The 144179-nt window shown below is 38.9% G+C and overlaps 10 protein-coding genes and 1 pseudogene across 20 annotated transcripts in view; 4 read left to right on the top strand and 7 right to left on the bottom strand.

The window, feature by feature from the left end:
- LOC135671016 (enoyl-CoA delta isomerase 1, peroxisomal-like) overlaps positions 1-5461 on the bottom strand; it is a 9009-nt gene extending 3548 nt beyond the window's left edge. The window contains exon 1 of the mRNA XM_065178860.1: positions 4544-5461. Coding sequence (XP_065034932.1) covers positions 4557-5297 — 741 coding nt within the window. The 5' untranslated portion in view covers positions 5298-5461 and the 3' untranslated portion in view covers positions 4544-4556. The remainder of the gene's footprint in view (positions 1-4543) is intronic.
- A 16828-nt stretch (positions 5462-22289) lies between these two features.
- LOC103999674 (SCAR-like protein 2) lies at positions 22290-31726 on the top strand. 3 transcript variants are annotated; one of them, XM_009421487.3, is made up of 10 exons: positions 22290-22755; positions 23759-23922; positions 23999-24122; positions 24200-24332; positions 24957-25024; positions 25159-26333; positions 26421-27856; positions 27960-28061; positions 30995-31111; positions 31188-31726. In XM_009421487.3, the coding sequence occupies exons 1-10, from the start codon at positions 22598-22600 to the stop codon at positions 31239-31241; spliced, it is 3531 nt and encodes a 1176-aa protein (XP_009419762.1). In that variant the 5' UTR covers positions 22290-22597; the 3' UTR covers positions 31242-31726. The 3 variants fall into 3 exon arrangements, 2 of the variants coding, with proteins under 2 accessions (XP_009419762.1, XP_009419761.1); XR_001976026.2 differs by having other exon boundaries at positions 22452-22755; positions 25159-27856; positions 31188-31330; positions 31402-31635; XM_009421486.3 differs by having other exon boundaries at positions 25159-27856.
- Positions 31727-32724: 998 nt separating this feature from the next.
- Positions 32725-37927, bottom strand: LOC135670955 (mitogen-activated protein kinase 1-like). Its single transcript, XM_065178754.1, has 6 exons — positions 37583-37927; positions 37249-37378; positions 36899-37036; positions 35823-36155; positions 33379-33559; positions 32725-33156 (listed from the first exon to the last, which is right to left on the bottom strand). The coding sequence occupies exons 1-6, from the start codon at positions 37807-37809 to the stop codon at positions 32984-32986; spliced, it is 1182 nt and encodes a 393-aa protein (XP_065034826.1). The 5' UTR covers positions 37810-37927; the 3' UTR covers positions 32725-32983.
- A 7683-nt stretch (positions 37928-45610) lies between these two features.
- On the bottom strand, positions 45611-48434 carry LOC103999676 (uncharacterized). Its single transcript, XM_018820038.2, has one exon. The coding sequence runs from the start codon at positions 48365-48367 to the stop codon at positions 47897-47899; it is 471 nt and encodes a 156-aa protein (XP_018675583.1). The 5' UTR covers positions 48368-48434; the 3' UTR covers positions 45611-47896.
- Positions 48435-51697: 3263 nt separating this feature from the next.
- Positions 51698-54210, top strand: LOC135671018 (cytochrome P450 710A11-like). Its single transcript, XM_065178875.1, has one exon. It carries the CDS (start codon positions 52384-52386, stop codon positions 53926-53928), a length of 1545 nt encoding a protein of 514 aa, XP_065034947.1. The 5' UTR covers positions 51698-52383; the 3' UTR covers positions 53929-54210.
- A 4832-nt stretch (positions 54211-59042) lies between these two features.
- On the top strand, positions 59043-82787 carry LOC103999678 (putative callose synthase 8). 4 transcript variants are annotated; one of them, XM_065178834.1, is made up of 41 exons: positions 59043-59443; positions 60042-60142; positions 60647-60717; positions 60898-60976; positions 61083-61193; positions 61429-61551; positions 61719-61811; positions 61897-61988; positions 62113-62239; positions 62691-62828; positions 62905-62981; positions 63070-63211; positions 68820-68939; positions 69035-69152; positions 69272-69600; positions 70553-70605; positions 70679-70739; positions 71889-71970; positions 72048-72097; positions 72225-72311; positions 72406-72540; positions 72648-72742; positions 72839-72923; positions 72996-73156; positions 73273-73396; positions 73503-73597; positions 73673-73811; positions 73872-74023; positions 76381-76487; positions 76572-76670; positions 76770-76838; positions 77043-77217; positions 77292-77403; positions 79000-79119; positions 79197-79312; positions 79412-79495; positions 79594-79706; positions 79793-80022; positions 81257-82105; positions 82200-82385; positions 82474-82787. In XM_065178834.1, the coding sequence occupies exons 1-41, from the start codon at positions 59254-59256 to the stop codon at positions 82702-82704; spliced, it is 5721 nt and encodes a 1906-aa protein (XP_065034906.1). In that variant the 5' UTR covers positions 59043-59253; the 3' UTR covers positions 82705-82787. The 4 variants fall into 4 exon arrangements, with proteins under 4 accessions (XP_065034906.1, XP_009419766.2, XP_065034907.1 ...); XM_009421491.3 differs by having other exon boundaries at positions 59045-59443; positions 76770-76865; XM_065178835.1 differs by lacking the exons at positions 59043-59443; positions 60042-60142; positions 60647-60717 and having other exon boundaries at positions 60898-61011; positions 76770-76865.
- A 1071-nt stretch (positions 82788-83858) lies between these two features.
- LOC135671007 (transcription factor PCF5-like) lies at positions 83859-85647 on the bottom strand. The gene has a single exon (XM_065178836.1). The coding sequence runs from the start codon at positions 85411-85413 to the stop codon at positions 84178-84180; it is 1236 nt and encodes a 411-aa protein (XP_065034908.1). The 5' UTR covers positions 85414-85647; the 3' UTR covers positions 83859-84177.
- A 24967-nt stretch (positions 85648-110614) lies between these two features.
- Positions 110615-117727, top strand: LOC135582747 (protein INCREASED PETAL GROWTH ANISOTROPY 1-like). Of its 6 annotated transcripts, XM_065178989.1 has the most exons (9): positions 110615-110977; positions 111065-111244; positions 111777-111958; positions 112218-114113; positions 114331-114462; positions 114541-114722; positions 114804-114915; positions 116702-116836; positions 116946-117727. In XM_065178989.1, exons 4-9 carry the CDS (start codon positions 112890-112892, stop codon positions 117075-117077), a joined length of 1917 nt encoding a protein of 638 aa, XP_065035061.1. In that variant the 5' UTR covers positions 110615-110977; positions 111065-111244; positions 111777-111958; positions 112218-112889; the 3' UTR covers positions 117078-117727. The 6 variants fall into 6 exon arrangements, 2 of the variants coding, with proteins under 2 accessions (XP_065035061.1, XP_065035062.1); XR_010512629.1 differs by lacking the exons at positions 110615-110977; positions 111065-111244; positions 111777-111958 and having other exon boundaries at positions 112350-114113; positions 116946-117114; positions 117247-117323; positions 117424-117727; XR_010512628.1 differs by lacking the exons at positions 110615-110977; positions 111065-111244; positions 111777-111958 and having other exon boundaries at positions 112350-114113; positions 116946-117114; positions 117247-117323; positions 117415-117727.
- LOC135670978 (late embryogenesis abundant protein At3g53040-like) lies at positions 116650-118357 on the bottom strand (annotated as a pseudogene).
- Positions 118358-121031: 2674 nt separating this feature from the next.
- LOC135670977 (non-specific lipid-transfer protein A-like) lies at positions 121032-121370 on the bottom strand. The gene has a single exon (XM_065178787.1). The coding sequence runs from the start codon at positions 121368-121370 to the stop codon at positions 121032-121034; it is 339 nt and encodes a 112-aa protein (XP_065034859.1).
- A 6323-nt stretch (positions 121371-127693) lies between these two features.
- LOC103999697 (uncharacterized) lies at positions 127694-129039 on the bottom strand. Its single transcript, XM_009421516.3, has 3 exons — positions 128571-129039; positions 128179-128427; positions 127694-128095 (listed from the first exon to the last, which is right to left on the bottom strand). The coding sequence occupies exons 1-3, from the start codon at positions 128955-128957 to the stop codon at positions 127826-127828; spliced, it is 906 nt and encodes a 301-aa protein (XP_009419791.3). The 5' UTR covers positions 128958-129039; the 3' UTR covers positions 127694-127825.
- Between the last annotated feature and the right edge of the window lie 15140 nt (positions 129040-144179).

The following is a 144179-nucleotide window of genomic DNA, read 5'->3' as shown; positions in this document are numbered from 1 at the left end:
GGAAGGCCGTGTGCTCTTGGTCTTCGGGCACCCTCCTCTTCTATGAAGCTCGCTGCTAAAAGTCGCTCCACCTCCTCACGGCCATCCAGGCCTCCGCCGCGATGTACTGGTTAGCCAGTTGGAGCATCTCTAGTACTGCCATGTGGGGTCGCTATGCGAGGGGCCAGGAAAATTTAGAAGGTCGCAAGCCTATCATAAACGCCTGCATTAACAGAGAGGGATGAGCGTCCGACAAACCTCGGATTTGCGTGGCAAAGCGATCCACAAAATATGAGAGGGGCTTGTCCTCCCTTTGGTTGAGTCCGAGGAGTAGTGCAACGAATGGCTTCGGCCGGGCGTAGGCTAGGAAGTTGAGCTCGAAGTCCCTGGCGAGCTGATCGAAGGAAGTGATCGCTCCGGGCTTCATACTGCTATACCATGCATGGGCCAGCCCCCTCAGAGTCGTGGGGAACGCCCTGCACATTAGGGCGTTTGAGGTTCCATAAAGCACCATTTGGGCACGGAAGGCGGCTACATGGTCCGCTGGGTCAGTGGCGCCGTCGTACACGTCGAGAGAGGGGAGGTGGAAGTTCGGGGGGACTGCTTGATCTTGTATCTCAAGCACGAACGTAAACCCTTGGTGCGTGTCCTCCCCGAGCTCTCCCTTTGACCTGCGAACCTCCTTCTGCACGTCATCGAGCCACTGACTAATAAAGCGTAATTGGGCTCGCAGGGAGTCTGTTGAATCCGAAGATAATGCCTCGGGTTCTGGGCACCCGCTCGGGTTTGCCATCACCCGATCCCCGAGTGGGGCCGATCGGACCCGAGGCGAAGTGGGGAGCTTTGGAGGTGGCGTGTGAGCCCAAACGGGTGGCTCCTATTGTCCCAGCGGTTGGATCGCAGGCGGGTGCGTCGGACGAGAAACGAGCGGGATAATGGATTGCACCATACCCATCAGAGCTCGGACTTGATGAGTGAGGTCCTGAAAGGCCTCGGATGACACGGGCGACGGGTCGGCTAGGGCATCGTCGGGTGGCGACAAGCCCGGGTCATTAAATATCCGCCAATAGCGCTCTGAAGTCGTGACGGGGGGTTTGTCTCGAGGTTCTCCACGCGGGGGGGTATTCCCCCGGAGCTCCGATCGAGTGTGACCCCTCAGCTGCGAGCTCGTCTGAGTCAATTGGGCGATCCCCTAACATTCGGGCCCTTCCTCTAGCGTCAAAATGTTGGTGTAAACAACTTTAAGCCGTGGCCTCGGGGCCGACATGGCTTGGTTTGGGTCCAGATGATGGGGGATCTTCCCGGGGCGGCCCTTGAGACCGCTGAGGTGGTCGATTACGATGGTCCGATCGAGACAGGGTCGCTGCTTCCTCCGGGAGGGAACTCCTCGCCTGGGCGTTTAGTGGGAGGCCTCCGTCTTCGCACCTGCACACAGGTTGGGTCGGGGGAGCTCGGCCCGACCCCTCCGATGATCAAGTCAGTGAGTAGTCGTAGGGGGTTTTTTATCTGTTGTCCTCCCTCCTATTTCCTCGGAGCGCGAGGGTTTTTATAGTGAGGGTTACCGTTGCCTGATGCGCCTGCCCACAAGGAGCAGGTTCGTACGTCTGGTAGCATCTAACACCGATGTTGGCGTGGCATGAGGGATCAAGCCTGAGCAGGGTGTTAATGTGCCTTGGTCGGCGTTCCGATCCGCGTTGACCAGGTGCTGACAAGTCAACAGAGGCGTGAGGCGTCATCTGGGACAGTTGACGTCACCCGAGTCTTATCATCATTATTACCCTCATTAGTAAGGATGGTCTTTTCCTTCATCTAGAGGATCCGCAGAAATCAACAAGAATCAACACAACTCAACCAACCCCACACTAGAGTTAGAGTCATTGGTGAGTTGATGCAGCATGGCGGATCAAAGGTTCGACTACTCAAAAACAGCAACGGAGAGCAGTTGGGAGCCAAGAGGCACATTGCAACTGGAGCAGAAGATTGAAGACTCAGCAAAGGTGAGGAGTTACAGTGTTCACAAAGGCTTCGACGAGGACGTCGAAGGAATAAGTGGGGGAGAATGTCACGGACAAACTTCGAAACAGGATGTTTGATATAACGCTTATGTATGTCCGTGTCTTTTGGTATGTTCATGCTTTGCACAGCATGTAGAGGGACGACCGAAGGCTTAATAGTCCCATTTTAGTTGGGTTTGGTGGTCACTTTAGGCTTGTAAATAAAGGTTGTGTCATGTGGACACTTGTGAGAGATTTTCAGTTTGTAATGGATCATTTTGACCCTTTGTTGTGCAACTGTTCGGAGCTTGTAAAGTCTATTTGTAATTTGTATTGTCTATGAAGTGTTTTCGAAAATGTTTGCTTGTGGATCCCGAATGAGGCATTTTCTCTAACCCGTTTTGTCTTTTGTGGGTCCTAAGGGACATTGGAGGCTTCGAGGAGGCTGACCTTTGCGGACGGACACGCAAGGGTGCCGCACGATTTAGGCAAAACTAGCTAAGTCTGTGACAATATGTTAAAAGCAGTTTCGCACAAAGAAACCCGATTGAATTCATTTTTATCTAAGGCTCAAAACAAGGCATTCATAGCCTTTGCATTTAGAGAAAATGTCTTCTTCTCCAAATCATTCCAATGGTTCATTAGAAGAGAAGACATTTCAAATTTGTTTTTGACTATGTGCCATAAATCAAGATTCAATGAAAGCAAGAAAACTCTCATTTGAGTTTTCCAATAAGTGTAGTCCTTCTCATTGAAGAAGGAAGGACGAATGAGAGATTAACCCTCTTGAAAGCTAAAATGAGCCATTTCTATTTGGGTGTTAAACCAAATTAGAAAATCGTGGCTCTGATATCAATTGTTATGATCAAGAGTACTAAAAGGGAGGGGGGGGGGGTGAATTAGTGTAGCGGAAAACTTTCGTCAGTTCAAAAATGACTTTCGTATGAAGAAATCTATTTTCGATGAAAACTGTTTCGGAAAGAATTTTAACTTAAGATCGAAACGGAAGTATAGTTGATGTAAAGTAACGGAGGCAGTTTGCACTTAATATAAAGAGCAGAATGTAAATGCAAATCGAGATTTAGAGTGGTTTAGTCAATCTTGACCTACATCCACTTTTGGCTTCCGACGACGACGAGGTCACCAATGTCCACTAGAGGTTTTCCTTCAATAGGCAAATACCAACTCCTTCTTACACCCCTCTTCTTCTTTTACCGGGTTTAGGAAACAACCCTTACAAGCAATCACACTCCTCTTACAGAATTCTAACACTTAGAACTTGAGAAGGATTCTCACAAGGGATTTCTACAGCGTTTCTTTGCTTTAAACTCTCTATGCTTGTGTGCTTTAACCAGAGATGAGAGGGGTATTTATAGGCTTCAAGTTGATTCAAACTTGGAGCCTAAAAGCATCTCATCCCGGGTTCCCCGAGCACGGGCGGTACCACTGCCCAGTGTCAGTCAGGCTGACACTACCCTGGGTGGTACCACCGCCTAGGTCTGGTAGTACCACCGCCTGGCACCCTGCCAGGGGCGGTACAACCGCCCAGACTAGCGCGGTACCATCACCTGATATAGTCTCGAAGACTATGCCATGACGGTGAGACTTCTTGGGGCACTGTTTGGGCTTTTTATTGGGCCCAACACAGTTCTTACATAGGCCTAGCTAGCTCGTAATTGGATTGGCTCAATCCAAGCCCAGTTACGTACTAATTATGATTCCTAAGACATATTCTAAGCTAAATAAATTCCCTAAGTCTATTCTTCCGGTGATCTTTCGGCGAACTTCTGACGATCTCTCGGCAATGTTCCAACGGACTCCCAACAAGCTCCTAGACTTCATGACGATCTTCTTGGCGAGTTCCAACGAGCTTCTTTGGCAAGCTCCGAGACTTCTCGGCTAGTTCCTCCAGAACTTCCGACGAACGTCCGGACTTCCGATGAACTCTTGAACTCCCAACGTGATCGCGTCCTTGACTCCGGGACTTCATTTTGCTTCATGCCTTGCTATCATAGTTAATCTTGCACATGTAAAACAAACTTTGATCTACACAATTAATACTAAGCATTAATCAAGTTATCCGGTATGTCATTGGTCTCTCGACGCTTCGTCCAATTCTTCGGCGCATCGTCCTCTCCTGCGGCCTATTGCCCAATCAGCCAGTTGACTCCGCAACTCCAATATCCTTGGTGTAATGTCCGCTCTTCTTGGCCCGATGCCCGAATCCACAGCTCGAAGCCTTCTGTCGATACGTCGACCGATCCACCGGCCCGACGTCCAATCTTTTGACATGTTCCTTTGGCCCAACATTATTTTTTTTGTTTTAATTATTTCATCCTGATCGAAGCATCTACGTCACTCAAAATATAGATTAAAATATAAATATAATTATCAATTGATTTTATCATCAAAATAAGGGATTCAAAACTCAGCAACACCACTCCAACAGCTCATAGATTTGGGAAGCAAAACGTAAATAGGTTCCTTCCCGGTCATCACAGTTGCATTTGACCATATCAGATCAACAGCTCAATCATTCATTATTCCATGCTTATAACACAGTCTCTTACCCGGTCAACGGATTCAGAGCTTGGAGGCTGCCTTCTTCATCTCCGCCTCCTCTTCCTCCACCGCTACCCCGATCCCTCTGCATGCCTCACGAAACACCCCCTTCCTTATCGAGGCGTACACCTCGCCGTCCCAATTCCTGGCCGCCAGTTCCTCCCCCATCGCCACCGCCGCCTCCACCGTCTCCGCAGCCCCTTCCACCGCCCGAACGACGATCCCCCTCGCCGCCGCTTCCGCCGCCGTCATCCTCTTCCCCCGCAGCAGCAAGTCCCGGCGCGTCCTCGGGTCGGCGATCTTGGCCCTCATCACGGCCATGATGTTCTCCGTGATCGGCAACCCGATGTCGATCTCGCTCATGTAGAGGAACCCCCGGTCGGCCCGCATGACCACATAGTCGTGGCTCAGCACGAGGAAGCACCCGGCGGCGGCGGCGTGGCCGGTGACGGCGGCGATGGTGGGCATGGGGAGGGAGAGGAGGTCGGCGATGGTGCGTTGCAGGGCGGGGGCCATCAGCGGGGCGCGGTCGGAGGGGGAGACCCTGGCCCAGGCGAGGTCGAAGCCGTTGGAGAAGAACTTGCCCTCGGCGGCGACGACGAGGGCGGCGGATCCGCCCGACGCCGCGGCGTCTGAGCGGACGCCGGCGAGGGCGGAGCGGATGGCGTCGAGGAGGGCGGGGTTGAGGCGGTGCTCGTCGGTGCCGGCGAGGGTGAGGAGGTACACCCGCCCACGCTTCTCCACTCTGCACATTTCCGCCATCACCACCTAGGAATGGTCTCGTGAGCGATCACGAGTCACGACGACCGTACTTGTAGCCGCCAAGGGTAATGTATTCTAAAACCATGTGGCTCCAACACAGTGGATGCGAGCCAGCCGCCGTGACGGCAGAAGCCAATCAGCAAACGTCACCGCCGTCGCGGAGTCAGGTAAAGGGGTTTGCTGGAACGTTGAAGTCAACGAATCCAACTTCGATGGCGTCTTGGCGGTAAAATCCAGTATAGAATTGGGTTTGGACTTGAGGGGAATATTGAGGAATGGAATATAAGGTGATATTTATCACCGTATCTTTGTTCCAATCAGGAAGGGGACTAAAATTGATGCAATCCATATATGCTAACATAGGGGGGATGTCGTGATTTTTCCGTTTATAAGGGACTTTCATGGATCACATCATCCCAAATCTTCTTCTACGAGTAAAGGGATATCGGACATGGTATAGCTTAATCCCACCATACGAGAACGCCTAATGCAAAACATGTAGAATGTAAAGGTATTATTGAGAGATCTTAAAAGAGCTAAAAGGGGAACAATCATAATCATATGTGAGGTTACGATCCAAAATATATAAAAAAATAACATAAGATTAGTCCCACTATATTGGTAAAAATTAAAAAATCAATTTAATTATATTAGATTTGATTCATAACTTAATGGATGATAAAAGAGAATGTCTTTCTTTAATTATCTTCTCCACGTTAAGAAACTTATGATAAGCTCTTTCGTTGGATTTGGGTTGAATCTGAATTTATTAGAACAATTAAAGTATGAAGTAACATTGCTCCTATTAGGAAAAAATATCATTGACGTCTTGGTCAACCTGATGTGGTTTGAACTTGTGTGTATAGGATTATCCAAAGTATCTTTGAGATGGTAACGTCGTGCTCCCAAGGTGAAAGTATTGTACTCCCGAGGTGGAAGTACTATGCTTCCGAGGTGAAAGTCCTATGTTTCAAAAACCAAAGTTGGGGGAGGTTTCCCAACCTGATCCCTCTGACGCTCTAGTTAGTAATCTGAAATCTCTAAAGGTGAGTTCGAGTAATTAAAGAAAGGAGATAGCTTCCCCATTTCCCTATTTAGAATGCATTTTTATACTATGAAAAAGGAGAAGAAAGTTTGTGATGGCCTTCCTTGTCATAAAGGAATAGAATGGAGCTTAGGATTGTCTTCCTTGCCATAATCAATGAGAAGGAAGCTTATGTTTTTGCTTCGAATCTTTGTATATTATATGGATGGAGGATGACTTATATCTCTCATAACAACCACATGTCAGTTGACGATAGATTCTCTATCATTTATCCTCCTTGAAGGTGTACTTACGAGAAGGATTCAAATGCATCATTTGGTTTTTTCGAAATGTGAGCGTTTGGGATCTCATCCTGCGGGTTGAGTTTTTTCGATTCAGGTGTCTCAGGTATATTGAGCTTGTGTTTCTACTATAGCGAATGCCTTTTGGTGGGTCAGGGTTTTCCTTAACTCGTGCGTCTTGGGCACATTTGGCTTTGTGCCTCCGTCATAACGGATTTACCTCGACATTGGTCGAGTTTCATGATTCGCATATATTGGGCAAATTTGGTCTTATGCCTTCGTCATAGTGGATTCATCTTAGTGCTGGTTGGTTTTCTCGACTCATACGCCTCAGGCATATTTGGTTTTATGCCTTCACTATAGTAGAGATTTACCTTGGCATCGGTCGGGTTTCTTATCTCACGTGCATTAAGCATACTTGGCTTGTGCCTCTACCGTAACATATTTACCTTAATAACCATTAGGTTTCCCAACTCACACACATTAGGTACATTAGTCTTGTGCCTCTACTATAGTGGATAGCGGATTTACCTTGGTGTCGATTGGGTTTTCCAACTCATACACTACTGGCACATTTGGTCTCATGCCTCAATTATATTAGATTTATCTAGGCATCGGTCCGGTTTTCTGACTCATACTCCTTGGGCACATTTGGCCTATGCCTCCATTATAACGGATTTTATTAGGAAACCTTGGAAAGCATCACATGTTAAATCTCAAATTTTGATGATAAAATCAATTGATAAGCTTATGATCTAATATGTATTTTGAGTAATACAGGACTAGCTTCGATCATGGAGAGACACTTTAATTAAAGCATGAATAATCAATGTTGGACTGAAGTAGAACATATCAAAAGATTGGACGTCAAGCCGAAGGATCGGTCGATGTGTCGGTAAAAGGCTTTGTGCCATGAGTTCGAGCATCGAGCCAAAAAGATTGAATATTGCGCCAAGGAGACAACATAGTGATTGGGCAATATGCAGAATGAGAGAATGATGCACCGAAGGGTTGGACAAAGTGCTAGATGAATAAATGACATATCGGACAACATATGATTAATGCTTTATAATAATTATCTAGATTGAAGTAGTTTTATGTCTAATTGATCGGTATTAGAAAGAAACAATGCCAACTCAATTAGGGGCCAATTGGCCTGAATCAGGGTTGAATTGAGCTTGTTGTTTGGTTCATTCAATATCCTATAGCGAGGCCTAGCGATGGTATAATATCCCATTAGTCCCACATCGGAAGTGGGTAATGAGTATGATTGGCTTATATGGGCCTAATAAGTGTACTATGTTAATTTTCATTTAAGCATTTTCGTTTGTGGTTGAAGGATTAAAATAGAGTTATTGATCAGTTGGCTCATCAAACCCGGGTCATGATAGATAGTACCACCCAGACACAGTCTTCAAGATTATGTTAGGCGGTGGTGCCACTAGATTGGGTGATAGTACCACCCAGAGAGTACTAGCGGTGGTACCACCAGGGATATGATTTCATCGAGCGAAATTTTCAAACTGATGTGTTTTTATGAAAGTACTAATTCACCCCCCTCTTAGTGCCGACTTGATCCTAATAGTTGGTATTAGAACAAGGTTACTCTCTATTTAGTTTAAAACCTAAGAAAGATGGCTTTTTTAGGCTTTTAAGAGGGTCACTTATCATTCGTCCTCCTATGTTCAATGGGATGAACTACACATATTAGAAAACTCGAATGAGAGTTTTCTTGCTTTCTATAAATTTTAATTTATGGAACATTATTGAAAGCAGTTTTGAAAAGTTTTTTAAACCAATAAACGAATGGAATGATTTAGAGAAGAAGACTTTTCTTTAAATGTTAAAGCGATGAACGCTTTGTTTTGTGTTCTAGATAAAAATAAATTTAATCGGGTTTCTATTTGTGAAACTATATATGACATTTGCACACTCTTGAAATCACACATGAAGGCACTAGTAGAGTTAAAGATCCTAAAATTAATCTTTTGATATATAGTTTTGAATTGTTTCAAATAGAACCAAGCGAAACAATTGGAGACATGTACACGTATTTTACGGATGTCGTCAATGGTTTAAAAGTACTTGATAAAAGTTTTTCTAATATTGAACTTGTAAACAAGATTCTAAGATCCATTCCAAAAAGTTGGGATCCCAAAGTAATTGATATTCAAGAAGAAAATATTCTAAATAATTTTCAGCTTGAAGAACTTATCGGGTTTTTAATGACCTATAAAATGAGTTGTATGACATAAGACGAACATGAGAACAACCTTCCAAAGAATAAAAAGGATTTGAACTTTAAACAATAGAAGACCACTTGAGAGAAAACTAAAGTGATAACGATGATGATCATGATAACCTTGAACTCCTCATAATAAAATTTAAAAAAGCTTATAAAACATGAATAAAAGAATAAAATTAAAATTAAAAAGAATAAAATAGCTTGCTATGAATGCAATCGGTCGAAGTACTTCAAAGTGAATGTCCTCAACTAAAGAAAAGTATGCTTGCACAAAAGAAGAAGAAAGTACTCAAGGCAATATGGGACGAAACGAGTATGTCAAAAGACGACGAGCAAACTAACAAATATAAGGTAGCGAACTACGCTTTGGTGGCCTTCAACAACGAGGTAAGGGACTCAACCAAAACTCATTTACCTTACTATGAAATTACTTGATGCATTTCATGAGTTATTTTTAAATTAGTTAGTAAGAAATAAAAAATATAAAAAGAAAATCATGCTTATCTTTCTAGTGATTTTAAAAAATAAAAAATGAGCATGACAATTGCATGTTAACTCCTTACACTAAATATAATGAGTTAGATTCACTAAAGAAGGACAATGTATAATTATAATAAACAATAATAAAAAAAAGATCATTGGAATTAAAACGATTATTAACAAATCGAATCTTTTGTTTGAAGATGCTATGTTAGTAGACATAACTCATTAAGTATTTGTGTAATAAGTGATATAAATTTGAATCTAATGGTTGCATACCAAATAAAAATAATTCTATGAATGCTTAAATGTTCATCTTGATGATTTTCGTGATGAAGCTTGTTTTTCGGTTTTTAAATGTTGATGCATATTTTTACTTGGCATAAAAGATAAATACATACTTGTATGAAATAAATTACATAAATTAAAACACATAAAAAGGGGAATGCATCTCTTTTGAAAAATGTCTTTATTTCTAAAACTTATCAAGTTTTTCAATCCATGTATATTATTATTTTTTGAATCTCTTGAACTATGAAAGTGATTTTGATGGTATAAATTTGAACGAGTTATTATCCAAATCATGATCTTGATATCTTGATAATTATAACTTGAGATTTTTATATAAATCAAGATCGTTCACTATGATTCTTTCATTTTATTAAAGAGAATTATCTAAATGAATCATGATTTCTCTTTTGATTTCTCAGAATTATAAATTAATTTTTTATATAAATCATTTTTTTATTCACTCTTTCACTAAAACGGAGATTTGTCAAAATGAATCATGTATTTTGGTATTCACGAATTGACCCTTCTTGATCTTTCATATTAATGACTTTTATTTTATGATTTTCATATGACTCCTTTATATTTATGTTATGATTAGAGCATTGATGCAAAAGAAAGCAAAAAAGTGCTAGCTTGAATATTAAACTTAGGTATGTTAAATTCTTGATTTCTCAAAATTTAATACTTGATATCTTTTATGAATCAAGATTCTTATTCTCCTATATTTCCTTTTCCTTTGTTAAAGAGAATAGTTATGAATCATGATTTTTCTCTTAATTTCTCAAAATTCATGACTTAAAATTTTCTTTGAAAATTGCTTAGTATTTGATCTCCTAAGATATCTTTTTGCTATTTACAAAAGAAAAGACTTATCAAAATGAATCATGACATGATCCTTCGTGATATTTGATAGTAATATCTTTCAATATGTTTGTAATTGGTTGTATACCTTATGTCATGTTTGAAAATTGATGCAAAGGAAAAATATTTATAATATTGTATTATTCCCTTCCTTTGGACAATGACAAAAAGGGAGAAAGATTACCAATTTGCACATTACAAAAGGAAGAAAAATTGCTAGCTTGTAATCTCAAGCAAAAGTGTTATTTTGCCCATCTCAAAAGGTAAAACTTGTAAAATTGCACATTACAAAAGGAAGCAAGAATTGCTAGCTTGTACATTTCAAAGGCAAAACTTACTAGCTTGCATATCTCAAAAGAGAAGGAAAATGTGCTATCTTGCATATCTTTAGATTTTCACATCTCAAGAAGCAAAAAGTGCTAGCTTGCCCATCTCAAGAAGAAGCAAAAATTGTTATCTTGCATATCTCAAAAGATGCAAAAATTTTGCTAACTTTCATATGTGAAAAATTACTAGCTTGCATGATGATATATGCAAAGATATTTTAAAAACTTAAAATTATATTTATAATACAATGATTTGAAATTATATCTTAAAAACTTGCTAGCTGCACTTCTCCTTTTAGTTGATGACAAAGAGGGAGAAGATATGATGATGAGTTGAATCATACATGGTAGGATGTACTTTTATATTTTAAAATATTGCATGATTTTTTTAATTTAAAGGTTTTATCAATATAGTATATTGATAAGGGGAGTTTAGTTAAACTTCGTTATCAATTGGTTGTCATCATCAAATAGGGGGAGATTGTTGAATCTCAAATTTTGAAGATGAAATCAATTGATAAGTTTATGATCTAATATGCATTTTGAGTGACATAGGGCTAGTTTCGATCATAGCGAGACAATTTGATTAAAGCAGGAAGAATCAATGTTCGGCCGAAGTAGAACATATTAAAAGATTGAACGTTGAGCTGAAGAATCCGTCGATGTGTCGGTAGAAGTTTTCGTGCCATGAGTTTAGGTATCGAGCCAAGAAGATCGAACATTGTGCCAAGGAGAATATATATTGCGGGAAGACAATATGCCAATTGGGCAATATGCCGAATGAGATAATGATATGTCAAACGGTCGGACGAAGCATCGGATGAACCAATGACATGTTGGACAATATGTGATTAATACTTTATAATAATTATCTAGATTAAAATAGTTTAAGGTCTAATTGAGTCAGTATTAGAGTAAAATAATATCAACTCAATTATGGGCCAATTAAACTTGAAGTAGGGCTGAATTGGGCATGTTGTTTGGCCCATTTAGTATCTTGTAGCAAGGTTTGGCTATGGTACCACCTAGACACGGTCTTTAAGACTGTGTTAGGCGATGGTACCGCTAGACTGGGTGGTGGTACCACTAGACTAGGTGGTGGTACCACCTAGTGTCAGTGTGTCAAGCGATAGTAACCATTGCCTAGTGTTAGAGAGTATTGGCGGTGGTACCGCCAGTACCCCGAAATCTCGGGGATTTAAATTTTTTGCTCCAAATTTGAATCCATTTGGGGCTTATATAAGCCTCACTCATCCCTACTTAGTTTATACATAAACTGAGAGAACAAAAAATGAAAACTTTGTTGTAGTATTGTGAGAACTCCTCTCAAGCTCTAAGTGTTGGGTAAAGTTTAAGAGAGGCATGAGTGATTGTAAAGGTTATCTCCTCAACCTATGAAAAGGAGAAAAGGGGTGTAAATGGATAGTTGATCTTCGTCTGTTGGAAAGAATATTAGTAGTGGAAGCCGGTGGCCTTGAGTGAAGAGGAATCGGGAGTGGATGTAGGTCACGACGACCGAACCACTATAAAATTAGTGTGTCTCCCTTTCTCTGCTTGTTTACTTATTTTACAACTACATTACTTGCTCATTACTACTTTTATAATTTTTTTAAATTTAAACACCTTTCTAATATAATTTCATCGAACGAAGTTTTCAAACCGATGTAATTTTATGAAAGCACTAATTCACCTCCCCCTCTTAGTACCGACTTGATCCTAATATCACATACGCAGTGGAAAGAAAAAATAAAAACTGGTTCTCAAAATAATCTTATCAAGTCATCGTGCGAAGATCGGGAGTGTAAAACTCAAAGCGACAAAACTCACATAAAGGGTGTGAGACTTTCTCACCCAAGGGAACTCGTATATCCTCTCTAGCAATGATGCACACGATAGACATAGTAATAACGCACCTCCTCGAGTAGCAGCACACAATGAGGGATTGATCTCTCTCGCTAACCTTTCGCACTAGAGAGGGGGCAGTTGGTTGGAGAAAGAAGGGGGGAGGAGATTTAGAGGGTGGCGGCAATAGGGGTCTAACCTATAACTCTTTTAGTCCTAACTTATATTTATAGAGAGCCTCCTTTAATTAACCCTAATGGATCTTTCTTATTGGATATTGGATCTCCATCTAATTACCTTTGACTTAATAGATATTGGATCCCCATCAAATAACCATTCTAAGCTCTATTGAATCTCTCTCAATGATCCATTAAAACAAGGGCTTATCGAACATCCCATATCCGATCCTCTATTTGTCACGTTATCCACCGTATGTGTATGACCCTTTAAGCCCAATACCAAGCTGGTTGTAAGTTGCACATGTTAGAACTTTTTCAAACTTAATAAATTATTAGCTTCATAATAATTCACTCTACTCATTGAATATAGACGTACTAGGCCACTACACTATGTTAGGACTGCATCAGCACTAGGGTGGTGAATTAGTGTTTTCGAAAAACTTTCATCAATTCGAAAAAACTCGTTTGATCAAACTATATCGAAAAGATGTTTAACTTGAAAACATTCATAAGTATATTTAGTAAATAAATCAGTTTGTAATGAAATGAAATGCTGAACAGAAATTACAAATCGATTTATAGTGGTTCGATTGTCGTGACCTATGTCCACTTTCGATTCCGCTTCACTTAAGGCCATCGGCTTCCACTACCATTCTTCTTTCCAATGGGGAAAGATAAACTGTCCTTACAACTCTTTCTCCTTTTGATAAGCTCAGGAGAGAACCTTTACACCCCTCTTTTATAAGGTATCTCTCACACACCTCCCTTAGAATAACCTCTAAGCTCAAGGAGGAGGGACTCAACTTTCTCACAGAGTTTCTATGCTCTAAACCCTAAGATTTCATTTTATTTTGTAGTTGTGTCAAGAAAGAAAGATTTGAGTATTATAGGCCCAAATGGATTCAAATTTAGAGTCAAAACAGTCTCATCCTGGATTTTTGGGGTACTTATAGTATCATTACCTGCCAGACTTATAACTAGTGGTATCATCACTTGTTAGTCTAACACTGGGTGGTACCACTGCGTAGTCTAACTCTGACACTGACACTGACAATTGGTGGTACCACCACCCAGTCTGGCGGTACCATCGCCTAACACAATTTGGGAGACTGTGTTTGGGCGGTACCACTGCTTAATCTGGCGATACCACCTCCTGACACAGTCTGAGATGTTAGGACCATATTGGCACTAAGAGGAGGGAGAGGGGCGGTGAATTAGTGCTTTTAAAAAATCATATCGGTTTAAAAAATTACGTGTGACAAAAATCATATCCAATCCCAATTTCTCTTCACTCAAGGCCACTAGCTTCTACTATTAATCTTTTTTCAATGGGTGAAGAGAAACTACCTTTACAACTCTTTTTCTTTTTTATAGGCTCAGGAGGGAACCTTTACGCCCCTTTTTTATAAGGCAACCCTCACACACCTCCCTTAGATCTACTTCTAAGTTCAAGGAGGAGGGAACTCAATGTTTTGACATAGTTTTCTTAATTTTTTTCTTAAAAATTCTTGCTCCTTTCTTGTTGCCCAAGTAGGATATTTATAGGCCCCAAATGATTTTTAAAATGGAGTCAAAAATTTAAATTTTCGGGTCTTCCGAGTATAGGCGATACTATCGCCTACACTAGGTGATACCACCGCTTGCCAGTCTGACATTAGGCGGTACCACCACTCAGTCTGGCAATACCACCACTTGACACACAAACACTGGGTGGTACCACCGCCCAATCTAGCGGTATCACCACTTGACAATCTCGGAGACTAGGCTTTTGATTTTTCCAACTTAGGTGGTTCCACTGCTAGTTTAGCGGTGCCACCACCTAACACAACCTTTGAGTCACTAAATGGGCCTCCCAATGAGCCCAAATTAATCCCAATTTAGGCCTAATTGGCCCATAATTGAGTTATCTTGGTTACACTCAAAACTAACTCAATTAGACTTAAATTAACTCGATATAAACATAATCAATTACAAGCGTGAATCCTATATTGTCTGGTATGTCATTGGTTCATTTCATCTGATTATTTGATGCTTTGTCTGATCCTTCGACATATTACCTAATCGGCATGTTGACCTCCTGCAACTTTCGATCTCCTTGGTGCAATGTCCAATCTTTTGGCCTGATAGCCAAACTCATGGTATGAAGTCCTTCTGACATGTCGAAAATTCCTCCGACTCAACGTCCAATCTTCTACATGTTCGATTCTAGCCTAACGTCTAATTCTTCTTGCTTTAATCAAATTATCTTTCCTTGATCGAAGTTAGTCCTACGTCACTTAAACGCATATTAGATCATAATTTTATCAATTGATTTCATCATTAAAATTTGAGATTCAATAATCTCTTCCTTTTTATGATGACAACCAATTGATGATTGAGTTTAAACTAAACTCCCCTAATTAATATGCTATATTGAATTAAAGTAAACTCGAATTCAAAAAGAGTGATAACCTTTGAATTCAAGTTGAAACACTATTATTACATGCATCATAATATCAAATCATGAGTTAAAATATCATTGCATCCATAATGTGAAATCAACATAATTTTAAAATATATCAAGTATATCATATCATGCATAATCATCATCATAACTTCTCCCCCTTTGTCATAATCACAGAAAGAGTTCACTGTAAATTTAATCTAACCTGAAGTGATAACACTACTTGGATGATTAGCAATAGTCTCTACGTTATCCTTATCTTCTTTCCTTTGTTTTCTCTTATTTTTTTTGCTTTTTCTTTCTCTTTTTCTAAACCATGTTGTCGCAGTTTTTTAGCCTTATTCGCAGCCACTTGAAAAAAAAAAAGAGAAAACTAAAGCTAAAGTGAGCTATGGATTTTTATAGCCTATTATGGGGGCTGTTTGCCCAACAGGAGCAACTCCAAAGTTGGTTCTTCATATGATGAAAGTGAGAGGGCTCAATATAGCTCATGTAAAGAGTCATTTGCAAGTAAGCAAAGCTGTGGTGCATCTTTTTTGGTCTGTTTGTTTCTTCATTTCCTCTCCAATTCGTATGCTTTGAATGATGTATCGAAGCAAGAAGCTAGATGATTCCTGGAAAGATTTATTCCCTACCATTTCTTCAGGTTCGGCTGTGTTCTAACTCTTCCTTTTCTTTTGGAACACTTAGATTAGGGTTTCTCCGAAGGCAATATACAACTACACTACTCTCCTTCATGATTGCCAAAATCTGACCTGTTGTACCATTCTGCATGCACGGACAGCTTAATACCAGTTCTTTAGAATGGAGACTACATGCCGCAGAGTATTCATCAGCTTGATCACCTCTACAATCTTTGGCAGCGAAAGTGGTACCAGCGGTCACTCGATCTAAGCAGCAGCATGTTAGGATTGTTATACAACTTTACACTGGAGAGTCAGTATAGCTTGATTCGATCCCGAAAGCTCAAGATCGTCCATGTGGGTATCCGAGGTGGGAGCTAGAGAAGGAGGTCGGGTCAGGATCGGCATCTTCTTGGTCGACCCGAGGTAAAGCTCGAGAGCCTCTTCCATGTGGGATTCTTGCACACTAGCCAAAGTCGAGAGGGAGATTTCTAACTTGATCCCTCCAAAGCTTAAATCAGTATGAGGTGAACTAAAGGGTGTTTTCGGATGCCCGATGTCTGACTCCCTAGCGTTGGCCAGAGAGTCAGTTTTTATATCTATTGTCGAGGGTTGGTTGTACATAGTTCGTTGATGACCGTCGACGCTCCGAGCTACTCGACCATATACTCCACGCGGTGCTATCTTGCAAATCCCCAGGTTGTTCCGTGTTGTATGGCACCGTCTTATACGACCCCAGGTGGCGTAGGCACGGTCACACATTCCCGCTGCATCACTCCGAGCTCTTATGGCTCGTCAGCTCCAGGACACCACATCGGTTCTGAGATAGCTGCTGGCTGTTGTTGCGTGGTGGTACTAGAATATGCCATATCAAGGGTAAGGTAGAGAAACTAGTTGCATGGCTCTCTAACTCTCAAACCCTAATTTCTAACTGCAACTTTCTTCTGCTGCGGTCAAGAAGGCTCCAAGAATGGACGTTTAACAAGGAAGGCAAGGAAAGCTACGACTGCAGGAAAACCGAACCTGATGACTGAGAACAGGAGGGAGAAAGATTGGTGTCACAGCAGGTCACAACTAAGCTTGAGATCAAACTTGGTGAATGATGGGGCTGACAATAAGAAGCGTCCTGAAGCTGAAGAAGAAGTAAAGAGTAGTGTGCTCTCACTCTGACTCGCACTCTCGCCACCTGAATCCATGCAACAACATGAGGTAAACACGAAACCTACAATGCAGTTCATGCGGGCAGATTGCAGCAAGAAGGCAGGTTTGGGACCAAGTGCTTTAGATCTGACCATGTCCATGAGGGCGTTGGAATGAGTACTAGTCTCAGGTACCTCAAGATTTGGTTGAACCGTAGAGAGATGGTGGCCTGAGTTCATCTGAAATCATAATTCTCCGGTAAAAGGTACTGGTGATTCAATCTTTATAAAGGTGATGAAGATTTATTCTCTCAATATTCTTGAATGACATGCTTGCTCGTGTTAATTCAGGAAAAATCACATATGTTTCGAGACAATATATATCAAAATTTGAAAAATTAGTAGATCAAAATATTGCAATTTTCTGTTGCTGGTAAATTCTTGTAGAGTTTCGGATGCTCCATTGAGTCTCCATCTGAGATTTGTAGAGGGGTTCTATGTATGGCTGGAAGTAATGATCTAATTGATCTTCTATGACTCGTGTATAATTGCAAATCAAAAAAAAAAAAAAAAGAAGACTTTTTTTTTTGTTAAAGAAAGAGAATTGTTTTTGATATATACATTTTAGTTGTTATCTTTTCACAAAGAATCATGTAAAATATTGTATTCTCTTTTACTATATTTTCATGTTCTTTCACAGTGACAGTATGAAAATATAGAACAGAGAAGTTGGATAACTATAAGTGATAGTTTACTTTTATAATCAGAGCATAAAAATATTGTCATGTAGAATAATCAAGTTAATGCACATGAATAAGCATCTCAAAATGTATACAATTTTTCTTCTTTCGATCAGTACAATTATCTTAATATCATGAACAATAGCTATAGGAATGTCAAGTTTGCTGTTGATGGCAGCACAGTCACCATCTACCCCAACTAAAAGAATTCATTCTTTGTTCCACAGATGCATGTGAAATGCAGGTAGAGATTAAGAATCAAAATACCACAGCATAACAATATCCTATCTTTATCTGACTTATCTTCAAGCCAAAGCCACAGTCAAAGGCCATATCTCCTGAAAGTTTTGGCATCAGCAGATCTGGATGTGCATTATATGATGAAGGCAGATATCTGAAGAGAGAGAGAGTGAGAGAGAGAGAGAGAGAGAGAGAGAGAGAGAGAGAGAGAGAAAGAGAGAGTATCAAGTAATACTGCAGATCACCAAAGAACCCCAAACAAAAATAGAAATGTTTCAAATATGTGAGAGGATACAGCTTATAACTTCTCAAGCTTGTTATAGTACCAGTGGCAACAGCACCATCCAGTCACAAAGATCTTCCCAATGACACCAGAATCCTTAAACTTCAAATTTATCTATTTTTGGACAGGATTAAATTTTGATATTAGACACAGTGATCAGCACAGAAAGAAAGCTATATCTTGTGAAGGCCACACCATCAGAATAAACAAGCCAATATCAGAGCCTGACAGCAGCTGATTTATCACCACAATGGCCATATAGATCAGGGATTTCTTTGCTCTTCTCCCCTTAAGATTGTGTCAACCATCTCACTACTACAGAGAAATAGATTTGGCAATGCTGAAACCATATTACCCTCTGAGAAGCTTCCTAGAGAATTAGATTCTTGATTGAGGTTTTCTATTATTCTACACTTGATGGGCAACTTGAAGAACTAGTAAACATTAGTCATAAGATTTCAGTTCATTTGTGGCTTATGACAACAATATTAAACTGTACATGTACCAATTATTATTTCGAGTAAACCTTAGATTGGCATTTAAATTATAGGATGCCAATGTTTAAGTTTTTATATGAAATAATCAATCGAGTAGCACTAATTCATTTTGCAAGAGCACTATGCCCAGCTTAAATTTGAATTTCAATTATTTGTTTTTAACTTTTTCTTTTGTTAGTGTGGATCAATCACCACTTTAAATTATGAAGACACCTCGACTTAGCTCATATTCTGAATCTTGTGACACTTTAAGAATCGATCTAGACATAGTTTAGCATGACAAGGTTCTTTGGCCGATTGAGTCAACTATTATCGGTGTAAGAAGTGGTAAGAGGAAAGAAAAGAAGCGATCTTGATGGGGGCATAACTAAACGAGTGTTACTCCGAGTTAAACTAGTAGGTTTCCATATAAGAAAGACCGATGATATCGGAAGAATACTCGATAAAATTCTTTGATCGATAAAAGTCAAGTATTCATAATCTCATCTCCTTATTTATTCAAAGATTATTCTCGAAATGATCTCTTGTTTGAAAATTTTTCTATCACAATTTATATTTTTATTATTTTTATAAAAAAAGGTGATATTCTTGTGTCAAGTCTTAGGACATGAGTTTCACGTTTTCCAGGTGATACATCACTCAAGATTTTGTTGGGATTGTATGTCTGCCGTGTTAGCTAGCTCTGATTAGGTGGGGCTGGTGGTGACGACTTCTCTCCAAACTCATGATGGCAAAAGCATCAAGAACCAGAAGCAAACACACACAATCTGATTTGTGATCAGCTAGTCATAGCCAATTCCCATTTGCATTGATTCATCCAATAATCTGTGATGTGATATTATCCTATGGTAGGTGGGATCTTTTTGTTCTATATCAACAAGAATTACAATTTACTCAATCTTTTATGCATTGGGAAGAGTAGTTGGCGGACATCTTTTGGTACCTATACAAGACTTTCGAATCACTCAAACATTACCTTTTTGTGCAATGAAAGAAAGAAACAGGCACCATAGGGTTCTTCCATCTGTCTCAACAAGGGACAAGGAAGGAGGTCCCTTGATTTGGATTTGTTGCTATCAACATCCAAACAGATCAGATCTTTGGGTCACCATCTGTAATTTATAAAACATCAAAGGTCTCAGAAATATTGTCTAAAATTAGGATCTGCGAGATTAGATTTCAAATTAGCTAAGGTTAAAATGTATCTAATCGAACACTATTAAGTCGAGTTAAAAGTCTCAACTATATCAAGGTTCGCAATATCGTACAATATCGGTGTTTCGACCTGGGCTCGGTACCGGTACGATACGGTGTACCGAGCGGTATACCCAAGTGCACCGAGTACTATAGCACTATTACAGTGCATTACTACAGTGTACTGGTGCACTGTATTGCTACCATAACAGTGCATTGCAATAGTAAAATGTACTGTTATAGTGCTACAGTGTTACAGTGCACTGCTACAGTCAGACCGGTAACGAGCGATCCGCGTACCGTTAGCTTGTCGGACCGGTACGTACCACCCGTATCGGACGGTACGATTCGGTATGACAGCCCTTGAACTATATATCATCGGACTCTCTCGATATTTATAAATACAAGATCACTTTTTTAGTCATCTTTTTCAATCTCTCCTCAAGCATAAATATTTTTTAACATAATACATATGTAATTTACCTAAACTAACGGACTAAATTATTTTTTAAAATTTATCTCGGTGTGAATCAAGATTTACTCATAAAATAAATTGTATCATACTCAAATGAAGAATCAAGAAGACTTGATTATAGAATCGAGTGAGCGCAATTCATTTACGAGTCCAACTCATCTCAAATTCGAATCATTTTCATTGATTCTAGGAGGTTTTATAGTCTAATTTTTTTATATTTTGAGATTAATTTTGTACAATCCATTTTTAATTGATTCTAAGGATTTGACCTACCGTGATCAGAATAATATACTCGTAAAATGAACCGCATTATACTACTATACATTTGAGTGAATCATAGTTCATTTGCGAGTATAACACTATAGAAATTAGTCCAACTCGTATCAACCTTTAATCATTAGAAAGAAAAAATGATATAATTACTTCATTAATTTTTCCTAATTTTTGTTGATTCTAAGAGCTTTTATAGTTCAAATCTATATATATTTATATTAATTTTGTAATCGAATATAATGTAGTTCGCTTTTATATATATATATATACTGAAAAGTGAGATTTTTCTGAAGAAATCATTTCATTCATCCACCATTATAGGCTGAGGCTGAGCAGGAAAGAAAGTTGAGAGGAGCACAGTTTCTGCTGTCCTGTGACGCTTATGAACACACAAAAGCTTCGGCATCCATCCGACTTGATGAAAAGTTGCAGGTGGATCAGACAAAAACATCCTTGTCGAATGGAGAAAGGAGGACACAATAATATGCTCGGAATCCACACACCTCCGTCATCGCTTGCTTCCTGAACGTAATGGATTATCGTTTGTGTCTCGAAAGCCTTGCAGCAGCTCATGTGAAAGTCGATGATGGCGTACACCGAAAAGGAAACAGAGAGAAGAACAGCGACGCTTGCATGATTGATGCAGAACATGAGCTCAGCGATTTGACTTGAAGGATCCATCGTTTGTTGGATTCGTAGTTGTCAGTGACTGTAGTAGGTAAACTTTCCTTTTTTTTCTCACTCATCGATTCAGGGTTTCTGATTTCTTGTGGTGCCTCGAGAAACAATGCACATACATAGTCTATAATCTGAAATGTGATTGACCATTTGGGAATATCTTACAACACAAAAAAGGAATTGAGAAAAACACATTCCTTATACTATATAAAATATTTTTGAATAATTTCTTTATAAGATTACTTATATATTTTGGAGAGTGCCCCCCCCCCTCTTTTGTTTTCTTTTAAAAATGTTTTTTACTTTTAAAAATATCAAAAATACTCCTTAAAAGTTTTCTCCTCAGATTTTTTTTTATCAATTTTTAACTATTACAGTGTTTTCATTTATCTCATTTATAGTTTTTTTATAATATTTTATTGATATATTAAAAATAATAATATTATTATTATTATAATATCATATTTTTAGGTTTATAGCTATTTAGTTTATTTTTAATGTTCTCGAGTAGATTTTATAGTATTTTTATGACGATCAAAATATTGTAATACTCAAGTAGATTTTATAGTATATATATCGTAATGACCAAGGAAAAAATTTTGAAGGGATGATTTAGATATTTTTTAATTAAATATACTGTTTAAAAAAATAAAGTTAGAAAAAAAACCCAAAATGTGAGTATTTTCCATGAAAATCGTTTAAATTTGATATTTATAAATAAAAAAATTATTTTATGTTTTTTTATTAGTATTATATTGTGGATTTCGACTTGTATAATAATATATTAAATATATTTATTATTATTTATTTATTTATGAGTCCAAATCTTAATTTATGGACCAAAAAGTCAGTCATCCCTTTGTTTCTCCTGAGGCCCAAAAACAAAAACAAAGAACAAAAACAAAGGCATTTTTTTTCTTGGAAATGGCTTGAGTAGACGGCAATCCTGCAGCGAATTGGGTGCGCGAGCGAGTGCGGAGTCCGACAGTTGAGCCGTCGTCTCATCGCCAATGTGCCATCGCCGCTCGGCATCGCCCTCCTACATAGTCCTCTCGGGCCATGAGAGGTCGGAGGCCTCGGTTTCGAATTTGGTTCTGCTACTCTGCTGTGAGCGCCGGGAGTGAGGAGTAGAGCGCGAGAGCGACACGGCCGGTGGTCGAAGAGGATGCCGTTGGTGCGGTTGGAGTTGAGGAACGAGTACGGGTTGGGAGATCCGGAGCTGTACAGGGGAGGGTTCAGGAAGGAGGAGCCGAAGGCGATCTTGGATGGCGTCGCCGTCTCCGGCCTCGTGGGGATCTTGCGGCAGCTGGGCGACCTCGCCGAGTGAGTTCTGCTCGCCTCTTTAGTCTCTCCGTTACTTTCTCGTATGTTCTGCTGTATGCCACCCAACTTCCTTCTTGTTTCTTGTTCTTGGGTTCTTCGGAAACCCTATGATTCTTGTTGTGCATGTCGCGAGAAATATTAGTTGAATTTTGGTCCTTCTCGATTCGATTAAAGTTCCTCTTTTTTATTCATTTGGTCGTGGCAATTATGGAGTCAGCTGACTCGGGGTAGCAAACTGGAGCCAAGATTAATTAATGCCATGGGGTGTGTGTGTGTGTATGATTTTAGTATCTTTTGCGTTGTTTTCCTTCTAATTCCTGCAAAGATCAAGTTTAATTTTTTGTGGCGTAAAATGGTGTTTTTTAACTGATTTAATTGTAGTGAATAAGGAATGATTTCTCCAAGGGTACTGTTAGCAGGGCGAAGGGGGTTGGTGAGCTGCCATGTCTACCACCAGTCGGTGAGGGATTAATTTAGATGGTGAAATTGGTTGGTTTCGAGTTGTTGTTTTTATCTGTGGATTCAATGGAAGGAGATTGCATCGTTTTACTATATTTGCATGACTAATTTTCGCTCGAGAAAAAATTGTTGTAAAGAGAGGTAAACAAGGACACGGTAAAGCATGATATCTCAAGGTTTGAGAGAGTTTTTTCTTAGCTCAATAATCGAGGGTTTCATGACAAAATTCTATGATGCAGAGTGTTAACTCGTTAATGGTATCTAATCGATATTTAAATGCACCACCTGTTGATACCATGCTTTTGGGTCAGAGATGCCTATTGCTATTTTGAATGAGTACGATGCCATAGTTTGGGATTTTTCTCTTCATGAGTGTTCATTTAGAATAATATTATTCAAATAACTTCGATCGTCTCTTGCTCTTTGTTTTAGATTTGTTATGGTTCAACATTTGTTGTTATCTCTGTTTAACAGTAATTTTGTTTCATATGTTCATAATCTTGTCTGTCATACCTGTACTGAAATGAATCTGTCAATATCACAGATTTGCTGCGGATGTTTTCCATGACTTGCATGAACAAATAACGGCCACAGCTGTCCGAGGGCGTCAAATGATGACACGAGTACAGAACATAGAATCAACAGTTCCATCTATTGAGAAGGCCTTTGGAAAACAAACAAGCTACGTACATTTTGCATATGTTGCGGGTACCAGTTTCTGAGCTTTTTCTTATGCACTATTCAGAATATGTTTGGCACCTCGATGATAAATCATTTATTTCAGGTTCCGACTGGCATGCCCGCATTCGAGATGAGCAAAGCATCGTCCTCTCCACTGAACTGCCACGCTTTATGATGGATTCATATGAAGAATGCCGTGATCCACCTCGTTTGTTCCTGCTTGACAAGTAAATATGACATGTACATTTTCTATCACCGTTTCTTTTCTGCCGAAGATATGTTTAAATTGTTTCCCTCTGTTCAGATTTGACCATGCCGGCACCGGAGCTTGTCTGAAAAGGTATTCAGATCCACCCTATTTTAAGAGGGTGTGGACTGCATCACAAATGGAAAATTCTGAAAATTTTCAAAAAGAAAAGAAAGTTCATAAAACCAAGGTACTTGTTTACTTTAAATTTTAGCTCTTCCATCCGTAAGAAAAGAACTGCTTAAATAATCATGTAAGGGAATGCCATCGAAGGAGCTTAATAAATGTAAGATGAATCTTAGTAATCTAGATTCTTACCTAGAAAATGTGTTGAATAGGTGTGATTAATAAGAACTAGGATGGAAATCTAGAATGTGAAAATAATCATTTAATCTGGATGTACTGTGATGTCAATGTATTCTGCAACATGCCAATAGCAATCCTATACGTTTGGTAATGAGGGAATGAATTTCACAAATTGTACAATGATAATAAGTCAACTGTTCTTTAGAGCCAGCGGGTCCCTAGCGTTCCACAGAGAAAAGGTTGTCTGCCACATGGACAAAACCAGATTCAGACTAGTTTCATGCATTTAAAAGTAAGAAACTGTAAGTTTGTAAAAAAATCTTTAACCTTCCTGGTGGGATTATGCCTGACCCAAGGGGTTTTACTTTGACATAGTGCTGCAGCTAATTTTGTCCTTGGTTTTCTGTATCACGAGGACATGATATCTTATATGTACCTTGTACGATAGCCACGAATATTGACTCTGGAATAATAACCTAAATTTTTTTTTTTCAATATATATGAACAGAGGAAAGGATCAAGACCTAGACACGGAGAAGTTAAACATGCAGTCTACATATCTCATCATGATAGCAGGTAATATATGGGACTATTCATTTGAACTTTCAAGATAGTGATTACCTACCAGAAAAAATTCATGGTTTTCTATATTTTTGGCTATTTCCACTAATACAAACTCTTCGTGCGCATGAAAATGCGAATTCTGACAGTGGTATAAGATTTGCATCCCCAAGCATTGATGGGCAAAGATTTTCTGCTGTGAATGTATCTTCACCTGATATGAGGTTAAATCTTGAATTTTTAAGTAGATCTACATCTTTTGCTTCAAAGACTAGAGAGAACTATGCCGAACAAACTTCATATGTAAATCCTCAGGGGGTGCCTGATGATCTAGACTACAGTGAAGTGCCTAATCCTAATTTACATAGCAAAGATAGCCATCTAAGTGTTCCTGTTCTACATGATGAGCCAAGTGCAGATGGTTTGTATAATGTTGCTCAACATGATTTGCCGCAAGAACAAAGTGTTCCCAGATCATCTTCTGTTACATGGGATGAAAAATTGGAAATAGTTAAGCCTACAAGTCCAGTATCATACAATGACATACTCGTTGACAGGGTTCAAGATTTAGAAAATGTCATCAGCGTTCAAGATTCGGAGCCTCTGCAAGTGAACTTCAAAACAGAAAATGTTGAGCATGCTAAAATTGAAGCATTGAATCAAGAAGACATCTTATGTCATATCGGTAAAACTTCAGTACCAGTATCTGGTGTCAGCCACTTTGATGAAGTCAGCAGTGAGACAGATAATTATGTGGATGCACCCAACACATTGGATTCTGAATCAGAGACAGAAGCTGGGTGTCACACCAAAAGTGAAGTGCAGATACTATCTAACTTCAGCTCACAAGGAATGGAGCCTAGAACAGAAATGAGACAAGTCATAGCTGTACAAAGTTCAGAGCCCTCTGATGTTGAAGCACATAATTCATCACATAGTTCTTTGAGTCAAGATGTGACACCAAGATTTTTGCATTTAAGTTCTTTGAATGGTTCGGAACATGTGCAATCACCTTATGCCACAGAATTTTTGCAAAAACAAGAACAAACTGTTGTTGATGATTTTTGTGAAAGAAATGCTCCCAATATTTCTGAAACAAAATTTCATGCATATGAGTGTATTGACAGTGTTCTCTCTCCTATATCAGGCACTTTCAGCTCACCAACAATGATGCTAGCAGAAACCAGATGTGAGGGATCTATATTGAAACCTGATCCTCTTGCTGATGTGTCTGGTGTTCCTTCCATTAAGCTTTGGACAAATGGTGGCCTTTTTGGAGTTGAACCTTCAAAACCACCAGAGCTTGGATCTGTGAATACTCAAAGTAAGAATTTTATATCTGATTCTAGAAATTTTGCATCTGACTTTTCAAGTCGCACACTGAAGTCTCAGACACTTGTTAATGAATCAGATGCACCATGTATGCAAAATGAACCTACATCAGTAGATGCCAACTCCCAAGGGAAGGTGGCTGGCGAACCAACTAATTTGGATTCCTCAGTTCAAAGCAATTCAACTGAGGATCAGTTTTTTGCAAGAGGATATAATACTGTTCAAAAGTTCAAAGGTTCTCCATCCTGCCATGACAATCAACATGTATATAATGTCAAACAGGACTCAAATGTATCTGCTGAACCTTTTCTACAGAGGAAATTTGAACATAATTCTGAAGACACTGATGTTAGCAATTATGCTAGCTCTGATAAACTTGACATGACAAGAAATAGTGCCTCTAGTGGAGCTCCTTTAACAGATATTTATTGTACTGGATCAAGACAAAATGGGCCTAGCCAAAGCACTGTGGGTATCTCATCCAGTTTTTCTGAGCTTGCACAGAGGTTTCTTGCAAATACTATCCATAGAGAAGCATCACTTTCCACACCTTCAGGAAATATAAACACTGAAATAAGAAAACCAAAGGGTGCAACTTCCTGTCTTCATGATGATATAGAAGTGTCAAATGAAGTTGCATCCCAAAGAACCGATGAACAAAGTACCAACAAAAAGGTTGCTCATGTACCAGCAAAAGAACCAGTCTCTTTTACTTCATATTACCATGAGCAATCTTCTCCGCCACTTGAATATATGAAAATCTCTTCTCATCCTATGAATGGCTTGGATAATTCTAAATTGAAGTTGGATTTTTCCGGTGGCAATCTCCATGAAAATAGTGAAGATGCTACCTTTCCATCATTTCAGTTGCATCACGGCCCTGTTGATAATTTGCCAGTTGTTCTCTCTGAGTCAGATGATGACACCTTCCATAGATCTTGTCCATATTCTTCAGAGGAACTTCTCAGTCCTCGCTCATATACAAGCTCTGAACAGTGGGAACAAGAAGGAAGAAGTGAATATGTAGACCATGAGTTAAATGATGTTCCATACAGGTTTCAATCCTCAACTACATCCATCTCTAGATCTATGGGATTTGAGCAAATGAATCATTCAAGTATTAGCAAACCAGATGGATTGGAAAAATTTGATGCTATCATTGACAGTAGCAAAGTGCCGTCTCAGTCAGTGTCTGCCATGGAGCTTCCTGGTCTTGATTCTGTTCTATCTGTGAAAAACCAACAAGAAAGAAAATTCCCCTCTCTGCGAGAAAATCCAGCAAATGTTGAAGTGCAATCAACAAATGAGCTGCCACCACCCCCACCTCTGCCCCCTATGCAGTGGAGGACATTTAAGTTATCAATTAAATTAGATGATAATGATCCTAATATTTCCAGCAATCTCAATCATTTGGATGAATTACAACCACTAAGGTGTCCTTCCCAGATAAAGGAGCAATATTTGCCAGGATCTCCATTTGTCAACGAACCAATTTCACCACATTCCGACAAAATAGTAATTACATTGTGTCTACTATCTTTATTGGTCACTTCTAAAGAAAAATGCATAAAATGATATTACATGACATCTCCTTCATTTCCTTGAACTACATTTGCAGCAAGATCAACTGAAATTAAATTGGGAGAAAAGGTCAACTCGTAGTGTCAGTCATAAAGAAGTGGACAGAAGGGAGGACCTGCTTGATCAAATCAGAAATAAGGTTGGTTTCAAGCTTAGTATGGAAATGATTGCTTTCCTGAATATGTTAAATACTGCTATTGAGATTTCCTGGTGTGATGTCTCATTATGCAATGATGAAGATGCTGAATCAGTTTCCTTCAAACTGAATGTTCAATTAGCAGCTAAATTTGCTCTTCTCCTTTGCTCTTATTAACCTGTGTGAAATGGATAACTTTTGTGTAAAAATTCCAAAGTAAGGATTTAAATCTAAATCCAATGTCAATTTCAGTAACCTACTAAAATGGTACATCGATGATATACTGGGTGGTAGACTGGTTTGTAACATGTGATATTATCGAATAAAATAATAAAAAATAAAAATTACATGCCATTGTAATAATATTGAGCTATATATTTTGTTACTGATACTTGGTCAAATTGGTAAATACCGACCACACCAATTGGTATTTTCGAGATCTAACATCTCGTTTCAATATTCTAAAACAATGGCCTTTTAGCATTGCTATGTTATTAGTATAATTTATAAATCATTCATCAATTTGGGCGAGTTCATTGGTCACACTGGAACAAGCACATCTAATGGTTTTCGAATGACAATTTTAAGTGATAAAAATTAAACGTTTTTACCATTTCATGGTTTATTCTGATTGATACGTATCTTTAATCAAGTTTCTGATTTTTTGCTACAAGAGAAGACTAATTGTGTTTTTTATGTCTATGCAATATGGAATCTAATGCCTCATTCTTGTTTAGGTCATTATGAGTATCTGTTGAATTTCGGATTTTGATGTTGAAATCAATTGATGAAGTTAAAATCTAATGTGCGTTTGAGTAACGTAGTACTAACCTCGATCAAGGAAAGGCAATTCGATTAAAGCAAGAAGAATCAGACGTTGGGATGGAGGAATGGCCAGAGTGGAACATGTTAGAAGATTGGACATCGGGCCGAAGGAATGGTCGACCTGCCAGAAGGACTTCGTGCCATGAGTTCGGGTATCGAGCTAAAAGATCGGACATTGCGCCAAGGAGATCGGAAGTGCAAGAGTCAACATGTCGATTGGGCAATACGCCGAAGGAGGGGACGATGCGCCGAAAGATCAGACGAAGCGTCAAATGAACCAATGACATGCCGGACAACATAGGATTCATGCTTGTAATCGTGTGTTTAGATCGAGTTAGTTTAGGTCTAATTGAGTCAGTTTTGTGGTGAAACAATGCCAACTTAATTAAGGGCCAATTGGGCCTGAGTTGGGTTTATTTTGGGTCAAGTGGAAGGCCTATTCAGTCACCCATAAAAGGGCCAAGCGATGGCACTGCCGGACTGGGCGGTAGTATCGCCCAGACATAGTCTCCCAGACTATGCCAGGCAATGGTATCGCCAGACTGAGCAATGGTACCACCTAGTGTTAGTGTCAGACTGGACGTTGGTACCGCTCAGTGTCAGACTGACAGGCGATGGTACCGCCTAGTGTCAATGTCAGACTGGGCATTGGTATCGCTCAGTGTCAGACTGACAAGCGATGGTACCACCAGTTGTCAATCTGGCAAGCGGTGGTACTGCTCAATACTGGCGATGGTACCACTAGTACCCCGAAAACCCAGGATGAGACCGTTTTGGCTCCAAATTTAAATTCATTTAGGGCCTATAAATACCCTACTCATCCCTACTCGATTAACACACGAACTGGGAACAAAAATTGGGGAAAACGTTGTTGTAATCTTATAAGAATTCCCCTCCTCTAGCTCTAAGTGTTGATATTAGTTTAAGAGATGGGTGAGTGGCTTGTAAAGGTTATCTCCTAAACCTGTGAAAAAAATAAAAGGGTTATAAGAGGATAGTTAATCTTCGCCCATTGAAAGAAGATCGATAGTGGAAGCCGATGGTCTCGACGGAGGAGGAATCGGGAGTGGACGTAGGTCACAACGACCGAACTACTATAAATTTGGTGTGCACTCTCTTTCTACTTTTTATTACTATTGTTCTCTGTTTTAATTACTTATTACACTTACTTCAAGTGAAGTACACTTTCAATATCATTTCCATACGTGCTTTATTGAAACGATTTTTCTAAATCGTCGAAGTTTTCCGATAGCACTAATTCACCTCCCCTCTTAGTGCCAATTTCGGTCCTAACAGTATCATGTTCAGCATAATATATATGGACACAGCAAGCCAAAGAGAAATAATGCAAATGATTATAGTGTGTGGCTGCCTATGGACAGTAAATGAACCTTAGGAGCTATAAGCTATGTTTCTCAGAGCACCATCTGTGCTTCTACAGTTAAACATGTAAATAGAAAAACTTGTTTTCATGTACAAGTTATGGATATATGTGCATTCAGCATTTATATGTTGCTCTTAACTTGGATAATATGATATATCATGTATGCATTGAGTATCCTCTTTCGTCAATGTTTACATCAATATCTTGCAACTACTATATATCTACTTAGTGTTTCCAAATGTTTATAATCATTCTATAAGAGCTTTAGTGTAGTTAATTGCAAATTTTCTAAAAATAGTAGCAAATTTGGCTTGCATATGTTGTGTTAAGTTGCCAACAGCATTGGCATTTTAGTAGCCTAGGCTACTAATTTAATTGCATGGGTTTGCTTCCTTAAGTAGGTGTAAAGTCATTAGTATCTGTTTTATCCTGTTCTCGTATCTGTGATTACTGATTGGCTTGCCTATTTCGAAGATATTGTAAATATACTTATATACTAGGTCTTTTTTTTTCATGAGAATGCAAAATTTATGCTCATTATCATAAATCACTCAGATGACTCATTATTTTCATTATGAGATTCCTTTTTAAATATGCACTTCATTGTTAATGTTGCTCAGAAAAAGAAAAATGTTGGCCCATGATTCTGGTACTGTGCAGTCATTTTCCAATGATTCCTTTTTAAATTCACTAAGCTGCTTTTTCCAATGATTCTGGTACTGTGCAGTCATTTAATCTGAGGCGAGCCAAAATATCCATGCCAAGAGACATTCCACGGCCCAAAACCAGCATTACCAATGCCAATGTTGCCGCAATCTTGGAAAAGGCAAGCGCTATTCGCCAGGTTAGACTTGTTTACTTTGTTTCAGAATTTTCTTTCCCAATCACTGTTTTGATCATCTAATGTCTTCTCTTTTCAGGCATTTGTGGGCAGTGATAAGGGCGGTGATGATGACAACTGGACCGATGCTTGACATTCAAACCCTTGCAGAAACTCATGCTCCGGCATGTCCAGAACAATTCGATATGATCAGCTCCTATAGAATTTTCTTCATCATTTTAGGTCATCAGAAGCATGCTAAAAAAGCTTTACGACCATAACTGGGGTGATGCCTGACATTCCGACCCTTGCAGGCACACGTGTGAATGGTTCTTTCTCCTCAGTTGCTGCGAAGACTGAAGCATGCTCACAATAATCAATATGATCAATAGAGTTATAGTGGGCAGGTCTCATGTTTATAATCTTCATCCTTTGGGTGATCAGAAGCATGCTTCGGAGCATGTCAATAATATAGGTTATTTTGATGTAATTATAGTTCGCAGCTCTTTGTTTCTTCATCCTTGGAATATAATCCTACTTGAGATTCACACTACAATGCAGAAAGTTAGTTTGCTAATTTGTATTATATCTGTTTATACTGGTCAGTGGTGTATCAAATAAGAATGCTGTTGTGGGATCTGATGCTGTCGAAGATTTACTGTCTGAAGGTTGTGTTTTAGCATCTTTCTAACTCCATTTCTTTTATAGATTTCCTATTTTCAGAACCTGAGATGGATTAGTTTAGAAGACTTAAAATGAATGAAAGCAATTATGATTCTGAAGCTGTCGTCTTTCATTCACTGCAGATTTTGCACAGAAGATGAGACTACTTTTTTTTTCTTTTTTAGTCAATTATTACTGGGTATTTATATAAGTGCAACTTATATCTGTATAATTGCAATTACATCGACATTATCAAAATCGAATATATGTATATGTATATATATATATAAATATTTATATATATATATGTATATATGTATATTTATATATGTATATATGTATATATATATATATACATATACATATATACATATATAAATATACATATATATATATATACATATATAAATATACATATACATATATATACATATATATATATATACATATATATATATATATACATATATATATATATATATACATATATATATATATATACATATATATATATACATATATATATATATATACATATATATATATATATATATGATACTAGAAGAATATTCTTTAAAACACAGTGAAAAAGGATCAAGTGGTAGTAAATGCAAGCCTTATGAACAATTTGATTCATCTAAAAAGATATCATAAGATACTAATATCACAAGAATAATTATTATGCAATGCAATAGGCATTTCAAGCTAATAGCATGTTTTTTGCACAGGGATTTATTAATATCAGGCAACAAATCACTAAAAGAACAGAGAGAGAAAAGCCTCAACAAGTTGGCACTAGAAAACCATGGAGATTATCCATATCTTAGAGAAGCACCTGTCTTGTTGTTGTATTCCTACCTACTCTCTTCTCTAGGAGAAGAAGAAACTGTGCAACATCCTGCTGATTACATACCTTATTTCTCCTGCCATGTATATAAGTCAATAAGCCTCAGATTAGATTTCACAAGTCAAGATTCAAACAAAGAATGAGAACCTAAATTTGCTGATGACCTGTTCAAGAAGGAGATGAGTTAAATTCAAACAAAAATAAGCCAGAAGGTTCAATACAACAACCCCTAGATTTCAACCAAGTCTCTGTGCTTTGGGTCACAGTTTTAAGAAGCACATATATATACATCAAGAAATCGGTAGCAATTCCATTAAAGAAAAGAGACCATGAATTACACTGACTAAAATGCCAATGCGTCAGTGAATAAGAGACTTTTATGAATTTTATTGCTGATACTCGGGGTTGAATGCTAGGGCCTCCCGGTAGATAAGTTCCTTCATCTGTTCTTCCGAGAGCGCATGCTGCTCAAAGTCAAAGCTGAAGGGCATCATGCAGACTGGCTCATCGCTGATGTCATGCAAAGATGCGAGGTAGGGATGTGCAAGAGCTTCTTCAACTGCCAACAATCGAGAGCAACAACAACAAAGCTGTAAGGCCCACCAATCGAGAGGAAACAATAAAAACGGAAACAAGTAATTTGGGATATGCGAGGTCATAAATTCACACCTGACTCTTCACATTGGAGTCATGATTAGACCAACCATCATTTCAATAGTTTAAATGGGCAACCACAGATGCATCGTCTAAAAACAACAAAAGATGGATGGTAAGAACTCACCGGTTATTCTCTGCCTAGGATCAAATGTTAACATCTTTTCAACAAGATCAATAGCTGCAGGGTGAACATGGGGAAATTTTTCAGGAAAGGACTGTCGTGGATGACGAGGGAGTTGCCGAATATATCTTCTTGCATTTTCATTCACAAAATCCAAATCAGCCTCGTTTGGAGTGCCAATAAGCTGCATGACATGAGATGATTATCAAAACCACAGATCAAATGTGCATATAAACAAGAGAATGTCAGCTACACTGTCAAACATGAACCAATAATCCATCAATCCCCAATGTATTGGTTGTTAGAGTGAAAATAAATGCATGATATTTTGCTTGTTTAATGCTTAAATGAATGGGATATAAATATATAATGGTGACACGAATGATGGAAGATTTCAGACATAACAGGGTTTGACAATAGAATAGAAACGAAGTATATAACTATTGAGCACAATGTTCGAGCTCCTTCCCAAATCAGAGCCTTTTCTCTCACTTCCAGCGTATCCTCAGCTTTCACTTCTTTTTAACCACAAAAGAAACAATCCTATCTACTCATTCCATCAAAAAGGAATCAAGATACAGATCAGCGTTGGTACAAAAATCACTAGGGAACTCATCTCCCCAGCTATGACCAAAAGGCTTTTGTGCTTTTATTCACTTGGTTTATGTTGAATTGGAGTGCAATCTTGGCAGAAGACCTCTACATTTCCTCTTCCTTTTTTCTTTCCCTACCCCAATCAACCTCTTTGATTTCCATTTTTAATTCATATCCAATCTGCAACTTTCCCTTGTATCCCCAATTTCAAATCTTTTTGGTTCATCTCCAACAAGAGCACAATAAATGAGCATTCATAAAGTTGAACCAGAGTTACCGAAAAGCTTGATAGTTGGATCAAAAATTGATTATGTTGATTATAACAGTTCATACCATGAACGGCCGTTATGCTAATAGCGATGAGCTGTCAAAGTTCAACGTGAGCTACACTGGTACAAAGTGTATTATGTTGCATGAGGCATAATGCCATGCCATACAACAGAAATAAATTTGATCATGGTTAGGTATTGAATTTGAAAATAATGCATCCCAAATGTAGATGATGTACTCGTACCATAATTATAACAGCTCATACCATGAACGGCTGCTATGCTAATAGCATATCAACATAACGATGAGCTGCCAAAGTTCAATGTGAGCTACACTGGTAGAAAGTGTATCATGTTGCATGTGGCATAATGCCATGCCATACAACAGAAATAAATTTGATCATGGTTAGGTATTGAATTTGAAAATAATGCATCCCAAATGTAGATGATGTACTCATGCAAAAGAAAGATGAGTTACTTGATGCAATAACCAAGTGCAGACCTGACCCTGGTTCCGGAACCGACGGTTCTGGTTGCTAAATTTTGAGAACTGAAACTAAACTGCAGAGGGCCAGTTCTGGAAGCAAAACCGGCAGTTTCGGTTCCGGTTCTAGTTCGAACCGCTAGTTTTTTTATTTTTCATTAAAAACATTTTAAAATAAAAAATCATAATTTAAAATAGGAGGGCAGTTTGGTTCTAGTTCGGTTTGGAACCAACACACCGTCAGATTGGTTTGAAACTTATTCCAACCCAGTTCGATTCCGATTCGAATCGAACTATAGTCAGGGCTACCCAAGTGTTGACAAGAAGCTGATGTTGATGCAAACCAACAAGAACAAAAAGAAAATTTCAGAAAACTTGCACCAATCCACGAGGCAGCCCTTAGAAAGAGATGTAAACAGATAGTTATAGATAAAGCCACTATTGGTAAGTTAAACAATGGTATTATACTGATTATCAAGTATGCATAGAAGCTAAATGTCATCATGACTAATACAAGATAAAAGGAAGATAGACAGATCCTATATCCAATAGCTTGCGTTGGCTATTATTCATAGAGGTGCAAAACAAATTGATATGGAACTACCAAAATATCTACCAAGCAAATCCCATGCAAAACACTCAATGGCAATCACGAAATATAAGTGTTGGTTGTAGATAGAATTTGCCAAATCAAAAAATCTGAAAGGATAAAAAGAATAGCATGATTTTCTAGGCTTCTGCCATTGAGGTTTGAGGAGATTCACATGTACACAGCCTGAGTCCTCCAAGTAAAGAGGCTTCCAAGACTTAAATCCCAATAACTTAAGTCGGAAACAATCAATCTCAAAAACAATGGCGACAAGGCTCCTTTCAAAAACATAAGCTCGGATGGAGCTAAGCCTCGCTTTCAAAAACTCCAAGAGTTTATAATATAAAATTATGACTAACATCATCCATGGAGGACTGACCAAAATCGAAATTCTAGTACTCTCATGGCAAACTAGCAAGTAAGAGCTAGCAAAAAATACACAGAATAACACAATGAATAAAATATGATTTTTCAGAAGACACGAGACAAAGTTTAAATAGGAGGACCATACCTCCATCAACAGACGTAGCTGGTGCACATGATCCCTTCCAGGAAATAGAGGCTTCCGGTCCATCAGCTCCATAAAGATGCAGCCGACAGACCACACATCAATTGCTGCAGTATACTCTGAAGAATTTAGCAATAGTTCTGGTGCTCGATACCATCTTGTAACAACATATTCTGTCATGAAGTCAGTTTCTGAGGTAGTACGAGCAAGTCCAAAGTCACATATTTTCAGATCACAGTTGGCATTTAAGAGGAGATTGCTTGGTTTAAGGTCTCTGTGGAGAACATTTGCTGAATGTATGTATTTTAGCCCACGAAGAATCTGATAAAGGAAATACTGCATGGGAAGGAAACAAAAGATACCTTTAGAATGAGTTATGTGTCAACTACAAAAATATCCCAAACATCAGCTGAAGAAATGAATTGCTACATGATTAACAAGTTTCAGCAAATTGCAAAGAATAAGATTGTAGAATTTCTATTGGAACCATTGAGCTGCTTGCTCATCAATCATCATGACTTACTGACAGCCTTTTTCAAAGCTGTAACTCACACTGGATCATATCAAACTCAAACTCAGTTTGACTCGAGCTCAGCTTCACATAAGCTTGTCCAGTAAACATTCAATTAACTATAGCTTTTATTAAACTGAGCCAAGCGAGCTATTTAAATCTTTCTTTCTTTGTAATAAAGCCACATTGGCTTGGATTGTTTACATATTAAAAAAAAAAACCAAGACACCATTTTCTCAGTCAAGAATCCAACAATTTGGAATCAGAACCAAAATACACTAACCACCTTTTTTAACTATTAGTTTCTCGGAGAATCAACTGAAGATATACACAAGAGCACTAAAGTTTACGAATGGAGGAACCAGATATAAATCCATTAGACACTGGCCCACTCCTTCAGAAGGCCTAATGCAGGATGATTAAATTAGCAGTTAGTCAATAGTTTGAGCATGATTAATGCTGTATCAAATCTCATGAGAGTCACAGTGACATACCAAAGAGCACTTAATCTCTGAAAATGAAACAAGTATAAATCGTTCAATATGGTGTAAGGGGATTAAAAAACAACCTGACAATGCTCCTCAGAGAGACCTTGATTTGAACGAATAATTTGATGAAGGTCAGTATCCATCAACTCATAAGCAATGTAGACATCGTTGAATGCCTGCCGTATGGGGGACGGTATTATATCTCTGATTGCAACAATCTGTATTACATAAATTACAAGTCAGATAAGAAAAAGATCAACTTTATACTGCCTATTTTGTTTTGATGATCCACTTCCAAAAAAAAAGCAGAGGAAAAAGAATGATTTTGATTATTTCTACAGCATTTTACATTGCGTGATTTCATATATTAGCATGCAGGGATAAAGAAGAAAATGGGGAACAGATAGAGCGAAGCAGGCAAACCACTCACATTTTCATGATCCATGTGCCTGAGAAGCTTTATCTCACGCAGCGTCCTCTTGGCATCGATCTTGTTATCAAATGCGTTGGCGATCTTCTTGATCGCCACTTGCTCCTGCGTCTCCGAATTCAAAGCCGAGCTACAACCACAGAGCCGGCAAGGATTCAAACAACAACCAACCCCCACTATTCCGCCCATAGAAAAGGAAACTTTTCCCAAACGCAGACAACCAACATCACCGTCGGCCAAACAAAATCGGATCTTTCCCCATTCAAGAAGAACCCATAGCTGAGAGAGAGAGAGAGAGAGAGAGAGAGAGAGAGAGAGAGAGAGAGAGATTTACCAGACGATTCCGTAGGCGCCCTTGCCGATGGGCATGATGGGCGGCTGGTATTTGGAGGTGACCTCAAAGATGTTCCCGAATATGTTGTACTGGACGAACCGGCCACCGTGGCTGGGCGTCGCCTGGACGCTCTCCAGCCCCTGCTGCGGCAGAGCAGCCTGCGGCGGCGGTGGCTGCCCTCCGGCCTCCGCCATCTCGGTATCCGTCGGCTTAGCTCCTCCCTCCATCTCCTCTCTCTCTCTCTCTCTCTCTCTCTCCCCAACCCTACCGATCGATCCTATTCCTCCTTTCCCCAAGTTCGCTTTTTGCGCTAAAAAGGGCCAAAATTCACCGTGCGCTTCGATTTAGGCGACATATTTATCGCGTATTTGCTTGCTGAGAAGTCCCCATCACCACCACAATATAATACCGATAACAATAGACTAAGCACAGCGTTGTATGAAGGATTCGGTGAGGGTGGCGATACCGCATCGCACGGTGAATAGTGGAACGAGGGAGAATCCGACGGCTGTGATCTTACGGGCTAGATTACGAGACCGGCGGCCGTGCGAGCCACTTGCATTATGGAGAGTATATATATATATATATATATATATATATATATATATATGTATGGAGAGCGGTTGGTCACACGAGTGAGGCGTACGTGTGTACAGACGACGGTGGTCTGCGTGTTGGAACAAATGTAAAGCAGATTAATTTGATGTAAAATCATTCATATATTAGAATAATCCTCCTTTGTTATCTTTAATAATGTAAATAATTCACGTTCCATCCATTAATTAAAAAATTAAAATTAACCTTTTTTAATCCCAAACGAAATGTAGTCTAATCACGTAATTATTTATTATTGCTCACATAATAATTTTTTACACATAATAATATATTAGTTTTAAATTAACTTACTTTATAAATCTCATCCTATAAATCTATGAAAATGTTAGTATTTGGTGAAAACTTTGTCGAAAAATCTTGAAATCAAAGAATGTCATTTTTGAAAAATGACGTGAATGTATGTATGTATGTATGTATATATATATATAGTAGTAATAAACGTAATTATGTTAAGATTTAAGTAGTCATAGAAATTTGCATCATAATAACTATGATCGATGCAAAGATCAACTTTCAGGTCGACAAAGAAAGAAGTGAGTTACCACAGTGCACTCTCTACCGCCAGAAACCCAAACGTGGGAGAAAAGTTGGAAGTGGTGATGGATGGAGATGTCAATGGAAGCTTCTCCGATGGGAGATGATTGCTTTCGCTTTGCCCCTCCCACGAGAACATAGAGACCAGCGGATGCAATGTATCAGCCGGTCTTTGTTTTGTTGGCATGCGAACTTCTCCTCCACAAGGTTGCGTTGGGAGGTAAAAGCTGAAAGCTGACAGATTTTGGCAGTCTCAGAATACAAAGATACCACCGAGTGAGTCATCCCCTCCGGTGGAGGAGAAGCAAAACATAGATAGCCTCACTGCTCGGGAAAAGGACTGTGTGAGCAGGAGAAGCTGTACGGTCAATGAAATAAATTTTAAAAAATATTACTAGAAATTGATCTTATAAAAGAAACATTAATTAATAATGTGAGATAAATTATGTCTTGAAAATTAGTTAATTAGTAATATGGGATAAAAGAAACATAAAAAATCATAAGTTTGACAATTTTATGTTCCTTGAAAATAGTCTTCTTCTTATGTCTCGATACAATGGGTTCTCATTTAGAAAGTAATCCTATAAATTTACAACATTGAAGGTTTTTGAGATCTCTCAATCATATGGTGAATTGAAGGTTTTTTAGATAGATATTGTTATTAATTTTCTTTTAGACCTCTTAGGGATCATATTTCTTCGACTTCAATTTATAGTAAGTGTCTATCAAAAATCTCTCTTTTCGCAAATACACCGTAACCATATCTCCTTCCTTGAACACCTTTTCTCTCCCATGCTTATCAGCTACTTCCTTGTACCTAGCACTAATAGCTTCAACTTCTTTTTCACTTCGCTTAGCTATGTTGTTAGCTGCTATACTGAATCCAAGAGTCTTTGGTAGGCGAACTAAATCCAAAGCATGCTTTGACACTTTCTTGTAAATAATATAGAATGGTGACATATGAACTATGAATTGCGTTGTTATAGGCAAGTTCAGTTTGTATGAGTGCAAAATCTTATTGCCTTGGTTTATCACCACAAATACAATGAATCAAGTTTCCCACAGTTTTATTAGCTACCTCTATCTTACCATCAGTTTGTGGGTGAGCTATGCTGCTAAACTTCAAACTTGCATCAAATCTTTTCTACAATATCGATCAAAAATGAGATAAATAGAAATTTAAAATCTCTTTTAGAAGTTTTGATTTTGGTACTCCATGTAAGCGCACGACTTCTTTAAAGAATAGCCTAGCAAAATATATCACATCTGAAGTGTAACACCCATAATTAGTCCCACATCGCAAGTGGGCAAAGATTAATATTAGCTTATAAGGGTCTGATGAGTGCATTATTATAACTTTAGCTTAAGTATTTTAGTTAGTGGTTTAGACCAAACCAGAGTTATAGGTCAATTAGCTCATTTGTCTCGGATCGTGACATTTGATATCTAATGAGTGGAGGAGATTGTAACACCCCCCAATTAGTCATACAAAGATTAGCCACAAACACATAATCAACTCCCTTTTGACTTTTTGACAATCCTAATATAAAATACATGGATAAATCCTCCCAAATATCTTCTGGAACCGGTAATGACATATATAAACTAGTGTTTTGTGACTGATCCTTTGTAGTTTGATAAGTCAGACATTTTCTTACGAAACTGTCCAATATCCCCTTTTAATTATGGCCAAAAGTATCTCTCTTCGATACTTGCTATTGTTTTGTCTCGCCTAAAATATCTACTGAGTCCTTCTCCATGTAAATCTCGAATAATCTTTTCTCGTAAGGATATCCTTGGAATACATAGTTTCTTGAATGTAGTCTTCCATTCGTTTAGCCTTATACAAATTTGAATATATCCATTACGAAGATCAATCTTTGAGAATATCTTAAAGCATTATAGTTGATCCAATATATCTTCTAATCAAGGTATGGGAAAGTAATACTTAACCGTGATTTTTTTGATGGCTCTACTATCTATGCATATCCTCTAGCTTCCATCTTTCTTGGATGTCAACAAAGTCGAGATAGCACATGGGCTCATACTTTCTGTCTCTTCTGCGTCAACTCTTCTACCTTCTCTCTTAGTAGCTCATTATATTTTGGGTTCATCTGATAATAAGGTAAATTTAGTATGCTTACTCTTAGAGCCAAATCAATTTGGTGTCAAATATCTCTAATGGGTGGAAGTCTATCTGGTATTCTTCAGAGGTGATCTCTTTGAATTCTTCTAATATTGATCTTAGTTCGTTTGGAATCTTTGCTTTAGATGACTCTTCTCCCTTCACAATAAGAGTATACCATACTCTTGTTCTGTAGAACTGGTAGTGAATTTCTACACAGTTGAAAATGGATAAAAAAGACTTTCCCTCCAGTTTAAAAATATTGGATTTATCTACATTTTTGTTAGTCGATAGATAAAGCAATCATTTTACTCAGTCCACCAAAATATATAGATATTCTTTCTTCCAAGATTAGGTTACATTTACATCATACTATCATGGCCTTCTAAGTAATACATGACAGGCATTCATATCAACTATTTCACATATAACTTTCTTCTTATAGTTTTTCCCAATTGAGAGAGGAACTCTACAAATCTTTGTATGGTGTTGGATAAGCTTCCGTTTATAATTTTAAGTGTCTCACTAATGATTTGGATACAATATTATCACAGCTTCCATTGTCTATGATTAATGCCCAAACTTTGTTATTAACACTGCATCGAGAATGGAAGATTTTCTTATACTGAGATGGATCTTCTAATCTTAGGGTGAGTAACAATCTTTTTACAACACATGCGATATATTTCCCTTCTTCCTCTACTGTTTCAATATTGTCAATATCATCAATTATATCATCTTAGGTATCTTCTTATTCAAAGTCATCTTTGTGATATGCAAGATTAATAGTCTTACAAGCATAACACTCATTGGAACAATGACCAGGCTCCCCACATTTGAAACATTTCTTGACCAGGGATCGAGCATATGGATTAATTGTGGTAGTCAGGATATTCTTAGCTTGCCTTGTTACTCCGGTATTTGTTCCTTGATTTGTAGGTTGTATTGATTCGGTCATAACTTGCTTCTCTTTGTTAAGAGCATATCATGTTATTAGAGTAGAGAATTACCGAGTAGTAATTGGAGGTCGAATCAATAACATTTGTTTTTTAATGTCATTGTGAGTTTCATATATTGTCCTTGTTGAAGTTAAAAGACATTCTATCTTTAATTGTAAATTTTACTATATTGACGTACCTTACTATTTGCTAATCTTCTAACTTTAATAAATTACATCTAGTTGAAAGGTGTAAGAATTCATCAATATACTCGGTTACATATCGAGTGTCTTAGATGCAGTTTGGTATTATAGGAACAATAATTGTTTATAGTTTAGGGGTAGGACTATTTCTTTAAGAAGTTGCTTCATCTTTCACTATAGCTATACTGGTGCATTTCCTTATCTTCTTATATTATTCTGTAATATATCCCACCAAGTTGTTGCACCTCCTTTCAACTTGCATACAATATGCTTGACTTATTTGTGATCAAGGGCATCTATCATCTCAATGAAGTTCTCTACTTCATAATTCTAGTCAAGAAAAGCTTCAATGTTAAGGTAGCTATTAAAATCGGGAATGTATACTTTGAGGCGGTAATCCTCAAAGAGTTTATTTTGTTTGGATGGTGCATGATGTCTTCTGTATCTTTCACTGTCATATTCTGAGTCATCATCATAGACTGTTAATTATTGTAGGCGGATAATATCACGTCGATTGAAGTGTCAAGATTGAGTTGTGTTCGAAAATCTTGGGGCAACATCACATGTGCAATGGAAGAATAGAAAATAAAAATCTCATATTTCCATAGAAATAGTTTCTTGTCGTCGTACGATGATTAATCCGCAAAAACCCGCAAAACTAAAAAATCACGCTTGTTAAGAAAGATGTGTTTTACCTAGGAAGATCGTATATCCCTAAAATACTATAAATATGTGGGAGAGGATGAAGGAGATTAACTATCCTCTTCTCTAGTGGTGATCCACACGGGGGTTATGAAGACGCTCCTCAAATCCCTGCCCAAATCTCCATACACCTTAAATAAGGGCTCTTAATTGAGGAGGAGAATGGGAGAGAAGAATAAAAAGTGGCAACCAAAAGGGGTCCTTATGGCCCTTTGGTTCCATTATATTTATAGAGGCTCCCTTGTCAACTTAACCCTAATAGATCCTGCCCTATTTGGTACTGAATCTCCATCCAACTACCCAAGCTTCTTAGATTAGTGGGTCTCTACCCAATAATCTCTCATTGACTCTTATTGGATCTCATCAATAGGATCTAATAATTCAAGGGCTTATTAGATATTCAATAAGATGGGGGCTCCAACGGATTTCTCATATTTGAACCTCTACTCGTCGCAACACCTACCATATGCATGTGACCCTCTACGCCTAATATCGAGATGGTCGTGAGTCATACCTGTCAAAACTAATTCTGACTCAATGAATTATTATCTCTATAATAATTCACTCGACTCATCGACTACGAACGTACTATGCTACTACACCGTAGTCCCCAAATGATACAAGGGAATCCAATACATTGGACCTATCTATCCTTAGTTACCATGTACATATATTCTCATCCATTTAATATCCTAGAGACTTATATTGAGCATGGTGCTATCAGGCTCATACGGTTTTTCATTGAGTCTCGCTTTAATCGAATACTTCTGAAGAACTCTTTCTCTGGCTAGAGATTTGGTTGAGCAAAAACACATAAGATATTCCTCTTGTGACATCGAGAGTGGATGATCCTCTATCGATACTCAATAGCCCTCATAAGATTGGCTACCATTCTCGATTACTAACTATACTAGATTTGGAACTTCCAAGTCTATAAGTCTGGTATCAAAGAGTGGAGTACTCATATAGAACATCCTTGGTGTCTCAAGTCTAAGGACTAGATACATAATTAGAATAACGGAATCGTTGTTTGACAATGAGGCATCATCAACCATCGAGCATTCTATAAGCGGATCAACTAGTGAACTCATTCTCCAATGAGTACTTGCACTGTATCCCTAGTATCCCCACACGAGCAGTTATGAGACCAACCGCCTTCATCATATGGATGGGTATACAACACACCAGTCTATCCGGTTATCTTGGTGTCTCTCTCGAATAACATATGATCAGAATTATTTAGGGTTTATGTTTAAAGGCGAATCAGTCTCATTATCACGATTTCATCACGATTCGATTCTCATTCCACGGATCCATAAATATCACAATACAAACAACATGCAAGATAAAGCGATAAAATACCAATAAATAATAATAAACAAAAAAAAGTGTGTATTGTGTCATATATGTCATCACTCATGTGATTGTCTTGCAAAATACCTATGACTAGCAAGTTGCACCTGCACGTCTTCTTTGGTTAGTTATGTGATAGTCCATAATTATTTTTACTTCATCTAAATCATCTTTATATGATGATTGCCTATATTAGATAGCAGGCCCGTGTTGATGATTAGGCTAACCATTAGCATCAACTCTGGCACGGTTGATCCTACCATCATCATGAACTCTATTGGCGCCTAAACCCAAGTTATTGAGCATATCCCGAATCTCTCGGAGTTTCCGGGTTATCCTCGCTTCTTGTGCTTTTAACGTCGCTCATAGGGTTGGCACTCTTCAATCATTATTATTATGATTGTTATCATTGCCTCCATCACAAAAGTTATCACCATCAAAATAGCTACTACCAACGTCGATAACGTCGTCGTCGTTGCTACCATTATCGCTACTTGACCTCATCTTGATGGGCTATAGAGTTGTACTTAGCAAATTAATTTTTTGATACACAAGATCTACTATAAGTAGTGAGTATAGAGTATACTTCTTAATTTCCTAACCACAAACTATTATGCTAACACCAAGAGTAAGGCTATGATAGAATGGAAATAAAATTAAAAAAATATTACTAGAAAGAATTTTGGTAAACTAGCCTTATAAGGATAGATGAGAAAAATTAACTTCTTATAAAGGAGAATGAAAAAAGACATACTCCAAAGATTTTTTTTTTTAATGTTTCCATATGCTTAAATGAGATCTTTATTTATACTAGTTATAGGTCTTAAAAATAATTAAGTAGAAATTTAGGATAAATTTAGGTCTTGAAAACTAGTTAAATAATAATATAAGATTAAAAAAATATGAAAATGATAAATAAACAATTTTAGGTTTTTTTAAAATATTACACAGTCATTAGCGGATCAAACAAAGCAGAGTTTGTAATGATCAACTTTCGGTGACTGACTGAGCTGAAAAATAGCTGATATTGATGAATTGGTGAAATAGAAATATCACAATGAACACTGAAATCATGTGTCAGACATTTTATATTCAGAACTAAGAGACATAGAAACTGCACAGATTGACTGAGAATTTATGATATAATATACGGTGTTAAATTAGATAGAACCGCATGCTGTAGTGAAAGATTTTAGCATATTGGTTGATAAGATAATTCACCAACAAAATTAAAATAATGATGCAGCTAATATTTTAGATAAATCAAAACACAACACCCAAAGCGAATTAAACAAACCCGCCCCATTAGTGCGAGTATATTCTTTATTTCGGGAACATTCCCTTTACCACTAAGATAATTCATCAACAAAATTTTAAAAAAAAATCTAAAAATAATGATGTGGATAATATTTTGGACAAATCAAAACACAACACTCAAAGCGAATTAACCAAACCCACCACATTAATATGAGTATATTATTCTGCTTATCTCGAGAAATTGATTCTTGTGACATAACAAAAGTTAAAATTTTGATCAAGAAGGCCCCGACCCTACGAATGATCGATGATCGGTTCTGATACTAACCACCGAAAAGAACTATGAGTTCTCGTACAATTTATTTGGTCAAATAGTATTATTAGAGACAAACCTATAATTCTGTTTGCAGTTTGGATAGTGTTGCTGCAATTCATCAGAGTGAGGCCTCCGAAGAAACAAAAGCAATGAATATCTTCATCTGTCATCATCAGTAACACATGCAAATTTGAGGAGGTCAACCTAAAGATGGAGCTCTTTTGAGGTAATTCTCTTTCTTTCTTTCTGTGTCTGTGAGTGTAGATGTGAGAGAAGGTTCACTTACAGCTCTTTGATTCCATCATTGTACCTTAGCAACCTGGTGGTGAATGCAGACCTTGGATTGGAAGTGTCCAAAGCAGAACAAATCGCTCTGAGCTGCTACAGCACTGTGGTTGCTGCTGATGCATCTCCTGAGTGGACTTTGTTGCTCTTTTAATGGAGTGAGTCAATGTGGTCAATCAAAAAATATATATATATTATGATTGACCTTGACAGAGTAACCAGATTGATGCTGTTGACCAATGTATATCTGTGTCATTAGTCAACGACCGAGTAATCTCCTTGATTCCTGCCTAACAGTTCACTAACCAAGCTGATAAATGTCAGACAAACAGACAAGAATTATGAGCAAGATTGAATCTTTCATTAAAAAAGGGGGAAACAAAAGGAAAAATCTGAAATCCTTTAGTTGCAATCAGGAAAGATAAAAAGTCCAACTCTGACTTAAGACAGTACTGCGTTCTTGGTTTACTTTGAGTTACACATTGGAACATGCCTTCCTTCCCATGCAAGTCTCTGGGATCATTACAAAGCCACACATCCCCTTCATTCAATTTGTAATCCTTCATGATGACAAATTCACATAGACAAACTCGATGCCTAGCATTTATAATTAGTACTTCTCTGCCTGCACGCAACCATGTCTGCCTACATGCCAGAGAGAGGAATTTTTCCTCCCCCTACAATCACAAGTTCTTCTCTTCATTCACAATCAACATGTTTATATACCTCACATCCATGGTGAATCAACAACCAAGACTTCCACCTTCCATCCCCTTCTTCCTGATTGTGATCCCTCCTGATGACAAATTCACATAAACAAACTAAATACCTAGCATTTATGATTAGGAGTAGTACTCAAAGCTCAGCCATCTCTGTTAAATGCCAAAGAGAAGAATTTTCCCTCCCTGCTCCGATGACAGATTTCTTCTTTTCACTCGGGCTTCATGTTTGTGTACCTCCCATTCATGGCGAATCAACAACTCAAGACTCTATCCCACACCCCTTCTTCCTAATTATAGTCCAAACTCAGATAAACAAACTCATGTTTATATAACCTCCCATTCATGGTGAATCAACAACCCAAGACTCTACGTCACAACCCCTTCTTCCTAATTGTAATCCAAACTCACAAAAACAAACTTGATGATGCCTAGTATTTACGGTTAGGAGTACCCTGCACTCTGCCATGTCTGCTAAATGCCAAAGAGAAAATGTTTCCTCCCCTCCCCGATGACCAAGTTTTCTCTCTTCGCTCATACTCAACATGTTTATATACTTAACATCCATGGTAAATCAACAACTCAAGACTCCACCTTGCATCCCCCCTTGTTCCCAATTTTAATTCCTTGTGATGACAAATTCACGAAAACAAACTCAATGCCTAGTATTTATAGTTAGGAGTAATCTGCACTCAGCTATATCTGCTAAATGCCAAAGAGAAGAATCTTTCCTCCATCCTCCAATGACAAGTTTTCTTATTTCCACTCATGCTAAACATGTTTTTATGCCTTCCGTTCATGGTTAATCAACAAGCCAAGACTCTACCTTGCATCCCCTTCTTCCCGGTTCTGATCCCTCCTGATGACAAATTCACATAAACAAACTCAAGGCCTAGTATTTACAGTATGGAGGACTTCTCTGCACTCGGCCATGTCTGCTAAATGCCAAAGATCAGAACTTCTCCTCCCCCCTCCGGTGACAAGTTTCTTCTCATCACTCACATGAAACATGTTTGGATGCTTCCCATTGATGGTGAATCAACAACCAACATTCTCCATCACATCCCATTCTTACCAATTCGTAATCCCTCCTGATGACAAGTTCGCATAAGCAAACTCAATGCCTAGTACTTATCGTTGCGGAGCAGAGAATATACACACGAACACTTCATCATCATCGCAAAACAACACATCCTCACACATGCAGTACTGTAATCTAATTATTTTGCGAGAGGAAAAGAGAGAGCACAACTATAGATCTAGTCCCTTACTTACCGCCGCCACCGCCGTCGCGCTCCTCTTCCTTATCCGCGTCGGCTTCGAAGGCGGAGACCGGGAAGGAGCGGCCGATCCCGGCGGGGGTCTTGAAGGTGATCCGCTTGGACTCGGGATCGTCAATGTACATGTCGGTGATGGAGACCCAGATGAGGAGCTCCCGGCTCTTGACCCCGGTCATCCGCTTCATCCGGCGGTCCTCCACGAAGGCCGTTACCTCCGACGCGTACGATACCGTCTTTCCGATGGCCTTGAAGACATGGGTGGTGGACTTGTTCTGCCTCAGCCACACGAACCCGGTGGCCCGGTTGTAGCCGACCTCCTCCACGGCCGCCAGCGGAAGGAGGGCCTTGGGCAGGTGGAGCTCCGCCAGTAGGTCCATCGACTGCTTCTTGCAGAGGTCAGCGCCGCGGTGGACCTCCGCGCCCTCTCGGTGGCTCTCGATCATCGCCTGCTTCGACATCACCGCCCTCCGCCGCCGCAGCCGTCGCCGAGGAAGGAGTAGGTACCGGGGAACAAAGAGGTGGGAATTAGGGCCAGATATAGTGGGGCCCGCGTGGGACATCGAAATTACGTAAATGTCCCTATCAGTTTGAAGACCGTAAACCGATAAATCCGCTACAACGAGCATAACGGACACCTCCGATACCGGTATGAAGATCAAGCACATATTGATCCGTTATAAATGGTAATATAACGTAACAGAAATACGGTAGAGATTACTACCACCGTTGGATCTGAACATTCTACATCAAATTTACAACCATCCGTGAGCTCTATTGATGAGATGAATAGATCGAAAACATAGGTAGATACGTATCCGATCTAATGAGATTGATTTTTGGGATATCTAATGCGAAACTAAGATGGGGCATTATAATATCTAACGTGAAAAATGATCGCATGAAAATATAAAAAAAAATAATAATAATAATAATAATAATAATAATAATTGAAGCTGAAACATGAAAGTTTATACAAATTATTAAGTCACATTAAGCTGCAAGCAGATTGATGTGATTGCAGAAACTGAATGCTGGATTAGGACAACGTCCAGCTCGAGGAACATGTCTTGTGCCACCAAGTTGGATTTGTAGGCTTAAAACAGACACACACAAAGCCACCAACTTGTATTTATATTACAGAGCCATTTTAGGAGATCAGATTAGCAGTTCGACTACAGCTATATTAATTTGATTAAAAAATCTGCATCTTGCATGAGTTTTATGTAATTTTGACAACCTATTATCAAGTGCAAATCAATAATGCCTATCACATATCAATTGGGAATTAAGTTTCACTGAAGATGCCAAACCCAAAGGCAGGATTGAAAATTTCTATACAAAAAGTCCTTTTCTGATGAAAACTCTACCAAAAGGTTAGCATGCCACTGTTTTTCCAGAAACAAAAAAGCTGCTATAAATAATTCAACAAAATGTATACAGAAAAAAGGGGGAAAAAAAGAAAAAAAGAAAAACAACCCTTTGCATCAGAGAAAATAAAATATAGCAAATTAGCAAAATGTTGAGCTGACAACCCATAAGTTCAGCTCATTGTGGGCTTTAATAACTCATAGTTCATCTCCCCTTTAATCTAACTTTAGATCTAATTAGGGAATAGTGGGGGCTGTGAAAATTAGAGAGAAGAAAAAATGTTGCAACGAGATAGAAAATTGTAACAGTAGTTCTACGATATTTTCATGTTAGATCAGATTACTTGGGGAGAATATGGATATTGTGTACAGTGACATAATCTTTGTATTCCAGTTATTCTCTTGAGATTGTTGCTAAAGTTTTTAAGATAAAAGATTTTAATATTTATATATTCATTATTTTTATAGTGAATTATCTTTGATTTGTCATATGGTTTTTACCAGTTTTCTACGTAAATCTTGGTCTCATATTTGATTATGATTTTCATTTAATTCCGCTATATGTTGTGACTAACTAGTATTTATTCATATATAAAAATAATTCTTCTTTATATCCCATCAAAAACACGTCATGAATAGCTTTAAACAAGTTCATCGATTGAAGAAGATCAGTATAAATCAATCAGAAACCAACATCTATGCCTCTCATGCTGCTGCCTCCTGAAAGAGGAATGAATTCCGGCGGGCAGATTGGATTACCAGCATCCTTTTGTTTATTATCATGTCTGTCTTAGTTCTTCCCACTGCACACTGCTCTTTAAAACCTGGGTTATGTTGGTGATCAACACTGGTCTCCTTTGTTAAAAGATTGCATTCATCAGCCACAAAACACATTGGACTGCAGTAACTTTTCTAAAGAATTGGATTATGGTGGCAGATATCTTTTGTTCTCTTAAATTCCTAATAGTTTCATGTGTATAACTTAGCTGCTGCTGAGTGTGTATAAATAATTATCAAGAGTTCATTATCAAAATAAACTAGACAATTACATCTTATACATTTCGTTTAATTCTTAACAATCTAAAGACAGACATCTGATCTGAGTGAGTGTCTTATGTAGTGTAGTGTAGTTGAGTGATTATTCTTCTAAATTCTCCAATAAGATTGTGATCTAACAAAACATTGGTGCTGTCATTTGAGAGCTGTCCGTGGCTAAAGAATGTGGTCCGTCATGCTGGATTCTTATTCTTAACTTGATGTCATGCTATCCAACACAACAGTTCTTGTTTGGTGGTGTTCTATAAAACTGGAGCATCGACCATCATGACCTACTTGAAGGCCAGTATCAGAAGAACAGCTAGCTCTGAGTCAACATTCAATAAAATAAATGTCAGGAAATCTTTGCATGTGATGCAGGAGATGCTCCTTCCAATAAAGTATTTTGTGGTGGTTTCTCCTCAGATTAGATGTATGTCTGGTGCAGTGCAGTTTCCAGAGTCATGCATAATTATGATCACTTCTATCCTGAATTGTGAATTGAAAGTGTCCACAATTTAGCATGAACATAATAACCATGTTAAATTCTCACCACTGTCGATTCACATAAATCTGACATACTATATGTTCTTGAGGGCACCAAATACCTTTTTTTGTTTTCTATTCATCTGCAAGGATCTTGTAGTCCTCATAAAATCTATTATAAGCCTTTTGGATCTCACATATAATTGTGATCCGTAAAGGGTCTTAAGATAAAGATTTAAGTTTCCTACCCATGTCGCTTACATGACAAAATCAAATATGGACACCTAGCTCGGATTAATAGGATGAAATTGTTAGATATTTTTGATACCAAAATGTGTTTCTAAATCATTATAATAAAAATACAAGAAAATTAGTACGGAAAAGAAATAGAGTACTTTCAGTTGTCGAGAATTTCAGCAACGATTTCTTTTTGAACTTTGACATTTCTTGGCTCAGAACTCTCACTTTAGATGGTATAGGAAATCCTTTATACTTCAAGAGATGTTAAACTTAGGGACTAAAATTCTCGTTTATATAGATATTTTCCCATCAAAAATATTTATTATTACCAACTCATAAGAAATTAATTCAAATTTATAACATTTGAATGATAATAAATAATTTTAATGATATTAAATAAAATATTTAATAATAATAGTTCTAAATAAAAAATCAAAATATTTAAACCAAATATTATTATAATATTTAATAATAATGAATGATGAATTTAATGAAATTGATTATAATGAATGTTACATTATTATTAAATAAAATATTTAATAATAACGGTTACAGTTGGATTACATGAAAGAATAATCAAGCAAGATTTTGGATTTTGCAGGAATAGATTGGCTGAACGTAATTACCAAAGTACAAACTATGGAGAGCGAATCAAGATAGGAAGAGGATCGAGTGTTTGTGATGCGCATATGAAAGTGCAGCAGAGAAGAGGAGGATTTACCTGTGTTGGGTTCCAAAGTCCTGCGCTGGGCGACAGGAGGATGTCGAGCCACAGCGGGCAAGCACGCTGCTGCTTCTGCTGCAGCTGCTGCTGCTGCTGCTGCGCCCACGGATTGCCCTCGTGCAGCGCCCTCTCCCCGTGCTCTGTGCAACCTTTGCCTTCTCCCTTCCTCCAACGACCACTGTTGCTTTTTAGAGTACTGCACGCGCCCCCCCGCGCTTAGCCTCCCCCATCATTCCTCCTCGTCCATTCTCGTGCTGCCTCTCCCTCCACCTCTTCCGTATCTCGCAGTCCCTCGTCCTGCTTCCCTTGTCAGCCTTTCTCGATCTGATGCGAAGCTCTCAGAGCTCCTTTTGACCACTGATATTGAGCTGACCATTTTCCTGTACGGCTTCGATCGTTCTCTCTAATCACAGTGTTCAAAATTGTTTTCCCTCTACACTGTCAAAGTCGGGAAGCTAAGTTAGAGAGTTCCAAGGCTGCATGGTTAGTCAACCCAATGTACCATGATATCGTTCCTATCTTAAGCCAAGCAATCCGTGCCACTTACCAACACACCCACGCCGTCGTACTGCTGCAGCGAAGAGGAGATTGATCGATCGATCGATCGATCGATCACCGAACCATGGAGTACAACTGTCTCGGCTGGGACGGCCTCGGGCACGCAGCACTCCGTCAGGCCGTCGCGGCTTCCGGCCCTTACCTCCTCTGCGCGGCGGCCTTCTTCCTGCTATGGGAGCAGCTGTCGTACCTGCGCAAGAAGGGCTCGCTCCCGGGGCCTCACTTCGTCGTCCCCTTCCTCGGCAGCGCCCTGCCCATGATCATGAACCCGACGAGGTTCTGGGAGCGGCAGGCCGCCCTCGCCCGCGACTCGGGCCTCGGCGTCTCCGCCAACTTCCTCGTCGGCCGCTTCATCGTCTTCGTCCGCTCCACCGAGCTCTCCCACAAGGTGTTCGCCAACGTCCGCCCCGACGCCTTCCACCTCATCGGCCACCCCTTCGGCAAGAAGCTGTTCGGCGAGCACAATCTCATCTACATGTTCGACCAGAAGCACAAGGACCTCCGCCGCCGCATCGCCCCCAACTTCACCCCCCGCGCCCTCTCCACCTACATCAACATCCAGCAGCGCGTCATCCTCGCCCACCTCCACGACTGGCTCGCCCGCTCCGCTCCTTCTCCCAAGCCCATCGCGCTCCGGCTCCTCTGCAGGGACCTCAACCTCGAGACCTCGCAGACCGTCTTCGCGGGGCCATACCTCTCTGCCGCCGCGCGCGAGCAGTTCAACCGGGACTACAACCTCTTCAACGTGGGCCTCATGGCCATCCCCTTCGATCTTCCCGGGTTCGCCTTCCGGCGGGCAAGGCTCGCGGTGTCCCGCCTGATCCGCACCCTCTCCGGCTGCGTCGCCCAGAGCAAGGAGCGGATGCGCGCCGGCGACGAGCCGAGCTGCCTCGTCGACTTCTGGATGCAGGAAACCCTGCGGGAGGTCGCGGAGGCGGAGGCCGCCGGGACGCGGCCGCCGCCGGAGAACGGGGACGAGGAGATCGGCGGCCACCTGTTCGACTTCCTATTCGCGGCGCAGGACGCGTCCACCTCGTCGCTGCTGTGGGCGGTGGCGCTGCTGGACGCGCACCCGGATGTGCTGGCGCGGGTCCGGGGGGAGGTGGCGGCGCTGTGGGCGCCGGAGTCGGGGGCGCCCATCACGGCGGAGCAGGTGCAGCAGATGCGGTACACGCAGGCGGTGGCAAGGGAGGTGGTGCGGTACCGGCCGCCGGCGACGATGGTGCCCCACATCGCCGGGCAACCGTTCCCGCTGACGGAGTGGTACACGGTGCCGAAGGGGGCGATAGTGTTCCCGTCGGCATACGAGTCGTCGTTCCAGGGGTTCACCGAGCCGGACCGGTTCGACCCAGACCGGTTCTCGGAACAGCGGGCGGAGGACCGGGTCCACAAGCGCCACTTCCTGGCCTTCGGCGCGGGCGCCCACCAGTGCGTGGGCCAGCGGTACGCCATCAACCACCTCGTCCTCTTCATCGCCCTCTTCACCTCGCTCGTCGACTTCGAGCGCCACCGCACCGACGGCTGCGACGAGATCGCGTACGTGCCAACCATCGTGCCCAAGGACGACTGCACCGTACACCTCTCCCGGCGAGGCGCTCCCTCACTCTGACCCCATCCCAACCCCGACCTCGCCAGTGTGGGTCCCCGCGTCTCTCTCTCGGTGTTGGTGTGTGTGTTCCCGTGGGTGAATCGTCTATTCACATCGTCTTCTCCCTCTTCTTCTCCTTCTCCATGTTCGTGGTTTGTCTGCACAGTGCGAAGCTATTCAGCAGGAGGTGAACGTTGTATGTGGTTGGTCGTATGTCCTGACCGATTAGGCATTTGGTGTTGGTGATCGTTTGTCCTGAAACACTCGCTGCTTCTTGATTAACAACAGTTCATCATCGTCTGACGGAGTTCGATCCAATAATGCCTGTTGTGGGCCGCCTCCTCAGCTCCCCATGAAGAATAGCAACTGAGCAAGTAGGACGAGCCACCCTTATCAGAGCATCGTATGAGCTGTCAATGGTCGGACGATGGCGACTGCTGGCCGAGTTGGACACGCCTCTTCGAGGCTGCCTCACCTCCAACCTATCACATCCTCGTTGAAAGGATTTGACGGCTCCCATGTTGACTAAGGATGGAGGCGACACATGTTAATTTCGGTCGGAGAGTTCAAATCATCAGTGAGAGCTATTATATTATTATATTATATTACATTATATATATATATATATATGTGTGTGTGTGAGATTTAATACAAATTAAAGTTATTATATGAATATTTCTTCTTAACACTCTATTTTTGTTCTTATTCATCAGAGTTGGTCAAGTTATTTTGCTTCACAACCATATCTAAAATAGTGAGTCCATTCTGATTAGGTTCGCCACCTCCCCATTAAGTGCTAAGCTTAAGCCAAAACTCCACGGTTTTCTCTCGGAGAACGTTTCTGGCCTGAGGTCAAGCACATCAAGTCTTCCTCCTCCCATGGCTAGCCATATAAGCGAAACATGGCAATTCGCAAGCCGTCGTCTTCCTTTCGCTAGCGGGACACGGTCTCGGCGGTGATGGACGAAGCTCTTCTCATGGAGTCGCTGCATGATCAGATCGCTGGAAGAGGAGATATAGCGGCGTCGATGATATGGATGCCATGCCTATCTCGGCCGGCCATGCATGACGCGGATCACGCTGCCTTTTGCTATGAACAGTCCACGAAAAGTCTACAGAAACTGTTCGGATTCAATGGACTAGTCGGTTTGCCTTTTAGATCGAGGACTGCGCATCGCTTGAGAGGGGTGAGTCCGATGACGAGTCTGAATGGATTCTGCACAACACTAGAAATGGTGCTAAGAGTTCCCGGAGATATATATAATACACAGAGAAGGCGCATTGTTTGCTGATTACTCCTAATTATCCTCTCCTTTGATAGCCCATTGGAAGATTACTTTTCCCGTGCATGGCTTTTGGGATTTGTGCTTGTAAGTGAAACAGCTAAAGCTGTCTGACTGATTCTTCTTGCCAACTCCTTTCATCCATCCAAACAAAAACCAACTTTATCTTGAGTTTCAACACGAGAAAAAGAACAATGACTGGATGCTGCTTGTCAGTCTCTGCAAGTAAATAGTGGCCGGAAGTTTAGAGCGGATTGTTGTGCAGCCTTCTCCCGGACGTGTAATTGTCGAGCTCTTCAGGATGAGTCTTTACTGAGGATGATGTCAGCACTGGTGTTCTTGTAGTAGGCCTTTTCATTTCGTATCGAAAGAAAGGGAGCATTCCATCTCTTTTGGCACAGTGAAAGTTAAGGGTTTCTTAGCTGCTTCACGATCTGCAGGTCTTTCACTGTTGCTCCACATCATTCAGCCTGAAGAGGAAGAAGGGAGACGAGGAAATATAGGTCGGTCGATGCTCTCTGGGTGGAACCCGCAATCTTCTCTTGCAAGTGGGTTGGTTGGAGTAGGCAGAGATGCTGATGGAGAAAAGAGAGAAAAAAAATTTAAAATCAAAAAAAAAATCCAAAGATCAATAAGTTAAAAAATATATCATAAAATCGATGTAAAGTTTGATAAATTTTATTTATATTTATGAAGAAGAAAAAATAGAATTTTGATTGCATATAAATTTTAAAAAAATTATATTATTATTTTATCTTTCTTGAAAATTGTAGAAAGTATATTCTCTAAACACTCTAAAAAATATATTCTATACTAAAACCCAAAGATACATAAGGTATTAATAGGAGAATTAGAATCTAATTATCGGGATTTTCTTCATTCACAAGAACTTTTCCTTGTATTAAGATTCTTTATCTGACTTTAAAAATAAAAAAAATATTTGATAACCCAAACAATCTTTATGTTGTTTTACTTTCGCATCTTCTCTCTTACTATGGAATCTTTTAGGCTTCGATAATTCAAAATTTATATTATTATTTTTATCTTTCCTAAAAATTCTAGAAAGTATATTCTCTAAACACTCAAGAAAATATATTCTATACTAAAACCCAAATATACATAAGATATTTATAGGAGAATTAAAATCTAATTATCGGGATTTTCTTCCTTCACAAGAACTTTTCCTTGTATTAAGATTCCTTATCTCGACTTTAGAAATAAAAAAATTATTTGATAACCCAAACAATTTTTATCTTGTTTTACTTTTGCATCTTCTCTCTTACTGGGGAATCTTTTAGGCTCCGATAATTCAAAATTTATATTATTATTTTTATCTTTCCTGAAAATTCTAGAAAGTATTTCTCTAAATGCTCTAGAAAATATATTCTGTACTAAAACCCAAAGATACATAAGATATTTATAGGAGAATTAAAATCTAATTATTAGGATTTTCTTCCTTCACAAGAATTTTTCCTTATATTAAGATTCCTTATCTCGACTTTAGAAATAAAAAAATATTTGATAACCCAAACAATCTTTATCTTGTTTTACTTTTGCATCTTCTCTCTTACCGTGGAATCTTTTAGGCTCCGATAATTCAAAATTTATATTATTATTTTTATCTTTATTGAAAATTCTAGAAATTATATTCTCTAAACACTCTAGAAAATATATTCTATACTAAAACCCAAAGATATATAAGATATTTATAGGAGAATTAAAATCTAATTATCCAGAATTTTTTCCTTCATAAGAACTTTTCCTTGTATTATGATTCCTTATCTCTACCTTAGAAATAAAAAAAATATTTGATAATCCAAACAATCTTTATCTTGTTTTATTTTTGCATAGTCTTGGAAAATGTTAGGCACTGATAATCCAAAAATTATATTATTATTTTTATCTTTCCTGAAAATTCTAGAAAGTATATTCTCTAAACACTCTAGAAATAAAATGAGAAGCATTATACGTATTCTTCGTATATTGTTCTTTCTCTACTTAAACCCAAAAATACATAAGATATTTATAAACGAACTAAAATCTAATTATCAAGCTTTTTTTTTTCTTCACAAGAAATTCTTCTTATATTAGGATTCTATCTCGGCTTTAGAAATAAAAAAAAAAATATTTGATAATTCAAACAATCTTTATCTTGTTTTACTTTTGCATCTCCTTTCTTACCGTGAAATCTTTTAGGCTCCGATATCACCACTTATTGGAGAAGAAGAGAAAAATTTTAAAATTAAAAGAATATTTAGAAATAAACAAGCTAAGAAGTATATAAAAAGCTAAAGTAAATTTTAACATTGTTCAACAAATATCAACTAAGAAAACTAAAATTTTCACCATATGAAATCAATTATAAGATCTTGAGTTATTTTAGTTTAAGTATGACTTCTTTACGGATCCTCTCACATAAATTTGTTTAAAAAATTTATATTTTTCTTTCATTTCTTTTTACAAATTTTAGAAGACATCATCTTTAATTATATAAAAAAAAACCTCACCTCCTTTTCTCTCTCCCAAATGTCATATCTTAAGTGTTAAGGAAGTGCCTGTACTCCACAAGCATGAAAAGATTCAGAGAACTGAAGGATTGGACGGCCATTAAAGTAGCTTTGTCTTCCGTGGGATCATTCGATGATCTCACTCATCTGTATCTAAACCTTTAGCAATGCGGTTCGAAAGCCACTCCCCCCTCCTTTTTATCTCCTACTACCACTTAAGGCTACCAGCATGCATGATTATTATTTGAGGACCTGTTGGGACTTTATTGCCAATGATTGCATGCAATTCTTCTTCTCATTGCGAACAATGTGTACATGTGGAATTACAACTTTTGTGAAGACCATTAGACAATGGTTTAAACAAAAAGCATACATGATGAGCTTTGGCAATATGTTAAAATATGATAAAAATCATAATATAGGATATGACATGAATACCTTTGTGTATATAGATTCGGTTGCCATCACATGATGAAATGGTAGGTAAAGTACAATAATTAAGCATAGATGATGAGCTTTTAGCAACATCTTGATAGAAGATGAGTTGATAGAAGATGAGCCAAGTTAGTGCTTGAGATAAGCATGTGGTGAGTCGGAACTTAACTCGTTGGTTCGTGTTCAATATCATTTGTTCTCGATACTGATTTGATCGAGGAGGAAGAACAGAATCGAAAATCAAAAGAAAAATTTATACGCTAATAAATAAAAGACGTATAAGAAAGCTGATACAAAATTAATATGGTTTGGTAACTCTCGCTTATATCTAAAAAAATAAAATTTTTATCATATAAATATTTCACACTACATTTTAACTTTTAATGATTTTCTTTTCCTACCAAAACCTAAATATAAATGAGATATTCGTACTATAATTCCTTATCGTCCTAGAATGCTAATTTTAGAAATCTCAAAATACTAATCGATCATATCATATTTAACCACTCCTCCTACTCAGTCTATTAATTCGACTTTAAGCTCAAACCAACAAATATTTATCGATTATTTTATATTTTTATAAAAAAAAACTTTTTAGGTGAAAAATTATTATTTAATTAAAAAAAATAAAAAAAAAATAATGAGAAAAATAGAAGGATACAGTTGGTAGTATGTTGAAAGCAGTTCGTTCCGTTCAAACAAGTAAGGGTTCGTGGTTAAGCAATCGCCTCATTCTAAAGCAGTCCGTTCAAAAAAGCCGTTCCTCCTCATCTTCCGCCCTTTTTCCTTCTTCTTCCTCCTTCTTCCTCCTTCTTCCTCCGTCTGTCTCCCACTTCTCGTTCTCCCCCATTTCCTCCTCCTCTCTCTCCCTCTCTCTCTTCTCTCCGCTGTCGTCAGACAATAACACTAGTAAAGCGGAAACGAAAGCGAAAGCAAAAGCAAAAGCAAAAGCAAAAAAAGCTCCCACCTCGCTCGCAGCCCGCCCACCCCAAAAAGAGCAAAAGCCAAACGGAGACGTATGTGCGCAAACATTTGTTACATATACGTGGATCCAAAAGCCATGGCGGATCAGATCGGAATCCTTCGAGGGATCTCCTCGTCCTATTGGAGCTGGGCTGGCGATGGCGAACGAGATCGTGCCCGCGGAGGGACCCTCCTCTATGCCGTCGGTCCACCGGCCGAGTGCCCCCCAGTACTCGCGGGCTCCCTTCGACAGCGAGAAGGTCCCGCCGACGCTCGTCGCCGACGTGCGCCGCTTCCTCCGCGTGGCCAACCAGATCGAGAGCGAGTCCCCTCGCGTCGCCTACCACTGTAAGAAGAAGATACCTGCGTCGCCCTATTCCTGGTCAATCTACATTTCTCGACTTACCCGATTCTTGGATCGCCATGGAGAAGAGAAATCAGAGCGTAGAGATTGTAGGTCATTTATTGGTTCTTCATCCTTTTGCTGTTATTATCTATTTGGATGAACGCCCCCCTACGAAAGTGGATTCAGGAAGATGCACCTAGAACGACATCCAAGAGATGATATGTTCCTTCGACCCGTCGTTAGGGAGACCTGCGAACCCCGGACATGTTAACTTGAACACCACTCGAATCCAAAAGCTTAAGCTCGTAGCTTATGGCACAACATGTCTAACCCAACTTAACACCTCTTTTAGGGATGGCAGGAAGAAATTTTGGTTCAAGAGCGTAGGATGTGTTCTCGAGAAAATGAGAATATTCGGAAAGGTAGGATGTACCTACATTCATTAATGTCAAAACAAATAAAGTTTGGAAGCAACCAGTAGCATGTGCTCGGTGGAGAGGGATCCAATCCTGTTTTCTAGTTTTCCCTCAAAAGAGTTACATAGCATGCGTTTTTAATTTGCTGACTTCGCATCATTTTCTTGATGACTTCCATGGACAGGTCGCTTTCATGCTTTTGAGAACACACACATGCTGGATCAAAATTCAAGCGGTCGGGGTGTCCGACAATTCAAAACCGCACTTCTTCTGAGACTGAAGCAGGTTCTTGAATCTTACCTTTACGAATAGCTCACAATTTTGTTTACGGTTTTAGTCCTTTTTGATAACAGATAAGATTTCCTCATATGTTCTTATCTTCTATCACTTTCGGTGTCCATGTAGCTATTGCAATACAAAATTTTAAGATGTTTTGCATGAATAGAGATTTTCTTGCTCTGTCTCAGTGCTCTGTGTTGAATAACACATCATTAGGTAATTCGAATGTTTGCTTTTCTTTTTCTTCTCATTGCCCCGTGCCCCTGTGTGCACACGTCACGTGCATGTACTGCTAGGAACGTATCGATACTTCATATTCTGATCTCGTCTATTTTGTTGAATTGAGTAATATACTATGAAAGAGATTTTATTATGCAAGTTTTGAGGGAGATATTGTCCTCAATCATGTACTCAAATCACGTAAGATTGATTAGATTTCCATGTATGCCTCTGTCATGATCTTCTATCATATTTCTACTCCTCATATCTGTGTTTTGCTTTGCGTGACAGGATGAATATACCACCATGCATATGCGGAAGGAAACAAGTGATGCTCGGGAATTGAAATATTTCTACAACAAGTAAGTTATTACTTTAACTCCAAGAGAGGTCACTGTTTCTAATTTATAATCGATGGTTTCACTTATACTGACCCCAAGAGAAATTACCATTCCTGACTCCTAATTGGTGGTGGCTTTGCTCTTTCATGTGCTATTTGTTTTTTTATCATTTTTCTTAGCAGTTAACTTCTTCTTTACCAGGAAGAAAATGAAAGAAGGTGAAGTTTCGTCTGTGCTATTCGAAGTGTTGAAAGCATTCATGTCTAGAGCTGGCCCTGAGGTTCCCAGCTTTGTCCTTTTCAAAACGTCAATAAGGTTCCTTGGCCTACAAGAAACTAGCACACTTGATGCTTTTCTCATATTAATTGTATCTCGCAAATTCACAGTCTGCTGCTGCTGCTGTTGACATTGAAGAAAGTGTCCGTTCATATGATCGATATAATATTCTTCCGCTTAACACTAGAGGTGGCCAGCATGCAATTATGCTTCTTCCAGAGGTTAAATAAATCTTCTATCTGAGGTTCTTAGTGAATGTCATCGTAAAATTTGCTATGTCAAATACGCTGGAGGTGGCCAGCATGCAATTTGCCGTATTAATTTGCTAACTTTCCATCTCAGTTATATTTTTGTCGATTGCCAAGGATACATTCATGATTTAGCTACTTGCACTAGTGTCAATTCTGATTTATGTCATATCCTCTTATGGAATATCTTTTAACTTCAAATTTACAGATTAAAGCTGCAGTTTCTGCTGTACGTAGTGTTCGAGGTCTTCCATTAGCGGAAGGTGCTCAGAATGATGCAGGTGGCCACAAGGATTTATTTGAAAGGCTTCAATGCTGGTTTGGGTTTCAGGTAGATAGAATAAGCTATGCATTTTGTGCAATGATACCCACCTTAACCTATGCACGGTTGGCATGGAAAACAATTGCTCTATTGATGGTTCCTTAGCTTTTTCATGTGAGCCTCGTGTCTTAAATTCAGCATTATACTGTAGTTTATGAAGTCGATGTGCTTTACAGAAAGGAAATGTAGCTAATCAGCGGGAACATCTGATTTTACTGCTAGCTAACATACAAGGCAGGCTCAGTCCAAAGCCCACGTCCATGTTGAAGGTACAACCTGCTGGGTAGATATGCATCATCTTATATTTGGTTTCTCATGAAACACGGGTATAGACACAGAATTTTTCTTTGTCAGCTTGATGATAGAGCGGTACATGAACTAATGGTGGAATTATTTGAAAATTATGTGAACTGGTGCAAATTTTTGGGGCGACAAAGCAACATTTGGTAAGGACTTGGGCTAGTTATTCCTTAACTGACTAGACAAAAACATCTACTGTTTGGTATTTACTCTCTTGATATCATTTACTAACGAATGTGCAATGTGTCTTCTACTTCTATTTGCCATTAGGTTACCGTCTGTGAAGCAGGAAGTGCAACAGTACAAATTACTATACATTTCTCTATATCTGCTTATATGGGGGGAGGCTTCTAACTTACGGCTAATGCCAGAGTGCCTATGCTATATATTTCATCAGGTAATGTGCAATTTATATAATTATTTTGTATGATTATTTGTCGCTTTTAAAAAGGTTCTATACTATACAAATTGGACATCTAGGCAACAACATATGAAAGACAAATGGGTGTTATAGAAAGAAATATAACCACAGATAAGAAGAAAATAATCAATTGAGATGGCTCAAACATGTTGAAAGAGGCCATGCCCTGATAAGTCAATTCACATATGAGGTACGGCGAGTCAGTGACAGAGAGAAGGGACTTAGAAAACTAGGTTAGAAGCAACTAGGAAGGCCATGATGACTCTAGGATTATCCATGTAAGTTGCTAGCAGGACGACCACATAGTTGGAGATCCAGGTAGTTAAACCCTAATAGTTTGGACCTAGTTTTCATGTTATTTAATACATGGAATTATAGATTTGTTGAAACTATTTCTTTCTTTGATGAGATTAAACTCTTCTTTCAGATGGCAGGTGACTTATATGGGATGCTATCCGGCGCAATTAGCTTTAAAACTGGAGAGAAAGTCGTACCTGCATATGGAGGAGAATGTGAATCTTTTCTCAACAACATAGTTACCCCAATCTACGATGTCATATATGAGGTTCTATACATTCATTCTCAAGTTTCTTAGTGATTTGTCTTCTCTATGTTATCTTAGCTTGATTTTATTGTTGAAGGAAGCCCGAAAGAGTAAAAATGGGCACTCTGATCATTCGACATGGAGAAATTATGACGATCTGAATGAGTTCTTTTGGTGAGCATTGCCTTTTAATGATCTCCTTCGGTGCACACCTATATGAGCATGCTTATGACACCCAGCTGACTCTGTAACTTCTCTGTAGGTCTGTTGATTGTTTTAAGCTTGGTTGGCCCATGCGTCCTGACCATGATTTCTTTTGTACATCACCTCGATCTAAACAAAGTATGTCGCCTACCTCTAATCAAAGTACGTCAGCTCTCTCTAATCAAAGTATCGATACTAAGGTATGACAATCATTTCTTGTTCTTTGACTTTTAACTAAATATAACAGAGTTGCTTGCTCTTTCCAAAATATCGTTGTTAATTGAAAATTTACTAATTAAAGATGATGTATCCAAGACAGAAAGTAGGTTTGTTTAATTGCCATTAAATCATAAGAATTATTAGTCTAGTGCTCAACTTACATGCTTTGTATTTTTGGATTTGGTATCTTTATCTAACATGAGTTTCTTTTTATTGTAATTTAATTTCATTGATATTTAACAATAGAATAAACTAAGGTTCATCTTGCCGGTCTGTATCAGTGTATCGGCAGGCCATCAGTATGGTAGATAATAAGGCATATCGACGTACCATATGTCGGTACGATGAGACATACTGACAGTATGAAAAAAATATCAAAATAGCTCTAAAAATTTTTAAAAATAGAAAAAATATATTAAAAATTTTAAATTAGAAATAAATATGAAATTAGTATAATTCAAGCAAAAATAATCTAAATTAGAAAATAATAATGACATATATCTTTTTCGGGCTTTGAGGAGTAGCTTTGCTTTATGTTCTGGACCATCCTTCCATTAATATTGAATTATCTATAAAAAAATAATTTAAATTATTAGATTATTTTTAAATAACTTAAACTTTAAGATTCAAATGAATCAAGATATCAATCGATGGATATACCTAGTTTTACCACCAAAAGTAATGATGGGTCTCCACGGGCGGTGGATCAGGTCTCTCGATCCTATGTATTTGTATATTAATTTGATATGTTTGTCAGACCCAATCCTAAAATTGATCCCACGACATGTTTGTCAGACCCAATCCTAAAATTGATCCCACGATATAGTATAATGATACACCATATGCCATGGTGTATCAATGTGGTGATGGTCGTAGTCTGATCATCCTGAACCATTTGTGTCTAAGGCGGCTCCTGAGGCAAGGACGATTGTGGCATGTATTGTTGTGGAACATGGAGAATATCAAAACTTTTATTTTCACCATTGATCTGTTACTTCGTATCATAAGATCGATTATCGTATTGCTGCTCGAAGAAGAATGACCAACTATCACCGTACTACTATTGGCCATAACATTCTTTATAATATGACAACTATGAATACGATGAGCTTCGCTCTGTGTCTGCGCCGTGTAGGTTCTGTTGCATCTGCTCACAATCATCTACTGTCTTTCTCTTCCCCTTTTGTGTATAAACTTGACCAGTATTTTGTTGAGCTCTATGATTTGAATCTTGGGTGACATGTAAAATATTGCTCCTCGGTCCATACACCACCCTTAAATTACGTAGATGGGACCATTGACTCCCCGACGTCGTTGCCATAATCGGTCGACGCATTGCTGTCCACGTCGCTGTCATGTCTTTGGACCGAGCGAGTTGTTGAATGCGATTGAGAAGGTGTCTCATCGCTTGACTCGATTCTTTCTAATGGAGCGGCTGATACTACTACCTTCCTTTTTGCCTTTGCCTTTGCCTTTGCACATTGGGAGGACGACTGTGATGATTGGGCGTCTCTAGTTCCTCGAGCAGTCTGACTCGATGTTGTCTAGCTCCTTATGTCACGTTCTGATCGAGGAGGATCTTCCTTCTGTTGGGGTTGTGCTTCTTCTTCTATTGTCTTGGTGATAAAACATGAAGGACATGAAGGATCTCTCGCCTCATCAAGTAGAGGATCCTCTTGATTCTCCGTTGCTTCGACACACTCTAACATCGGCTCTGAATCTTCGTTGTATTATTGGAGGTCGATGAGATCAATCTTTGTTTCCTTTAGCTCCTTATCGAGCTCAGCACATCGTAACCTTAGCCGCATGTTACAATGGACATATACTAGGTTTTTCAATCGTCTGTACGATAATCTGTTGTGTATCTTCGTGTGAATTAATGCGAATGTTGACCAATTATGTTCACAATCACTAGATGTCATCGTCTACAAAAGTACACGGATGACAACCTTCCTTAAATTTGATGCATCATCTCTAAACTATAGCCACTACTCGATTGTAAAAAGATATAAAAAGGACTTTATTAGCATAACAAACAATTAATGTCAAATATAGCATATGTGTAACTTTTTCTCACCAGAATCCATATTGTAACGACATAATATAGCTACAACGTCGAAGAATGAACCAATTGTTTCATGAAATAATCAGCCCTGGTTGTATCTATGTGCTTGGGAAGAGTCGATATATAACATTTCTTAGTACTGATAATAAATTTGTTTTCATTCCAAGACTATACCGAAATCGAATGGCTGGATTTAAATAATAGGTATAAGACAAATAATTTCGTTAGTAAGAATTTTTTAAATATTAAAAATTATGAATTAAATTACATTGAATATGAATTTACTTACATTATGGATGTCTTGGTTCATATGTACTTAGGTCCTGCCATCGATGATCTATAAGTATTGATCGGCCTTAAAATAATCTATAAATGCTTTCTTGACCTCCTCTTTTGTTGTAATTAGCATATGTCTAAGAAAAGACATTTGGGGATGCTTATCTATATCGACCTTATGGAGGACAATATAAAGTGGTTCTACTCCTATTATAATTTAATTTACGATATCGTAAAATCTAGAATAAAAAATAATCTTTTTTACCTTTTTTTCAATCGCTTGATCATGAATACCTGAAAGCAGACCATTCTTGTGAGATGACCATTGCCTTGAGGTCCTACCTTTTTTGCTGTATTGACTTTAGTAATGAGATTTATAGCAAATCAAGTGACTCCAGGTCAAAGTATCTTACCATTCATAAACTTTGTGATCGATTGTGCTTGAGTTATACACTTGTTGACTGATGGTAGCTCGCCAATATCCTTCAGTATTAAATCCATGTAATGAGCTGCACATGGAGTCCAAAACAATATATTTTTTCTCACCAATTGTAAAATGATCTTCTTGAAATTGGCTCCATTGTCGATGACTATCTGAACAATGTACTATGGTTTGATCTCCTCTACTATGGTGTCGATTAGGTTTTTAATGTAATTTGCATCTTGAATCTTGTCGAAAACGTTAACTGACTTATGGAAAATCATTCATTTGTTGCAATACACAAGAAAATTAATGATACTCTTTCTTGTTGGCCCTATCCAATTGTCACACATTAGTATCACCCTATATTTGTCTCATTGCCTCTTGAAAGATTTAATCCAATATTTTAGTTTTGCCATCTTCTCATCCAAATACACGTCGTGAATTTCCTTTAGTGTTGGAGGTTGGATCTCCATGCCAGTCTTTTGAATAAAGGAGACCATGCTATGATAATATGGACCTTAGGTTGTGTTGGAAGTTGAATCATTTTGCAATTGCCTTCCCAATATTCTGTTTCTTTTCTTTTATATATGCATCGTCAATCTGTGTCTGCTTCGTTGTTTATAGAGGATAGGCTTGCGAATCAATATTAATAATAGTTAATGCTGACCTCTTGCTAAGTTCTCTTATAAAACCACGGATTCCACCCTGCCTCATGCTATCAATTCAGCTCAATTGATAAGGGGCAATTGACTACCTCATGCTGGCCGACTTTTAGATTCCTTGTGTCATAGATCTATTGCCATTATCACGGTCCCATCCATTATGAGTTAGGTCGTTGATGCCTCATTGCTTCCTCATTTAAGCGCTAATGCATCAGTGATGCATGAATACCAACTTTGAGATCCGGGTTGATATCATTGTCACGACCCTTATATTCGTTATAAACCAGTTTCTGCATAATTCTATAGTATTCTTCCTCAGCTCTTATCTTCTTTTTTATTGTATCTTTCCTTGCTTGTTGTAACTTATCTTGAAATGTTCAACAGACCTCTATCGGAACCTTCTTGCATTTTGCAATATCAGGATACTTGCCGGCCAAATGCATTTTCACTCGAGTGATTCCTTCACTCTTGTTAATGTAGTCACAATAAATACATTGTCAACAATGACGGTTCCCATATATCTTTTGGGTATGATCCCAAGAATCATCAGATGCCCATTCCTTTGGTACCATGTTTTTACCAAAATTGAATCAAATAAGCAAGTTATGATTACCCCTAATTTAAAAATAATAAAGTGTGATTATACGTAATGAACCCTACTTTATCATTATAAATATATCAATCAACCTATTTTGCATTAAATATGTAGAATTGACTCAATATCATTGAATACACTAATTACAATAATAAAAAAGATTAATTATACATTAATTAGCTTTATTTTACCACTATAAATATTTTAAATAACTTAAGAAGCATTAAATATGTAAATTTGATTTAATATAGGTCAAATTATGATGAAATCATCATTAAATACACTAATCCCAGCATTAACATAGTTAATTGCTCTATAATTATTCCTTTTTCATCACTATAAATATGTCAAACACTCTAATAAGCATTGAAGATATTTAATTAAACCAATATAGGTCAAATTTTGATATCATGGTAATTAAATACACTAATCACAACATTAACATAGTTAATAAATCCCTAATTAGTCTTCTTTCACCCCCCTGTAAATATATCAAATACCCTAATAGGTATTAAAGACATTGAATTTACCTAATATGGGTCAAATTTTGATTAAATCATCATTAAAATTGCTAATTGTAGGTTAAAAAAAAACTTAATTAAACATATTATACCATTACAAACATGTAAATCACCTTAATATGCATGAAATATAAATATTTGACCCATTAAGTGTCTATTTTTGAAAAAATCAGTACTAAACATACTAATCACAACATTAAAAGTCTTAAATACTTCCTAATTAACATTATTCTACCATCAAAAATATGTCAAATTACATATTAGACATTAAGTCATTAACCACATAGAATAGACTTAATCATCTCATAAATCAATAAAAATCTGAAAAGAGAATATATACTAGAGTATTTTTTCTCTTAATCCTCCCAAATATAGCCTCTCAAATTTGATCCAATTCACAAATCACAGCTTTCTTGAGTTTTGGAGAATGAAAATGTGAGAATGAGACAGAGATGTGAGTGAGAAAGAGTTTGAGAGAGTGCAATAGTTTGAAGAAGGGGGAGGAATCCTTTACTTTGGTTCAAACAAGGAAATCTCAGCCCTTGATTGGTAATAGTACCCGATACGGAGTCATGTAATGTGTACCACTCATTATAGAGTGGTTCACGTACCAGTTCCCTATCAGATCGATATGTACCACCCATACCGCACGGCATACCGTGGTATGACAAATCATGGAATAAACTTTAATGGACATTCAGTTTTTAAGTGTAAGTGGGGTGAGCAACCATCAGAGGGCAATGAAAAGGACTGCTTATGTTACTTTTCAATGAGAATTACTTGAAAATTGAAATTTCAAAATTGTACTTATCATTCTCCATCTCCCTCTTTGTGGTAATAACATAATCACCTCATTAAACTGGTCAAATTTCATCTTGTTTCTTTTTTTGGTGATGCTACTCTTATGATCCATTATGTGTATTTGTGAGTCGGCAACACAAGATTGGTTTATACTTCATTTGATCGATATGCATAGAAAATTCAAGTAATTATATTTTTGTTATTGTATAATCTTTTCCTTTGATATGATACAATATGTCTCTTAGGAAACTATAACTTCGCACTCTAAGTGGGTGGGCAAGACAAACTTTGTAGAAATTCGATCATTCTGGCATCTATTTAGAAGCTTTGACCGGATGTGGACATTTCTTATACTTGCTCTCCAGGTTTATACAGCTTGTAAAACTTTTTGGCATTTTCTTTCATTTATTCTGTTGTAAAAATGGTTTTCTTGTTTCTCAAATATCACTATAATTCACAGGTTATGATAATCATGGCATGGCATGGCTTGGAGACTCCTCTTGAATTACTTGATCCCTTAGTCTTCGGAGATATTTTAAGCATTTTTGTGACTAATGCAGTTCTTAGGCTCATACAAGGTTTTTCTCCCAATATTTTGCATTATTTCTGACTACAATTTTACACATAATGTACTATTTCTGTCAATATCATAGATTATGTACTGAATGACTCCTTTATCATATTTGATCAATTGCAGTGACTGTTGACTTTGTATTTACATGGAAAGCAAGGCATACCCTGAACTTTAATGAGAAACTAAGATTTGCTTTGAAGTTTTGTATATGTGCAATATGGACGATAATTCTACCAGCTGTGTATGCCACTTCTCAAAAAAATTATGTTTGCTCCACAAAACTATCTCAGAGCAATCTTTATCTGTTCTGCTTATCACCATATATGATTGTGGTCGCAATATACTTGACTAGTAATGTCGTTGGAATGGCATTATTTTTCTTTCCTGCTGTTAGCAGTTATCTTGAGACCTCAAATTGGCAAATCTGTAAATTCATTTCCTGGTGGGCTCAAGTAAGTATCGTCCTCATGTTATTATATGCTTAATTCTCCATAAACTTAGCAGCATAACTCTCTTTTTTTTCTAGGACATATACAAAGCATTAACAATCATGTCTCAGTTATTTATTTGTTGTAGTGGATCAAGGTGAATGCCTAGGTAGTTATCTTTTTGTTTCCAAGGATAACCTCCTTGTCCATCTGAATGGGATATGCATCTAACTATTCAAACATGTTTATAGCTTTCAAATGACAGTTAAAATGTTGGAAAAAATGAGTAAAGAGTAAAACAAAAATGAAAGCATACAATAGTCGATCAGCTCCATATTTTACAGATGGACTTATGTATATTAGGGCCCTTGGTTTTGAGTAGACCCGCATAATTTGAAGTATAAGAACAATATTTGTTGTAGGGGAATTAAATGGTGGATTGTGAAATATATAGATGACTCCAAATTGATAAATATAGAGGCTTGCTGATGGGGTGTCAATGGGTTGGATTGGATTGCTGTTGGGTTGACCTTGACACGAGACCTGAACATGATCATTATAGTTGAGTGTGTCAAAAGGTCAAAAATCCTTACCTGAACTATTTATTGTTGGCTTATCACAAATAGCCTGTTTGACCTTATTAATTATAGTTCAGGTCTTGTCAGGTCAAATCATTTGACACAACATGACCCATTAAATGCATCACAACCCCTTTAGCCAACTTAATTTGAAAACCACATGGAAGTTCTCATGTTATCCTGGAATTTTATATAGAGTTTTTATTCTCATTAGCTTATATTCCAATAAGTGCATAGTAATATCTGAGAAAATTTCTGGAATTTGAAATTTGTCATTGTATTTCCCACATTTTCTTTTCTTAAACATCTTATAGGGAAAATTTTAATGATCCTACATGCTGTCAATTGTTGAATTAAGTTGATCTGTTTATAAATGCTGATAAGATTTTTTGCTGTAGCCACGACTATACATTGGACGAGGAATGCAAATGGGCCAAGTTTCTCTTCTGAAGTAATTTCCTGATCTATCAATTTTATACATTATTGTTAGTACCATTGGCTAATATCCTCTTTCTCTCTCTCAGGTACACAACATTTTGGGTGATTCTATTGACAATCAAACTTTTGTTCAGCTATTATTTTGAGGTAATAGGATGACTAAATCCAGGGACAAGATTGGTAAACAAGATCAAGGAAAGCACAACAAGAAAATTTGATATTAAATGCAACTTTTGAACTTTTGGTTACAGATTTTTATGTGGATATGTCAAAAAGTAAAATTATGCTTTCACAGCCCAGAATGTGACTCTTTCACTGTTGACTTTCTTTTTAAGGCAAATGCTGAATGCTCATTGCTGGTCTAATTGCAGCTATTAATGACAATTGAACTTTGGATTTCACATGCAGATCTTTGGATCATGAGCACACCATATTGAACTGTAGTAGCTTAAATTTGTAATGGCATTTACAAAAAAATGGCCAACAATGTTGTCCTTTTGTCAAAAGCATAAAAGGAAAATACATTAGTCATGTTGAATAACTGAATATACTGAATTTTAAGATCTGATTATTAAATGTGTGTGCATTTCGGTTTCGGTGTCTTGCAAATAAGTATTTTGAATAATCATTAAGGATGTTTTCAGTTGCATGAAAATTTTCATTGATCTGTTTTTACCCAAACCTCTGTTTCTGATGTTTGTTCAATAGGAAAATTGAACTGTTTGGAATTTACTAGGAAAATTGTTTTTCAGGACTTCTCCAGTAAATGAAAAGAAAACTTATTCAGAACTCCCCTTGACCTCTCTAGATATCTTCCAAAAAGAAGAGGAAGTTTTACCTTTTTGTGCCTCCATACACAAGTGACATCCTTGTTCTCAGTGGAGATATGTTGTAATATAAATTACTTTTCCAACTTTTTTCTTGGATTCAAATAGATGCTAATGTCTAAAGCAGTTAACCATATTGTGTTTCAACTTAACCTTTTTATGGCAGCCAAACAGTTGCTAATGCCTAATGATGTTTTTAATCCTAATCTGTCTTTTCTGGATCTTTATGATTTTTTTTGTGTTTAGATTATGACTAAACAGTCATGATATATTCAATTAAATAACAAATTACATTTTGAATGTTAACACATTTGCATCATTTCCTCTTCTTTTAGGTTATTGATCACAAGTTTTCATATAAGTACTATTGATCTATTTTGTTTCATATAAGTTTCACAAGTCAGACTGAGCTTGCATTTTTTTTTGTCATTGTACTAATAGCCAAATGACTCCTTGTCCTCATATGCAGATAAAACTTCTTGTACAGCCAACAAAGCAAATAATGAAAGTTAATGTAAATGAGTATGATTGGCATGAGCTCTTTCCAAAAGGTGCCTTTTCTCATAGCATTATTTATGGATGAAATTTATATGATGTCTATAACTAATTGTCTTCTTTCTTGCTTCAGTCAAAAACAATGCCGGCGCAATCCTTGCAATCTGGGCCCCAGTTCTTCTTGTAAATATCTTCCCATTTACAAAATTAAACATGTTCTTTGTTGTTTGTGTCTTTTCTATTCTTAGTTCCATGCAATTTGCTGGAAGATTCTTGAACTTTGATTCTGTTGCTTTCATTTTCCATTCAGGTATATTTTATGGACACACAGATATGGTATTCTATATTTTGTACAATATTTGGTGGAGTTTATGGTATCATCCATCATCTCGGGGAGGTGAGTTGCCAAGTTTTGTTCCAATCTAAGTCTCCAGCTTGATGCCTATTTAACTAGCATATGCTTTAGTGCTGATTGTATCATTCAAATCCAGATTCGTACAATGGGAATGGTGAGAAGTCGGTTCCACTCCTTGCCCTCTAGGTTCAATGATTTTCTTGTTCCTCGCACATCACAAAAAGAAAATAAGAGGACTTACAGAAACTTTTTACACAACAACATTTTTAAGGTGGATGTCTTTCTTTGCACAATCTTTTTAAAACTAATTTTATCAATAAAAGAGTTGATTCCCCTTTTTTTTTTTTTCTAATTTTCTCTTTTAATTTACTTAATTAGGATTTAAAACGTGAAAGGAGTGACCTGGTTAGATTTGCTACAGTTTGGAATCAAATTATCAGCAGCTTTCGCAAGGAGGATTTAATAAGTAACAGGTACTTTGTAACTCATTTGTTTGAATTGATACTTTCCACATTGTATGACAGTTTAATCGAACACATTATATGACAGTTTAATTTCTTTGCCAATAGAGAGTTGGATTTAATGATCATGCCAGTGTCTGCAAATTTGAGTTCTAATTCTATAAGGTGGCCATTATTTCTTTTGGCTAGTAAGGTAACTTCTATTTTTGGAATGCCATATGCATCATAATACAGTTCTATAACTTAGGAGCCCTTTTCATTTTAGTTTTCGGCAGCAGTGAATGTGACTAAAGATTTTGCGGGGAAGTATGAGCAACTTCAGCGAAAAATAAACAAAGATAGTTATATGATCAATGCTATTAATGAATCTTATGACTCACTGAAGAGTATCTTCGAGTTCCTCATCACTGGTGATCTAGAGAAAAGGTAGACCTTTTTGTCACTCATATTTTACTCATGTTTCCTATATTTCTGTCTCTTGGAATCAATAAACTCCTTTATACTTTTAAATATTGTTATAACATAACTGGCTTTTGGTTCAGAGTTGTGGGGGATATTTTCAAAAAAATTGAACAAGGTATTAAAAATTCAAGCCTTCTTGTGGATTTTCAGATGAATGAACTTCCTATTATACATGATAAGCTTGTCCACCTGGTTGAATTTCTGGTAATTATACTGTGGCTGTTCAGATACTGACTTTAAAAGTCATCCTACTGCTTAAATCTTAAGTTGCCTCTTTTGACATGTGGGCTATCTTTGACTCTTTGTGTAGTTTGAAAACAAACTAGCTCATCGAGAGAAAGTAGTCATTTTACTTCAAGATATAATAGAGATTTTGGCAAAAGATGTGATGATGAATAATTCAAGGTGAGCAACAGAAGATATTGATCTGTTGTATTTTAATTGTTTCTGTTCTTCTGTTGATGGATTCATTGATAACAGTATCTTGGACATGATCAATTGCTCCACGAATCTGGTGTTAGATGGTGATGGTTTATTTGGATGTCATCAGCCAGAGTTGTTTGCATCTGACTGTGCCATATGTTTCCCATTTCCTGATGATGATTCATTGAAAGAACAGGTCAATCACTTATATATCTGAAAAGCATAATTTCTTCGTATGACACCATCTTTTGGGCAGGTTAAGCGACTATATTTGTTGCTCACCGTCAAAGAAAAAGCTATGGACATTCCCACTAACTTGGAGGCTGGAAGACGCATCTCATTCTTTGCGACATCTTTGTTCATGGATATGCCTAGTGCTCCTAAAGTGTGTAACATGTTGTCATTCAGGTACCGAAATTGATCAGTTATTTTCACCGAAGTATTTTGAGTCTTTATCATCATTTATCATCAGTTCGTGACATTTTGTCATTCAAGTGTAACATAGACCAACGTTTGTTGTACTGCCTGAGTTAGTACAATACAGTCGGTATGGACTGATCCGACTGGCAATCGAGACACGGATCACCTGAGTCCCCACCGGTACGCCCTAGCGTTCCGTTTGTCAGGACATCGATGTAGATCGATGCATATGGACCTGACAAATCTTCGAGATGGGTCCAATACTCGAAATGACGAATCCAAATTATATTAAGTTATATATTCAATATTTCAATAATATACATGATTATAATTTGATGTTTCTATGTCTTTAGGGACTGTCTTTATCTCTAGATATAGGATAATGTGGCAAAACGATAAAATATTATTGCATGCTTAAAAACTCAGTAAATGTTCTAAAGCTGCCATTGAGGTGGGAACTGCACAGTTTCATTAGTGGGTTATTGGAACCAGGTGTCCATTCTATGGAGAAAGAGGTGTCTCTACCAACTTGTATGCAGATGGAGATAAAATGTTTTATCTTTTGTCAGGTTGTGCAGAACCCTTTAGAACAACAATAATGCATGAATATTTTATCAAGGATCAGTGAGAATTGATGGATGTAATTGAATTTAGTCGGTGATATCTTTAATTTCCACGAATATAAGAAATTCCTTTTTTTAAGTAACATTAGTCTTCCATCTAAATGCCCTTGTGCTAATTTTTCTAATTTTTTTTGTACATGTTTCCATCTTCCCAGCGCTCAAAAGAGGATTTTCTGACTTACTAAACTAGTTGCTAGAAACAGTGATGAAAATTATTTAGAAAGTAACAACAAAGAGAAATGTTCTCAATGTTTTGGAATAGGGCTGATGTAGCTTGTTTTCCATTAGACTGCTCAAATTAGGTAAGATGTTGGATTTTTGTGACACGCTGATTAAAGTTCAGTTTTATACTAGGAGTCAGCATGAATCCAGCATAAGCTCTGGCATGGACTATCTATGTAAATGTAGGATCAAGTGGTCACTTAGTAGGCTTGCGTGCTTTCCCATGTGGTTAACCAACAAAGAGAAGCACTGATTAGTCTAGTGGTAACATGGCCTGCTTGTTAACTCCTTGGGGGGGAGCCAGCGCTCTTGGTGCTGATGCTAAATTGTGTAACTTGAATCTGAAAATGGCTGCCTCGTGTCTAGGTCTGGGTCCATGAGTGGGATTCTAACAAATAAAGGTTTGGTATCAAAGATGAATGTTGAATCCATGAAGCTAAGGAAGAGACTATAAGACCATATAACAATTGAATTGGCCCTAGATTGGCCTCCAAAAGTTGCCAACAAGGCGGAACTAAAAACTGGTAACACCAGTAAAGTTTAGGGCTTACTTGACCCATGCTAGAAGCCTAGAAAAGGGTCGGATCATAATGGAAATAAGTAATTAAACAAAATTTGTTGTTTGGCTAACATTATGTGACTCAACCTGGTGATAGAAGATTTTATCTCATATGGCCCTTGTAAGATAAGTTGGGTGTAGGATATCAATTTTGCCTATTGTTATGCTCGGTTTGATTTAGTATGTTTGAACCACTACCAGCCAGAGGAATTATCGTCAGTCATGACAAATTTGGAAAAGAAACTCTTAGAGTGCTTTTCTTGATACGTACCATTAAAGTTCATTGATTTTCAACAAAGATAATAAATGTAGGATCCCTATTGTTTTCTGGCATATTAAGGAAGTTTGAAGTTTTAAATTGTAGTAATGTCATAGTTATGGAATTCATATCAAGTTATCAAGATTTACATGGTGTGTAGTAACCTACCTTGTCTGCCATTCTTTCTCATTCCACTTGATTATTATAATATCTCTCAGTGATATTTGCAAAACTACTAAACTAATTGAACTGAATTTTGAAATTCATTTTCCTAATCAAATTCCATGTAGTGACAATAGGCTTTTCTTAAATGATAAAATTTTTATTTTTTAATATTCTTTACTTTAAAGAAAAAAAGTTGCTGAACTAGTAAAATGAAGCATGGTTCGTCTTACCGGTCCGTATTGATAGACCAATCGACCGTCGATATGATATATACCTAACCGTATTGATGTACTGACACACACTATGGTAGGACATACCAATAAACCGATATATACCGTCCGTACGAGTTCCTTGTAGAACCGATACATACCGTCCATATTGAGTGGCATGCTGCGGCATGGCAAACCTTGAAATGAAGAGCATTAGTCAATGATATTCTTTTGGTTTTTTATTATCCATTAAAAGAAAATTTTGGTTTTCCATGAAATTTTATGGTCTAAAATTCTCTCAAAATTAGTGTGATGACTCCTTACTATATGGAAGAAGTTAAATTTTCACATGAGGAGCTTCACTCAAGTCAAGATGGGGCATCCATTCTCTCATATATGCAAAAAATATATCCAGGTACTTTTGGGAATGGCTTTGTCATAAATATTGTCTCTTAATTCCATATGCATGTTTCTAATGATTTTCATTTCTTTATTTTAGATGAGTGGACAAACTTTCTAGAACGTCTCGGTCCTAAGGCATCAAATGAAGAAATTCAATATTGGGCTTCTTTCCGTGGACAAACATTGAGTCGCACTGGTGATAAGAGAACAGAAATTGATGCCTTTGCTTTGATTTGCTTCGTTTGTTTGTTATAAAAAAATCTAATATGTGATTTTTCTTTTATCACTGAACCAGTCCGAGGAATGATGTATTATAGGGAGGCTTTGAAACTGCAAGCATTCCTGGACAGAGCTAGTAATTCAGGTGGGGAAATGGTACATCTTAAAGCAGGTATTGAATTTTGTTAAAAAATCTCCTATTCTTCCATCATGGTTCTTAACTTTTTCTAAAATCTCTTGAAATATTTACATAATGAAGTTTGTACCTTGTTAGAAATAATTTTTTTTTACATTTATAAGCTAGGAAGTTGTTCTTATTTGTTAATTGTTAAACCATAAATCTGTAAAGGATATGCTGCTATTGATGGAGAACAGAACAAGAGAAACAGCCAGCATGCATTGTCAGCTCAGTCTGATGCATTAGCCGATATGAAATTCACTTATGTCGTCTCTTGCCAAAATTTTGGAGCGCAAAAATCTTCAGGTGATCCACATGCTCAGGATATACTTGATTTGATGATAAGGTATCCTTTGAAAATCCATTGGCAGTTTGCATCTTTCATTTCTCATTATTACTGACTTAAGATTGATATTCAAGATATCCATCATTACGTGTTGCTTACATTGAGGAGAAAGAAGTTAACTCGGCTGATAATCGACGGCAGGTTTATTCTTCTGTACTGGTCAAGGCAGACAATAATCTCGATCAGGTATTGCTCCTCGAATTATTTTACTTATACCAAGTCAGATTTGTTTTTTGAGTTTTGTAGTTATATGTTCTTTACATCAGCAATGGTTGTAGTTGTGCTAGAGCTTTAACCGCAAACCAGGAACATCTGATTTTCTCTGCATGATTGAACAATCCTGTTTAGGTTATTTTATCAAATAGAATAATTGGTGTAATTTAAAATCCTTATTTTGTTATCATTCATGATATTGAATTTGCTTTTTATGCTGAGATTATTTTATATAGTATGAATATTTTTTAAATAGAAATTAATAAATTGAAGTTCTAACAAACTATGGTGGCTAATCCAACAAGATATGGAATGATCTGAGAGTTCCTTATCCTCGTCTTTCATTCATGGGATTGTATCGGTTTAATGATTGTCCTGGTCGGAAGTAAAGACACCATTCCCTTGTTACCTCGCCTTGAAATTTACAGAATCAATAGATGGTAATGTTTTGCTAATAGGAGATCCTCATGGCTGGAAAGATCAATGACCAAGATCTTGTAGCCGTGTTGGCTGACACAGCACCGTGCATACTGCTGGAACATCTGGTCAACAACCAAGTGCCACACGAAGCTAAATCCTTGCTCTTAATGCTAGATGTAAAATCTGTCCAACCTTTTTCCACAGTGGATGATCCATCTAAAGTCATTTATCCAACATCGGTTCTACAAATTCCCCCCCCCCCCCCCCCCTTTTTTTTTCTATAATCAATTTTAGTTCCTATTTCTCTGTGTTCATCAAATCCATTCCCCTATTATCGAGAATTACCTCATGACTTGATCTTCTCTCTTTGTAAATGGTCAAATATGTTTTTTTAATTATGGTATGAAATTTTGAATAGTACCGTCCGGTACGAGCAGTACGTATTGGTCCGACGGCATACCAGTATGTGGACCGCCCATTACCGGATGGAACGTGCTACAGTGCTATAGTGCTACAGTAGTGAAAGAACTATTTAAAACCACTCGGTATGCCCTGGTGTACCAAGTGGTACACGGTACCGTACCGAGCCAACCTCGAAACACCGGTATGGTACGATATTACATACCTTACTTTTAATTGCTCTGCTTGTAATGGTTTTGCAACTTGTGCTTGACCAGATGCATCTCTTTCTAATTTAGGTTGCATATCATCAAAACAATGGATTGTAGAGGATCAGAAATTAGATTTGAACTATTAGAGTTCATATAATCATCAAAAGCCTTGAGAAGGAGTTTAAGCAGAAGATAACGGGTAAAAATATAAAGCAACGAAAAAACAAAGATGACTCGAATGTGTCGACCTAGAAAGTCTGTTGATGTGGCCAGCAAAACTCTGAGACAGACGGAAATGCTGCATGACCTTTCTGTTCTTTTTGTGTTGATGATCACCGAATGAAGGAACAAATTGTCCTATGTATCTAAGAGAAACTATAACGAGGCTTATATTGTGCTTCATTTGATATTTCACATTGTTGGCTGCAGATGGAACAGAAATTCGTATAGAATTTACAGACAGTCTCATTCTTTCTTTTTCTTTTGTCATTTCAAATTCTTATTTGCATTTCGATACTGGTTGTTGGAATACCTATAGGAGATATATCGTATCAAGTTACCTGGCCCACCGATTATTGGCGAAGGGAAGCCTGAGAATCAAAACCATGCAATTATTTTCACTCGTGGTGATGCCCTACAAACGATTGATATGAACCAAGTATGTGCTTCAGATGCTTTTCATGTTACCTTAGCTGCTGCTGTTTCAGCCTCGAGTTTAACATTCTGGTTTTTCAGGACAATTATCTTGAAGAAGCGTATAAAATGAGAAATGTTCTTCAAGAATTTCGTAGACATCATGGAGAGAACCCTCCGACCATACTTGGTCTCAGGGAACACATATTCACCGGAAGGTCGGTCTATCATTGTTTCCTGTCAAATCTTTGTTAACAAGATGATGATTCAACTCCGGAGCATCTGTTTTACGTACGGTTTGTTCTCGGTAATTGCAGTGTCTCATCTCTTGCGGGGTTCATGTCCTATCAAGAGACTAGTTTTGTCACCATCGGGCAAAGGTTTCTTGCAAATCCCCTCAGGCAAGGGCCGCACCATTTTTCTCTTTTCTTGTTTTTCCTTTTGCTGTTACTTTTGTTCTCTGCTTTTTAATAGGATCGCCAAATCCTCACACATGCAGGGTGAGGTTTCATTATGGACACCCAGATCTATTCGACAGGGTATTTCACCTGACAAGAGGTGGTGTAAGCAAAGCATCTAAAACCATCAATTTGAGCGAGGACGTCTTTGCTGGTAGGCATGTCTCTTTATGTTCATCACTATCGTTATATTGTTAAAGAATGAATATTTATTTATTTATTATTTATAATTTTTTGCAGGATTTAATTCCACACTACGTCGGGGATATGTAACCTACAATGAGTATATGCAAGTTGGCAAAGGACGTGATGTTGGTCTTAATCAGATATCAAAATTCGAAGCGAAGGTAGCAAATGGAAACAGTGAACAATCCCTCAGCCGTGACATTTACCGCCTTGGGCAACGCTTTGACTTTTTCCGGATGCTTTCTTGTTATTTCACGACGGTTGGGTTTTACTTCAACAGCCTAGTAGGTGACAGCTCCTAGATCTCTTCTTGTAACAAGCTTTGTGCATGTACGTATCTGTCACTATGCATCGATATCTTTACCTACATGTTGAAACATTTTAGATGGAAGAAACACTTTTGTATAGAGCATACAAAAACCTAGTAGGGGTGATAGCATCTCCCGTAAGAAGCTTTATGTGCATGTACATGTCTGTCACTATGCATCAATATCTTTACCTACATGTTGAAACATTTTAGATGGAAGAAAGAGTTTATTATAGAGCATACAAAAAACTAGTAGGGGTGATGGCTTCTAGATCTCCTGTAAGAAGCTTTGTGTGCATGTACATGCCTGTCACTATGCATCAATATCTTTACCTAGATGTTGAAACATTTTAGATGGAAGAAGGAGTTTATTATAGAGCATACAAAAAAACTAGTAGGTGACAGCTTCTAGATCTCCTGTAAGAAGCTTTGTGCATGTACATATCTGTCACTATGCATCAATATCTTTACCTACATGTTGAAACATTTTAGATGGAAGAAACACTTTATTATAGAGCATACAAAAAACTAATAGGGGTGATGGCTTCTAGATCTCCTGTAAGAAGCTTTGTGTGCTTGTACATGCCTGTTACTATGCATCAATATCTTTAACTACATGTTCAAATATTTTAAATGGAAAAAACACTTTAGCATAGAGCATACAAAAAAACTAGTAGGGGTGACAGCTTCTAGATCTCTTGTAAGAAGCTTTGTACATGTATATGCCTGTTACTATGCATCAATTTCTTTACCTACATGTTTAAATATTTTAAATGGAAAAAAAAACTTCAGCATAGAACATACAATAAAACTAGTAGGGGTGACAACTTGTAGATCTCTTGTAAGAAGCTTTGTGCATGCATGTTACCATGCATCAGTATCCTTACCTACTTGTTCAAATATTTTAAATGGATCAAAACACTTTAGCATAGAGCATACAAAAATCCTGAACCCTTTATCACTCACTCATCATTATCCATCGGCATTTTCTCTCAGTAACTTCAAGAAGAACCGGCATTCCTGTATAGCCAGCCTTATTGGAATCCCGATCCTCTGCACACTTTATAATCGTTTCTTTCTTTTTGTCTTACAAGCATCCTCCTTGCCGAGTTGACGTAATGTTTATTCTGGCTTCTTCTTCCATAATAACATGCATGCATTGATTGTTCCTCTTAACTAATCGGTTTTACCTTTTGTTGGAAATTTCGCAGATATCAATATTTGGGGTTTATATATTCCTCTATGGCCAGCTATACTTGGTTCTTAGTGGACTGGAGAAGGCGTTAATCACGGAGGCTCGAATGCAGAACGTAAAATCGTTAGAAACAGCACTTGCATCCCAGTCTTTCCTCCAACTAGGACTCCTTACCGGGTTACCCATGATGATGGAGCTTGGTTTGGAGAAGGGGGTCCGTATGGCCTTGAGTGACTTCATTCTCATGCAATTGCAGCTGGCCTCCATCTTCTTCACGTTTTCACTCGGAACGAAGGCCCATCATTTCGGAAGAACCCTTCTCCACGGTGGTGCCAAATACCGACCCACCGGTCGCAAATTCGTGGTTTTCCACGCAAGCTTTTCTGAGAACTATCAGCTCTACTCACGAAGCCACTTCGTCAAAGGATTCGAGTTGCTCTTCCTCTTGATCGTCTACAACCTGTTCAGGAGAACTTATGAGAGCACAGTGGCGTATGTCATGATCACTTACTCTTCATGGTTCATGGCGGGAACCTGGTTGTTCACGCCCTTCCTCTTCAATCCTTCTGGATTCGTGTGGCGAAAGATCGTCGAGGACTGGACTGACTGGAACAAGTGGATGAACAATCAGGGCGGCATCGGCATACAGCCAGACAAATGTTGGGAATCATGGTGGAATGCCGAGCACATTCATTTTCGGCACTCGGGGTTGAGTTCCGGACTGGTCGAAGTTGTTCTCTCCCTGCGGTTCTTCATTTATCAATACGGGCTCGTTTATCACCTCGACATATCACACCAAAGCAAAAACATCGTGGTTTATGTGCTTTCATGGTTTGTGATTGTTGCCGTATTCTCGTTGGTCAAGGTACGCTACGTCCACTCTGCTTCTTTGCTTTTCTACTTTGGAAGAAGATACTACATGTTACCTCGTACCATCATGATGACTAACTATGATGCAGCTGATACATGTGGGCCGTCGCCGGCTTAGCGCGAAGCATCATCTTCTATTCAGGGTTTTCAAGTTGTTTTTGTTTCTGAGTGCGATAGCATGCATCATCACTCTATCGAGCGTATGCAAGCTCTCCATCATGGATCTATTTGTGTGCTGCCTTGCCTTCATACCCACTGGCTGGGGGCTACTGTTGGTGAGTATATATATATCTAAATACACCACACACACACACACACACACATCGCACATGATATCTTCTTATCGGTGTTGTTTGATTGCAGATCGCTCAAGTTCTGAGACCCAAGCTCGAGTACACGGGTGTGTGGGACACCATCCAAGCCGTAGCGTATGCTTACGACTCTGGGATGGGCTGTGTGCTCTTTGCACCCATCGCAGCCTTGGCATGGATGCCTGTCATATCAGCCATCCAGACGCGGGTCCTCTTCAACCAGGCATTCAACCGGCAGCTGCACATTCAACCTATTCTTGCAGGGAAAAGCAAACTCAGATAATTCGGGACTCTGGATGACTAAGTTTTGATTGTGTATGATATGATTGTTATTATTTTCTATCAAGCAAGATTTAACATAAGAAATATAGACTATCAAAAATGGAATGGACAAAGAACTTATTGTCCACGTTAAATATTAAATCATTAGAGCATCTAACTGAACAACACTGTATTAAATAGTTTTCTTGTGTATGTACTTATAAAACTTAGATGCTTGCAGATATATACTACATATGTTTTTATTTGAAATAAATTAGATAAGTATTTTTATTCAAAATAAACTAAACAAAAACTTATAAGCTTATATCTTTGATGTTTGTAGATAACGAACTACATTTGCCACACGAATCCTGCTACAATCTTTTATAGGAAGTTAATATATAGGCTTATTGATGTGGGACGAGGGAGATGTGATTTATTATCCATCCTTTAAATTCTAATACTACTCGATGACTTCTCTCCTCCACAATTGATAGATGTATATTGAGTCAATTTTGTTAAGTTAAATTGATGATAAAATCATATTAGTAGTGCTAAAAGGAGGATCTCGAGATTAGTAGTGCCATAAAATGTATATGTATATATATATATATATATATACATACATATACATAATTCTCAATTAACCTCAACTCACAAAGAAATTTCGTTATACATTCTCTCGTATAAATCCGAAGAAATTATCTTTTCTCTTGGGTTCAAAGCAAAATAGCAGAGACAAGTGATCCAGTCGAAACCAATGGAATGTAAAGTTGATGCAACCAAGAGCACTTCTTGCTGGCTTTTAAGAGATGTTGGACACAAGCTGTAGGTCTCAGAATACGATCGGAATCTAACCTGGCAATCTTTCTGATTTCCAATTGTTGTATGTGCTTTTGCTGCTCAAAGAAGAGCATCTCCAGTGACCAAGCAACATAAAATGGAAGTGGGTGGAACAAAAAGCTGCCATTGTTTAGAGAGAGAGAAAGAGAGAGAGAGAGAGAGAGAGAGAGAGAATAACCCTCAGAATCTTCAACTGAGATGGGAATGTGCATACTAATTCCATGAAGCTTCAAATGGTGCCATGGCCACTTCTTTTAGGCAATACAGAACATGTCATTAACAGTCACTTCCAATCCAAGTAAGCATCCATCTCCCTGTCATTGCTCAATCCACTCAGAAAACTACTTCTTTTATTCCTGAGAGCTGAAACAGAAGCAAATCTCCACAGACAGCAGTTTGAGTTGCATGAAACCATGAGAAACAATGACAACAACAACAACAACTACTACTACTACTACTACTACGACTACTGCTACTGCAACTGGAAGATAGAACACAAGCAGAAGCAAATGACAGAGAGGAGTGAGGGCACCGACCAACCAGAGAGTCATAAAGAGATGATGGGGTTCCCATCACTCTCCTCTGTAAGCAATCCTGTGAGAACACACAAGTGTTTTAGACTGCTGGTGATCGCTTCCCCTGTTCGACTCCATCAACTGCGAGACGCAGAGGAAGCAGACGGCGGCTTGCCGGTGATGATGCCGTCGTGCTCCTCTTCGCCCTGGATCCGTGCCGGGACTTGGAACCCTGAGAAGCCGGTGCCAGATGCCAAACCGATGGATGAGATTGACGGATGGAGCGCAGGTTGCATCCGGTGATCGGCTGCGGCAGCTGCAGCTGCAGGGTCGGCCCAAGCTCGGATCGCGGGCGGGTTACTGGACTGAAGGGGTCCCCTCTGAGAGAAAAGCTGGCTATGGCCGAGCACAGAGTGCAGCGGCACCGCCTGCGGTGGTGGGAAGCTGAATGCGTGGCCTCCGCCACAGCCGCCGCCGCTCGATTCCACCACGTTCCACGGAGAAATCCGGTGGCCCTGTTCGTCGGAGCCAAACTCGAACTGGACGGAGCCCGGGAAGTGTGCGTCGTGCGTGGGAGGAGCTGAGCTCTGGTGGTATTGGCCGTGGTGGCGATGATGGTGGCTGGATTCAGGATTGCGAAAGATCGGATCTTGGAAGGATTGGAGGGATAGGCGGAGGTATTTGACTTGGCTGCTATCTCGCGACGGAAGGTCGGATGAGTAGGTGTGGAATCCAACGGAAGGGGTAGAGGACAGCGAAGTACCAGCCGAAGCAGCAGCCACTGGGAAGAAGGACTTGATCGTATCGACGATCGAGTCGGTGTCCAGTGATGGTGGCAGAAAGCTAGCGTTAGCACCGCCGCCGCCGCCAAAGCTGAAAGCAACGGAAGCGACTGGATCGGCTACTGGAATCGGTTTCCTGCTGGACTCGCCGGTGGCCTGCTCGGTGGACGGGAACTGATTGGGAGGAGGAGGTGGAGGACGGCGGGAGGAAGAGGCGACGGTTGCGGAGGGGGTCCAGGGAGGAAGCTCCGCGAGCTCGTCGATGGCGGTCTTGGCGTTCTTGATGAGCCAGTCGACGGCCTTGCTGGGGCGGTCGTAGCCGAGGCGGTCCTGCACGTCGTAGAACTGGATGGCGGTGTGGGCGGAGAGGCGGACGCGGCGGTCGCGGGGGCCCTTGGCGGTGCACACCTTGCTGTGGCGGTCCTTGCGGCCGGTGGACCGCACAATGTGGCCTCCCTGGACCTCCACGATCTCCCCGACCGCGCCGCCCCTCACGCCGCCGCCGCCGAGCCTCGAGCGCGCAACCGGCCGCTGCAACTGCTGCTGCTGCTGCTGCAGGAAGAGGCTTTGGTGGCTGTAGCCCTCCCCCATCCTCTCGGGAAGCCGGGCATACTCGGAGAAGGAAGCGGTGGCAGCCGAAGAAGAAGAAACGTAAGCGCCCCAGTCGTGGCGGTGGCTTTGATGAAGCTGAACTCCTCCTCCGTTTTCTACCTCTCTTTCTCCTCCTCCGCTTTCGTTTGGTTCCGCCGGAATCGGAAGATAGGGAGCCTCTGTCGGATCCAGATCCTTCTCCCTCTTCTTGCGTCCCTGTTCCAGCTTTCGATCTCACCAACCTATGGCTGCTGCTGCTGCTGCTACCAGATCTTGTTTCTCTCTGCTTCCTCTTGCCACATATTCTCCTTCTCCTTCTGCGGCTAAACTGGTAGCATCTCGCTCTCCTCTCATTGCTGCTCCTGCTTGCAAAAGGTTTGGCCATCCAAGCCCCAGGAGTCCATCACCGGACACGACCACCTGAGCTCTTACGCAACCAACACAACCCTCGGAATCAAGCTCAACGCAAGAAGAAGCAAGGAAACAAAAGGTAGATCCTCAGCTGATCAAGAACGCAGCTGAGGAAGAGGAGCCCTGAGTCGGATTTCCGATCCCAGCCATCACATCGCTTCAACCAAGTGGAGGGCGGAGAAGCACATCCTGTGGAACAGCTGCAAGGACGAGGAATGCGGACATGGGTTTGGGTTTTAGTTGGACGCGAAGAAGCGGAAGAGAGAGAGAGGGAGAGAGAGGGAGGTAGAGAGAGTGGGCCTGGGCCTATTATTTGGAAGAAGAACCCATCCTGTGGATGCCAGTCTTGGGCAGAGGGTAGAGAGAGAGAGAGAGAGAGAGAGATCACACCCCATCACCCAAGGCAAAGACCCCGAAGCAGCAGCCTTGACCTCTTCAGTCCGCTGTTGAAGAGATAAGAAAAGCAAGTCCTCCATCCTCACTGCTGTCTCTCTCTCTCTCTCTGTCTCCCATCTCTTTCTCTCCTCTTTTGAGCTTGAAGGACAGTGACAATTGTCCCTTTCTCTCGGTCACCGACTCCTTTAAGCGCCTTTGCGAAAAGAGAAGCCACCTTTTCCCCACCCGTGGCTACATGGCGTTGCCAAACGACCCTTCTTCCTCCTCCCCGTCCATCCTCTTCTTCTTCCTCGAGGTCACTCTGACCAACTGCAGCCTGCCCATTACCTTTTGCTGTTGTTGCCTTCTTCTCTCTCCCGACAGCGACATCGCTTGTTCCTGTGTCATTAACCTTGTCAACCGTACTCGGAACTGTGGGCAACAGCAGCAGCAGCAGCAGGATGATGATGATGATGATGATAGTGGTATTGAGATTGCCATCGTATCCATGCTATGAAACGCTATCCCAAGCTGTCGCTCCACGCGTCATTCTGCTCTGCTCCATGATTACAACTCCCGGATCTGCACGCATAAAGAAATGGTTGGCACGCGGTCGGTGCCATGCCCACCAGAATCTAAGCACTGCCTCCTCTTCTTTTGCTTTCTTCCCCCCTCCCCCAATCCATCACGACATTCCCCGAGGCGATATATATATATATATATATATATATATATATATATATAGAAAGAGAGAGAGAGAGAGAGAGAGAGAGAAAGCTTTTGTTTTAGTAATTTTGTAGTGTATTTTTGAATCCTTATAAGAGAGATATAAAGTAGCATTAGAATATCAGTCAAATAAATTAGGTGAATTAAAAAAATATTGTTTTATTTTAAATAATACAATTTTGAAATTTTTTTTCCTTTTTTGAATTATTATTTGAAATAATAATATTTTTATTTTAATAATATCAAACAAATATTACAATAAATTTTGTATCACGATACAAAAATACTACAAAAGCACAATGTCTTTATATAAATTTCACAAAAACAATGTGTCTATAGTGATTCTACATTGCATTACAGTGTTTTTATTAATACTAATAAAAATTATAACACAATACAAAAAACACTATAACATAATAATTTTTTATATTACATCATAGTGTTTTTTATTTTAAGTATTGTTGAAAATACTATGACTAGATCCGTTCATCTTATAGAAAAATGATGAAGATAGGTGACTGCAATATTTCAAGTATTAGGAAAAAAAAAGGATATATTAGAAAATTCTAAAAATAAGAGCACTTCTCGATAGAGAATTTATCTAAATAACCTTTCATCATTAAGAGTATATATTATACGAATCCTCTCTTATGAACACGATCTCGAGCTCTTTGGATCAAGCCATGCACTCACTCGAACCCTAGTATTCATCTCGTCGAGTAATATTATTTGAAACTACGATGTCAGCCGTCCTATCGAAAAGACTTAATTGACTTCATCCTCTCTCTCCTATTAAAATTAAATAAATTATTTTTTAATGATTTCAAAATATGATATTGAAACTGAAGACAAAATTCTACCATGTAATTCCAACTACATATCAGGAGTAGCAAATCTTCGATGTGCAACTTAGGAGGATAAACACAAACTTCTCGTAGCTTAATTATTGACTCTGCACTTCGTTCTTACATCAAATTATTCCCGCAAGTTGCTGACAACAAGACACGCCGGCGTACAATAAATAGATGGGAGTCAAACACATACAAAATCTAACATTATTAGATACATTTAGACGTTGATAGTGATAAATTGTAATATAATGATAAAGCACCTTAATTAGTTGAATATAATATCTATTTATAGATGTTAGAACGGATGATTTTCCTTAATTGATCAACGAGATTTTCTCGTTAATAAAATCTTATATGCTATCATACCCTCGCAAGATTAAGCTCCTATCAAGGTTTTTGATCTTGGACCGATGCAACGAAAATAGTTTGCGGACGAGAGGCTTTGTGAGTGAGTTTGCTAGTTGATCAGTCGTATGTACGTGAGAAATGTTGAATCTCAGATTTTGATGATGAAACCAATCAATATGTGTTTATATTTTAATCTACGTTTTGAGTGACACAGGATGCTTCGATCGGGATGAGACAATTAAAGCAGGAAAAATCATGTTGGGCCGGAGGAACATGTTAGAAGATTGGATGTCGGGCCAGTGGATCGGTTGATGTATCGACAAAAGGCTTCAAGCCATGGATTTAGGCATCGGGCCAAGAAGAGTGGATATTGTGCCAAGGATATCGAAGTTGCGGAGTCAACTGGCCGATTAAGTAATAGGCCGCAAGAGAGGATGATGTGCCAAAGAATCGGACGAAGCGTCGAGGAACCAATGACATGCCAGACAACTTGATTAATGCTTAGTATTAATTGTCTAGATCGAAGTGTGTTTTTACATGTGCAAGATTAACTACGAGAGCAAGACATGAAGCAAACTGAAGTCCTAGAGTTAAGGACGTGACATCGTTAGGAGTTCGAGAGTTCGTCGGAAGTCCGGACGTTCATCGGAAGTTCTGACGGAACTAGTCGAGAAGTTGCAGAGCTTGCCAAGAAGCTCGTTGGAACTCGCCAAGAAGATCGTCGTGAAGTCTAGGAGCTTGCCGGGAATCCATCGGAACATTGCCGAGAGATCATCGGAAGTTCGCCGGAAGCTCGCTAGAAGAACCAAGACTTACGGACGTGTTTAGCTTAGAATATGTCTTAGGAATCGTAGTTAGCACGCAATTGGGCTTGGATTTGGGTCAACCCAATTAAGGGCCAGCTAGGCCCATGTAAGAATTGTGTTGGGCTCAATAAGAAGCCCAAACAGTGCCCAAGAATTCTCACCGTCATGGCACAATCTTCGAGACTATGTCAGGCGGTGGTACCGCCAATTTGGGCGATTGTACCGCCCCTAGCATGGTGCCAGGCAGTGGTACCGCCAGTTTGGGCGGTGGTACCACCCAGCACAGCCTCCCAAGCGGTGGTACCGCCAGACCTGGGTGGTGGTACCACCTAGGACAGTGTCGGCCAAACTGACACTGGGCGGTGGTACTGCCTGTGCCCGGGGAACCCAGGATGAGATGTTTTTAGGCTCTAAGTTTGAATCAACTTGAAGCCTATAAATACCCCTCTCATCCTTGGTTGAAACAGATAAGCATAGAGAGTTTAAAAGCAAAGAAACGCTGTAGAAATCCCTTGTGAGAATCCTCCTCAAGTTCTAAGTGTTAGAATTCTGTAAGAGGAGTGTGAGTGCTTGTAAGGGTTGTCTCCTAAACTCAGTAAAAGAAGAAGAGGGGTGTAAGAAGGAGGTTGATCTTCGCCTAGTAAAGGAAGATCGTTAGTGGATGCCGGTGGCCTCGACGGAAGAGGAATCAGAGGAGTGGATGTAGGTCACGATTGACCGAACCACTATAAACCCTTTCAATAGCTTACTGCCTTCAATACATTTATGTATGTTTTCAAGTTAAATTTCTGAATCGATTTTACGTCGAAAACGATTTTTATCGTACGAGAGATTTGACGAAGTTGATGTTTTTATCTGCTGTACTAATTCACCCCCCCTCTTAGTGCCGACCCCGATCCTAACAATTGGTATCAAAGTCTCGTTTTTCATATTTGGTTTAACACCCAAATTAAAATGGCTCTTTTCTGCAACCAAGAGGGTCACTATCTCATTCGTCCTTCCTTTTTCAATGGGACGGACTACACTTATTGGAAAACTCGAATGAGAGTTTTCTTGTTTTCGTTGCATTTGAATTTATGGCATGTTGTCGAATCCAGTTTTAAAAGGTCTTCTCTTCCAATGAAAGATTGGAATGATTTGGAGAAGAAGATATTTTCTTTAAATGCTAGAGCTATGAATGCTCTATTTTGCGCCTTAGACAAAATTGAGTTTAATCGGGTTTCTACTTACGAATTGGCTTTCGACATATGGCACACTCTTGAAATCACACATGAAGGCACAAGTAGTGTTAAGGATTCTAAAGTTAATTTTTTAATGCATGATTTTGAGCTTTTTCGAATGAAGCCGAGCGAAACCATTGTTGACATGTACACCCGTTTTACGGATGTCGTCAATGATTTAAAAGCTCTTGGCAAATATTTTTTGGATTTTAAACTTGTAAACAAGATTTTGCATTCTTTTAATAAAACTTGGGATTCAAAAGTAATCGCTATTCAAGAATTAAAAAATTTAAATACCTTTTTGATCGAAGAACTAATAAGGTCATTAATGACCTATGAAATGACATGCAATACATGTGAAGAACTTGAGAACCACCTTCCAAAGAACATGAAAGATTTCGGACTAAGAACAATCGAAGACCATTCGAGCATAAGCTCAAGTGATGGTGAACTAGAACTAAAAATAAAATTTTAAAAAGTTCATGAAACAAAAATTAAAGAACAAAAAGAACGGAACTACTTGCTTTGAACGCAAGAAGAAGAACACAAATTGGGATGAATCGAGCTCCTCCGAAGACGAGGAAAAAAATAATAAAGGTGAGGTGGCAAACTACGCCTTAACGCCTTTCGATGTTGAGGTAATCAAAATGCCTTTAATTTATTTCGAAATTACATGATGCTTTCCATGATGCATTTTCTTTTTATTTTTGAATTAATTTTCTTGAAAATTACATGTTTAAAGAATAAAATAAAAATGTAAAAATTATGCATGATGATTTTTAAGTAATTTATGGTTTATTGATCTTGATGGTTTTTATGACGAAATTTATTTTTCGATCTTAAACGATTGATGATATACTTTCTTTCTTTTTTGGCACAAAAAGGACAATGTATGAAACAACTAAATTGAGAAAAGCATTTTTCTTGAAAATTCTTTTTCTCTATCTTATTGATTTTGATGAATCTATTTTATCATCTTTTTATGAATCTCTTGAAAATGATTTTGATTTGATGATTTGAATTTGAATGAGCTTTATCTTGATTTTTTGAGATTTATAACTTGAGATTTACTCTATAAAAATCGAGATATTTTATCCTCAATATTTCTTTTTGCCATCTACCACCTAAATGAATCATGATTTTTCAGAACCACAATTTTGTTTGATTCATAATGAATTGAGAAATTTTATATGCTTGAATTAATATCTTGTTCTCCTACAAGATTGAATGAATTTTATCTATTTCATGATCTCCTAAGAATTCTTTATATTATTTATTTAAGAGGAGATTTGTTAAAATGAATCATGGTTTCTCTTGATTTTTTTTGAATTATAATTTTTATGATTCATAATGAATTAAGAGATATTATACATGAATCAAGATCATTTATGTGTTCTCTCATGACATCTCTTAAGGCTTATGACTTGAATTTTATTATATAAAATTCTTTGAATTTATGAAATATATCTCATCACCAAGTTCTTTTTTATATTCTTTATGTGATGATATGAATACATGAAATATTCATTAATTTGCTTTAATGTATATAAATAAGAAGTTTCGATAATGAATGGTAGGATGTAATTTGACAAAATTGATACCATCATGATATGAAATCAATGATGATTTAGAATCACGCATGTAATGATGATTTTATATACATGATGATTTGAAATTATCCATGCAATACTTTAACTTATGATGATGCATGCATGCAATGATGAAATATTCATGATAAAATAATTGTTTTGACATTCATGATTTGAATTTTCATTAATTGTCATAATTTAAAAATTGATATAATGGGTCTTCCCTTCTTTTTGATAATGACAAAGGGGGAGATAGCTAGCTTGCACAATTCAAGAAGAAAGCAAAAAATTACACTTCTCAAAAGAGAAGAAATTGCTATCTTGAACATCATCGAGAACTGCTAGCTTGAAATCTCAAGAAAATACAAAAACGTGCTATCTTATCTATTTCAAGATGCTAAATATGCTAAACTTGCATTTTGCAATGGAAGTAAAATTGTGAGCTCAAACATTGCAAAAGAAGCAAAATTTTGTTAGCATGCAACTTGCATATTTCAAGAAGCAAGAGTTGCTTTCTTAAACATCTCAAAACTGCTAGCTTAGATGTTCTAAAATGTTATAAAATTAGCTAACTTGTATGTTGTAGAACTTGCTAAATTTTTTAGCTTACAAAATTGCATGATGGTAGAACATGAAGATTTTTCATGCAACGATTTGAACTTATATCACAAACACTTGTGGTACTTCTCTTTTTTGTTGATGACAAAGGGAGAGAAGTATGTTGATTATATGTCATGATTTTATCATGACATGTTTACTTAGATTTTTGAATCCAAGAGCTTCTATCCATATGACATATTGATAGGGGGAGTTTGTTTAAACTCTAGGAGTTAAGGTTAACTCCATCATTGATTGGTTGTCATCATAAAAAAGGGGGAGATTGTTGAATCTCGGATTTTGATGATGAAACCAATCAATATGTATTTATGTTTTAATCTGCATTTTGAGTGATGCAGGATGCTTTGATCGGGATGAGATAATTAAAACAGGAAAAATCATGTTGGATCGGAGGAATATGTCAAAAGATTGGACGTCGGGCCGATGAATCGGTCGACGTATCGACAGAAGACTTCAGGCCATGGATTCGGGCATGGGGCCAAGAAGAGCGAATATTGCGCCAAGGATATCTGAGTTGCGGAGTCAACTGGCCAATTGGGTAATAGGCCGCAAGAGAGGATGATGTGCCGAAGAATCAAACGAAGCGTCGATGGACCAATGACATGCCGGACAACTTGATTAATGCTTAGTATTAATTGTCTAGATCGAAATATGTTTTTACATGTGTAGGATTAACTACGAGAGCAAGGCATGAAGCAAACTGAAGTCCCAGAGTCAAGGACGCGACATCGTTGGGAGTTCGAGAGTTCGTCGGAAGTCTAGACGTTCGTTGGAAGTTCTGGAGGAACCAACCGAGAAGTCGCGGAGCTTGTCAAGAAGCTTGTCGGAACTCTCCAAGAAGATCATCGTGAAGTCTAGGAGCTTGCCAGGAGTCCGCCGAAACATTGCCGAGAGATTGTCAGAAGTTCGCCGGAAGATCGCCGGGAACTCACTGGAAGAACCAAGACTTACGGACGTGTTTAGCTTAGAATATGTCTTAGGAATCATAGTTAGCACGTAATTGGGCTTAGATTTGGGCCAACCCAATTAAGGGCCAGGTAGGCCCATGTAAGAACTGTGTTGGGCCTAATAAGAAGCTCAAATAGTGCCCCAAGAATTCTCACCATCGTGGCATAGTCTTCGAGACTATGCCATGCGGTGGTATCGCCAGTCTGGGCAGTTGTACCGCCCCTGGCAGGGTGCCAGGCGGTGGTATCGCCAGACTTGGGCGGTGGTACGGTCCAGGACAGTGTCAGCCAAACTGACATTAGGCGGTGGTACCGCCCAACGCAGGCGGTGGTACCGCCCGTGCCCGGGGAACTCGGGATGAGATGTTTTTAGGCTCCAAGTTTGAATCAACTTGAAGCCTATAAATACCCCTCTCATCTCTGGTTGAAACAAACAAGCACAAAGAGTTTAAAAGCAAAGAAATGCTGTAGAAATCCCTTGTGAGAATCCTCCTCAAGTTCTAAGTGTTAGAATTATGTAAGAGGAGTGTGAGTGCTTGTAAGGGTTGTCTCCTAAACCCGGTAAAAGGAGAAGAGGGGTATAAGAAGGAGGTTGATCTTCGCCTAGTAAAGGAAGATCATTAGTGGATGCTGGTAGCCTCGACGGAAGAGGAATCGAAGGAGTGGATGTAGGTCATGATTGACCGAACCACTATAAACTCCCGTCTTCTCTGGTTTATATTTTATTTCCTGCTATTACCTTACTACAAACCCCTTCAATAGCTTACTGCCTTCAATATATTTACATACGCTTTCAAGTTAAGTTTTCGAAATCGGTTTTACGTCGGAAACTATTTTTATCGTACGAGAGATTTGACGAAGTTGACGTTTTTATCTGCTGCACTAATTCACCCCCCCTCTTAGTGCCGACCCCGATCCTAACAAGAAACACGTAGTTGATGTTTGATCGGCTGATCATCTAGCAAACTCACTCACTCACCATTGAGGGTTCCTTTAAGATATCGTAAAATTCATTTGACCATAGACCAATGCGTAGTAGATGGTCAATGTATGAATTATGGTAATTTATTAACTACAAATGAGATATCTGGATTGGCGAGAGCCAAGTACTGTAATGAGCCAAGTACTTGTAGGTATTGAGTGGAGTCCGTAGTAGGGCTTCCATCACATAATTTGAGTGATTCACTGGTAGAGAGGGGAGTTGTAACCTCTTTTGCATCCTACATATTTGACTCTAATAATAAATCTTGAATATACTTTTTTTGTGAAAGGAAGATACTTGAAGATGTAAATGTTGCTTCCATTCCTAGAAAGTAGCTCAAAGTTCATAGATCTTTGAGAAAGAATCGATCGGCCAATTACTTTAGGAATGTCTAAATCCCCAAATGATCATTGCTCTTGACAATAATATCATTCACATGCACCAGAAGATGTATTGTGCCTCCATTTTATTATCGTAGGAATAATGAGGTATCAGACTTGGAGTTGATGAAGCTAGTTAATGTCAGAAATGAGCCAAATTCAGTGTACCAAGCTCTTGGAGCTTGACAAAGTCCATAAATAGTTTTTTTGTAGTTTACAGATATGCCTTAAATATTGATGATGAATGAAGCCAAGAGGTTGCTACATGAAGACATCTTTAGTTACAATCCCTTATAAAAAGGCATTGTTAACATTCAATTATCGTATGTGTTAGCCTTCTAAGATGGTCAAACTTAGAATAAGTCGGATTGTTGTAGGTTTATTAATAGGATCGAATGTCTTTGTGAAGTTAACATCAGGTTATTGCTTTATATCTGACAATGGATCCGTTTGGGTTCTGCTTTCGAAAGACTCATTTACACCCAATCATGTTTTGTCTGTGATGAAAGGGTATTAGGGTCCATATAGAGTTATAGAAGAGAGCATCATATTCTTTACATATGGCTTTATACTAGTGAGGAGATTTTTGAACTTGAGTAATTATGGTGGGTTCATTGGCCTCAATGGAGGAGTTTGTTATAGCATGTAGGTCAAGGACTTAACGTAATTTGAAAATACCACTTTTGGAGTGTGTTGTTATTGAATGTCTAGGGGCTATAGAAGTGGTAGGTTGTGTTGTTGGTATAGCCGATGGTGAGTCATTGACATGGGCTGGGCTAGCCTATGACACTTTAATGTCACTAGGTCTACGAGATGGTATTGCCAAGGGTATTGCTACATCAGTAGGGGAAACTTTTGAAGAAGAGAGTGGAGAAAGGAGCTATTGAACTAGAGTAACAATAGTTTGCGGATCTTGAGGGTAAGGATTAGGTGGTGTTGTGGGAGGTTTGTGTGACAAGGTCAGAGAGATACTCCAGTGATATATGTTTGTCGGAGTAACTTACAAGGTAGGATACTCATGGTTTTGAAAAGGAAAAGTAGGCTCTATAAAAATAACGTGATGTGATGCAAAGACTTTTTGAGTTTGAGGTTTATAGCATCGGAAAACATTATGTTCAATAGAGTATCCTATAAAAATGTAAGGCTAGATCATAGTGTCAGCTTATGTGAGGCATAAGGACGTAGCCATAGATAACATAAATAGCCAAAGACTTTAAGTTTATGAAGATTTGGAAGCTTGTACAATAGTTTTTCAAATTATAACTTGTATTATAGGATTGGAGTGGGCATATGATTAATGAGATATATACTGTAGTATGAAAAACTGCAGACCAAAAAGTTGGTGGTATGAATGCTTAATGTAAAAGCACGAGACAAATTTCAACTATATGCCGATGTTTACATTCGACAAAGCCAACTAATTGAGGAGTATATGGGAGTGAATTGAGGTGTTGTTGCTAGTCATAGGTGTTATGCAAGTCAATCACGTGAGTGATGGCACGTGTGACTTGATATGCAGTATTTTTGCTTATTATTATTATGATATTCTTTCACTTTATATTACTTATTGCTATATATATATATATATATATATATATATATATATATATATATTGTGATGTTCATGGATTTATGCAATATGAATCGGATCGTGATGAGATCACGATAATGAGACCGATTCACCTTTAAACACAAACCTTAAATAATTTCGGTCATAGATTACTCGAGAGAGACATTGAGATAACTAGATATGCTGGTGTACTATATACCCGTCCATATGATAGAGGTAGGTGGTCTCATAGCTAGTCGTGTGGGGACACTAGAGCTATAGTGCATGTGCTCATTGGAGATTGAGTTCACTGATTGCTCCACTCACGGAATACTAGATGGTTGATGATACCTCATGCCAACTTATCAAGAAACCATTAGACTTAACCATGGCCGAATTGGGCATGTTAGAAAGCCAAATTGGTGACCTAAAGTAGGCCTAGGAAGTGCTATTGCTAAGCCCAAGTAGTAGTATTGCTTGAGAGCCAAAAAGCACTATTTATGCTTTTTCGGTAGTGCCAATGGTAGTACTGCCCAAGGCAGCGATGGTACCACTAAGCCTAGGCAGTAATACCACCTAATATTAGGACCGAAATCAGCACTAAGAGGAGGGGTGAATTAGTACTTTCATAGAAACGTCGGTTTAAAAAAACCTCATTCAATAAACCCCGTATCGGAAAGATGCTTATCTTGAAAATATTTATAGAATGTAATGGACAATAAAATCAGTAAACAATAAAGGTAAATAGTAAAAGAAAAGAGCACACCAGATTTATAGTGGTTCGGTTGTCGTGATCTACGTCCACTCCCGATTCCTCCTCCGTTGAGGTCACCGGTGTCCACTAACGATTTTCCTTCAATTGGTGAAGACCAACTATCCTCTTACCAACTCTTTTTCATTTTGATAGGCTCATGAGAGAACTTTTACACCCACTTTTTACAAAGTTTTCCTCACACTCTCCCTTAGAATAGTATTTAAACTTTAGGAGGGACTTTACACTTTATAAGGGTTTACAACTTTAGAATCATAAAGTTTTGTTCTACTTTCTTACTTTGTTAAGTAGGAAAGATTAGGATATTTATAGACCCCAAATAGCTTGAAAAATTAGAGCCAAAATTTAAATCCTCGAGATTTTGGGATACTGGCGGTACTACCCTCTACAACACTAACACTAGGTGGTACCACCGCTTGACACTGGGCGGTACCATTACTTGACATAGTCTTAGAGACTATGTCTTCGAGGCTGAGCCGCTGGCGGTTCTAGTACCTAGACCAATGATGCTATCGCTTGACCCAACTTTTAGATCACTGAATGGGTTTTTCTCTTAGCCCAAAATAGCCCTAACTTAGGCCCAATAAGCCCCTAATTGAGTTAGCATAGTTACACCAAAAACTAACTCAATTGTAACCTAACTATGACCAATTAAGACAACCGATTAAAAGACTAGAATTCCATGTTATTTGACATATCATTGGTTCATCTGATGCTTCTTTCAATCCTTCGGTGCATCATCCTCTCCTTCGACATATTACCCAATCGGCATGTTGACCTCCCACAACTTTCGATCTTCTTGGCATAATGTCTGATCCTTCGGTCGGATGCCCAAACTCATGGCACAAAGTCCTTCTACCGGCATATTGACTGATCCTTCGGTTAATGTCCTTGACATGTTCACTTTGGCCCAACGTTTGATTCTTTCTGCTTTAATCGATTTATCATTTTTTTTTTTTTATCAAAGTTAGTCCTACGTAACTTAAAATGCAAATTAGATCATAAACTCATCAATTGATTTCATAATAAAAAATTCAAGATTCATCACCTAAGAGCCGAAAAGCACTATTTGTGCTTTTTCAACAGTGCCGACGGTGGTACTACTAGAGCTTGGATTCTTAGCTCCATGATAGTGGTAGTACCACCCGGTGTCGATGATAGTACTGTCAATACCTTAAAGTTTCAAGGATTTAAATTTTTGGCTTCATTCTTGAGGCCTTTTAGGGTCTATAAATACCTCACTCATGCTTGGTTGATGGAGCACTAATTCTTGAGAACAAAAGTGTTATAAACTCTCTCTTTAAGCATTGTTTCAGTCTCTTCCACTTTCTTAAGTTTAGAAGTGATACTAAATTATAGGAGGTGAGGTCTCTTATAAAAGAGTGAGTGTAGAGGTTCCCTCTTAAGCCTGTTAAAAGGAGAAGAGTTTTAACAAGGGTAGTTGATCTTCGTCCATTAGAAAGAAGATCGGTAGTAAAAGTCGTTTGTCTCGAGGGAAGAGGAATCAGGAGTGGACATAGGTTGGGATGACCGAACCACCATAAATCGGTTTGCATTTCTTCTCTTACCTTGATTTTCTATTGCTTACTAATTTACTTTACTTGTAACCCTTACTTGTACTTTTGGTTAATCTTTCGATATGGATTTAATGATCAAACTTTATAATTGGTTAAAATTGCTATAGCACTAATTCAACCCCCCTTCCACACTCCCACCCCATTAAGATCCTAACAGCCTCACCGACTACTAGAAGAGGAACCCACTTCAACACCATCTATCGCTTCAGAGTAGGTCGACGACTTGAGGGCTTTGGAGTCTCCCTATTATGGACCCCGATTACCTGACATGGGCCCTTGGCGACGAGTAAAGGAGACGCTTACCTTGACTCCTCCCACAACTTGCCTCAACGACGAGTAAAAAAGAAGGCGTGGTCAACAATGTGGGATCTTTACAGCATCCCCGTTGTAGGCCTACATAGATTCCTTAGTGCTTTGACAATGGACCCATCACCTAACATAGGTCACTCAATGATGAGCAGAGGATATGCTCACCTCGGCTCTTCCCACAACCCACCTTAGTGACGGGTAATAGAGGAGCATGCCTCGGCTCCAACAACAAATCTCTCGAGAGCAAGCTTCCATTGCCTGAAGTTGGTTTCTCGGCAGATTAAGCAGGTCAACCACATCTTCTATTACTCAAAACAAGTAACTCGATGACTCTTCCCTCCACCTCTACATGGCACACATGTTAGATAAGTTAACAACTACACTTTGGGGCATCTCCGGAAGAGTTTCTGAATCACACTTTCAAGAGGGATAAAATGATGGAGGAATATGATCGACCAATTATCATTTGATACGTGACCTTCACATGATGACTAAGCTAATAAGGGAGGGACAAGACCTACTTTCTTTGGTCCACCTGTGTGGACAATAAGTAATGGTGGGCTGCCTCCTTAGTTGTCACTTATATGGACAATAAGACAAAGGTAGATTGTTAGAAATGGGTAAAGCCTGCCTCCCCACATAATATCTAGCTCCTCTGCTATCCCTCTATGACCAGGTATAAAACCTACTTTTAGCATAATGAACAAGGAGTGATTATTTTTTATCACTCATGATCACTCTCACTTTCCTTGGATTATTAATTTGAATGTCAGAAAGATTAGATCAGAAAACCTCTTTCAACCTTGGTCTTTATGCAAGTAACACATCATGAGACTGACATTTTTACTTCGGAGGCACCTCGGTCACACTTCGGTTACCTCTATACACATGCGTCAGAACTGTTGAATCTCGGATTTTGATGATAAAATCAATTGATGGGTTAATTGATCTAATCCATATTATTAAGTTAAGTGTGTAGGATTAACTATGATAACCAGAAAACATAAAGCAAGAATACCAGAGTCAAGTTCGATGGACGTTTAAGAGTCCGAAGAATCGTCGGAGATGCTACCGGAACCAACCGAGAAGAAATCGGAAACCTGTCGGAATTTTTGGAAGTTCGCCGAAGAGATCGTCGGAGGTTCACGGAGATCACCGAGAAGGCTCGGCTACTCGTTAAAGTCATCACAAGATCGGGAGCTTGCTGGGAGTCCGTCGGAAGAAGTTCGTCGGAAAGCTCGCCGGAACAAGACTCAACGTTCGCGGTTGAAAACTTGCTTAGGATGTTTTTAGTTATGTAGTTCACTTGTAATTATGATTAGGATTAAGAGATAATCCCATATCCTGGTTAGGGGCCAACTAGGCCAAAATTAGACTTGGTTTGGGCTAAATTTGAAGCCCAACCAGTGAACCGAAGGGTCTGGCGGTGGCACCGCCAGACTGAGCGGTTGCATCGCCCAGCACCCGAGAGCTGGGCGGTGGCACCGCCCAGCACTGTCAGTGTCTGACACTGACAGGCGGTGGCACCGCCAACATCGGGAACCCAAAGAGAATTCAAATTTTGGAGCCCAAATTTGAATCCTCTTGAGGCCTATAAATACCCCTCAAATCTCAACTGAGATAACAACTTTTTGAGAAGCAATTGATTGAGATAAAGGTCTTAGAAAATTCTTTGCTAGTCTTGTTTTCAATTTGCTAGTGTTCACCTCCTTCTTTCTTGCTGAAAATCTGTAAGATAGTGAACCGCTTGTAAAAAGTTGTAAGAGGGGTATTTACCCTTCCCCTTCAAGAGATTTGCTAGTGGAAGGTGGGAGCCTCATCGAAAAGGGGCCTCGCAAGTGGATGTAGGTCATTTGACCGAACCACTGTAAAATCGGCGTGATCTCTGGTTTGCATTTATTTATTATCATTTATATTACTGCAAATCATTTGCACTTTAATGCTCTACTTCTTTGTCTCCATCTTACTTATCCCTTCAAGTTAAAACGCAATCGAAATGGTTTCAAATGAAAACGTTGCTTTTATCGTACGAAGTTTCCGAAAGTGTTTAAATTGTCAAAAGTTTATCGCACTTTACCGCTGCACTAATTCACCCCCCCCTCTTAGTGCCGCTCCGATCCTAACAATTGGTATCAGAGCTAGGCTCACTCTCATTTGGTTTGATACCCAAGAGAGATGGCTTACTTCGGCATACATGAGGGTCATTCTATCACACGTCCACCCTTGTTTAATGGGTCGGATTATACTTATTGGAAGACTCGTATGAGGATCTTCCTCATTTCTATGGATTTCGAGCTTTGGACTATTGTTGAAAACGGATTTCAAAAATCTTCTCTTCCGATGAGCGAATGGAATGAATCGGAGAAGAAGGTTTTTGCTTTAAACGAAAAGGCTATGAATGCCTTGTTTTGTGCACTAGACAAAAATGAATTTAATCGTGTTTCAATTTGTGATTCGGCTTTTGATATTTGGAGAACTCTTGAGGTCAGTCATGAAGGCACTAGCCGAGTGAAAGAGTCCAAAATCAACATCCTTGTGCACTCTTATGAACTTTTCCGAATGAAACCAAGTGAGTCCATCGGAGACATGTACACCCGGTTCACGGATGTCATCAATGGACTCAAAGCTCTTGGTAAAGATTTTACTAACTTTGAACTAGCAACTAAAATCTTAAGATCCCTCCCTAAAAGTTGGGATCCAAAAGTTACGGCAATTCAAGAGGCTAAAGACCTTAAAACATTCCCTCTTGAAGAACTTATTGGGTCTCTAATGACCCACGAAATGACATGTCAAGCTCATGACAAGCTTAAGAACCCCCTTCTAAAGAACAGGAAGGATATGGCACTCACATCACAAGAAGACCACTTGAAAGGAACATCAAGTGATGATGACAGTGACAATGACATTACACTTTTGACTCAAAAATTTAAAAAATATTTAAGAAAGAATAAATTTAAAAATAATACAAAAAATAAATTTGAACACAAGAAGGACCAAGTAATTTGCTATGAGTGCAAAAAATCGGGTCACTACAAGAACGATTGTCCTCAAGCCAAAAAGAGAACATCAAAAAAGAAGGCGCTCAAGGCAACGTGGGATGATTCAAGCGCGTCCGAAGAAGAGGAGTCCAACACCGAGCAAGTTGCTCATTACGCCCTAATGGCCATCGGAGAAGAGGTAACGGATTTAATTAATGCAGATTTACCTTATCATGAATTATTAAATGCTTTCCATGAGTTATTTGATGAATGTAAGACAATTAGTAGAAAATACAAATTGCTAAAAAAGGAGCATGATAGTCTCACTTGTGATATCAATAAATTAAAAACTGAATATCATGATAGTTTAGCTCCATGTATAAAATGGCATAATCTAGAATCTCTCCAAAAGGAGAACTTGCTACTTAAGGACACATTGAAGAAATTCGAGGTTGGTAGCAAATCTTTGAACATGATCCTTACAAATAAGAGTCACATTCCTAAAAGAAGTGGAATCGGATTTGTGAGAAGTCCTCACCAAAATCCAACCACTTTCATTAAAGGCCCCGTCTTACATGTTCGGCATTAAAACAATTGCAACTTTTATTGCAAATATGGATATAAAACTTATAAATGTCTATTCAAGAAAATTAGTCCGAACAAACTAATTTGGGTTCCTAAAGGAACCATGAGCAATTCTATGCAATATGATGAACAAGTTTTTAAGGCACCCAAAAGAAAATGGGTACCTAAAAATAATCCCTTCTTGTAGAAACATACACCATCACAAGCTAGGAGCAAGAGATGGTATCTAGATAGTGGATGCTCAAGACATATGACTGGAGATCCATCTCATTTCTCTATGCTCACTAGCAAAGAAGAAGGGTACGTCACCTTCGGAGATAACAACCAAGGCAAAATCATTGGCAAGGGAACCATAGGTAACAAATGAAAATTTTTTATTGATGATGTCTTACTAGTTGATGGATTGAAACATAATCTCTTGAGTGTTAGTCAATTATGCGATAAAGGTTATATCGTTAGATTTGAATCAAATGTGTGTATTATTGAAAAATCAAACCATAACATAACTATGATTGCATTAAAACAAAATAATGTCTACACCATCAACCTTGATGAACTAAGTAATGAAATGTGCTTCTCCGCTTTAAATGATGATGCTTGGCTTTGGCATAGGAGACTAGGCCATGCAAGCATGAAACTAATATCTAAGATCTCATCTAGAGAATTAGTGCAAGGAATTCCAAATATAAAGTTTATTAAGGACAAAGTATGCGATGCATGTCAACTAGGTAAACAAATAAAAACTAGTTTCAAATCAAAAACTCAAATTAGCACCACTAGACAATTACAATTGATTCATTTGGACTTATTTGGACCAATTGACACGACAAGTCTAGGAGGAAGCAAATATGCGTTTGTAATTATGGATGACTATACTAGATACACTTGGACCTATTTCTTAGCTCACAAAAGTGATTGTTTCAAGTGTTTCTCTAAATTTTGTAAACTCACTCAAAACGAAAAAGGTTTCATGATTTCATCAATTCGGAGTGATCACGGTGGCGAATTTCAAAACCGTGACTTTCAAAATTTTTGTGAAGTTAATGGATATAATCACAACTTCTCCACTCCGAGGAATCCCCAACAAAATGGAGTAGTTGAAAGAAAAAATAGAAACCTACAAGAAATGGCAAGAACGATGTTAAATAAACATAGTCTACCCAAGTATTTTTGGGCCGAAGCCGTAAATACGGCTTGCTACATCATGAATAGGGTCCTAATAAGACCATCTCTATCAAAAACTCCTTATGAATTATGGAATAACAAAAAACCAAATATTTCCTATTTTAAAGTTTTCGGTTGTAAATGCTTTATTTTGAATGAAAAGGATGCCTTAGGAAAATTTGATGCTAAATCCGATGAAGGCATCTTTCTTGGTTACTCTTCCGTTTCTAAGGCTTTTCGGGTTTTTAACAAAAGAACCTTAGTAATAGAAGAGTCTATTCATGTAGTTTTTAATGAAATTTCTAATTTAAAGAAAAATAATTTTGATGATGATCTTGGTTTTGATAATTTGAATTTAAATGAACCCCCTCCTCAAAATAGCAACTTGGATGCACCTTCTTCCGAAATTTCCTTACCCAAGGAATGGAAGTATATAGATACTCATCCAAAGGAGCTAATTCTAGGAGATACATCAAAAGGGGTTCAAACTCGTTCCTCTTTCAAGAATTTTTGTGCTAACGCCACCTTCCTTTCTCAAATCGAACCTAAATGCATTGACGAAGCCATAAAAGATGATTTTTGAGTTATTGCAATGCAAGAGAAATTGAATCAATTTGAGAGGAATAAGGTATGTAAGCTTGTTCCTAGACCTAGTGACCATTTAGTCATTGGTACTAAATGGATCTTTAGAAACAAGCAAGACAAAAATGGTATCGTGGTTAGAAACAAGGCTAGATTAGTGGCCAAAGGTTTCAACCAAGAAGAAGGTATCGATTACGAAGAAACCTTCGCTCCCGTGGCTCGATTAGAAGCCATAAGGATGCTCCTTGCCTATGCTAGTAGTAATAATTTTAAACTATTTCAAATGGATGTCAAAAGTGCTTTCTTGAATGGTTTTATTTCCGAAGAAGTATATGTCGAACAACCTCCCGGATTTGAAAATTCTCTTCTTCCTAATCATGTATTCAAATTGACTAAGGCTCTCTATGGCTTGAAACAAGCTCCTAGAGCTTGGTATGAAAGGCTTAGTTCCTTTCTTATTTTAAATAATTTTACCAAAGGCAAGGTTGATACTACATTGTTTATTAAATATTTTAAAAATAATTTTCTTATTGTGTAAATTTATGTTGACGATATTATTTTTGGCTCTTCGGATGAATCACTATGTGAATCATTTGCCAAATGTATGAGTCATGAATTTGAAATGAGTTTAATGGGTGAATTAACTTTCTTTTTAGGATTACAAATCAAACAACTTAGTGATGGTATATTTCTTAACCAATCTAAATATACATTAGAATTGTTAAAACGATTTAACATGGATAATTCAAAAGCCATAAACACCCCTATGAGTACCGCGACTAAGTTAGATATGGATGAAAATAGTGAAAATTTCGATAAAAAAACATATAGGGGAATGATAGGTAGTCTACTCTACCTCACCGCGACTAGACCGGATATTATGTTTAGTGTAGGACTTTGCGCTAGGTTTCAATCAAATCCTAAATTATCTCATCTTAAAAGTGTTAAAAGAATATTTAGGTATCTTAAAGGAACTCCAAATCTAGGATTGTGGTATCCAAAATCTGAAAAATTTGATTTAATAGCTTATACAGATGTCGATTTTGGCGGATGCAGGATAGATAGAAAAAGTACATCCGGAACATGCCAATTTTTAGGACATGCACTTGTTTTTTGGACTTCCTAGAAACAAAATTCAGTTGCACTATCTACGGCGGAAGCCGAATACATTGCTGCAAGTGCATACTGTGCACAAGTTGTTTGGATGAAAAATACATTAGAAGACTATGGAATTCACTTCAAAAATGTTCCCATAAAATGTGATAATACTAGTGTCATATGTCTCACCAAAAATCCAATTCAGCACTCTAGAACTAAGCACATCGATGTTAGGCATCATTTCATACGTGATCATGTTCTTAACAATAATGTTGTTCTAGAATTCATTGATACAAAGCATCAATTAGCAGATATATTTACAAAAGCTTTGAATGAAGACCAATTTGAATTCATTAGAAGGGAATTAGGTATGTTAAATTGTCCATAAGAATAAACTTGTTTGAATGGATTTTCCGTAAAGTTTTTCATCCTCTCTCCGTTCCTCGGTGAATTTGATCCTTCTCTTTCGATTCTAAATGACACGTTAAATTACCTTATCCTATCTTGAGTCAAACACTGCTCCCATCTGATCAAGATTAATGACATTTTGTGAATCTCGAAATTGATTTTGATGGCTTGATTATGACTTTCAAGTTGACGATTTGAATTTGAATGAGTTTGTATTCGAATTATGATCTTGACTTATTGGAGTTACTACTTGAAATTTTTTTTTTAATCACAATCTCTTCCTTGTACACCTACAATTTTTGTTATTTATAGAAAGAAGAGATTTGATAAAGTGGATGAATGCTGAATTTTCCTTTAAGATGAACTCTGCGTAGATATTTTAGCATACTTAATTTTGAATGATAAATTTTTGTATGATCAATGCTGAATTCCTGATGTTAAAATCACAAATTATGTGCTTAAGTCTCATTCTCTTTTTGTTGATGACAAAGGGGGAGAAGTGATGACTAAGTGATGACTTATACCATTTCGATAGCATGACTTAATGAAAATGTCTTATGTGCATCGATAACATGACTAATATGAATTACAAAAGCTTGTGTGATATGAATGTCTTATATACCTTGCAAAATCTTTGAGAATATCGCAAGATTGATTGATCATATTGAAAGCATGCCTTACATTTATATCATGAAATTCATGTTGAAAATCTTTATCTCCTGTCGTAGTAAAAATTGTCTCTTATCATTCGACTTGAAAATGATTTTCATCGAAATTTTGTATTTACTTATGCTTAATGAGAATAACGATAAGTTCTATGGTTAGAACTTATCGGTTTATGCTTGAATTCAATGGGATGGAATTCAAGTGTTTTTATCTTCTCATAATATGGCATATAGATAGGGGGAGTTATGTTTAATTCCGTCATCAATTGATTGTCATCATCAAAAAGGGGGAGATTGTTGAATCTCGGATTTTGATGATAAAATCAATTGATGGGTTAATTGATCTAATCCATATTATTGAGTTAAGTGTGCAGGATTAACTACGATAACCAGAAAACACAAAGCAAGAATACCGGAGTCAAGTTCGATGGACGTTTAAGAGTCCGAAAAATCGTCGGAGATGCTGCCGGAACCAACCGAGAAGAAATCGGGAACCTGTCGGAATTTTCGGAAGTTCGCCGAAGAGATCGTCGGAGGTTCACGGAGATCACCGAGAAGGCTCGGCTACTCGTTAAAGTCATCACAAGATCAGGAGCTTGCTGGGAGTCCGTCGGAAGAAGTTCGTCGGAAAGCTCGCCGGAACAAGACTCGACGTTCGCGGTTGAAAACTTGCTTAGGATGTTTTTAGTTATGTAGTTCACTTGTAATTAGGATTAGGATTAAGAGATAATCCTATATCCTGGTTAGGGGCCAACTGGGCCAAAATTAGACTTGGTTTGGGCTAAATTTGAAGCCCAACCAGTGAACCAAAGGGTTTGGCGGTGGCACCGCCTGGCTGGGTGGTGGCACCGCCCAGCACTGTCAGTGTCTGACACTGACAGGCGGTGGCACCGCCAGCATCGGGAACCAAAAGAGAATTCAAATTTTGGAGCCCAAATTTGAATCCTCTTGAGGCCTATAAATGTCCCTCAAATCTCAGTTGAGATAACAACTTTTTGAGAAGCAATTGATTGAGAGAAAGGTCTTAGAAAAGTCTTTGCTAGTCTTGTTTTCAATTTGCTAGTATTCACCTCCTTCTTTCTTGCTGAAAATCTGTAAGAGAGTGAACCGCTTGTAAAAAGTTGTAAGAGGGGTATTTACCCTTCCCCTTCAAGAGATTTGCTAGTGGAAGGTGGGAGCCTCATCGAAGAGAGGCCTCGCAAGTGGATGTAGGTCATTTGACCGAACCACTGTAAAATCGGCGTGATCTCTGGTTTGCATTTACTTATTGTCATTTATATTACTGCAAACCATTTGCACTTTAATGCTCTACTTCTTTGTCTCCGTCTTACTTATCCATTCAAGTTAAAACGCAATCGAAACGGTTTCAAACGAAAACGTTGCTTTTATCGTACGAAGTTTCCGAAAGTGTTTAAATTGTCAAAAGCTTATCGCACTTTACCGCTGCACTAATTCACCCCCCTCTTAGTGTCGCTCCGATCCTAACAAGAACCACTTTGAACTGTACAGAACCACCTTGGACAGACTCGGACATAAATAACATTGTCCCATGTATATATATATATATATATATATATATATATATATATATATATATATATATATATATATATATATATATATATATATATATATATATATATATATATATATATATATATATATATCTCAAACCTTAATAACTACGTTGTTGAGGCAAAAAAAATTAAAAAAATACTTTTTAAAGATACATAAAAATTTATATAATAATCAAGTCTAGTTCATAGTACAAAGGTCACACAATCATATTATATGGATCATCCTCGGAATCCACATATGCTAATTAACATTAGCTTGCACATTGATCCTTTATTCAATTCACCTATTCTATTATCTACATCATTCACATCCTTAATGAACATTGTGAATATTAATGAGGTTGTCTTTAACTTTCGAACTCCAAATAAATTCTCTTTTGATGTGGATTTCTAGACCGACATTTCTTGAAGTGGTTGATGTTGACTTAGATTTGTAGGTTGATAAGCCTCGTATGTAAAATTCTTGATGACTTACACCAAAAGCATGCCAGATGAGATCTCTCACGCTCAAATTAAAATTAATTTAACATAAAAAATAGTAAAGAATGCTTTAGTTCCTCTACTTGTTTTTACTCTATACAATTAGAAGATTTTGTGTATCAGGAAGAATTAGAATTAGAATTCTTTAGTTCCTCTACTTGTTTTTACTCTATACAATTAGAAGATTTTACTCTATATCTAGTCGACCAAGATCTATGTGTCACGCTTTGGTTATTGTAATTGTGAAAGCATGTTTTGGTTGTTGGAGTTGGATATTGATTCAAATCCAATCTAGATCCAAGGTATCAAGGTGAATTCCTTCAAGTAGTATTTGAACCCTTGCAAAACTACGTCGAGGGCACTTTCGATGATGCTCATTCGAAGTTTAAGTTAGTGATCTAGTCGGATAAGTCAAACTTGAAATATTCTATGTGCATCCTCTTTTTATAGTTGGTATTGAGATCGTTACTCTCGCTCATTATGTGGTTCATATAATAATGAGGGCGTGAGGTTTGATCATAACTATCATCAACTTATGTCGAATCTGGGAATGCATAACTACCCTTCATATAATATTTTTAGAGGGCGTCTATGAGACGTGGATGTGACGATGAATGATCGTGTCAATCAAAATTGAGTTAACACGTTAGCGTATGGTGCTGACATATCAATCATATTATTTGAACTCTAACAGAAATATATTTGATGGATAAATTTAAATTCATAGGTGATTTTTTATGTTAATCAAATTTTATTTTATAAATGTTAATTAAATAAGAGTATTATATCATATGTCATCATTTTCGTAGTTTGAGGGTAAGCTATGGGGCTAGTGGCTTACAGTGTGAATGCAGTGCATGGCTTCCCATTCTTCTCATCGTTGCCTCCAGCACGAGGAATCAGATGATGGCATGACCATACCTCTTTACACTGCATTGGCTCTCTTCTCTATCACACCCACACCCACACCCACACCCCTTTAAGCGTTCCTTTCTGCTTGATCCATCCACATCCATCCATCCTTACCACCGAACGAGCCTGTCCAAACTCAAAAATAATATCTATGGTGTTGAGAATTGTAGTTGTTGATATCTATCTATGTAACACCTTAATTAGTTTTTAATGAGCAAGATTAAGATTGGCTTATAAGAATTTGATAAGTATATTATTATCAACTTATTTTGGTCAGTGATTTAGACTAAACGAAATTGATAGACCAATTAACCCATCAGACCAATCATGACATTTAGTATTAAATATTTGAGAATGGTGAACCTATGCTAGGGTTTGATCTAGACATTTAGTATCAAAGCCGACCTAGTATTTAGGTATAGCGAGTTTATGCTAGGGTTTGAACTGGATTATATTGGAGGTATGATAAATGTAGTACTATCAACTTCAGTTGAAGTCTTTTCTAATCCTCATCACCTTTGTTACAAGGTTCCTATTCACCTTTTGGAAGAGAGAGAAAATTTTTAAAATAAAAAATAAAGATCAATAATAAAAAATATACTAAAAAGTATACACAAGATTAATATGATTTGATATTTTTTATTTATATTTATTAAAAAGACTATATTATTCACCATACAAGATCAATTATATATAAGATGCTTGAGTTATCCCCACTCAAACATAAATTTTCTTGTTCATTCTCTCACATAAATTTCGAAAAATTTTATAATAATATTTAATATATCTTTTTACTCACTTGTTTTTTTAATGAACCTTGGCTCTAATGAATTTTTAAAATCGATGAGTCCGTGTTAACATAATTTGATACTAATTCAATATTTGATGAGAAAAATCAGTTATATAACTATTTTTAATGCTTATAATCCTTGAGTTACTGAGGTCCATGTGAATTAGGATCGTAGGCCCAATTGTTTATTTTCTTGGCCCAAGTAAGTATCTATTGGCCTCATTGCAAATCCTATCACCTGTAGTGAATGGGAATCCTACTTTAAGCTCAAATCAATATGACTAATAAATTTTGTTATTTAAAAATTATTATTTTTAACGATAAGTTACGAATATAGAATTCAGAGTCACTTTCGAAAATATATCGAATGAATTTTAAATATTTAAATTAATAGATACATTATTCATCAAATTAATATTTAAGGTGTTATTTAAAAATTATTACTATTTATTTATTTTATGTTTCTGGTTTCGATTGGTATTATTAAAGTCGGTGATCGCATCAAATCATTCACACGAAGTATCGATCAGTCGTCACTTCACCCTATCCGCCGTCTGCGTTTGCTTATTTGCTCGCGAGATGCTTACTCTCGATCTCCGATCTGCTTGATCGTGCTGTCGCACCAGCCGCCGAACACGGCCGAGAAGGTCGACTCCGTCGTCTGTCAGGACCGTCCCGTTCGACTTCTTCCAGGAACGAGCCCTCTGGGTGAAGAAGCTATTGCTCTCCGGCTGGCGGCGCGCTGCAAGGTCGCAATCGGGCCGTTTGCCCCATCGTTCGTCTTGGGTGTGCGGTCCGCAATCCAAGCTTGACATCCGAGGCTGCAGACTGCAGGGACTTCTTGGGCAAATCTCTTCACCGGTAGGTTCGTATCGGAAGTGAGTATTCCCGTACCATGTCACCCAAGTCGTCGCGAACGGCATGGACGTGATCGAAACCATGTCGGTGATAGGGTTTGGTGCGAAGAGATTGATAGGCCACGGCGCGGCTTCCCGCCTTACCTGACGCTCTATAAGACCTGCAATCCAGAGGACCACGGCTCCAGAACCGGGTACATGATGAGGTTCAACTACTTGTCCTGATACCACAATACTCTGCTCCGGCGTAAGCATCATCAATCCTTTCAAATGCGGTGAGTCTTCTCCTCCTCCTCTGTTCTACATAGAAGCGATCATATGATCACTATGGTTCATACAACAAACCGCATTTAAGGTGTTCGATCATATGTCTAGTCGAAAAGGAAAACATGACGGCTGTGTTTCATGGAGGCTAGGAATAGTTTGTTCTCGGTAGTACTCATGACTTTGCAGTGTCACATGTGCACTTGGTCCAAGGATCTACGGATCCCATTCACATGTCAATGAACGGCTCTGATATAGGGAATCGGAAGGACCTGCTCACATCACACCGGTACGAGCTCGAAGTGCAAGCTTACCTCCTGGAAGTATGTGTACACCACCACAGTTGTGTATTCGGTCTCACTCTCCTCTCGATTTTGACTCTATTTCCACAGCTTCCACTTTTAAGATCACAGACACACTGTGATCATGACTCCAAATCACGAGACCTCGTCAGCTATACCTCTCTAGGAGTTGGTGGTGCCAACCACTGCAACCTTCTCCATTATCAGCTTTTAACGCTTTATCTGATGGGTTCTGCAACAGGAAAGCTACGAAGTCGAGGAAAGGCAGGCTAAAAGAGAAGAGAAAGGAACGAGAGAACAGCGTGCCCATCAGATCTGCTCGCATCCTGCTGCTTTTGGGCCTGGATTCCGTTGATGCAAAGATTCCTGCTCAGCTGGGAAAGACCAGCCGCTAGTGAACAAATCCCTCTCTGATTTCCGCTGGTAAATAAATTCTACTTTAAAGATTATTCATTCTTCGTATTGACTGATTAATTTGACTCTTTATCTTCGAATTACTGGAAAATATATAAAATTTTAAATATATAATGCATGTTCGAATGAAGAATAAGTGGGAAGCAAATAAATATTTCCCTGATATGGTATTAATTTTTTTAATCATTTAAAAGTTTAGGTAATTTAAAAATGATCATTATATATTTTAAATTAGACTGATAAATGCGCTTGCAGAAGATGATCACAGAATTCTTCTAGTATACGAGAGACACAAAGGAACGGAAAGGAAAGGAGAAAAAGAAATATGGTCAATCAACACGGCAAGCAGGTCACCACCAGTCTCTGATTGGTGGTCGAGCGGGGCCCAAAGGAGCATCATTTGGCGGCTGGAGCTCGCCTGTATCACCCAGACAGGGAACGCGATGTTCTCTCACACACCTGAGCCCGTTCCTCCGTTGGATGGTCCGCGATGGTCATTGCCTGTCTCGGGCCCAACCACGCATTTCCCAGTAACAACGGGGGCCGTCATGGGGCTACGGCAGGCTAATTTGAATAGAATTCGACATCATGGCGCACGCGGGCAGACACCTGAATCCGAATCGATCGCCCAGCGCTCGCTTTGCTTTGCAAAGCCTGCTGTAGCGCCCGCTTCGGTGACTTTTTCTCTGCTTTCAAATTTTTATTCCGCTCTAGCTTTATGCATCCATTCACATACACCATATGTAGAAATTTGGAACTCATTAACGCATATAGAGTCGAAGGGACAACAGAACACCATGCTTTTCCCACCTTTGACCCTTTACATCGCCATTATTTCAAACACTGTATCACCCGGCAAAACGAAACAAAAGCAGCGGCAGAGGAGAAGTCCTCACTCTCTCTCTCTCTCTCGCGCTACAACACCCAGCAAGGCTTATGAATGATGGTCGCGGGAAAGGTGAAGGCCGCCATGGGGTTCCGTCGCAGCCCCGCCACGCCTAAGATGGCGACGCCCCGCCGCTCCCCCTCCTCCTCCCCGGTCTCCCAAAAGTCGTCACCGGCGGCGGAGGGGGTTCATCAGACGACGACCGCCGCGTTCGCTCGATCCTTCGGCGTTTACTTCCCCCGCGCCTCCGGCCAGGTCCAGCCCCGCCCGCCCTACGTCGCTGAGCTGCTTCGCCTGGTGGAGGAGCTCCAGGAGGAGGAGTCCCGTCTCCGCACCCAGCTCCTGGAGCAGAAGCTCCTCAGGGAGACCGTCGCCATCGTGCCCTTCCTCGAGAAGGAGATCGCCGACAAGCGCGAGGAGCTGGTGCGGGCCGGTGACCGTATCGAGCGCCTGGAGGGGGAGAACCGGGCCCTGAAGGACGAAGTCGAGGGCTTGAGCTCTGAGATACGGAGCGGCGAAGAGGAGAACCAGCGGAGGGAGAGGAGGATCAATGATCTCGAAAAAGAGTTGGACGAGCTGAAGAAGGCGGCTTCGGAGCAGGGCAATGGGCGGCTATGCGCCGGGACAGGGGAGATGGACGAGTGCTCGTCGTCGCAGAGGTTCCAAGGCCTCATTGACGCTTCCGCGAGATCGAATCTCCTCAAAAGCCTGCGCAAACCACCCAAATCCGCCAACATTGTTCCCAATCAAGAGGTCCAAAGGCCAGAATGCAGAAATCCGAAGGCGGATGGAGGGGTAATCGAGGGGGTGCATCAACAGCCTCACGGCGGCGACAAGGAAGAGGTCTTGAGACCCCGAGCATCCAGGGTTCCAAAACCCCCGCCCACGCCTTCGATGTCCTGTAACCCCTCGAACTCATCTTCTTCGTCGTCTTCTTCCCATACCACGTCCCGCGTCGCAACAAGCAAAGGCCCCAGCTTGGCGTGCCTCCCGCCGATCCCGCCGCCAGCCCCACCGGTAAAATCCACACCGCAAGGCGGAGCGCGGCCTCCTCCTCCGCCTCCACCTCCCCCGCCGCCAACGCTGGGGTCCAGGTCGGCGGCAGCAAGCGTGAGGCGGGTGCCGGAGGTGGTGGAATTCTACCACTCCCTTATGCGGCGGGACTCCAGGAGGGAGTCCTGCGGCGGAGTGCAGGAGGCGCCTCCCGCCGCCGCATCCGTCTCCAACGCGCGCGACATGATCGGCGAGATCGAGAACCGCTCCGCGCACCTCCTCGCCGTAAGTCCCCTTCCCCTCCCCCACTCCCTCGAAACCGTCACCGGTGCCACTTGACCGTTGGTACATGTGTTTCGTTGTACTCATGTGTACGTGGCAACAACTCGTTGGTGCTTCTTTACACATCTTGCCAGTTATCAAACAGCGGATCGGAACCATAAGGGTTAATTACTTTGTCCACTTCTTTTAATTGCGGTCTTAATTGCTCGATTAATTGCAGATAAAGACGGACGTGGAGACGCAGGGCGACCTCATTAGATTCTTAATCAAGGAAGTGGAGCACGCGGCGTTCGCCAACGTCGAAGACGTGGTCACCTTCGTCAAATGGCTCGACGACGAGCTCTCCTTCCTGGTATTCTTCTTCAGAATCTCTGTTTTGGGCAAATAGATTGATGTGGTGTGTTGGGTTATCGGGTGATGAACGTCGCAGGTGGACGAGAGAGCGGTGCTGAAGCACTTCGAGTGGCCGGAGCACAAGGCGGACGCCATGCGCGAGGCGGCCTTCGGCTACTGCGACCTCAAGAAGTTGGAGTCGGAGGCGTCGTCGTTCCGCGACGACCCTCGCCAGCCCTGCTCTTCCTCTCTCAAGAAGATGCAGTCGCTCTTGGACAAGTATTCATTACCCACCCACCCCCCCTTCTTGTTCTGTTTCCAACCAGGCTATTAACTGAGAATGCTAATATTATTTGATAGATTGGAGCGAGGTGTATACAACCTTTCACGTGCAAGGGAAGCTGCCACGAAGAGGAACAAGGGGTTTGGTATTCCTTGGGAATGGATGCTGGAGAGCGGATACGTTAACCAGGTAACTCACCAGGCTTTGCTCGTCTCTTCATCTTAGTTCAATGGCGTGCAACGTTATCTTTCTTTTGATGAACAAAGGACCAGAACGCTAGGTGGCCAAGGACAAACTTAGATCTGGAGACAGGCCAATTTACCAAAGGGGCGCACACGTGAAACAGGATGACAGTGTGCAGAACTTTGTTTCTTCTACGTTGGAGATATTTAGCTGGAAATTGTAGAATAATAACAACAAGAATAATTCTGCCGTATGCATTCGCTTCCTCACGTTACCGAGGAATCAACGAGGGGCCATTGATGGTTTTCATTCAGAGAGAGAGAGAGAGTGAGAGAGAGAGAGAGAGAGGGGTGGGGGAGGGAGGACATACACGGACTGCACTGTAGATCACCACCGTACTTGTGAATTCTAAGATTCTTGACAGTAAGGTTCTTGACAGTAAGGTAGTGTCACTGATCTCGTCAGGTTCTCTGCGTTCTTTTGTCATAAGGCCACAAGTTCATGTTTTAGTTTGATTAGGATTGAAGATGATAGGAAGCGCCTTTCTTGCCATGTGGCTTACAATAGCATTTCATTATTTTGTACATGATCTGTTAATCCTAGCAATGAAAAGGGTAGTGATGATTAAATGGAAAGTCTGGTTAGTGTTGAAAGGGGATACGATGTCGTTCTTTTATTGTGTTTATTAACTTGGTAGTGGTTCTGATCAAGATTTAGCCTCAACGACAGCTACAATCTTGTAGTCAAATCAACAAGTGACATATACGAGGTAAACTATTATAGACTGTAGTCAATAATAGTTTTTGGTTGACTCACCCACACATCTATGGACCTCTTCTCTAGTCAATCTAGATACAAGTCTTACAGAGGTAGTTAAACATGTAAAACGCAGTGAGGAAGATGTCCAAATTCTGCTTATTTACCTATCGAAATTTTGTTTGGGCAATTTCTTGTTTTAAGCATATGGTAGCAGGACGTTGTTGAGAATTGATTCATAGTAGTTATCTAGGTAGTTATCATGTTCTAGGTAGTTATAGGCATGTTTTAAGAAGTGACCCATGATCTTAAAGTAATAGGGTGGTTTCTACACCTAATTCAATCATGGGTGACCTGGTGGAGTGAGGTAGTTACCACTAGGTCCTATAAATAGGATCATAGTTCATTAAGCAAGATAAGAAGTATACATTTGGGAATATTTTGTAAGTGTTCTATGTCTATCCTCTTGTTTAAATACTACATTGGTTTTCTTGATCGAAATGATTCTTTTTAATTGCATCGTAGTATTCTGTTTTTATCGTTTCCTTGCTCTTTCATTCCTAACAGATGTTTGATTTAGAATTGTGTAATGTTGCATTTGTTCTAAGTTTGATATCTAATGGTATTTAAATGTAAACTTTCTACGCACAAAAGGATACAAGCACTGGCTAGGTTTGGAATCAGTTTGGATAAGTTGAACTTAAAGAACTGTAACTCGATAGGTTGATCGGTTTGATTTAGAGTTTGAAATCAGAGATACTAATCTCGAGCATCTGTTACTTGGTGTGATCTTAATGAACTCATCATGATCAGAGAATCTGATTCTTCAGCGTTTGTGGCTACTATCTACCATTGCTAAGAGTTTTAGGGTTTTTCTCTGGTGGCACATACACAGCTATAACAATTTATGGATGCGTCAGTCAACTTGGTATTCCTCTTTTTATTTTTTTTCCAAGTTCGGTTGGCAATCTGAAGCATCAAAAGGCCAATTAATGACTTCACAACCAATTTATAACATGATTATATATACATTCAGATCAAGGTAGCAACAGGGAAACTGGCAATGAAGTACATGAAAAGAGTCTCTTCCGAGCTGGAGATCATAGCAGGCAACCCTGAAGAAGAGGAACTCATGCTTCAGGGTGTTAGATTTGCCTTCAGAGTACACCAGGTGATTCCGGTTAAACAGAAGCAATCACATTTCATGGATAAAAAGAAAAACTTTTTTGGCTTGCGAATATGGACTTGTAATGAGGTTTTTCTTCTATGATCACCACCAGTTTGCAGGAGGTTTTGATGCGGAAACAATGCGAGCTTTCCAGGAGCTCAAGAACAAAGCTCGCACCCTCCACCTACAACTCCAAAATCACAACCGGCAGAAGCTTTATTGCAAGTCCACATCCGGCTGCTAGGCAATGCACAACCATGCATGCGTCTACGCCTGCAAAGGTAGCACAAACCCATTTGATCCATACGACTTCAGCAATCTATTCACGTTACCTGATACAGCACAGAAGCGTAGGCTATTTGTTGCAAACTAGCATTCATTCACTCTCTGATGTGAGCTCTTTGCGTGCCTAGTTTCCTCCTCTTCCCCACGCGTTCATTGCCTGCCATGGATGGTTTCTTCTCTTTATCCTTCTGTGTCCCCTCTCCAGGTTTTTACCAGTAGCCAAATTTGAGGCTTAAATGTTGAATTCAAAACAGTTCATCTTCTTCTTGTTCCGAGTACTAACAAACTGTTCATAGGTGTTTTAGATCGGAAATGCAGATCAATATCACCAAGCTCAAGGCGATGAATGATGTAGTAAGTGCTTCTTGAGTCTTTAGGTAATTACAATAGCTTTCATTACCTTGAACTCGGCAGCTGTTCCTCCAGCGTAATCTTTAGCTCGCTCTCCTGTCTGCATGGCCGTATCCTTAGCTTGTCCTGGATGCTGATTTAGTTCCTCCATTGCTTCCTTCGTTTCTTCCGTCTTCGATACCAGTCTTTCCTACACCAGCAATAGAGATGTATCCAACGTTTAATGCTCTATAACAAGTTTCATAGACTTCCGCTTTAGTTGATTTCTCCCAATTGTATACCTTCGCTTGCCCCGCGTTTGCTCTCCCTGCCTGCAGGGCTCTCTTGGCTGCTTCTATTGCCTCCTCTGCCTTCTGTGTCGCCCGCACTCGCCGTGGCGTCCTTCGTCTTCGTCGCTGCCTCCCTCGCGGTCTCGCCGGTACTCACAGCGACATCCTTGGCCTTCAACGCGGCCTGCTCTGCGTAGTCCATGGCGGACTCGCCTGCACTCACGGCGGCATCCTTTGCGACCTCGAGCCCCTGACGGCTCTTTTCGACGGTCGTATCCTTCACCGAAGAAGCCTGCTACGCGGCAACCTCCGCCACGGCGTGGGCCTTCTCAGCCGCGGAATCCTTGGCCAGGGACCCCCTTCTCGGTGGTGTACTCAGCGACAGCACGAGCCCCATGAGCAGCCCTGTCCTTGGCCTCGGTGCCCATAGCGGCGGCGCAGAGCCCCGCAGCACCGAGGCCATGGGCGACGGTGTCTCTGGTCCCGTGGAGGACCCCGGCACCGGCTTGCTCGGCCTTCTCGAACCGCTCCTCGGCCGCCCTGATGGACTCTACAGAGTTCTGCTGGGCGAGGCGCGGTACCCGCCGATCTCCTCCGGCGACATGCACTCTATCATATCTTGCTCATCCTCTTCAGAAACCACTCTCCGGCAACTGCTCGTATTTATTATTATTAAGTTAATGATGATCAAAGTATGAATATTGCACGGTGCGAATCCCTCTCCGTCCATCATGCGTTAAGAAGCGTGCAAGGACTCGATCACATGCGTGCATCTATGTAGTCGAATCGGCTTGAAGTTATTTCAATTCGATTGGATTGGATTCTGATCACGTGGTCGAGTCGACTCGAATCGAATCGATTTCGACCCGATTCGATGCGATCGGATCCAGATTAAGCCCATCTTCCTTGGCACGTGAGTCGCAGCGGGGATCCCCAAGTCACATGTTAAGAAGCGTGCAAGGATCGGACTCCATCACAGGCGCGTCGACGTGGTCGAATCGATTTTAACCCAATTCGATCACGAATCACGTGATCGGACGACGCAACTCCTTGGGCAGCCGTCCGATTCACGATCCCGTCACGTTGCTCTCATGTGTTTGTCGTGATGCCGGAACAAGCAAACGCCGTAAAGCCTCCGCAACATGATTCCGTCCTTGCGACCTGTGCACGCCACGGCAGACAAGACAGTTTTCGTCATCTTCTTCGTATGAAAGCGTGCCTTGTGAAGCTGTAATCGGTAGACTGTCATGTAAGATGGTCAGCTAAGAAATGGGAGGAGTACTCTACTCCGTACGCACGCAAGCAAGCGAACGCAGATTTCTTTGTGGCTTGCCAAGTCTTTGCATGATTTCACCCATGTGTGCTTTAGACTATTCGATTCCTAGAGATGTTCGATGCCAATGACATGAGAAATCCAACCTAAACTCTCATCCGGTGTGCCATGAAATAGTCAAAGCAATAGAAAAGATTATTATACCCACCTCTTCCAACATAAACCATATGCATACATATATGTCAAGCAGAATATGATATGTCAGTCTAAAGAATTGACACCTTCATCTTTTCCTTCGCAACGATTTGGAATCTCGAATGCTTACAGATCCGTGAGTTGTTGGGTGTAGTTGGAGAGGACTGTAACTTCACGTTGTCGAGCCATGGAAACTTAGCTGCTAGTCTTCCTTTACCTGAAGGTCACAGGTAGATGCATGGATTGAACAAACATTTGAGCCATTCAAACTTCATCCTTGGCGGGCTGCCTCGTGTGCTCTGCTTGTTGACCGTCAAACCACATATCTCATTCGATCATATTCAATGAACAGTGAAGTAAATGTTGTCTATAAATTGCCTCTTATGTTTCGCTTCCTATACTTTTTATGCTCGCTCGCCATCTCTCTCTCTCTCTCTCTCTCTCTCTTTCCTTGTATCCCCATGAGGAAGTTCTTTGGCTGCTTGGCTCAGGAAGCTGAGAGTACCATGGCTTCCGAGACTGGCAGACGAAAGCTCCCTGTTTTATGCTCGCCAAGACGCTGGATTCGTACGTCGAAGAAGCCGAAGAACTCACCAGGGAAGCAGGAAGACGACCGTGAGAAGAAGGGAGCCATGAGGCTGAAGGTGATGGTGAGCAAGAAGGAGGCAGCTCAGTTGCTGGCCATGTACGTCCGCGGCGAGGAGGAGATGGTGGCCAAGATCGTGAGCGAGCTGCAAAGAAGAACAGAGGCCGGACAACAAGGATCGAGCAGTGATGCGTGGCGACCGATGCTGGAGAGCATCCCTGAGGATTGATGGATGGTAGATACGGAATGCGGATCATGTCATCCCCACCGGAGGATATCGCTGATGCGCAACGAGAGAGGGAGACGGAGAGAGATCGTTGCACAGACTACTAGGAACAGTCTTTATATCATCTTCTCTCTTCATTTGGGTCTGAGAGCTAATAAGACTACTTGGAGTCTCCACACCATGTTACCACCCCAGCTGCATATACTGCAAGTTATAGCTTCTGTGCATGATGATTGCTGCATCTATGAGCCATTTTCTATGCATTCAGATGTGATATTAAGAATTGAACCTGCAACACTCTTTTGACAAAGATTGATGAAGTTGTAGCGATTAGTTTACGTTCATTTTCTTTCTATGAATTAAGACCAATGATCTAAACAAGAAAAGCTCAGAAACTCGCTTCTCGAGATAACCCAAAAACTACTGCTCCAGCAGTGAGTTCTTGAGATCTCTTTTTTAGGAATATATCCATCTATGGCCTAATATTCCAATGAAATTAACAAAACCCACTGCTTATGCCAATAATACAAAAAAGGTTTTTTGTCTTCTCTTAGAACAGTGAGAAAAAAAATAAAGAATAAGTTAAATAAATCAAAAAAGAAAAATCAATAAATAAATTTTTTTATATATAATATCAATAATTATGGATATTATCCATTATATGTCTACTGGACCCCTTCATCTTTGGAAGGACCAAACCCCAGCTTAATGAATTATAATAACCTTTTGACCCAAATAAAATAGTATCTGATTCACATATGGAGCTGAAGGATTGGAGTTCATGCAAAGATTTTTAGAAGATCTCCGTTAAGAAGTGAAGTGGTATCAGATTGAAGAGATCCTCCACTGACTACATGTGACTACTGGCTTTAGACATGTCGTTCATGAAAACCTCCGTAAGATCTAATGCAGATAGTTCTCGAGTCCCTCAGCTGCTGCGAGTCTGCAAGTGGGAAAAGAGCCATGTAACGGTGATGTGACCTCGAGTACCGCTGGTGAAGAGAGGAAGGGTCTCACTTGTCGCAGTCGGTGGAGGGGGAGAAGGAGAAGTTGAGGCGGACGCCGCACAGGCGCGGGAGACCCATGGCACGCTTGTTGTCGATCCCGGGGAAGTGGCCGGCGACGATCTTGAGGCATTTGCAGATGACCACCCGGTCCTTGTGGGTCTGGGCGATCCCCGGCAGGGCGCGCACGCCATTGCAGCACCCGACTCCCGGAACGGCCACATGGCTCGTCAAGTACGGAGCGCAGGGTACGATCATCTGCGTCATCCTCTCGCACGGCAGGATCGCTGCGGCAGCCCCTACCCAGACGGCGGCGATGACCGCCAGAAGAACGAGAAGGCGAGCCATGGCGCTCAAGATAGCTGGAGAAGACGAAGGGTGGTATGATTTAGGAAGCTCCTGCAGGCATATATAGCCGCGTGAATGCTCCACCGCATGCAAAAGAGTGGTGTCATGCAAAGTAAGCGGATGGCGTAAACTACGTGGTGCAAGGGCGTTGCAGTATTAGTTGGGCGCCGCGAAGAGCCTGCACAACAGAGAGAGAGAGAGAGAGAGAGAGAGAGAGAGCCAAACTGGACAACCATCGATTCATAAACGAATCCACTGTTATAAATTGATCAAATTAAAAAGAAAAAAGAATTTCTTTTCAAAAGATTTATTTGAAAAGGTGTTTTTTTTTATTTTTTGATAGTTATTTTTGAAAGGTTGTATGTTTCGAGAAAATAGTTATAATTTTCAAAGGTTGTGTCTTTTGAGAAAATAGTTAATTTTCAAAAGTTGTGTTTTTGAGAAAATATCTATAAATAGCTATTTAAGGGTAAATTACACATACAACTCTTTCATGTTCTTCTTCTTTACTCTCCAAGTGATTGAGTTAGACATTCTCTAATTCCTCTTTGAAGATTCTTTATTGTTTGCTCAATACAGATCTTCTAAAGGCTTGTCATATCCACTAAAACTATTTGCATCAAACCCATAGCAATCTTATTGAGAAGAGGGTGCAAATATCGTTTTTAGGAAAGTGTTTATACATGTTTCAAGCCTAAATATCTTTCCTAAAGTATTCTTGATCTTGTGTTTGTTATTTGTTTCCATAGTGTTTTTTATCCTCTTCTTTATCGTATTTTTTTCCCAACAATCTAAAAACGATATCTTGTGAGTTTATACAAATTTACTATGGAGGCTACAAATACCATCAAATTATTGAATCAAGATTTTGTTCGTTTGGATCTTCTTGATGGAACAAATTTTACCCGTTGGCAAGACAAGATGAAGTTCATGTTGACTGCTTTGAAGATCTTCTATGTGCTTGATCCAAATCTTCAACCAATTCCTGATCCAACCGACGATGACACCGATGAAATCAAGGCTGAACAAAAGAAAAGAAATGAAGATAAAGTCATGTGTAGAGGACACATTCTCAATGCTCTTTCAGACCGGCTTTATGATCTTTATATGGTGGAACCATCTGCAAAAGCAATTTGGAATGCTTTAGAATTCAAATATCATGCCGAGGAAGAAGGTACAGAGAAATTTTTAATTTCTAAATATTTTGATTACAAGTTTGTGGATGGCAAGCCAATCTTGGCACAAGTACATGAGTTGCAGATCATTGTTAATCAATCGAAGGCTGAAAAAATTGAATTTCCTGAACCTTTTCAAGTAGGGGCTGTAATAGCCAAGTTGCCTTCATCTTGGAAAGGGTATAAGAAGAAGATTTTGTATGACTCCAAAGATATCACTTTGGAGCAAATTCAAAAACATCTTCGAATCGAGGAGAAATCGAGGATGAGAGATAAGAGTGAGAACTCTTTTTGCAATATAAAAGCAAATGTTGTGAATCAGCCTAAGAATTCCAACAAAAGCAAATAAAACAAGGAGAATCATTTTGGCCCCAAAAGGGATCAAAGAAAATTTAAGAAACTAAAGAGTGGAGGATGTTTTGTTTGTGAAAAACTTGGTCATTTTGCTAGGGATTGCAGATTTAAAAAAGACCAGAAACCAAAAGTCAACTCCGTTGAGGGAGATGATAATATAATCGCTACGGTGAGCGAAGTGCATGCCATATTTGGCAAGGTTTCTGGTTGGTGGTACGATACTTGTGCTACCGTCTATGTTTGCTATGATAAGGGACTCTTCAAGACTTACAAAGAAGTCACAGAAGGGCAAAAGATTCAAATGGGAAATGAAGTTTGTTCTAAGGTGATTGGCAAGGGAAATGTGGAACTCACTTTCACTTCAAGTAAGAAAGTCACTCTTACTAATGTTCTTCATGTACCAGATATGAGTAGAAATTTAGTGAGTGGGAATCTCCTTAGCAAACTTGGAATTAAATCTGTATTTGAATCCGGGAAGTTAATTCTATCCCGTAATAGAACTTTTGTTGGAAAAGGCTATTCCGCTGAGGGTATGGTCAAATTATCTATTGTTGACAATGATTCTAAAGCTAATAAAGATGTTGCTTCTATTTATATTATTGATTCTTATTCATTATAGCATGATAGATTAGCGCATATTGGAATTAGCATGATTAGAAGAATGGCTAAGTGTGGCTTAATAAATTATCATTTTGATGATCTTAATAAATGTGAAATTTGTGTTAAATCAAAGATGATGAAGAAACCCTTCGAAAGTATTTATACACGTTTCAAGCCTAAATATCTTTCCTAAAGTATTCTTGATCTTGTGTTTGTTATTTGTTTCCATAGTGTTTTTTATCCTCTTCTTTGTCATATTTTTTTTCCAACAATTTGTTAGATTTAATACATTTTGATATACTAATTTGTTAGATTTAATACATTCTGATATATGTGAATTAAATGATATATTAACGAGAGGAGGTAATAGATATTTTATTACTTTTATAGATGATATGTCTAGATTCACATATGTGTACTTATTGAAACATAAATATGATACTTTTAATGCTTTTAAGGCATATAAAGCAGAAGTTGAAAATCAATTGGGGAAGAAAATTAAAGCTTTAAGAAGTGATAGAGGAGGAGAATACTTTCCTAATGAATTTAACTTGTTTTGTGAACAACATGGCATAATTCATGAATGTTCAGCACCTAGAACACCTGAGCAAAATGGATTAGCAGAAAGAAAAAATAGAACTTATCTAGAGATGATTAATGCTATGTTGTTGCATGCTAAATTATCTTATAATTTGTGGGGAGAAGCTTTATTGGCTGCATGTCATATCTTAAATAGAATTCCCTCTAAAAAGAATAAGATCTCTCCATATTGAATTCCCTCTAAAAAGAAAGGAAGACAACCTAACATTGATTATTTTAAAGTGTGGGGGTGTCTTGCATATTGTAAGAATAATGATCATCAAAGGACAAAATTGGGACCTAGAGGAATCAAATGTGCATTTATAGGCTATGCCTCAAATAGCAAAGCATATAGACTTCTTAATTTGGAGTCTAATATCATAATAGAATCTCGAGATGTGGAGCTCTTTGAACATTTATTGACTTCTAGTAATAATGTTCATCCTTCAACTAGTGAAGAGTCACTAGTGAAGAAATCTCAAAAGGTTGATGAGCAACCTGAAATTCCTTTGATTGGACATCAATCAAGTTCACAAGAGGTTGGAGAGCAATCTTATGAATTAAGGAGAAGCACTCGTGTACGAAAAGCAAAAATATTAAGATCGGATGAGATTGATTCTCAAAATATTTCTTTTTACCTTGTAGAAGGAACTAATGAGAGAGTATTAAAAACAATTCCTCTTGTTTTACAAGTGGAAGATGATCCTAAAACATTTAAAGAAGCTATGGCTTCTCGTGATGCTGCTTTTTGGAAAGATGCTATTAATGATGAGATGGATTCTATTATGTCAAACCATACTTGGGAACTTGTCGATTTACCTTTTGCCTCCAAACCTATTAGTTGTAGATGGATATTTTGTAGGAAGTATCATACAAATGGTACTCTCCAGACGTTCAAAGCAAGGTTAGTTGCTAAAGGATTTCGACAAAAGGAAGGAATAGATTATTTTGACACATATGCTCCTGTGGCTAGGATCACATCTATTAGAATTATTTTTGCTTTAGCATCAATTTTTTATCTTTATGTTCATCAAATGGATGTCAAAACGGCATTTCTAAATGGAGACCTCGATGAGGAGGTATATATGGAACAACCCGAAGGTTTTGTTCTACCGGGAAATGAACATAAAGTGTGTAAACTTATTAAGTCATTGTATGGTTTAAAGCAGGCTCCAAAACAATGGCATGAGAAATTTGATGCAATAATTCTTTCTAATGGATTTGTTCATAATATTGCAGATAAATGTGTTTATCTCAAAACTTATGATGACTATATGGTGATAGTTTGCCTTTATGTTGATGATATGCTAATAGTGAGCAACAACATGAAAGATATTGTAGAAACAAAGAGGTTTCTATCTTCAACATTTAAGATGAAAGATCTTAGGCAAGTTGATACTATACTAGGTATCAAGGTAAAAAGAAATAATGGGGGATATGTTTTGAGTCAAACTCATTACATAGAGAAAGTATTGGAGAAATTCAGTCACTTAAAAATCAAAGAAGCAAATACCCCATTTGACCCAAGTATCAAATTAGTCAAGAATGTTGGAAGAACAGTGGCTCAATTAGAATATTCAAGTGCTATAGGAAGTCTTATGTATGCAACACAGTGCACAAGACCTGATATAGCATTTGCAGCTAGTAAATTGAGTAGATTTACTAGTAATCCAAATGTAGAGCATTGGAAGGCTATTGAAAGAGTTCTTGGGTACCTTAAACGAACCAAAGATTATGGACTACAATCCTCAAAATTCTCTGCTATTTTAGAAGGATATACTGACGCAAGTTGGATATCGAGTTTTGGAGATAACAAATCCACTGCTGGTTGGGTGTTTACCTTGGGAGGTGGCGCTGTTTCTTGGAAGAGCAAGAAACAAACGTGTATAACTCACTCAACTATGGAATCGGAATTTGTTGCTCTAGCAAATGCAGGAAAGGAGGCTGAATGGTTGAGGGACTTTCTATTAGAAATTCCATTGACTTCTAAGAGTGTGAATTCAATTTCTATACTTTGTGATAGTCAAGCCACTTTAGCTCGTGCATATAGTGAAATATATAATGGAAAGTCAAAACATATAAGTCTTAGACATGATTATGTGAGAAAATTAATCAAGAGTGGGATTATTTCACTCACATTTATGAAAACAAGTGAGAATTTGGATGATCCATTCACCAAACCTCTTACAAGAGAAGTTGTAAGATCAACATCAAAATGAATGGGGCTAAAACTCCTTGAATAAAAGATCCACCAATGATAGCAACCCTACTCAACATTATGAAATGAGTAATGAAGAGTTCAAAGGATAAGAACAAGTCATTGATATATGGAGTGGTTCAGCACTTTGAAATATTTTATGAGTCCCATCTAAAGATGTTAAAGTGTTGGTTGTCACCGAATGAGGTTGAGTTAATTATACTCTTAATGAAGTTCAGTCAAGTTAGGACAAGTATCTCAAAGAGTGACAAAGATACTATAAGAACTTCACCTATATGAACTTAGAAGTGGTGCTGCTTCGATTGAGAGTTGGAGTTTCTCTCATAAAAGTTCATAAACTTGGATGAGCCCAAGGCCATATTAGAGCTAAGCGAGATTTTATGAGGAATACAAGAATGTTGTATTTATGTGTGTGGTATCACTGGTGTTGTCACGAGGAATAACAAATTCAAAGCTTTTATGCTATTTGGGATTTCGACTTCACTTTGTAATGCTTACACTAAGGTAATATTCAAATCGAAAGATATATTACTTTATTCATAAATACTATTTAATCACTTGAAGAAAATTTTAAATTTGAACAAGTGGGGGATTGTTATAAATTGTTCAAATTAAAAAGAAAAAAAAATTTCTTTTCAAAAGATTTATTGGAAAAGGTGTTTTCTTTTATTTTTTGGTAGTTATTTTTCAAAGATATATTACTTTATTCATAAATACTATTTAATCTGAGAAAATTTTAAATTTGAACAAGTGGGGGATTGTTATAAATTGTTCAAATTAAAAAGAAAAAAATTTTCTTTTCAAAAGATTTATTGGAAAAGGTGTTTTCTTTTATTTTTTGGTAGTTATTTTTCAAAGATATATTACTTTATTCATAAATACTATTTAATCACTTAGAAAAAATTTTAAATTTGAACAAGTGGGGGATTGTTATAAATTGTTCAAATTAAAAAAAAAAATTCTTTTTAAAAGATTTATTTGAAAAGATGTTTTCTTTTATTTTTTGATAGTTATTTATCAAAGGTTGTGTCTTTCGAGAAAATAGTTATAATTTTTAAAGGTTGTGTCTTTTGAGAAAATAATTAATTTTTAAAAATTATTTCTTTTGAGAAAATATCTATAAATAGCTATTTGAGGATAAATTACATATACAACTCTTTCATGCTCTTCTTCTTTACTCTCCAAGTGATTGAGTTAGACATTCTTTAATTCCTCTCTAAAGATTCTTTATTGTTTGCTCAATACAGATCTTCTAAAGGCTTGTCATATCCACTAAAACTATTTACATCAAACCCATAACAATCTTATTAAGAAGATGATACAAATATCGTTTTTAGGAAAGTGTTTATACATGTTTCAAGCCTAAATATCTTTCCTAAAGTATTCTTGATCTTGTGTTTGTTATTTGTTTCCATAGTGTTTTTTATCCTTTCTTTGTCGTATTTTTTTCCCAACATCGACAACATTCCACGGTCACATCCAAAGGCTAATCAATCCAATTCAAACGGTGTTTCAAGCTTGGCTTCCGATTAGGGCACCGCCTTGTAATGCGGAGGAGTTGATGCAGGGATTCGCACCACCGGCGTAACCTCCTCTGCTTTCTTCCTTCTGCTGCTCTCCAGGATCAGTGGAAGCTGACCCTCCCTTCGTCTGGCCGAGCTCTCGTGCGCGGTGCCTCGCAGCTTCTCAAGCCTCACCCCATCCCTCCGCTGCATCTTGGACACTTTCACCACGTTCAGCAATCCCCCCACAAAGAACAGACAACTCCCCGACAGGCACAACCAAACCCAACTCTTCCCCTGCAATCATGTTTTACCCACACAAATCAAAGAGAAGACATGAGATCGATGAGTTGGAATGGAATTAATCTGCTACTACTTACCATGATCTTGGAAGTTGTGTGGATTGACCCGAAGGTATCATGGTTGTTGAGGATTCCGGCGACCAAGAAGAGCAAGCTTCCCATGAGCAGGGGAACCTGCACACACTTCTGTAGTATCTGGACATGGCCATTTGCTGTCTCGTAGACTTGACAGATGTTGTGGATGGAACCGATGACCCAAAAGATTGGCCCCGATATCAGTGTGTTGACCGCATGGCTTTCCAGCCTCGGACTGTAGCGTTTCTCCATCTACACTCGTTACGTACATGAAATTGGATACCCAAAAGATAAAATACAGGAAAACCAAAAATAGAAATTGAAAGAAAAATAAAGCCATCATCATCATCATCATCAGCTTCTTCTTTTTCTTCTTCTAATTATGATCTACCAACCTGGATCAAAAAGAACAGTATGCCGATGAAGTTCAAGATGGTGCCGACAATGTGCGCCAGCGGTACGGAGAACTCCACCAGCGCCAGCTGCACGTCGAACTCCACCAGGGAGAGGCAGAAGTCGACGCCGGCCAAGTGCGCGACGAGGTCATGAGCGTTGACGACGAGGACGAGAGCGAGGCCGATGAGGGCGAGGGCGAGGCCGGACTTGGCGAAGGCTGGGGCGGCGGAGAGCTGGGCCGTGAAGCCGCCGACGAGGAGGACGGGGGCCAGGACGTACAATCCGGCGTTGATGTACTCCAAACGATCGCGGGCGGCGAGGTGGCCGTAAGTGCGGCTCTCCCGAGCGGTCGTGAGCTTCACCATGGCGGAAACGCGAGCGAGCATCCCACCGAGGTTTCCTTATCGCTTCCGATGGAGGAACGGAGGGAGACTGGAGAGAGAGAGAGAGGGCGGCGGGTGATCGAAACGTGGCCGTCTGCATAGGGGGCTGCGTAGAGGATTTTACGTGATACGTGTCAACTTCGTTGGTGAATGCTTTAAACAACATGAATTCAGAATGGAATATTGAAAAGGAAACGTCTTTTCTTGATATTTTTATTTGAGACGATTTTGCATAGAAGACACTTTTTTTTGTGGAATATTCTCACCTTTTTATAATTTTCAGAATACTCTCAACATAATACAGAACAAATTTTCACCCAAACATCCTCATGTAAATCTATTTAAAAGCTATTATAACCAAAGTAAATTGACTTAAGATTAAAAAAAAAAAACTTTTGATATAGTTAAAATATTTTTAAATGTTTATAATAATTTTTAAAAACTGTAAACTTATTTAAAAATATTATAACTGAGGAATTGAATTAGTTTATCATATGAAGCAGTACAAAAGAGGTTCGGATATGAGATCTCTAGAGCCCCTATCTTATTGGATATCCAATAAGTTCCTGAATTATTGGATCTCATATATTAGATCCAATAAGAGTTAATAAGAGATTATTGGGTAGAGACTCATTAATCCAAGAGGCTTGAATAATTAGATGAAGATCCAATACCCAATAGGACTGGATCCATTAGGGTTAATTAGGTTTCTCTATAAATAGGAGGGAACTAAATGCCCATAGGCTAGGGCTTCTAAGTTGTCACATCCTATTCTTCTCTCCCCTTCTCTTCCTTAAATAGTATGCCTAGAGATTTAAGGAGCATTGTTGCAGCCCTACTGTATGGATCACTACTAGAGAGGATAACGCTTGACCTCATTCATCGACTCCTATAGATTTGCAAGGATTCGGGAATATATGATCTCCCTAGGTAACATAACTATCTCACGTGTGTTTTTTAGTTTCGCTAATTTTGCGCATAAATCTTTACACAACGATGAACACCTTTTGGGAAATTTAGGATTTTTATTTTTTGTTCTTACATTGCGCATGTGATGTCGCCCCTAGATTTTCCTACAGAAAACAAGTTCAGTTACCTAGCACACAAGTTCCGACTTTACGTAGGTCCGGTAGAGTACCCCATCCTTCTTAGAGATATGTGGGATATATCAAAGGAGAGAATGTTGAGGATATTAATCCTCAGACCTACGAGGAGGCTATTACGAGTATAGACTCCGGGAAGTGGCAAGAGGATATAAATTCTAAGATGAATTCCATGTACTCCAATAAGGTTTGGAACCTTGTTGATGCATCCGAGGGTATTGTACCCATTTGTTGCAAGTGCATCTTCAAGAAGAAGATCGGAGTAGATGGAAAAATAGAAATCTATAAAGCAAGGTTAGTGTCTAAGGGGTATCGTCAAAGGCAATGTGTTGACTATGACAAAACCTTCTCACCCGTAGCTATAGTAAAATTCATCTAAATTTTATTGGCTATTGCAACATACAATAATTATGAGATTTAGCTGATAGACGTGAAAATCACGTTTCTTAATAACAACCTCGAGGAGGAGGTGTATATCATATAGCCTGAGGGATTCGTGTCCAAGAATAGTCCAGATAAGGTGTGTAGATTGCTTAAGTCCATCTATGGACTGAAGCAAGCTCTCCGTAATTAGAACATAAGATTTGGTGAGATGATTAGATCTTATGACTTCGTTAAGAACGAAGATGAGCCTTGTATATAGAGGAAGGTAAATGGAAGCGCTATTACCTTCTTGGTGTTATATGTGGATGACATCCTAATAATTGAGAATGACACAAAGATGTGCTTCACAGTAAAGACTTAGTTATCTAAACACTTCTCCATGAAGGACTTATGGGAAGCATCCTACATATTGGGGATTCAGATCTATAGAGATAGATCAAGATGATGCTTGGCTTGTCCTAATCTAAGTACATAGATGTCACTGTCAAAAGGTTGGCATGAAAAATTTCAAGAGAATACTCATACCAATGAGACATGGGATATCACTTTCTAGAAGTATATCCCCAAAGACTCTTGAAGAAAGGGCAAACATAGATATGATACCCTATGCATCGACAATAGGATCTATCATGTATGCTATGTTGTATACCAAGCCTGATATAGCGCATGCTTTGAGTGTCACGAACAAGTATCAGGCGGATCCCGGCTTGGAGCACTAGAAAGTAGTAAAGTGTATCCTTAAGTACTTGAGAAGGACTAAGGATCTTTTACTGGTATATGAAGGAAGTAGCCTCAGGGTTGAGGGCTACAGGACTCGAGCTTCCAATCCGATGTCAATGATAGCAAATATAATTCAGGGTATATGTTTACCTTGAATAAAGGAGCAGTATGTTGGAAGAGTTTCAAACAAGACACTACTGTTGACTCAACTATAGAGATGGAGCACATTACTATGATAGAGGCAGAAAAGGAAAGAGTCTAGATGAAGAAGTTCATCATAGATCTAGGACTCGTTCTAGGCAGCGAGGAGCCAATTCCCTTATATTACGACAACTATGGGGCGATTACTTAAATAAGGGAACTAGGTCTCATCAAAAGTGTTTTGAGGAGGTTCCAACTTATTAGAGAGATCGTTGCCCAAAGAGATGTAGTAGTGGAAAGAGTTCTATCCGAAGATAACATCGCAGATCTACTAACAAAGTCGTTGTTTCAAATTATCTTTGAGCATCACAAGGGTCTAATGGGGATCAGACACATAGGTGATTGACTTTAGGTCAAGTGAGAGATTGCTAGTCATAAGTGCCCTACAAGCTAATCACGTGAGTGATGCCACGTGTAACTTGACATGTAGTCTTTTTGCTTATTATTATTATGACATTCTCTCATATTATATATATATATATATATATATATATATATATATATATATATATATATATATATATATATATATATATATATATATATATGCAATGAGATTTGGATCATGATGAGATCATGATAATGAACCTGATTCACCTTTAAATACAGACCCAAAATAATCCTAGTTATAGGTTACTCGAGAGGGACATCGAGATAACTGGACAGACTGGTATACTGTATACTTGTCCATATGATGGAGGTAACTAGTCTCATAACTGCTCGTATTGGGACACTAGGGATACAGTATAATTACTCATTGCAGAATGAGTTTACTGATTGATCCGCTTATGAAATGTTGGATGGTTGATGATATCTCATTGTTAGACAACAATTTCATCATCCTAGTAGTATACCTGGTCCTTAGACTTGAGACACCAAGAATATCTTGTATAAGTACTCCACTCTTTAATACTAGACTTATAGGTTTAAAAGTTTCAAATCTAATACAACTAGTCATTGGGAGTAGTAGCTAACCTTATGAGGGCTATTGAATATCGATAAAGGATCATTCGCTCTCAGTATCATAAGAGGAATATCATGTGTGTTCTTGCTCAGATAAATCCTTAGTCAAGGTCATTTGGATTGAGAGAGAAAGAGTTCTCCAAGAGAATCCGATTAGAGTGAGACTAGAGGAGAAACTATATGAGCCTGATAGCACCATGCCCGGTATACGGTCTCTAGGATATTAGATGGATAAGGGACTATACGTTTATAGTAACTGAGGATAGATAAATTCAAAGGATTGGATTCCCTTGTATCATTTAGGGACTACGGCGTAGTGGCCTAGTACATTCGTAATTGATAAGTCAAGTGAATTATTATGGAGATAATAATTCACTGAGCCAAAAGGAGTTCTAATAGGTATGACTCACGGCTAGCTCGATATTGGTCCTAGAGGGTCACACACATATGGTAGGCGTTATAACAAGAAGAGGTTCAGATATAAGATATCCACCAGAGCCCATATCTTGTTGGATATCTAATAAGCCCATAAATTATTGGATCCCATGGATGAGATCCACTAAGAGCTAATAAGAGATTATTGGGTAGAGACCCACTAATCTAAAAAGCTTGGGTAATTGGATGGAGATCTAGTACCCAATAGGGCAAGATCCATTAGGATTAAGTTAATTGGGAGCCTCTATAAATAAGAGGGAACCAAAGACCCATAGGTTAGAGCTTCCTGGTTGTCACCTCCTATTCTCCTCTCCTATTCTCCTCAGATAGCAAGTGTGGAGATTTGGACAATGATTTGAGAGCATCATCACAGCCCTGTTATGTGAAGCACCGCTAGAGAGAAGGACACTTGAACTCCTTCATCCAATCCTAATGTCATATAGGAATTCAGGGATATACGATCTCCCTAAGTAAAAACACTATCTCACACGTGGATTTTAGTTTTGCGGGGTTTACGCACCAATCTTCATATGACGATGAAAACCTTTTTGGAAAATTTGAGATTTTTATTTTCTGTTCCTCCGCTACGCATATGATGTCGCCCCTAGATTTCCCTACAATCACTACATGCAGAAGGCCGCCGGCCTCCTATGGCCCCTTTCCCATAGGTGGCCTATTGTAAGTGGCCAGGCCGAGAGCAAGGGAGCTCTCAGCAAAGTCTGCAAGTAGCCTTTGGCCAATCTGCGAGGGCAGCAATAGTTGCTGTCCTTTCTCGCCTTTTGCATCAATAATTTTGACGTCAAAAATCTTTCTAAAACACAACTCACGTAGTTTAAAATCCAATCTTTCATATAAACAACCTACTTCTAATTGTTGGGAAATCTAGGGGCGACATCACATGCGCAGCGGAAGAACATATAAACAAAATCTATAATTCTCAAAGATGTGTTCGTCATCGTGCAAAGATTGGTATGCAAATCCACGAAACAGAAAACTACGTATATTAAAAATTGTGTTACATAGGGAGATCGTATATCCCTGAATCCCTACATATCTTTGGCCAATCTGCGAGGGCAGCAACAGTTGCTATCCTTTCTCGCCTTTTGCATCAACAATTTTGACGTCAAAAATCTTTCTAAAACACAACTCACGTAGTTTAAAATCCAATCTTTCATATAAACAACCTACTTCTAATTGTTGGGAAATCTAGGGGCGACATCACATGCGCAGCGGAAGAACATATAAACAAAATCTATAATTCTCAAAGATGTGTTCGTCATCGTGCAAAGATTGGTATGCAAATCCACGAAACAGAAAACTATGTATATTAAAAATTGTGTTACATAGGGAGATCGTATATCCCTGAATCCCTACATATCTCTAGGAGAGAGTGGAGGAAGTCAAGCGCCCTCCTCTCTAGCAGTGATCTACACAATAAGGTTACGATGACACTCCTCAAAACTCTAGACCTACTCTGAGGTGGAGAGAGGGAGGAGAATAGAAGAGGCAACTAAAAAGCTCTAGCCTATGAACTATTAGTTCCCTCATATTTATATAGGTCCCCTATCAACTTAACCCTAATGGATCATGCCCTATTGGGTATTAGATCTCCATTTAATTATCCAAGCTTTTAGATTAGTGGATCTTTATCCAATAATCTCCCATTGGCTCTTATTAGATCTCATCCACAGGATCTAATAATTTAGAGGCTTATTGGATATCCAATAAGATAGGGGCTCCGACGAATATCTCATCCTCTACTCATCGCAACGCCTACCATATGTATATGACCCTCTAGGCCCAATATCGAGTTAGTTATAAGTAATATATGTCAGAACTCCTTCTGGCTCAATGAATTATTATCTCCATAATAATTCACTCGACTAATTACCGACGTACTAGGTTACGACACCTCATTCCCCATACGATACAAGGGAATCCAATCCATTGGACCTATCTGTCCTTAGTTACTATGTACCTATAGTCCCTTATCCATCTAATATCCTAGAGATCGTATATTGGGCATGGTGCTGTCAAACCCATACGGTTTCTAATCGAGTCTCGCTCTAATCGGATTCTCCCGGAGAACTCTTTCTCACTCAATCCGAATGACCCTGGCTAGGGATTTATCTAAGCAAGAATACATGGGATATTCCTCTTATGACACCGAGAGTGGATGATCTTCTATCGATACTCAATAGTCCTCATAAGATTAGCTACCACTCTCGATGACCGGTTGTGTTAGATCTTGAACCTCCATACCTACAAGTCTGGTATCAAAGAATGTAGTACTCATACAGGACATTCTTGATATCTCAAGTCTAAGGACCAGATACACCATTAAGACTACGGAATCGCTATATGATAATAAGGTATCATCAACCATCCAGCATTTAGTAAGTAGATCAATCAATGAACTCATTCTCCAATGAGCACTTGTACTGTATTCCTAGTGTCCCCACACGAGCAGCTATGAGACCAACTGCATCCATCATATGGACAGGTATATAGCACACCAGTATATCTGGTTATCTCGATATTCCTCTCAAGTAACTTATGACCAGGATTATTTAGAATCTGTGTTTAAAATTGAATCAGTCTCATTATCATGATCTCATCACAATCTGATTCCCACTACACAAACCCATAGACATTACAATATATTCAAGCAACAATCAATATAAAGTGATAAAATGTCAAAATATAATAATAAATAAAAAGACTGCGTGTCAAATCACACGTGCCATCACTCACGTGATTGACTTGTAGGGCACCTATGACTAGCACTAATACCACTGTAGGATAAACTCGGGGCAACATCACATGCGTAGCGGAAAAATAGAAAATAAAATCCCAAATTTTCATAAAAAAAAGGTTTCATCGTTATGCGAAGATTGGTGCGCAAAAGTTATAAAATTAAAAACTACGTATATAAAAAAGATATGTTACCTAGGGAGATCGTATATCTCTGAAATCTTGTAGATCTGTAGGAGAGGATGAAGGAGGTCAAGTATCCTCCTCTCTAGTAGTGATCCACATGGCAGGGGCTACAAAGAGGCTCCTCAAATTGCTGTCCAAATCTCCAAACGCCCCCTAAATAAGGGCTGCTGGCTGAGGAGGAGAAGGGGAGAGGAGAATAGAAGGTGACAACCAAAAAGGCCTAGCCTATGGCCATTTGGTTTTATCCTATTTCTAGACGCCCTCTATTAACTTAACCCTAATGGATCATGCCCTATTGGGTATTGGATCTCCATCCAACTACTCAAGCCACTTATTTTAGTGGATCTCTACCCAATAATCTCTCATTGGCTCTTATTGGATCTCATCCAAATGATCCAATAATTCATGGGCTTATTGGATATCCAATTAGATAAGGGTTTTAACGGATATCTCATATCTAAATCTCTACTCGTTCCAACACCTACCATATGTGTGTGACTTTCCAAGCTCAATATTGAGCTAGTCATGAGTTATACCTATCAGAATTTCTTCTGGCTCGATAAATTATTATCTTCATAATAATTCGCTCGACTCATTGACTACGGACGTACTAAGCTACTACGTTGTAGTCCCCAAATGATATAGGGGAATCTAATCATTTGGACCTATATGTTCTTAATTATCATGTACTTATAGTTTCTCATCCATCTAATACCTCAGAAATCATATACTGGGTATGGTGCTATCAGGCCCATATAGTTTTTTGTCGAGTTTCGCTCTAATCGAATTCTCCCGAAGATTACTTTCTCTCAATCCGAACGACCCTAGCTAGGGATTTATCTGAGCAAAAATACATGAGATATTCTGTTGAATCTCATATTTTGATGATGAAACCACTTGATATGTGTTTATGTTTTAATCTGCATTTTGAGTGATACAGAATACTTCGATCAGGATGAGACAATTAAAGCAGGAAAATCATGTTGGATCGGTCGATATATCAATAAAAGACTTCAGGCCATGGATTCGAGCATCGGGCCAAGAAGAGTGAGTATTACGCCAAGGATATCGGAGTTGCAGAGTCAACCGGTCGATTGGGCAATAGGCCGCAAGAGAGGACGATGCGTCGAAGAATCAGACGAAGCGTCGAGGGAGCAATGACATGCCAAACAACTTGATTAACTGCTTAGGAGTAATTGTCTAGATCGAAGTTTTGCTTTACATGTGTAGGATTAACTACGATAGCTTGAAGACATAAAGCAAGTCTGCCGGAGTCAAGTTTGATGGGTATTCGAGAGTCCGAAGATTCGTTGGAGATACTGCCACCGAAGATCATCGGGGACTTGCCGAAGTTTTCGGAAGTCCACTAAAGAGATCGTCGAGGGTTCGTGAAGATCACCGAGAAGGTTCGACTACCTGTCAAAGACTCACTGAACTAGCCACAAGACTGGGAGCCTACTAGGAGTCCATCGGAAGAAATCTGAGGGTGTATCGGAAGTCCATCGGAAGATCGCCGGAAAGCTCGCCGGAAGGAAACTCGATGTTGCCGGTTAAAAATTTGCTTAGGACTATATCTTAATTTCATAGTTTACATATAATTAGGGTTATAGGATTAAGGGTTAATCCTATAACCGAGTTAGGGGCCAATTGGGCCCGAGTTTAGACTAGTTTGGGCTACGTTTGGAGCCCAACCAGTGAGCTGAAATAGTCTAGGCAGTGGCACCGCTAGACTGGGCGGTGGCACCACCCAGAACCCGAAGGATCAGGTGGTGGTACCGCCGGATTGGGCGGTGGCACCGCCCAGCACCTGAAAGATCGGGCGGTGGCACTGCCAGCTCCGGGAACCCAAGAGAATTCAAAATTTGGAGCCCAAATTTGAATCCTCTTAGGGTCTATAAATACCTCTCAATTCTCAACAGAGAATATAACCTTTTGAGAAGTTAGAAATTGAGAAAAAGCCTTAGCAAAGTCTTATTTTCAATAGCTTAAGTGTTCACCTCCCTCTTTTTCTTTGAAAAATCTGTAAGAGTGTGAACCACTTGTAAAAAGGTTGTAAGAGGGGTATTTGGTCCTTCCCCCTTCAAAGTGATTTGCTAGTGGAAGTTGGAAGCCTCATCGAAGAAGGCTTCGCAAGTGAATGTAGGTCATTTGACCAAACCATTTTAAATTGGTGTGTTTCTTGAATGTGTGAGTGTTTATCTTTCTGAAACCTTTATTTACATAGCAGCAAGCTTTTGGCTTTTATCTCCTTACTTTACTCGAGCTACTTTTACCAAGTCATTTATTATCGAATCGAAATCTCTACGCATTTACGAAATCATTTTCAAACTTACGAGTTTTAATCCGCTGCACTAATTCATCCCCCCCTCTTAGTGCCGCTCCGATCCTAGCAATTGGTATTAGAGACTCGTTATTTTTCATTTGGTTTAACACCCAAGAGAAATGGCTCTTTATGGCCTTCAAGAGGGGCACTCTCTCATTCATTCTCCCTTTTTCAATGGGACGGACTACACTTATTGGAAAACTCGAATGAGAGTTTTCTTACTTTCTATGGATTTGAATTTATGGGACACAGTCAAAAATGGATTTGAAATGTCTTCTCTTCCAATGAACCATTGGAATGATTTGGAGAAGAAGATGTTTTCTCTAAATGCAAAGGCTATGAATGCCTTATATTATGCACTTGACAAAAATGAATTTAATCGCGTTTCGATTTGTGATTTGGCTTTTGATATTTGGAGAACTCTTGAGGTCACTCATGAAGGCACTAGCCGAGTGAAAGAGTCCAAAATCAACATTCTTGTGTATTCTTACAAACTTTTCCGGATGAAACCAAGTGAGTCCATCGGAGACATGTACACCCGTTTCACAGATGTCATCAATGGACTCAAAGCTCTTAGTAAAGGTTTTTCTAACTTTGAACTAGTAACTAAAATTTTAAGATCCCTTCCAAAGAGTTGGGATCCAAAAGTTACGGTCATTCAAGAGGGCAAGGACCTTAAAGCATTTCCTCTCGAAGAACTTATTGGGTCTCTAATGACCTATGAAATGAACAATGTGACAAAAAGGGAACTCGAGAACAACCTTCCAAAGAACAGGAAAGATTTGGGAGATAGAACATTTGAAGACCACTCGAGCATAAGCTCAAGTGATGGTGAACTTAAACTACAAATAAAACAAAAATTAAAGAACAAAAAGAATGAAACTACTTGCTTTGAATGCAAGAAGAAGAACAAAAATTGGGATGAATCAAGCTCCTCCGAAGATAAGAAGAAAATCAAGAAAGGCTAGGTAGCAAACTACGCCTCAATGACATTCAATGATGAGGTAATCGAAACCCCCTTAATTTATTTTAAAATTACTTGATGTTTTCCATGATGTATTTTTTTTTGAATAATTATTTTTCTTAAAAATTACATGTTTTATGTTAATGGAATAAAATGTTAGATTTAAATCTAATGATCATATGTATGTTTTTCTTAAGAAGAAAAAACGTGTATTTTGATGATTTCTGGTTTGGATTGAAACCATGCTTGATGTCTTAATGAAAAATATTAAGAAGTTTAATATCATGCTTAATGATGATGCATGGCTTTTGTATGGAAAACTAAGCATGAAAAGATAGATTCACCTAAAAAGAAAAATGCATGATTGTAACAAATAACAAAATGATTTTGGTTGAAAATATCTTATGCTCAATGAAACCATGATCGATGAATATCCTTTATGTTTAATGAATTTTTTGCCTTGTATGTCCTATCATGATGAATATTTTGAAAATAAATGAAATTATGTTTGATTTGAAGTAATGCATAATGATCATGCTTAATGAGTTTTTTCTCGAAATGATGCATATTGATTTTTGTGATTTATGGATTATCGATTTTCATGATAATAAAAATGGCTTTTTCGTTTAAAAAAAATGATAATGCATGTTTTGATTTGACATAAATGAAATAGGCATACTTATATAAAATATTGTAAGTGTCATGCTTGACGATTGTATACTTAATGATGCATAAAGTTGTAATGAAAATATTAAAATTTTGATACCATGATTTGACGATTTTATGCATGAGATTTTAAAATTATACATGACGATTTTTGTGGTTTATTGATCTTGATAGTTTTCATGATTAAATTTATTTTTCAATCTTAAACGTTGATACATGGTTTTAACATAAGAACAAATATTTGAGCATGCTAATATAAAATCAATCACATAAATTGAAACAACTAAAAAGAGAAAAGTTTTTTTCTTAAAAAATTTTTTTCTCTATCTTATTGACTTTAATGAATCTATTTGATCATCTTAAAAGTGATTTTGATGATTTTGTTGATTTGAATGAGATTCATCTAACCACGATTTTTATCTTGATTTCTGAAAATTATAACTTGAAAATTTATTTTATAAATCAAGATTATCTATTATGATTCTTTCTTTTTACTATTTGAGTTATTAAAAAAGAATCATAATATGTCTCTTGATATTCAAAATTTATGTTCACTATTTATGCATCTCATCACCAAAATTCTTTTTGATATTCTTCATGTGATTATATGAATGCATGAAACACTCATGATATGATTTTTATACATTTCTGTGTATTCATGAAATATTTATCTCATCACCCAATTAATTCTTCTTGATATTTCTAATGTGATGAAATAAAATTATGTATGAAATACAAATGGGGAGAAGTTTTGATTATGTATGATAGGATGCAATTTGACAAATTAATACCATCATGATTTGAAACATTTATGATTTGAAATTATGCATGCAATTACTTTTTATTATGATGATAGATGCATATAATGTATATCATGAATACTCTAAATGATGAATGCTTGGTATCATGATCAAAATATTGATAAATGCTATGATTTGTTACCAAAATGATGTATCATGTATGATATGCCCATAGTGATTAATCTATTTGTATAATGCATGAAGTAAGGATACAAATGTAAAGTTTTGAAATTGTGCATATTTTAATTTGAAAACATATTGATGCACAAATAAGATTGATACTTACCTTTGTCATGATTTAGAAATTGATGTAAAGGGTCTTCCTTTCTTTTTGTCAAATGATAAAGGTAGAGAAAGAGTTGCTAATGTGCTATCTTGAATTGATGAAATGGTCATCTCAAAGAGAAATTAGCTAGCTTGCACAAGTCAAGATAATGCAAAAACTTACTTACTATCTTGCATATATAAAACTTGATAGCTTACATATTCTAATGTGATATAGCACTTGCTAAATTTTTGCTAGCTTGCATGATGTAGCATTTGCTAAAGTTTTAAGCTTACAAATTACATGATGATAAAACTTGATATTATGTATTTCATGCGATAAGTTGAATTTATATCTCTCAAATACATAGAAAGTGACACTTCTCCTTTTTGTTGATGACAAAGGGGGAGAAGTATGATGATGTTATGCATGATGACATATTACAAATATTCATGATGAATATTTGCAATGACTTGAATTCGGCTTGAATTCAAGGTTCTATCAATATGGCATATTGATAGGGGGAGTTTGTTTAAACTCCAGGAGTTAAGGCTAACTCCATCATTAAGTGATTGTCATCATAAAAAATGGGAAGATTGTTGAATCTCATATTTTGATGATGAAACCACTTGATATGTGTTTATGTTTTAATCTGCATTTTGAGTGATGCAGGATACTTCGATTAGGATGAGATAATTAAAGCAGAAAAATCATGTTGGGCCGGAGGAACATGTCAGAAGATTGGACGTCGGGCCGGTGGATCGGTCGATGTATTGACAGAAGATTTCGGGCCGTGGATTCAGGCATCAGGCTAAGAAGAGTGGGTATTGCGCCAAGGATATCGGAGTTACAGAGTCAACTAACCGATTGGGCAATAGGCCGCAAGAGAGGATGATGCACCAAAGAATCGGACGAAGCGTCGAGGGACCAATGACATGCCGGATAACTTGATTAATTGCTTAGGAGTAATTATTTAGATCGAAGTTTTGCTTTACATGTGCAGGATTAACTACGATAGCTTGAAGACATAAAGCAAGTCTACCGGAGTCAAGTTTGATGGGTGTTCGAGAGTCCGAAGATTCGTCGGAGATGCTGCCGGAACCAACCGAGAAGGAATCGAGGATTTGTCGAAGCCCTCGAAAGTCTGCCGAAGAGATCGTCAGGGATTCGCAGAGATCACCGAGAAGGTTTGGCTACCTGCCAAAGACTCACTGAACTCGCCACAAGACCGAGAGCCTGTTAGGAGTCCGCCGGAAGAAATCTGAGGGTGTATCGGAAGTCCACCGGAAGATCGCTGGAAAGCTCGCCGGAAGGAAACTCGATGTTGCCGGTTAAAAACTTGCTTAGGACTATGTCTTAATTTTATAGTTTATATGTAATTAGGGTTAGGATTAAGGGCTAATCCTATAACCTAGTTAGGGACCAATTGAGTCAGAGTTTGGACTAGTTTGGGCCAAGTTTGGAGCCCAAATAGTGAGCTGAAATAGTCTAAGCGGTGGCACCGCTAGACTAGGCGGTGGCACCGCCCAGAACCCGAAGGATCAGGCGGTAGTACCGCCGGACTAGGCGGTGGCACCGCCTAGCACCCGAAAGATCAGGCAGTGGCACCGCCACCGACAAGCGGTGGCACCGCAAGTAAACGGTTAATATGACATTGACAGGTGGTGGCACCACCATCGATAGGCGGTAGCACCGCCAGCTCCGGGAACCAAGAGAATTCAAAATTTGGAGCCCAAATTTGAATCCTCTTAGGGTCTATAAATACCCCTCAATTCTCAATAGAGAATACAACCTTTTGAGAAGTTAGAAATTGAGAAAAAGCCTTAGCAAAGTCTTGTTTTCAATAGCTTAAGTGTTCACCTCTCTCTTTCTCTTTGAAAAATTTGTAAGAGTGTGAACCACTTATAAAAAGGTTGTAAGAGGGGTATTTAGTCCTTCCCCTTCAAAGTGATTTGCTAGTAGAAGTTGGGAGCCTCATCGAAGAAGGCTTAACAAGTGGATATAGGTCATTTGACCGAACCACTTTAAATTGATGTGTTCCTTGAATGTATGGGTGTTGACCTTTCTGAAACCTTTATTTACATAGCAACAAACTTTTGGCTTTCATCTCCTTACTTTACTCGAGCTACTTTTACCAAGTAATTCATTATTGAATTGAAATCTCTACGCATTTACGAAATCATTTTCAAACTTACGAGTTTTAATCTGCTACACTAATTCACCCCCCCCCCCCCCCCCCCCTCTTAATGCCGCTCCGATCCTAACATATTCCTCTCATGACACCTAGAGTAGATGATCCTCTATCGATACTCAATAGCCCTCATAAGGTTGGGTGTCACTCTCAATAATCGATTATACTAAATCTGAAACTTCCAAATATACAAATCTGGTATCAAAGAGTGGAATACTCATATATGACATCCTTAGTATCTCAAGTCTAAGAACTAGATACACCACTAGGATGATAGAATCACTGTTTGATAATGAGGTATCACTAATCATCAAACATCTATAAGCGGATCAATTAATGAACTTATTCTCTAATGAGCATGTGCACTGTATCCCTAGTGTCCTCACATGACCAACTATGAGACCAACCACCTCTATCATATGGACGGGTATATAATACATTAGTCTATTCAATTATTTCGATGTCCCTCTCAAGTAACCTATGACCAAGATTATTTAGGGTCTGTATTTAAAGGCGAATCGGTCTCATTATCATGATCTCATCATGATCCGATTCTCATTGCACAGATCCATGTACATCATAATATATATATGCAACAAACAATATAAAGTGAGAAAATGTCATAATAAGCAAAAAGAGTGCAAACAATGTCACACGTGTCATCACTCATGTGATTGGTTTATAGGGCACCTATGACTAGCAAAAACAATGCACAGTTTGTTTAGCAAGGAGAAGTAGTCTAAGGGAATGGTGATCTTTGAAACTTCCAAAGAAAAGGATGCGAAAAGGAAAGTTGCTCCAATAAAACTGATATCTAGGAGGGATAAGTCTCGATTCTCCAAAGGAAAAATCATATACAACGGACCACACACGTTGAGGAGGCATACCTCGAGATAACAACTTCATAATGCTTAACGGACCGAGTGAGTGATAAGGAGTCATCACATGATCTCCAATGAGGTAATGTGTTAGTGGATATATTACGAGATCAAGTGGTAGAGCGACCTAAGGCAACACTAAACGAAAGTACATTTGGAGTCGATGTGAAAATCAGACTCAAGTTAGTGCTAACCCATGAAATGGTGGGCATAAGAGCCACCATCAACTAAGTGCAAATCGAGGGGTAGAGCAAATTGAGTGGAACTTTATGAAGTGCCCAAGTCTGTACGAAGGGAGTCAACATAGATAACAAAACATAGAATAGAGGCATGAAGCCTTCCTTGGATAAAGGTTAAGGACATAAACTCTTGCAAGGGTAAGAGCATGATCA

Source organism: Musa acuminata, unplaced genomic scaffold (genome assembly GCF_036884655.1).
Source record: "Musa acuminata AAA Group cultivar baxijiao unplaced genomic scaffold, Cavendish_Baxijiao_AAA HiC_scaffold_1137, whole genome shotgun sequence".
In the NCBI taxonomy this organism is placed as follows: domain Eukaryota; kingdom Viridiplantae; phylum Streptophyta; class Magnoliopsida; order Zingiberales; family Musaceae; genus Musa; species Musa acuminata.
Note: the sequence above shows the minus strand (reverse complement) of the source record. Positions and strands in the feature narration are given on the sequence as shown.

Coding starts and splice junctions, on each gene's coding strand:
- LOC135670955 (XM_065178754.1), bottom strand. CDS start 37,809: ATGGAGGGAGGAGCTAAGCCGACGGATACCGAGATGGCGGAGGCCGGA. Junction 37,037..37,248: donor GGCACATGGATCATGAAAAT/GTGAGTGGTTTG, acceptor TATGTAATACAG/ATTGTTGCAATCAGAGATAT. Junction 33,157..33,378: donor TCCTAGGCAGAGAATAACCG/GTGAGTTCTTAC, acceptor GATTGTTGGCAG/TTGAAGAAGCTCTTGCACAT.
- LOC103999678 (XM_009421491.3), top strand. CDS start 59,254: ATGGCGAACGAGATCGTGCCCGCGGAGGGACCCTCCTCTATGCCGTCG. Junction 61,552..61,718: donor AATGCTGGTTTGGGTTTCAG/GTAGATAGAATA, acceptor TGTGCTTTACAG/AAAGGAAATGTAGCTAATCA. Junction 71,971..72,047: donor GCATGAGCTCTTTCCAAAAG/GTGCCTTTTCTC, acceptor TTCTTGCTTCAG/TCAAAAACAATGCCGGCGCA.
- LOC135671007 (XM_065178836.1), bottom strand. CDS start 85,413: ATGGGGGAGGGCTACAGCCACCAAAGCCTCTTCCTGCAGCAGCAGCAG.
- LOC135671018 (XM_065178875.1), top strand. CDS start 52,384: ATGGAGTACAACTGTCTCGGCTGGGACGGCCTCGGGCACGCAGCACTC.
- LOC103999697 (XM_009421516.3), bottom strand. CDS start 128,957: ATGCTCGCTCGCGTTTCCGCCATGGTGAAGCTCACGACCGCTCGGGAG. Junction 128,428..128,570: donor TACTGTTCTTTTTGATCCAG/GTTGGTAGATCA, acceptor TAACGAGTGTAG/ATGGAGAAACGCTACAGTCC. Junction 128,096..128,178: donor ACACAACTTCCAAGATCATG/GTAAGTAGTAGC, acceptor ACATGATTGCAG/GGGAAGAGTTGGGTTTGGTT.
- LOC103999674 (XM_009421486.3), top strand. CDS start 22,598: ATGCCGTTGGTGCGGTTGGAGTTGAGGAACGAGTACGGGTTGGGAGAT. Junction 22,756..23,758: donor CAGCTGGGCGACCTCGCCGA/GTGAGTTCTGCT, acceptor TCAATATCACAG/ATTTGCTGCGGATGTTTTCC. Junction 24,123..24,199: donor CGTTTGTTCCTGCTTGACAA/GTAAATATGACA, acceptor CCCTCTGTTCAG/ATTTGACCATGCCGGCACCG.
- LOC103999676 (XM_018820038.2), bottom strand. CDS start 48,367: ATGTCGAAGCAGGCGATGATCGAGAGCCACCGAGAGGGCGCGGAGGTC.
- LOC135582747 (XM_065178989.1), top strand. CDS start 112,890: ATGATGGTCGCGGGAAAGGTGAAGGCCGCCATGGGGTTCCGTCGCAGC. Junction 114,114..114,330: donor GCTCCGCGCACCTCCTCGCC/GTAAGTCCCCTT, acceptor GATTAATTGCAG/ATAAAGACGGACGTGGAGAC. Junction 114,916..116,701: donor AGAGCGGATACGTTAACCAG/GTAACTCACCAG, acceptor ATATACATTCAG/ATCAAGGTAGCAACAGGGAA.
- LOC135670977 (XM_065178787.1), bottom strand. CDS start 121,370: ATGGCTCGCCTTCTCGTTCTTCTGGCGGTCATCGCCGCCGTCTGGGTA.